Consider the following 111,339-nt stretch of genomic DNA (forward strand, 5'->3'; position numbering starts at 1 on the left):
ATTTTAATATTTTAATATTATTTTTATTATACAAATTTTTTAATTCAATATTTTATAAATTGTATGTTTTTAATTAAGTCCTTAGTATACTTAATTATTTTTATGTAATATTAACTTTAGATCTTAAAGGTAGCGTATATAAATTAATTTTCGTATATATGATTTCCTTTATAAAATTTTAAGTTAATTTTATTATAAATTATAATTGAATAAAAATACAATTATAACCTTCACAAAAAATATAAATATAATAGAAGAAAGAATTTGTTTTATAAAATAAAAAAATTATAATACAATATTAAAAAGAGAGAAGAATACTCTTTTTTGTGTAAAATGTATCGTGAATTGGAGTTGAATTATACTAAAATAGTATTGACATCATTTTAATGTAAAATTTGATATTATGAATCAGAGATGTAGGCATCAAAGTCCCATGGTTTGTGAAAGTTCCTCTTTATTTAGTTTACTCAAATAAATAACCTTTATTTTCCTTGTATATATAGAAAGAGACCGAATGAACATAAAGCGATTCAACAATAATATCTTCTTTGACATAGTTATTTTATGTGTCAATCTAAACAAATTTACTATTTTTTAAGTTTGGTTTTGATATTTCACAATAAAATAAATTGATTATCATAGTTTTCTCGATTTCGACTTACATATATTCATATTATGGAGATTTATGAATTCGACTTGCATCTTAACTATATCATACAAACACTTTAAACATGTAGAAATATTTAAAAGAAAGTATAAATAATTTTTTTCGTTAATTAATTACATAAAAAGGACACTTCAATCAAGATAAAATAGTTAAAGTTTCGATGTCTAAATAATTAATGTTGTATCAATACTAATTTATACATATCATTTAATATTATAATAATATATAAAAATTATATACATAATTATACACTAGTCTCGTGTATAGAACGAGCGAAATAATGGTAGGATATTTTTTTCTTATATTATTAGCCAAAATCAAACATGAAAAAATGGCTGCCTTTTATTGGTGTTAATGTCAACAACATGTTCATTTAGTCATTTAAGTCCCTACTGTCGGCAAAATATAACCAAAACAACCTCAAATATCAAGATATTCACATAATTGCCATTACCCGCCTCTCTCAACTTCATTCAAGTACTATTAAATTCCACAACTCATCAAATCACACTATACCAGTCAATCTCCCAAAAAATATATTTTTTATTTTAAAAAAATAATAATTCCCAGTTGTTGATTTGATCGGCAATGGAAGGTTTAGTAAAGGGGTTGTTGAATGTGGCTTTGGGAAATGATGAAAATGAAAGAGACAATCAAGATCGTGATGAACGGTCAAGATCCAGTTGGGCGCAAGTTAGCACTCATCATTGACACTTGTTAAAGATTCAATCTTTTTTAATTGTATGCTTATGGGGTGTGTTAAAATGAGCAGGTGGTGACAGGGGAGCAGGAAGATGATGGGGTTAACAGTGATCGTAGAACTGGATATAATAGAGAGGTTAATTTGGTTTTCTTGATTTTTCAGAATAGTTAGTGTTGAATTTGATTTTAAAGTTCTGGTTTTTTTAAAATCCTTTTTAACAACAACAACAAATACAGTATAATTCCACAAGTGGGGTGTGGAGTATATCACCTTACCTCTATCTTGGGAAGATAGAGAGACTGTTTCCCATGGATCCTCAATTTTAATCCTTTTTTAAAATTTTGAATTGTTGGCAGGACGAGAGATGTGGGAGAAATGAGGAATCAAGGCCTCACATGATGCCCCAAAAGGTGCATACTTATAGTGTCTTTAAGATTCTATAGTGTAAATGTCATGAATATGAGACTCCAAATTCTTGAAATTATATGTTTTTTTTTCTCAACCTTTCCTTTTTTTTAGAGTAGATTTTGTGGTCAAGTTGTAGTTTTTTGAGTAAAATTTGGATCTTTACAGCAATGATGATTAACTTGTCATTGATCTCTTGATAGAGTCTCTTCCTGTTGTGTGATTGGATTTTTTGCTTTACAGATTAACCCAAATATAGTGAGACTGGCCAATATAGAGTGGAATGGGTACACAGGACTCGTAGCCAGAGGCGGAGTCAAGATTTTTAATATATGGGTTCTAGACCATAATTCATTTTTGCCTACTAGGTTCTGGATAGATTATTATACATATCAAATGATTATTTTTTTAACACAAATACATAATTTGAGCCAAAGCTACTAGGTTTCGAGCCAGGGGCGGAGTTAGGGTACCTCTACACACCCTTCCTCGAAATATTATACTATATATACATTGTCAAAAATATTTTTTTATGTATATATAGTAGATATTGAACCCCCTTGGCTTCTTCGCATGTTCACTTCTATATATTTTGAATCCCCTTAGTCAAAATCCAGTAGCTAAAATTGTGTCTCCGCCCCTGCATATAGCAATTACCAACTAGTTTGAGACCGATACATAGTTTTCTCTGTTGATTTATTAGTTAATCCAAATAATTTGTTTGGTGGTGTGGTGGGATGGGAAGGAGAAGTGTGGTTGTTTTTCTCTCCTTGTTTGTGCAAAGAAGGTGCAGGGCTGCTTGTACAGTTGATTTATGCATCTTGGAATGATATTGCATGTGATGCAAATTTTTACGACAAGTAACTGTTTGAAGGGCAATAAAACTCAGCTTTAATTTTTTCATATGGAAATTATTTTTAAACGAAAAGAACATTGTCTTGTATAAGATCTCAAGTGAGTTGAAGAGTTGAAGCGGTAAGTATAATCATGTCACGGGTGTGAAATATTTATGTTGTCACTGTGTAGTAGTATGTCGTTATCTGTTTGAACAGTAATTGTTCTCAGCCATCTCAAAATATGCAGGCTTCACCTCAGGGGTACCAAAGAAATGAAGACGAGAGGAGAGACAATGTCAACCAAAGCTATTGGAAGCAAAAGGTTTGGTCTTGCTCATTTATCATATTTATTCTAATCCTCCTCATGATGGTATTCACATGTTTTACTGGTATCTGCAGGAGGGCGAGGGAAACAGTGATGGCTGGGAGACTGTCGTGAAAAAGCCTACTAAACGACACCAACAGGTTATTGCTTTACAACTAAGAGAACTAATCTACTGTCTAAACAAAAAAGAAGGATTGGATGGCTTTCGTCAAGACAAGCTTTCCTTTCTTGTTACTAGATAGAAGATGTGAGAAATGATAGCATCTGTCTAAGGAACTATAGTAAAAATTAAGTGTTAATATTTTTTCAGCAATTGAACACAAGTGAAGATAAAGGTAGGACATAGAGTTTAGAAATCACAACTAACCATGAGTCTAATATTAGGTTGCGGAATGTCTCTATCGCGGGAGCAAGCTGAGTTTTCAAAATCCTTTTCATTCAAATTTATGGATGGGTGAAGGTTAAGTGAGTATGAAAACATATTGGGATATCTACTTAAGCAAAGATGGTAGGTTAGAGACAAAACACTAGATGATTTCTTTCCATCTGTTCTAGCCTTGGTGAACAGAGTTACCACATGTTGCTGGTGGGAGTTGACAGGTATCATGTGAAATTAGTCAAGGTGCATGCAAGTTGGCTCGGACACCATGGTTATCAAAAAATAAGATAGTAGGTTGTGCTATGCAATTTTAACTCTACCTTGTTTGCTGGTGATTTGATGGTTTCAAACGGTAATGCAATGCTACCATCTTACTTGTGAGGCTTGGCAAAAGACTAATAAGAGATGTTAAGACATCCATTACTCTTCTTACCTTCATTTTTCCTTCCAACTAGTGATATAAAATCTTAGGGGCTTTATATAAAGTACTTCATAAGAATATATGGGTTACTAATTGATGTGGAGTGGAAACCTAATTAACTAACAGGTCATTTGAGAATAACTTACTGTTGATAGCTTGGAGGGGGAGGGCAGTTCCAATGGCGACCATGCTTCTGAAAGCATTGGAGTTTAGAGTTACAAATTCTTAAAACTTAACTTTGAAGCATTCTAAGATACCCTTTCACTATACAAAATATTCGTCGTTTTGAAGTGCACTTGCTATCCGCTCTCGTGGTTGTTGAAATAACTCTTTAATTTATGCTTATCATATGAAAAATATGAATATGCTGCAACAGGTAAAAATGGATTCCTGGAACAATTATAAAAAGCCCCTTGATGAGCAAGATTACTCCAATGAGGTTGGATATGGAGTTGACATGGAACCCTCTGAAGAAGAGCTCTCAGACTTATCGAAAGCTTGCAACAAGCTCTGGGAACTTGATCTAAACCGCTTAGTTCCAGGAAAGGATTACCAGATTGATTGTGGTGAAGGAAAAAAGGTGTACCAAAAGGATGATATGGCAGAAGGATGCTTATTTTCCTGGCTGAGTGAAGACGTTTTTAACAAGCCTTCTTATTCTCGTTTCTGTTCCCTTTTGGATAATTATAATCCACATCAGGGATGTAAGGAGAATGTAACACCTGAAGAAAAGCGAGAACAAACAGCATTCATAGAAGAGATCAGTAGAACTGCACCAATTAAATATCTGCACAAGTATCTGTCATTGAAAGGCGTAGTTTCTGGTAATTATGAAGAATTTAAGAGAATGTCGACACGTCTGTGGTTCGACCTTTATAGCCGAGGTGGTACATCAGCTAGCTCCTCAGCTTTTGAACATGTTTTTGTTGGAGAGATAAAGGAGCGCGGGGAGAAAGAGGTGTCTGGATTTCACAACTGGCTTCAGGTGCAATTCATGCTTTCATTTATTACTAGTGCTTGTGTTTGACTCTAGCTAATAACCATGTAAAGTCGAAAGGATTCAGTTAATTATTGCTATTGCGTTCTTTTACATTTATACTATAGTCTAAACAGATTTTTAGGTGTGTGGATGCGCCGGCAAGGAGGTGTGAGAGGTTGGCCATAATAGGAGTTAGGAGAGGCAGACATAGGCAGAAGAAAAACTGGTTGGGGGGGGGGGGGGGGGCAGGATTAGACAGGACATGGAACGGCTAGCCTCCTCTCCACGTCTCCTTATCATTAGTAGTATGATTTAGTAATCGTGTAGCTTCCTTTCTTCGGTGTTTATTACTATTTGTTGCTTCATTTGCTTTGTATCCTATTATTTTGTCTTCTTATATCCTTGCACCCTGCTATGGTTTCTTCTTTTCTTTTGAGTCTAGGGACTATCGGCTCCCTACCTCGCAAAGGTAGGGGTAAGGTCTGCGTACATCTTACTCTCCCCTGACCCCACTTGTGGAATTACATTGAGTATCTTTTGCTTATATTCTTCTTAGATGTTTTATTCTTTGCAGTTCTATTTAGAGGAAGCTAAGGGCAATGTTGACTATCAAGGATATATTTTCCCCCGAAGGCGTGGAGAGATTGTAAGTCATACTACTCTTTAATTTGGTTGTCTTTGTTCTGAATTTAGCAAGTATTCTAGTAAGAGAAACTATCTATTTTCTTATTGTTGATATAAAAAAAGGTCGGCTTAATACATGGACAACCCCTTAAACTTGCTAGCAAATAACATTTTGACACTCGAACTATGGCTTGTTCCAATTGAGCATCTGAACACATAATAAAGTGTTCCTTTAGACACATTTGGTTCATAAATTTCAGAGAACTTTTGAGCGTGTTCTTAATCGTCTATTAGGTAGTTAAGTTAGCCACATAAAATGTCTCTCCTTTAATAATACACATCAGCCTTAATTAGAAAACGTCTTGGAGCTTACTGCTTATTGAGGCAAATGCGTATAATTAAAGGATGTGACATGTTTTAAGTGGTTAACTTATCGTAATGGGCATTTGAGAACACACGCAGAAGTTTTTATAAAATTTGAACCAAAAAGTGTCTAAATGAAATTTGTTGTCAAAGTTTAAAGGGCCGTCAATGTATTAAGTCAAAAAATTCACACCTGACTAAACCATGCCTCAGAAAAATGGCACTTTCTGATGTCAAATAACTAACAATCTCTGGAGCAAAATTTCATTGTGTAAACTAGATTGTCAAGTTTGGTCAAGGCGATATATCAGCTATATCATATGGAAATGCATAATCTTGTTCAAAGAGGCTCTCTACCTTAGTCTTTTCCTGAATCTATTTGTATTCATTCAGCACGTTAGCTTAAGTTCTCTTTTCTAAATGCAGCCTGACTCAGAAACTCAACTGCTCACCATACAGTTTGAATGGAACGGCGTCTTAAAATCTGTGTCAAGCAGTTTGATTGGAGTTAGCCCCGAATTTGAAGTTGCCATCTACACTCTCTGTTACTTTGTTGGAGGGGAGGAAAACCACGTCGAGATTGGTCCATACTCTGTTAATATTAAATGCTATCGATTGGGAGATAGCATTGGCTCTGCTTTCCCTGTGGCTGAATGTTGAATGTCACACATCAGAAACATTTCTGTGATTGTGAGACATTACCATTTGTTTAAGAAATATTCTTGCCCGGTATTATCCGCGCATCTATTGCTGTCATATTCCAACTTGCTGGTGAAATGAAAATGCTGAATATTGTTCACTTCTATGAAGCTATAACATAAAGATTGTTGCTCACCAGTGAACACTTGGGAATAACCTGCAATTTTATTTCTAGATATTGATCAGTTCTCTTTCATTTTGTTATAAGTCTTCTTTCAGAAATTTTAGCTGGTTGTCCTTTTTTGGAACACCTGATTAGTAAATGGCCCTCTTTTAATTTCTTCTGTACTTGTAGATCTTTCAAACCACAATGTAAGAATCTGTTTGAGCAAACGGAAAATCTTACGAGAAAAAACTAGAGCGTTATCTAAAACTTTTGTAAGTTCTTGCAAAAGTTAGGCTACAATCTAATGTTTTGTCTAATGAGGTCGAGTAATATTCGAGTGAACATTCTAAGGGTAATGCTTGCACAAGTTTTAAAGATGGGGACAAATCTAAATGAAGACTTAAAAAAGAGAGATTTGCATAAATCACTTGATATTTTCTTCCCCCACTGTACTTCCATTTGAGAAAGCAAAATGTGTTCTCCCAGAATGTGATGATTGTGAATTCTCTTCCCTTTCTTCCCTAAACATAATCGTTAGGATAGACAACAAAGGCAAATTGTCCTGAACTCAGGTAAGAGTTGACACACTAAACTGGATTTTCAGACTATACATGTATAAAGGGGAAAAAACATTCAGTTTACAACCAGAGCATTCACTACACAGCATGCGACAAGGTGCTACTCCAGGTCATGAACAACTACAACTATGTGGAGCTTGTGTGGGGAAACATGTCCTGCAGAGCTTGAGGAAGATTCAAGACAATTTCTGCATATGCTGCAAGAAGCAAGATGTCAGTTACTAATTGTCCAGATCAATACATAAAATTCAAATCAACATCAAAGAAGCTTTGGGAGTATTCTAACGCAGAAGGAAAAAAGAAAATAAAGAAGCTTGGGAAGTAGAAACAAAATTTTCCCCTCCCAAATTATCTAACTTTTGAAGTGTCCAACATTATCTTTACTTCTGAAAGTAAAAAATGTGTACTGCCACACCATTTTGTACTTTCATCACCCCCCCCCCCCCCCCCCCCCACCCCCTCTTTTTTTTTTTTGGGGAGAAGGTAAGACTGTTTTCTCTGTTAATGTTTATAATTTCCAATGCATCTCTTTTCAGCAGTAGGTTAACGTTTTATCATAGTTCAGTAATTCTTTATTAGTTATACTTGATCTCTCCCGAGAAGGAAAGTATACAGGCAGATATTTTGTCACCAGAAGACTTCTCGTGATTTAGCCTTTAAAAATTACCACATAAAAGAGAAGCTGATTACAAGTGATACTTGAGGCCTCGTTTGGTCTTTCAAATCTGAGGAAAAGCTAAGTATGCTCGTATTGTTGCAACTGTATTCTTAACCCTTTTTATGCTTTGACATATTACTTATAATACTCAGATCTCATAAACATCAAAAACTCAAAGCAGCTATAAGGAGCTCTTTGTTTTGTTTTGTTTTGTTTTTAAATTAAAGGTTAACACGGATAGTACATAGTAGGACTCCTCGTGAATAGTACAAACATAATAGGAATTCTTCATGAAGGACGCAGAATATGCATTGTAAAACAAATAATACGTATAGCAACAGAGGGGAATTCAGAAAAAGAAGCAAAACCTTCCGGCAGACTCATGGTACGGAGTGCATCCTCTGCATACGTCAAACGCGCTGGGATAGGGTGACTTCCAACTCCATTTCCTTTCTGACTCGGGGCCATTGTATCAGATTTCTTGGATTGGTGCATAGGCCATGCCAGGACACTAACCCCAGTGGGAAGTGTAGAGATCAGATCTGCATATCTCAGACCAACTGTCACCTTGCTGCAAGAAGGAAACAAATGTTGGTAAGAGTTGGAGTTTGCAAGCTAACCCATAATCCAAAATATGTTTAGTGTAGCACTCTGTGTAGTAACCAAGATTACAGGTCAAACATCTGCTTTAGGCAGACATACAGATAATGAGATCGAATGAAACATTTGACCAAAAAAAGTGTTAGTCAGACGCACACAAAGACAAGTAACATATACCCAACCAGAAAATGAAGAAATTTGCTACATATCACAAACAGGAGAGCGGAGGCTATGCTATAGGCTGATAACATTTATTTCCAGTTACCAAGTTAAATCAAGTGGGCACCACGATTGTTATACTATATATATAAGCTGCTTCATAGTTCACAGTACTGATAGTTTCTTTGCATAGTGATATTCAAGTTGGAAGCTAATTATATTCCTGATTCTGCAGCCTAAACAACATAGTCTGTTTCGCTTAATTCTTCTGTTCAGTACTTCCACAAGACTATTCATAACAGGGGGAAGACCCAAGTTGGAAAAGACAAAATAAAATAAAAAATTCAAAGTCAGCCTCCGGTAAAGCATAGTGAGACAGAAGATACAATAACAGAAAGGAAGAAAAGACATACGAATCAAAATCTTCAATCACAAACTCGATCATGTGGTATGGAAGACTATGATAGAGTTCACCGATTTGATTTCCATACAACTCTTTAATAAGACGAACCTGCAAAGAACAAGTTGTATTTTACCAATACAAATGTCACTGAAATATATTTTTGATAGGTAAAGTAAATTTATATCTAAACGGCACTGAAGAAAACCCTATTAAAGCACTAAAATTGCTAGACACACTGTATGTTATCCATCATATGTTGACTTCATCCCCTCAACACAATCCTTCCACATACTAAAAAAGTTAATTTTCTATTTTGAATTTCTGAATTACAATAACATCCCCAAGCCTCAACTCTTCTTCTTTTTTATGAAGCAAGAAGATATCATTAAAGGCATCAAGAAGATGCATTAAAAGTTACAAAAGACTCAGAGAATAAGATTGCTCCGGTAAAACAACACTATACAAGTCTAGCACCAGGGAACTTACACATTCCAGAAAATAGACACAACTAGTTACAAGAGTCTGGTCTAGCCAACAAAAAAGATTAAGCAATCTTTTTTCTTTGAGGACATGATATCTTTTTTCTTCTTTCCAGTTGATATCTTCTATTTCTGATAATTATCTTTATTACAATGTTAAGCTGAAATCCTCTCTTTAGACATCTAGGTTTCCTTGACCTTGTATATCCAATGTTCAACCCCAAAGGTTATTCCACCTCTTTAATTCTACTACTGCTCTGCCCCTACTATGTCCTAATTATTCCACCAAATCCTCTGTAAATCTAGTAACCGATTAACGAATTTGAAGAGTCTCTAAAGTAAACTTGCAAAGGAGAGTATGGTTGTGATTTAAGCCCATGATCGAGCAAGAAACAGATGAATAATGTCTTTCACCAACAAAAGAGGGAAGAGCTCTGGTACTACATTATTTCTAAATTTGGGCATACCTGTTCCCGTCTATCTACATAGGCTTGCAGCAGATCTCCAACATGGTCAATAAATCTCTGAAGAAATCATGAATACAAATTCAGAAGTATCCAGTCAGTACTATATATGAAATAGCTGGGATCTAATAACAATGAAACAATGACCATATTAAAACAGGATCTAATACAAATGTAGTGACCATACAATTGCATTTGACGAGAGAAACTCGTTTTCAGCTTCACGTATTGGCAAGAAAAAAGGAACTGTATGTTCTAGAACAGTCATCTTCTCCAGAAATGATTTGCTCTCAAGCACACAGTGGTATAGGTCACAAGATTCGCCTGTAAATTAGATCCATTGACATCATTCCAGTAGTCTAGATGAAAAATCAAAATTTTGAGCCCAACTCCAACACAATAAACTTCATTTGGGATTTGTACAGGTAGATCAAAGTATGTATTGGAATGCTCCCAACTGGAGAATTGTAGCCGCCACTAGACAATAGCTCGTGAAGTACCTGCAAATGAAGTATCATACTGTATGCCTATCCTTGCTCCATCCAAGCAACAAATAACCTGCACAAAGAAAAAAGAAAAAAAAAGGGTAAAACAAAGTCAGGCCACATCCTCACAACTCCAAGCCCCATCAGCACTGCCAACTTGTTCCTACTTCTGATAGTAAAGTAGAAAACAATATCAAACCAAACAAACTAAACTATACATCAATCAGCACTTAGTGGAAGCCTAAGATGCAGAAAGGAAAAGAAAATACAAAGCTACTCAAATAAAAAGAGTTGATCAACAAACAATTACACATTACGAGAAAATTGTTTTGCAGTCCAGAAATTTGAACAGGTAATAACTTAAAGGAACTTTCACAAACAATTTCCCCTACAAGCCATGATAAATAGTAACCAGGCACAAAGTACCTTATTCCCAACTTTGTAGGTAATTTTGTCATGAAATGGAATTGGCAACTGGGTTGTGTCCCCTGGCATTTGCATGGCCTTTCTCTCAGCCTCTATGTGTACCTAAGGTAAATTGAATCATGTAACAAAAAACATGTGGGAAAATCTGAGAACAAAAGCAGAATAGTAGATCAGTAAGCTAAAACATGTAGGTCTCTGAATCCGGCACCCGCTAATGCGATGAGAGATGTTGCAAGCCAGATTATTGATTGCTTGGTTGGAAGGAGAAGTATCTTAAGGAAACATCATGTTCGAGCTGAATGAATAATCTAACCATACATACCCGCTCTCTTATTGTTGCTAATAAGCCATCATTCCATTGCTCACCTTCTAAGTTAAGTTCTGCAAAAGAATTAAATGAGACAGGAATATCCTATTGTCCAGACTAGAACAAGTACATTTGAAGGATAACTGAAGACCCACCAGGATGGATCAAGGAAAAGAACGCTTCACTATATGGGGAACAAGAAGTAACATAGAGTAAAAATGCAATGCTTACTTATAATAAGCTACCTCCACCGCAGTTAATACATCAGTTACTGAAACATCTTTGGTTACAGATTGAAAGGACATAGCTCAAGCATCATGAAATCAAATATGAATGAGCAAGTCAAACTCCTTTTATTTTTTCCTTTTTTCTTTTTTTGATGAACAAGTTAACAAGGCAAATATCAAACTTCATAACAATATTAAAGAAGCTTTTATTTCAAGTAACAATTTTAAGAAACTTGCAGTCATATACTGCTGTTATAAGGTAAGCAAAGTAGCTTAGATCAAATTTCAAACAACCTGGCACAAAAAAAAAATCACAGAAAATAACAAGTGAAAATCAAGTACTAGACTAAACATTATGTTCCAAACCAAAAATGAATCATTCCAGTACTATTTGTGTGCTCATAACATAAATTGAACACAAACAAGAGCAATAGAAAGAGCACATCAGAATTAGATATGCTCTATAATTCTACCAAAGTTACCTTGAGTTTGAGAAGAACGTGCGGCTTCAAATTCCCTTTGTAGACGCTCAAAAATTGACTTGTCAGAATCCCTAGAAGAACCATGATTTTCATTGTTATTTGGTGATTCTGCACCAATGTGAATGACAATGCTAGAAAACACAACTATGGAAACAGGAAGAAAGCACCACTCTTTTTGGAACCATCTTGGTAAACTAAGTACTTGCAAAGATGCCATTATGCTCGGGCAAAATAAACATGCACACTTTATCTGAGCCAAAAGTTTGAATTCTTAATAAAATTCTTTTTGATGAAATAGCTCTTTCATTTGTTTTATAAGGTATTAAATTTTATACAAAAACTTGGGCATCAAAGCCCACATATACAAGAGGTATACAAACAGTAGAGACCTAAAAAAAATGTAGTTCCGTAGGAATAACACCCAATCATCTATAAAAGAGGAACTTCATCAATGCACCAAAAAAAAATAAGGGATACAAGCCTACTATTCAACTTTCTTGAGAAGAAATCTTCTTTTCAACTTTTCTAGCTGCTTTTCCCTTCTCGCGAATTCCTCTGTTCTTCCTTACCTTTATGGTCCTCTGTTCACATTATTCAATAAAAGAATTTCCTTATTAAACCCATAGTCATCAGAGGCGGAGCTACACTAGCGGAAGGGTGGTCAGCCGAACACCCTTTTGTGGAAAACTGTAATGTGTATAGGTAAAATTTATTGTATATGTGGATATATTATTAAATGAACAACCTTTAAACAATTCAGAGAGTTAGGCCAGCGGTTAAGGGCATTAAAAATGCCATAAAGGTCACAGGTTCGATCCCCAAGTTTTCCATTTTGATGCGCCTAACTATTACAAGGCTTATAATAATCTTATTTTAAAAAAATAAAAAAATCTATGACTTAGCTATTTATTAGGTAGTTAGATTTAGAATTTTATGTGCACCCTCTCCATCAATTTCTTTAAATTATTCAAAAAGAGAACTTCTTTAAATTATTACTGCATAATTTTGAACATCCTTAGAGAAATTCCATCCTACGCCACTGGTAGTCATCCTACAATCATATATATCCAACCTGCAACTGTGCAATCTACTCCTTTCTTAAACTTCAACCCTAAAACTGAAGGCACAATATCTTGCTTGCAATTTTTACTACATGTCATTTGGTTAGAGCAAAAATTCTCGAAAAAGATGTGAGATTTACTGAAGAACTTGAAAGCTCATGTAAACACCAGTAAAAGGAATCAAGTATATCTTAAAATCCAATACCTAGAAAGACGCTCTGCTAACTCCGAATGTCTTTTAATAACATTTGAAACTGCCAACAAAAGGAGCAATATGAATATGGGATGATTTAAGGGCCAAGAGAAAACATCGACAAAAACGAAGAGAAGGTTACATCTAGCCCGTATAGCGTCCAGCTTTACATCCTCCTCTTGCATATAATTCTAACATGCAGCCAATAAAAGGTTATAAGCATTGAAAATATAAATAATGTCCAATAAGAAATTGCAAAAGTTAGTCCTTTTTCACTTCAAGAAAGTTCATAAGCATTTAACAATATAAATAAAAAAACAGTAAAAAATCGCCAAAGTTAGTCCTTTTCCACTTCCAAAAAAAGTGGATACACATATGCACTCACAATTTAAAGTACATGTTTCGAATAAGAGTGCCATTACTACAATTATTGCTAGTTCTTCACTTATTTAATGTTATTAATGACAAGGAATGAATTACTTGAAAGGCTAAGTTAAATCTTCAGTAGATATAATATGTTTACATGCCCTCAAGGGCGAGGTCTAGCAGTCAATTCTCAACAGAGGTAACACTAAATGAATTCTTGCATTCTGGCTAATCCATGGTAAGCGGAGACCAGTAACTACGCGGTTAGGAGTTAAAGGTAGCTGCTACCTTGTCTACTACTCTTGCAGGATTTGAAACTCAACAAACTTTTACTTTTCCCTAGCTGACCCTCCCCCCACACCAAAAAAAAAGAACATTGTGGTGTCAAACTGATGCTCGTACTCTTCAAAAATGTCAACGGTGTGTTTCGGATTCTCCAAAAGTAGTGTATTTTTGGAGAATCCAAAGCAACGAAAGTGAAGAGTCCACGAACTTAGCAGACAAATGCATGTATCTAAGAGCAATAGGTGTAACTAAAATTGTCTGAGCTTTTCCAAACACGAAGGGATGTTGTTGTTACAACTTATATGCTGAACAAGAACACCTTATTGTGGAAACAACATCAAGACAAACAATTCTGATGCAAAGGGCCAAACATATACTGATCATCAAAGAGACCAAAAAAGGGAAAGCAAAAACATAGTTCCTCTAACTATAATGAATGACTAACAAAGTATTCAAATTTCAAAAACAAAAGAATAGACCCCCACGCCCACCCCTACCCTCACCCCCAATTACCCCATACCCCAAACATGAAATATTCTGACATTAATTAAATAAAAATCAAGTCTTTTCTAACAATATTACCACTTCTCCCATTCTAACAGCTTCACTCCTTGTTCCCAATTTGATACACTGCAAAAAAAAATAAAAAAAAATTAACAACTCCTACAAGTGAAGAACAAACATACATCTATTGGTTCACCCGAAAAACAAGAATTTGAGTTGTGCCAATTTCAAAAGATGAAAAACAAATTGTTTCTAAATCTTCTTCTAAACCAAAAAAAAAAAAAAAAAAGACCCACTGTTAAAAGTTGGAAACTACTGTAATCTCCATGAAAACCTGAATCAATTAAAATATTGGGTCGTCTTCCAATTTCAGCTTTATTTGCCTTGACCAATTGTTGATTCTCCCCGGATGACGGTGGCCGGAAGTAATATAAGGCTTTGTTCTTTGGGTATTATTACTAGTTTGATGGAAGTTTACTTGACTCCTCTATATTATTAAATATTACACTTTCAACCCCAAAGTTTCTGAGTTTTCATAGGATTCTCAGAATCTGTTGGTAATGACTAATGACGCGGCAAATAATAATATTCTTAATTTTATGTATGTTGGTGTAAAATGTTCTCATGGAAATTAATCGAGAGAATTAGTTTACTTTTAGGGTATAATTTACATAAATCCCATAATGTAAAGAGTTAATTACATTATATTTTTATTTTTTTTAGTCACAAAAATTTCTTAAATTTTGTCACTTTCAAATTCATCACTATCGATCTGAATACATAGTAACTTGATAAATTAACTTCCTTCTGTTACGTTAAAAAAGGAACAATAATCAAAAATTAAATTAAAATCTCATAAAACATATAATCACGTATTTTACACAGCTAATCAATCTCTCACAAAGCATAACAACTTCAAAAAATTTAAATTTCAAAATTGTTCAAGCAGATCATCCAGTATCCTTTCAATTTTCATTCAAATTTTTCAAAAATTTGGGAAAGATACATCATGAATATCTCTATTTGCTGAGACATTCAGGAATTTTGAAATCTGAAGTGAGGTATGAACGATACAAAAGTGATGGAATTATTATTGGAGAAAATATCTCGTTTGTGAATCTGAAATCAGTCATTACAACTGAATTGGAGATAGATGAACTGAGGAAAAAAATTGACGTCTAATACATCATAGAAGGTAATTCTGATACATGGCTAAACCTGTCTAAACACACCTAATACAAAATTGATGCATAAATTTTGATACATAACCATATGTATTGTGTGGAAAGGGAGCCTTGGAGTAACTGGTAAAGTTGTTGCCATGTGATCAGGAGATCACGCGTTCAAGCCTTGGAAACAGCCTTTGGCAGAAATGCAAGGTAAGGCTGAATACAATAAACTCTTGTGGTCGGACCATTCCTCGAACCCTGCGCATAGCGGGAGCTTTAATGCACTGAGCTGCCCTTTTTAACCATATATATTGTGTCAGCTTTGTGTGTTAGGTGTGTTTAGTTATGTATTTGATACATAACAGTAGGTATTGTATGTGTCGGATAAAAATTAGTATATTGAGGAAAAAATAGACATCAGATACATCGTAGAAGGTATAGTTAGATAATTTTTCCTAAAAACTTCGCAATAATAATAAAGAAAGAAGAATGATGAAAAGCTTCAAAAGAAGAATGAACAATATAAAAGTTAGATACGATTAACAGAAAAATTAGATAAAATATTCATTGAGTCAAAATTTATTACCATAAATGATTCAATAATCACTTATTACGTAAAATGGTCATTCGATCAATATTATAATTGCACGCAAAGTGCAATTTGATGCCTTTGTTTCTTCTTCTCTTCTTCTTTGTCTGCCTTCTTTGGTTTTCCAAACATTAATGGCTACTTTCTTTCTTCTACTCCTCATCCTTCTTCTTCCTTTTTTCCTTCTTCTCCTTCTTTCATGTTCAAAGCTCGACTATAAAAATTGACATATCACAATTATTAATTGTCTTAAGTGCATAATATATCAAAAGACTCGAAATATCGAGAGGAACTCATGTCAAATTTTGGGACTGTTTAAAAGAGATTTGAGTTGGTTGGAAATGACAAAAACCCGATCTGTAATGTATAAATATTATCTAAGTAGTGTATATATATATATATATATCTAATACATAGTTATACATCATCTATACACTATTATACAATATCGAAACAGTAAATATACAGATCTATATATTACATATACGTATAACCATTATATTGGTGTGTGTGTTTGGGGGGGGGGGGGGGGGGGGGGAGGGAGGGAATTGTTGTCCATACGTATTTGATTAGTAACCCTTTATTAAACAGTTTAAGGCCCAGTCTTAAGATTTATTATTAAAAACCATTTGCTGGCTACCATTAAATAAAGATGTCGATAACTCTTGCCAGGCGCAGAGCGAGGATACGATAAAGCTGTTCATTCAAATTTTCTTCTTCAAAAAATTATATTATATATATGTAAAGTTAAAATTAATTTTTTTTATATACATACTAGATATTAAATCTTCTTTATTTCTTCACGTATATTTATTTTTTTATATTTTAAACCCTCTAAATAAATATTTTAATTCCGCCGCTAATTTTTGCTAGCTAGTAAAATAGAGAACTAAGAAAAGACATCAAACAAATAAAGCTTTGTACTTGAGGCTTTAAAGTTGTTGACGTTGCAAAGAGGGAGAGCCACAAATTAACAACACTAGGAAAATGACAAATAATTAGCTATAGGTTTAGGGACCCTTTATGATAACAATTTCAAAGGAAAAAGGAGGAGACGTGAACTAAGCTCATGCTCGGCGGAGTCTGAGGAAGGATCGGATCACAAAAAGAAAAATATACATAATTTTATTATGTATTCTTTTAAAATATTATTTTCATAAATTCGAATTCTAAATCTTATAATCACATAAAAATAATTTTATTAGTTACGTGAAAGACTCTTCTAATATGCCACCAAACAAAGTCATATATATGCTGAGATCTTTTGATGCAAGAAAATAGTCAATCAATGGATGCAAATGACTTAAATTACACATGATGATATTGTTTAATAGTACTCCTACTAATTAACTTACATAAGATGTTTATTAGGTGAGTTTAATTTACATGTTTCATCGGTATAAGAAATTTTTTAAACATGTAGACTTATTTATAAATATATATCATCTTGACATGATAAAGTTTATTATTTATACTAATAATATACATATTTTTTTGAAATTACTTTAGTGCAAATTTTTAGATGCTTCGCGTCATTTTAAACACGGAAAACAAAAAGAAAATACTCTTCTTCTTTCCCTCATATTTGTATAATTTTTTAAAGCAAAAAATAAGTATTGCGTTGCTTTGCTCTGTTTCTTTATTTTGGGAGATAATTATGGGTGTACGTTCGGTATTCAATTTGAGATTTTTAAATTTCGAGTTTGATAATTCGGTAGTTGATAGTTAAAAGTAAATATTATATATCAAATTTTTAAATTTAGGCGCAATAATTCGATAATTAATAAATAAAACTTTAATTTGGTACGATATTCAATAATATTGAAGTTGTAGTCAAATGTATTACAAAGTTAATACAATTGCTCCAACTATTTCTATTTTCCTCCGTGAAGAAACGATATAATAGAAGATCAATAAATTGACACTACTAAAGACGTGTATTTGGGTTGTACATGTTTGGTCTTTAACTTTTTCTTTGGACGTGTTCTGAGATATTTATGTCTGGTTTTTTGTTTTTCACGAGTTAATAAGGTAATAGAGAAAGTTCCATTTCACAACAATGATCAGGAGGTACATAAAACTGCATGGCTAGGATTAAACGTCATTTATTAATAAGCTTTTTTCTCATTAATAGGAGTAATATTTAGCCATGTTTGTGAGAAATCAAAAATATTAATTTATTTTTTTATTTTTTTATTTTTAAAGTGTTCATTTTTACGGAGATTTTCAAAAACAGTAAGTATTTTTGAATAATAGCAGAAGCTGATTTTTTTTCTCTTTGAAAGCACTTTTAAAATTTTAGCCAAACACAAAAAATTACTTTAATATTTGCAAATGTGTTTTTCAAATTACTATCTTTAAAAGTACGTTTTCAAAAATACATTTTAAAATAAATAGATTTTGAAAGCTTGATCGAACATTGAGGCGGCGACTTTATGCATTGGAAAATAAGGCATTTGCTTAGCCCTCAAAATTTGAGTGGCCTCATTTTTCAGTAATAATAAAATTATTATAATATTCTTTAAAAAATCTTTAATTTATTATTACAAGATTCAAAAATCTTATTTATTTTCTTATTAAACTTCAAACTCTATGTTAAGTCAAAATTAAATAAATAAATTAAAATGAAAGAAAGTATTATTTATGAAAAAAAGTAATCTTTTTTTTTGTGTGTAAAAACAAAGATATAATTTTGCATCTCAAAATAATATTTCAAGAAATATATTATCAATTTTGCATTTTATAAAAAAAAAAATAGACTTTAGATAAAAAAAAATTATTAATTATTATTCAAAAATTGCCGACAAGCTAAAAAACCATTTCATAGTCCATCAATCATTCCTCTTTAAACGTTCATCCGAAACTTATACGGCATACTAATCACGGCATATTTTAAAAATTTGTAATTACTCAAAATTCAAAAAAAAATAAAAAAAAAATAGAAGAAACCTCGAGAAAAACATAAGATCAATAGGAATAGTTTTCTCTGACTTAATGTTTCTTGAGAAAAAATGAAATACAGTGCAATCAGGGTGGATCTATTTGATAGACAAAAAAATAAACTATATACATAAGATATTTTTATTTTTTTGTGTATATATATAAATTTTGAAATTTTTGAACCTAAGATTAAAGACTGACTCAATAGTTTAGGAGTTTAAAATTTATTTTGAAGTTTAAAATTCAAAATCTAAATATTATATTTTAATTTTTTTTTTAATTTTTTAATAAAAATACTGAATACGTCACTTAGTCCAATATAAGGAAAAGTGAAGACTTTGGTAATCCACGTAAGTATGAAGTGCACATTTTGTTTTTTTTTAGTTATAGGCTAAGTTTTGTGGGGTTTGCATAATTTTTGGCAAAAGAAAATCACCCATTGATTATAGCCACAAATATGACTGAGAATTTTGTGGGAAAAAATAAGACCAGAGACTTCATTATTTGCCATTGTTTTCATATACACTTTTATTTCTTGATTCAAATAATTGATGAAACTTGAAAAATATCTTTAAGTTAAAGGTCTTAAAAATATCTACGAATATTGTGCTTTATGCTATAATTGTGCTTTTGCCATTTATTTATTTTATTATTTATTTTGACTAAGTTACATTGTTTTCATATACACCTTTTTCCTCGATTCAAATAATTGATGAAACTCAAAAAATATCAAAGTTAAAGGTCTTATAAATATCTACGAATATTGTGCTCTATGCTAATAAGTGGAGTATATCTTACAGTTGAAGCATATTCTAAAAGCTTATAAATATTATATACATCGAGCTATTACTCAAATTCTTATAAATCTTTTGATTTCAAATTATGTTTAATTGGTCTTAGGTTGAGTTGGTAGTTTTTGGTGGTTTTGTTGAATAACATTGTATTTTAATGACGGTCAGTTTAGTTTTATGGTTGACATATTTTAAGAAAAGACATTTTAAATCTTTTTTGGAATTATTTAAAAAAGAAAGTCAATGTATAAAAATATAGAACAAATAAAAGTTTGAAAACAAGAAGCAGCATTTATTGTTTAGTATTCTTTCCTTTAATTTACAACAAATTTTAATGTGACAGGAAATAAATCATAATCACAAATAAAATATGAAAAAACATAATTTAATTGATAAACAGTGCAGACACAATTCAGTTCTTCCCTTGATTCTTCTATTTGGATTTTCTGCTTGATTTGAGAGCCGTTAGTGACATGTTTCTCAAACTAGGATGATTTGAATTTGATCTCTATTGTGATCGAGGCCGTTAGTGGCTTATTTTCTCGAACTAGCTAAGATGATTTGAACTTGATTTTCATGAAAGGATCTATGGATCTTCTTGAAGTATATGATTATCAAGAAGAGTTTGACATATTTTTGTTAGGATCAAGAAGTTACCATTATGCCAAAAGCTATAGCTGATAGAAAAGACGCAACTTTATTTCTAAACTAAGTCCACCACGCAAGCGCAATGTTCGATCATGACTCCGACCCCAGCTACTCTAGCCCCTTGTGGGCCTTACCATAGGCAGGATGTTGGCATTACATGACCTTGGCTCTGATGCCACTTGTTAGGATCAAGTGCTTACCATTATGCCAAAAGTTATAGATGATAGCAAAGACGCAACTTTATTTTTTAACTAAGTCCACCACGCAAGCGTCATGTTCGATCATAACTTCGACCCGTGCCACTCTAGCCCCTTGTAGGCCTTGCCCAATAATTTTGATCTCTTTATGAATATTTCATGAATTTGTGGAATTTTTGAGATGCATAGGATAGAGTAGCCTACATAAAACCCTAACTGAAATATGACTCGTCTTGTAGAGTCCTACAAAATTTTGATGTCTACACCTTAATTTTGGGAGAAATATATCTGTTTTTTTGTTTTTGTTTTTCATGAGTTAATTAATAATAAATAAATAAAAAATTCATTATCGTGTACCTCTATTTTGTAACCTAAGGATATAACTCTAATTTCTACAACTACACAAACCTCCGAAGGTTTATGGTCCCACGTCTTCAAGTTACCCCAACTTGAAGACAATGATCATACTCCAATTTATACCTCATTGGAACTAGAACGCATTAAAGATACAATTCAATAAATACATAACAACGAACCTAACTCAAACATTACACCTGAACTAGCACCCGGTTCTTCGATATGTTCCCACTGTATTAGGATGTACTTTAGAAGTCAATCTCTGAACGGCACAACTTGCTAAATTGAGAATTGCATTTTCTGCTTTGGAAATGCACGACTCCCACAATTGAATGAATCTCTTATTTATTTCTTCAGAGAGTTATTCTTCAATTGAAACTCGTCATCAACTCGAGCTCTACTTTACTTAGAATTCTATTTCAAGTAAAATTCCTTATTCAAATCAACCTTGCTTCTTTAGTGTTGTACTCGAAGTAACTCTTCAATTCAACTCATATTTCTTTCCTTTAGTTTATGAGAAGTAACCAACAATAATGTAATTTTACATAATGCTCATAAAATAGAAACAATAGTAATTATAATGAAAAGAACTATGCAAGTGAAACACAAATATAGAACTAGGACAATAATGTGAATTAAAGGCTAAAAGATAAAGCTAATAACCAGTAAGGTACTGATATTAATATTTAATATTTATGTAGAGATAAAATAGTAAATTACTATGGTCTTAATGGGTTATCGATTTAACCAATAAATCAAATTGATAACCCGATATTTTTTTTATTAAAACCATTAAGAAATAGTTAACCCAATAACCCAATAACAATTAATTAATATCATTTTTTTAATTTGATTTATTAATCGGTTCGATTTTTGTACACCCCTAAATATACTAGGGAAATTGAAGTTTTTTTTGTTTTTTTATTCACGTAATTATGAAGTGCACATCTTGTTTTTTTAGTTATAGGTCATGTTTTGTGGGGTTTGCGTAATTTTGGCAAAAGAAAACCGATTATCACCACAGATATTTTCTGAGAATTTAGTTGGAATAAAGAAGACCAGAGATTTCATTATTTGACTATGTTACATTGTTTTCATATACACTTATTTCCACGATTCAAAAAATAAATGAAACTTGAAAAATATTAAGTTAAAGGTCTTAGAAATATCTACGATATTGTACTTTATGCTAATAAGTGGAGTACATCTTACCGTTAAAGCATATTCTGCTGCTTTTCAGCAGGGTCGTCTCAACAAATTTAAAGGCCTAAAGTTGTTATAAATTAACTAACTTGACAATTTTATAAAGGAAGAAGAACAAGAGAATATGTATATAGAAAGTATTAATAGAGAGAGTAATAGTAATTCTCTTCTTTTATGTGTTTTGTGTGTTTTTACATTGAAGTTTAATGCTATATTTATAGCCATATTTACAAGTGGAGGAAAATATTAGTGAGCAATTTACCCACTTAAAAAGTAAATGGACTATCCACCATTTTAAGTGGACAACCATTTTACTTGGTTGATAATACTTCCCCTTGGATGTCCATGAGAAATGTGTCTCATTAAAACTTTACAAAAAATAAAATAATATACATTGTTATTTTGAACATCCATAGATGTTGTGCCTCGTTAAAACCTTATTAGGAAAAACCCAGTGGGAAAAAGGCTAATGAAGGAAAAAGAGTACACATATCTGATAATACGCCTTGAGTGCTGCCTCATTAAAAACCTTATCAGAAAAACCCAGTGGGACAAAACCTTGACTAAGGGAAAAAGAGTACAGTGTGTATTTTGCTCCCCCTGATGAAAATATCACTTAATATCTCGAAGACGACGCATTCCAATTTTGTATCTCATTTTCTCAAAGGTTGAAGTTGGCAATGCTTTGGTGAACATATCCGCCAAATTGTCACTTGAACGAATTTGTTGGACATCTATTTCACCCTTCTTTTGAAGATCATGAGTGAAAAAGAATTTTGGTGAAATATGTTTTGTTCTGTCTCCTTTGATGTATCCTCCCTTCAGTTGAGCTATACATGCAGCATTCTCTTCATACAATATTGTTGGAGCGTCTTTTGTCAAAGAAAGACCACATGTTTCTTCAATGTGTCCAGTTATTGATCTTAACCAAACACATTCTCGACTTGCTTCATGAATGGCTATTATCTCTGCATGATTTGAGGAAGTGGCAACCATAGTTTACTTTGTTTAACGCCATGATATAGTTGTACCACCACATGTAAATAAATAGCCTGTTTGCGATCAACCTTTATGGGGATCAGATAAATATCTCGCATCTGCATAACCGATCAATTGTGACGTGGAATCATTTGAGTAAAACAATCTCATATCAATGGTACTTCGAAGGTATCTGAATATATGTTTAATTCCATTCCAGTGTCTGCATGTTGGTGAAGAACTAAATCTTGCTAACAAGTTTACTGAGAAAGCTATATCTGGTCTAGAATTGTTGGCAAGATACATTAATGCACCAATTGCACTAAGGTATGGTATTTCAGCACCAATAAGTTCTTCATCATTTTTATAAAGCCGAAACGGATCTGTATTAATATCAAGAGATCTCACAACCATTGGAGTACTCAATGGGTGTGCTTTATCCATATAAAATCTCTTTAAAATATTTTCAGTATATGTTGACTGATGAACAAATATCTCATTTGTAAAATGTTCAATTTGTAGACCAAGACAAAATTTTGTCTTTCCAAGGTCTTTCATTTCAAACTCATTTTTCAGACATTTTACTGCCTTTGAAAGTTCTTCTGGAGTTCCAATAATATTCAAATCATCAACATATACTGCTATTATGACAAATTCAGATCCAGACCTTCTCATAAAGACACAAGGGCAAATTGGATCATTTTTATATCCTTCTTTTAGCAAATATTCGCTAAGACGATTGTACCACATTCGCCCTGATTGTTTCAACCCGTACAAGGATTTTTGAAGTTTTATTGAGCAATTTTCTCGAGAATTCTTGTATGCTTCAGGCACTTTGAACCCTTCGGGAATTTTCATAAAAATGTCGTGATCCAATGAGCCATATAAATAGGCAGTGACCACGTCCATTAACTGCATTTCAAGCTTTTCATGAACTGCCAAATTCATTAGATACCTGAAAGTAATTGCATCCACCACAGGGGAATATGTTTCCATATAGTCAATGCCAGATCTTTGCAAAAAACCTTGGGCTACAAGTCGTGCTTTATATCTTACGACTTCACCCTTTTCATTTCGTTTACGCACAAAAACCCATTTGTGCCCTACTGGCTTGACACCTTCAGGTGTTCGAACTATTGATCCGAAAACTTCACGTTTTTCAAGTGAAGTTAACTCTGCTTGAATTGCATCCTTCCATCTTGGCCAATCATTTCTCTGTCTGCATTCATCGACAGATTTTGGTTCAAGATCCTTATCTTGTTGCATTATTTCAATGGCAACATTATAAGCAAAAATATTATCGACCACAATATTATTTCGGTTCCACCGTTTTCCTGTCGAGACATAACTTATTGAGATTTCTTCATTCTCATTATTTTCAGGTACTTGGACCTCCTTGGTGGTATCACCATTTGTTGTGTCTCTAGGCTCTTCTTGAGCACTCGCCTCCAAATTATGATCATCTTGATCATTTATTCCTTTCCTTTTTCGAGGATTTTTATCTTTGGAACCAAATGGTCTTCCACATTTTAAGCGTGGTCTAGACTCATTTGCCTGAACAAGTTGTCCTACCAGGATATCAACTCGAACTTGAATATTAGCAGCTGGGATATGCGATTTAGTAACCCGTGGAAGGTTAGTAAATGCATCCGACAGTTGATTTACAATATTCTGGAAATAAATCATCTTTTGAACTTCTTGCTCACATTGATTTGTTCGAGGATCTAAATGAGATAGTGACAATGAATTCCAATCTATCTCATTTTTCAACTGCTTATGTTCTCCCCCTAATGTTGGGTATACTGATTCATCAAAATGACAATCAGCGAATCTTACCGTAAATAAATCTCTAGTTATAGGTTCCAGATATTTTATAATTGAAGGAGATTCATACCCAACATATATTCCCAACCTTCTTTGGGGACCCATCTTTGTGCGGTGCGGTGGAGCAATTGGGACATATATCGCACACTCAAATATTCTAAGATGTGATATATTTGGCTCCCTTACAAACGCCAACTGTAATGGGGAAAATTCATGATAATTTGTTGGTCTTATGCGCACAAGTACTGCTGCATGCAAAATAGCATGCCCCCATACTGAAATAGGAAATTTTGTCCTCATTAGTAATGGTCTAGCTATCAATTGAAGGCGTTTAATCAATGATTCTGCTAGACCATTTTGAGTATGTACATGAGCGACCGGATGCTCAACTTTTATTCCAACCGACATACAATAATCATTAAATGATTGAGATGTGAATTCACCAGCATTATCAAGATAAATTATTTTTATTGTATAATCTGGAAATTGTGCTCTTAACCTTATAATTTGAGCTAACAATCTCGCAAAAGCCATGTTGTGAGTTGATAATAAGCACACATATGACCATCTTGTAGATGCATCTATCAAGACCATATAATAATTAAATGGTCCACATGAATGGTGAATTGGCCCACATATATCACCCTGTATACGTTCCAGAAACGCAGGGAATTCAATCCCAACCTTAGTTGCTGATGGTTTGATAATCAGTTTTCCTTGAGAACAAGCAACACAAGAGAATTCCTTAGATTGAAGAATTTTCTGATTCTTCAAAGTGTGTCCATGTGAATTCTCAATAATTCTGCGCATCATATTATAATCGAGATGGCCCAACCGGTCATGCCAAATGATAAAATCATTAGAATCAGTAAACCTTTTATTTACAATGGCATGTGATTCAACAGTACCAATATTTGTATGGTACAACCCAGAAGAAAGTGCAGGTAATTTTTCGTGCACAATTTTCTTCTCCATATTTATTGTAGTAATATAAAGCTATTCAACCTTTCCTTCATTTGCAGTCTCAATATGATAGCCATTTTGGCGAATAACCTTGAAACTTAACAAGTTTCTTTGAGACTTACTACAATATAATGCATTATCAATTACCAATATCGTTCCTCCAGGTAGTAATAAGGCTGCTTTTCCAGAGCCTTCAATTAACTTTGTACTACCAGATATTGTATTGACATAGGCCTTTTTCATAATCAAATGACAGAAATATTTCTTTTCTTTTAATATCGTATGAGTTGTGGCACTATCCAAAATGCACATATCTCCATTATTCATCTTGAATCCAATTGAAGACTGATAAATTTATTTATCTTCATAAAATAAAAATGCATTGTAAAAAATAAAATAAGTAACAATTTTGCTAGAAAAATATAAGTCCCTTTTTTAAAAAAAAGTTAAATTATGGTTATTTAGAATTTAAAAAATTATATGATTCAATTATAATGAATGTTACAATAATTTAGTTTATCGAATTATATATACTTATTAACCTTAAATAAATATTATACGTAAGTATTAAAAATAAATATAAAATATTATAAAACATTAATATAATATTATTCATCATGTATAGTGTCACGACCCAAAAACTGAGGTCATGATGACACACATCTCAAAACTCAATCTGATGTGTAACCCTAAAAATAAAACGCATATAAGACTCCTAAAGGGGAAAGTGATGCCACGATTTAAATAAAAAGAAAAAAAATAATGAAGAAATTATCCCAAAACCTGGTGTCATAAGTATAAAGAGCATCTAATACAAGGTTCGAATCTGAAGATACAACATAAGTCTCTGAATGATACAAAAGACTGAAAAATAAAGATAGACTAGTGACGATCCGAATTCTAGGACCTCACCACTAATCTGAAAATACACAATTCACTAGAATATTAACTGCCACGTGGGGTACCCCGATTAGTATCTGCATCAAAAAGGAACACAGAAGTAGGGGTGAGTACAATTCACATGTACTCAGTAGGTTTAGCTGACTGAGTATAAGAAATTAATCAAACCTATAAAATAAACTAAGGAACGCTTCCACCTGCATACAGAAAAGTCCCACTTCGGCATCGGTGCCGCCAGTTTATATATATAGTGGCACGAATAAAGTAAACCCATAATAACAACTCATAATCACAATTAATCAAATAATTCAAGTAGCACAAATGTCAATGCAATGCAATGCAATATGATGATGCAATGATGTGGTGGTACGGTGGAATCAAGACTGTCGCACAGCCTGTCGTATACACCTGCCGAGCTGTGCTACCAAGCAGGACCCATGGGGGTATCGCAGACCATATACCTCAATCATAATATCTTATTATCCTTGCCACCTCCTCGTGGTCAAGGGATCACAATGCATCTACTACCCTGCCGGAAAACTGCCTCGGTCAGGGACTCAAGATACAAAGGTTTAAAGGTGTTTTATTTTCTTTCTCAAAAAGAATTTTATATTTCTCAACTTCCCATGTTTCATGATATGATGAATGAGGATGAATGCATCAAAACACATATGCATGGAAGTAATAATCAACTCACATGTGGTATAAGGTTCAAAGTTCTCAAAACTTAACCTACACATGATATTTACCTCAATAAATAGTAACGGGAAGAACACACTTTTATTTAAATATTCACCCCTTTCTCAACAATATTTCAATACTCAAGTATGCTCAAAACCCCCAACTCAATCTCTCAGGCGGCATCACAAGTCAAATAATATACTCAATCCTCTCTCTTAGGCAAATCACAATTCATATGCTCTCAAAGCAAATAAGATAACAAATAAGGCTCCCACACGGGCTATGTAATACGAATAAACCCCCACACGGCAACACATTAATAAATGAGCCCCCACACGGGCATCACAATATATATAACATTCTCAACTCATACTATAACCCCATCCCAAAGTCTATAACATATGAATGACAATTACCCCATCTCAATCTCAAAGAAAGATAGTCAAACCTACCTCAATTGCCGAAACCGCACTCGAATACCTCCACCGGACAAGCAACTCTCGAATTTAGCACCCGGAATGACAACTCACTATCAATAATGAAACATACACGTCACAAGGAGTCCAATGACACCCATATTGATAGGTTTCGAAACCGGGGGTAAAATGATCCAAAAATTAACTATTTTCGAAAAGGGTCAAATCTGGAAATTTATTGAACAATCCCATTCTATTGGTAATAAGGAACTCATGGTTGAAAAACCCATAAAAATAGAGCTCAAAACGAGTTGGAAATCATAATTTTCCTTAAATTCGGATTAGGGAAGAAACAAGGATTTTTGGGGTTTGAAACTAAAATTTAAGAGTTAAAATCGTCAAAAACTTAATGAAAAAAGAAGGTTTTAGGTCAAAAATCACTTATCCAACACTTTGCCTCGAAAATCTCTTCTCAAATCACCTCAAGGAGTTCAAGAACTCAAACAAATGATGAAAAATATTGAAATGGGAAGAAAGGGGCATTTTCTGCCTAAAAAGTTACTGTTCACGCGTGTTACTGTTCACGCGTGTTTTGTACAAATTTTCGAAAATCACCCCAAGGTCATTACATATAGATAATTTGTTTATTGACAAAAATAATACAATCATTATAAATTATTAATGTCTAAAACATCAACAAGAATAAACAATTAGTATAATGACATTAAATAAGGTGAATATTATTTTTAGTAACAATATGATATTAAGATTAAATAATAGCACACTAATAGTAATAAATTACAACATTGTAAAATAGCATAATGTAATAAACAATATACAATTATCATAAAAATGTGGCCTTGATTATTTTTTTTTCAAATACATAAACGTAAAAATACAATAATTCAAAGTACATGACAACATATTGAAAAACATGAAATTAAACATCAATTAAGATCCTTAAAAAAATCTTCAACCTCCAAATGAGTAATATCATTGAGGTCATTAAAATCATCATCTCTTAAAGCCAGATTTGCTTCAATATTATCATTATTCAAAGGCCTTGCCTCAATATTATTTTTGAACGCCAAGTGTGACTATATCCGAGTATTAGAAGAAGAGGCACCACCTCTATTTGCCTTTCTTTTGAAAGAATTTTGATAAAGTCTTACAAAAATGCTCAGGCGTCCGACATTCATTTTTCCAGTGGCCTTTCATACCACAACGATGACAGTTATTTTTTGAAGGGCCATTTTGAGAACTGATATTGTTCTCCCTTTTATGTTGACCACCACCTCGACGATTATTAAATCGTCTTCTGTCATTGCCACGTTCACGCACATTATTGTGGCCATAATTTTTATTTTGTCTTCTTTCAAACTGGCCATGTGCCTTTACCATATTTACCTCCGATAACGGAGCAGTTCCAGTGGGACGGGCTTCATGATTTTTCATTAAAAGGACATTATGTTGTTCAGCCACCAGAAGGCATGATATCAATTCAAAGTATTTTTTAAAACTCTTTTCACGATATTGCTGCTGTAATATTACATTAGAGGCATGAAAAGTAGTTAGTGTCTTTTCTAACATGTCCTCATCATTTATAGTTTCCCCACATAATTTTAATTGGGAAGTTATTCTAAATACAGCAGAATTATACTCAATTACGGTTTTAAAATCTTGAAACCATAAGTGCATTCACTCATAACGAGCTCTTGGCAATACCGTTGCCCTGAGGTGGTCATACCTCCCTTTTAAGTCTTTCCACAATTCAAGTGGATCTTTCACTGTCAAGTATTCCATTTTTAGGCTTTCATCTAGATGATGACGAAGGAAAATCATAGCCTTTGCTTTATCCTGACTTGATGCTATATTTTCTTCAATTATAGCATCACCAAGACCCTTAGCGGTAAGGTGAATTTCAGTATCAAGTACCAATGACAAATAATTTTTACCAGAAATATCAAGTGCCACAAATTCCAATTTTGACAAGTTTGACATGATGAAAATTAATTTAAAAGTAACAAAGATAACTTAAAAATTAAATTTCTTTAGTAAATATACCTGATATAGAAGTTAATTTTCTGAAAAATTAGAGCTTCGTGCTGATAACGTGTTATAAATTAACTAACTTGACAATTTTATAAAGGAAGAAGAACAAGAGAATATGTATATAGAAAGTATTAATAGACAGAGTAGTAATATAGAGAGAGTAATAGTAATTCTCTTCTTTTATGTGTTTTGTGTGTTTTTACATTGAAGTTTAAGGCTATATTTATAGCCATATTTACAAGTGGAGGAAAATATTAGTGGGCAATTTACCCACTTAAAAAGTAAATGGATTATCCACCATTTTAAGTGGACAACCATTTTACTTGGTTGATAATAGCCAAATTTTAGAGACATGTCTTATATTTTTTAGTTGACACATATAAATTAAATAATTATAACATACTCAATGTAATCTTGCAAATGAGGTCTGAAGAGGTAGGATATACACGGACATTATGTAGTAAGAATGTAAACAATGTAAAGTTTCATTGAAAAATATATAATATAAAGTTAAAAATAATAAAAACTGACTAAAAAACTTAAAAAGTTTATATAAATATTGAAATAGCGTTGCTTTGAATTTGATAAGTTGGTATAATGATATTAAAATAATGTTGAATTACTGATTAGTTTTAGTGCTTGAAATTTGAAGAAGACACCAAAAAATAAATTTGATGTTTTTTATAAACACACAATAATAAATTTTGCATAATGTAGAAGGTTTGACAGTTTGAGAGACTTTAAAATATTCAATAACGAGAGAATAAAAATTGTGAAAGGAGAACAAAAAAGTAAATGTAAGAATAGTAATGTTGGTTCATGATAATCGTCAGAATATAAATGAGGCAACAAAAAATATAGCCACATAAGAAAAAATGCTACAATTAACTAAATACTATTTCTTTGCTCAACTATTACAGCAATTCTTATATTAAATGAGGTAAAAAATTACTATATTTTATACCCAAAAAATTCTTTTCAAATTTATCAATACATTAGATTTTTTTAATAATATATATACTATATATATATATATACTATATATATATATATATATATATATATATATATATACATTTCTGAGAGAAAAAGAGGGCCCCAATTTTAACGAGTGATTTAGTAACCATATGATCTAGACGATCTTACTTTTCTGTTGATATTTTGTATCTTTTTGGCTTCTTTCATAACTAAAATATCTTCACTCGACATATTGGCACTGTGCACATATATGAATGGACAATGGCTTCTGTTTCATCTTTTTCCACTAACGCGTTCTTTTATTGGGTACAAATAACTTGGAAAATACCAATAGCAGACATGCCACGTCGATTACCCCTTATATTCACAATGATTTTTAACTTACATATTACGTTGTTGTATTAACAACAAATTCAATATAATTTGAAAAAGATAGAATATATGTAGACTTAACATTGATCTCTGCAGGAGAAAAGTTATTCTCGATAGACTAACTAACTAGGAAAGTAAGTAAGAAAAAAAGACAGCAAAATAACAATGTACCAAACAAGTACCTCAATCATATACTTAGAGGTACGACAACACTCAACTACCTATTAATCGAGAAATCGGCTACCCCTAATCCTTAATCTCCATTTTTTTCTAAATAAGGTTATGTTCTCAATTAAAGTAAACGACATAATCTTTGACTGATTGAATAATTTGACTGAAACAAAAATTTGTCGACTTGGTGTAATAAAAATGGTTGTTTATATGTGTCACCACGTCAAGTAGAGGACAGACTTTGAAAGAGTTAATGAACTTTGACACTATTTTTTAAACATTCTAAATAGAGCCCACCACCAGACTTGTATCCTTCATACACTTCAAACCTTTAGGGATCTTGCTATTATAAATACACATTGCCTACATCTTCAATTATCAGAACAAATCATCATACATATATTCTATCATCAAAAACTACATATTCTGCTTAACCATTTTCTATTATCAAAGCAGAAACAAGAAATGACTTTAACACTTCAATCATCAATTTCTTTTATCAATTTAAAAGAAATCAAAGGTGTTAAAACACCTGATTTCTTAGGAATGGTTTCTTTTGCACAAACCAAGCCATTTTGTCGGCTAGTCGCAAAAAGTTCGATGCAAGAAGCTCAACTCTCCCATGAGAGAATCATGGAAGTAAGGAAAAATGAGAAAAGAGAGAAGCTACATGAGCTAACACCTAATCACAGCAATAGCAGTACAAGGGTACCTGTTTTTGTGATGCTTCCACTTGACACCATAACTATGGGGGGGAACTTGAACAGGCCACGAGCGATGAATGCGAGTTTGATGGCCTTGAAAAGTTCTGGAGCTGAAGGGGTGATGGTGGATGCTTGGTGGGGATTGGTGGAGAAAGATGGACCTTTGAAGTATAATTGGGAAGGATATGCTGAACTTGTAAAGATGTGTCAAGAACATGGCTTGAAGCTTCAAGTTGTCATGTCTTTTCATCAGTGTGGAGGAAATGTTGGAGACTCTTGCAGGTACTAATAGAAAACTCTTTCGAACAATTGTTTTGTACCTTGCTATTTTACTGTCTTATTTTCTTACAATCCCGCATCGACTACTCTCTTCCCCATAAAGGAACGGGTAAGGTATGCGTATATGCTACCCTTTCCAAACTCCACTTCTGGAATTATACTGGGTATGTTGTTATTGTATTAGTACACCACTATTTGCATAGATTCATGAATTATCTACTTGAGTTCTGATGAACTAGGAATATTTATCCTTTTCAGTTCTTATAATTCCAAATCACAACATTAGTAAGGCACTTCATGTCTTGTTAGTACTGTTTCTTAAATCTTTCAAAGGAAAAATATCCAGTGGACCTATAGATCTCAGCTTTCTTCCAGTTTTAAATGCTAATAATGTTAAAAAGTGAAAAATATACATGGCCAAACAGGCACGATGCTTTGACCAAAGACCTGTTGTGCTAAAATCTTAAGTACTAATAGTTCATAGCTCAGAGGGAATAATTCAAGTGGAATTAGAATTTCTTCTTACATCTATGATTCTCAGTTCTAGAAGAAATCAAACTGTCTCTAAGAACTGTTACGAATTTTGCAGTATTCCTCTACCTCCATGGGTACTTGAAGAAATCAGCAAGAATCCTGACCTTGTCTACACAGATAGATCAGGCCGGAGAAATCCTGAGTATATATCCTTAGGTTGTGATATGTTACCAGTACTCAAAGGAAGAACACCCATTCAAGTATACTCCGACTATATGAGGAGCTTCAGAGAAAGATTCAACGATTACTTGGGAAACGTCATAGTGGTAAGATTTCTGCTTAACAATCACATGTCCTATGTTATTACTTTAGTAGTACACTTCCTATTAATTCACCATACCTTAAAGCAACATCAACTGAAAACTCCAAGTATAAGCTTTAGAAATTAGAACACACACAAATGGGAATGGGTTAGTCGGAAACTGAAGCTGCTAATTAATGTAAAAAGAGAATAGTGGGAATGACATTCTGTTTTCTGCTACAGGAAATTCAAGTGGGAATGGGTCCTTGTGGAGAGCTAAGATATCCAGCCTATCCAGAAAGCAATGGTACATGGAGGTTTCCAGGAATCGGTGAATTCCAATGCTATGACAAGGTAACTACTTGCATCTATGGCTTGAAAAAAGTAGGAAGACCTTCAGATGCTGGGAAAAAAAAACTAACGTCTTTTTCTTTCAATGCAGTACATGAGAGCTTCATTGACAGCAGCCGCCATGGCAGCTGGAAAGGATGACTGGGGCCAGGGAGGGCCTCATGACTCTGGGCAGTACAACCAGTTTCCCGAGGATACTGGATTTTTCCGAAGGGATGGAACATGGAACAGTGAATATGGACAGTTCTTCCTAGAATGGTATTCAGGAAAGCTACTGGTGCATGGTGACAGAATCCTGGCAGCAGGAGAAAGTATATACCAAGGAACTGGGGCTAAACTATCTGGAAAGGTAGCTGGGATTCATTGGCATTACAATACTAGATCACATGCTGCAGAGTTAACATCAGGATATTATAATACAAGGCACAGAGACGGCTATCTACCTATAGCATGTATGTTAGCGAAACATCATGTTGTACTTAACTTTACATGTATGGAAATGAGGGATGGTGAACAGCCCCAGAGTGCAAACTGCTCACCAGAAGGCTTAGTTCGACAAGTTAAAACTGCAGCGAGAACTGCTGAAATAGAACTTGCTGGAGAAAATGCTCTAGAGAGATATGATGGAGGAGCATACTCTCAAGTTTTGGCAACAAGCATGTCAGATTCTGGAAATGGATTGAGTGCATTTACATTCTTGAGAATGAACAAACGGTTGTTTGAGCCAGAAAACTGGCGGAATCTAGTGCAATTCGTGAAGAGCATGTCGGAAGGAGGTCGAAATGCTAGCCTTCCAGAGTGTAACTCAAGCAGGACAGACCTCCTTGTAAGATTTATCAAAAAGAGTCATTCTAAGAAAGCTACAGAGGTTGCAGTAGTGTAAAGATGCGGATCTGTATACATGTAATATAGAAAGCTACAGAGGTTGCAGTAGTGTAAAGATGCCGATCTGTATACATGTAATATAGTTATCCCATCGTAGATTAGCAGAGAAAAGTGGCACGTACTAAAGTGTCATACTCATAGCACCTAAAAGAGTCCACAAGAATTTGAGTTTGCATCTGAAATTAAACTATAGAATACAAGAAAAAGATTCCAAGTATGCCAATCTTTGCCACCCCGGTTCGGAGGTGTGTAGCTCTGGGTCATAATAAAGGAGCTAATAATAATACTTCCTACAGATGCATTTTCCTGTTAATATTTACACTTTCTTCAAGATATTAATTATCAACAAGCAACATACTTGAATGATAAACATATTGCTAGCCCAATGGATATTTCAAGTAGAGAAGATCACAGTATCTCACTACCCTATTCATTGTAGATAATCATCTGATGAAACCACCGATGCTGACAGATTAAAACATATCAGCACTATGGTGATAATTTCAGGCTTTTGAGCCTCGGAATTATTTTTGACCTCTTAGCATTACTTGTTCAACCATGTTTAAGAATATTTGACAGTTTATAAAACAAAGGTCACAGCTTAGAGATATTTGTCACACATATTATCTTCTCAGCCATGATAAAAATGTCATGATCTTAAGAGCTTATATAACAAAGAAAAAAGTACAAAATGTTTGCCTATCATGACTTTTCCTCCCATCGAAAAAAAATTATGGACTGCCATTTGTTGTACTTCTTAACTGAAGTTAGCTTGGTCAATAGGTGTATACGGAAAAAGGCACTTACAGAGACAAAATCCAAAGAAACTGAAATAAAGTCCAAGTTTCCCGGATGCAAAAGCTATTGACACAATTTTACAAGATCTTTCGAGATTGTACCTTTCACCCTTACAAGAGGAACGCTAACAATGTCAACATCCCATGAAAGACAAATACCACTCAGGATAAATCTACGATGGAAAGATCCCAGTACATGTAAAAACCAGTATATCAGAGTCTTCACCTTCTTAATCAAACTAGATTTACAAGACCCCCTCCCAACCTCAGCACACACAAAAAAAAATAACCCATTCCAAAAGTTTTATAGAACTAGAATAGTGACCAAAATACTACTATTAACATAAAACTTCCAGATAGAATTTCTACTGCAGAATTACAATAGTTCCATGGAATTGGCAAAATAAGCCAGTAAGTAAGAATTAACATTCAATATCCAACACAATTATACTACCTTCTCAACGAAGAACATCATTATACAGAGTTCTTTTTCAATTGTAAAGGTGATTTAGTCATCATGAACAAGGAAGTAAATTTCCAGCAGAAGAACAAGAAAAACATGAAATCTGAATTGTCGTCACGATCTCAAAGAGCTTTTTACCGACGTCTATGTACCTTCAGTTGTCTCAGCGTCAACAAGAAATGAGGCATCATTCTCTACTGTCGTCCAAACTCACATCATCTTACTTTCCTTAGCACCTGCAAATTTGAAGATAAAGATTTAAAAAGGATTGCTTTTACGAAAATTGGCAAGATTAGTTCTGGTGAAGAAATGTGATAGAAATCGCTTTTGACGTGGCTTCTTCATTTTTTTAGAATAAAACAAATTGAGAATCGTGGCTGGTTCATTTTGTTAAAGTATCAACTATCAACTACTGGGGATTAAAGTAAAGACTGCGCAAAGGCAATAATGACATGCAATTCAAGTACTCATGAACTCTGAAAGCTTTCAGTTCATCCCTAGTTGAATTATAGTTGCAACTGATTAAAAGAGGACAGGATATCCTCAGTATACAGGAAGGCAGAGAAAGTCGCCACCAAGCCTTTGGTCAAAGTGCAAGATGTGTGGTTTAGGTGCACATCATGAGTTCAAAACCTTCTACATATAGAAGACTGTAATTCTAAGTGGAGAAGAGCAGAGGGTCAAAGAAATTACCATGTTGGCCCTCATGGATTTCTTGGTTATAAAAGAAAGGCAAAGAAAACCATAGCAGCTAGTATGCTCCAGTATTCTTCTTGCACTGCAATTATTCCATGTTTCCTCTGACATTTCCACCAAAATCTCTAGAAAGCACTTTTTCCAACTTTTCAGGGTGATAATTAACTAAATAATTTTTTAACTTCAGAAACCGAAGATAGCAAGATCAATATCTTTCCTTTTCCTATGTCTTAGTTAAGTGAACTTCTGTAAGAGTACAGACCAATAGACCATGCCATGTATCAAAGTCCTGCTCATAAATAGAGCTAATAAACCTAAGACAAGAAAATAAAAATAGAAAAAAGATTGCCCCTCTCGCAAATCCTTAAAGAGAATTTGTATAAACTAATTAAGTGTTTTGTTTGGCTTAACTTATTTGAAACAGCTTATATAAGCTGAAAACTGCTTATAAGTTGAAAAGAATAAGTTGGGGTAGCATAACTTGTTTTTTTGGGCTTATAAGCTGAAAATACAAACTGTTTTAGATAAGCTAAGTCAAACAGATCCAATTATTTTTTGGGGTTTATTTTAAGCACAAAATGGCTTTAAATTGGCCGGTCAAACACTCAAAAAAATGGAAAACAGCTTATAAGCAACTTATAAGTCAATCCAAACGGGCTCTAAATCACAAGATGCTCTAAATTCAATAAGAAAAAATAGTAAATTTTATTTGCATTTGTTTCAAAAAACCAATTATCTTCCTAAATTTTATAAAATCTCTTACCTTTTTTATAAGGTAAGTTATAAAATCTCTTACTTAACCTATAAAATTTCCGAAGCATAAATAACCAAAATGGGCAATGTTCTCTTAGTATCATCTATCAATACAAGCATCCCTAAAGCACAATGTCATATTCAAATAGTAAATTTTATTTGCATTTGTTTCAAAAAACCAATTATCTTCCTAAATTTTATAAAATCTCTTAACTTTTTTTATAAGGTAAGTTATAAAATCTCTTACAACAACAACAACCCAGTGAAATTCCACAACATGGGGTCTGAGGAGGGTAGAATGTACGCAGACCTTACTCCTACCAAGGTAGGACGGCTGTTTCCTGGAGACCCTCGGCTCAGTAAAAGCATAAATGCATAAATGCATAAAAAAAATGTTAGATAAGAATTTCCGAAGCATAAATAACCAAAATGGACAATGTTCTCTTAGTATCATCTATCAATAGAAGCATCCCTAAAGCACAATGTCATATTCAAAGTAACAAAATTGTAACAACAATTTTTACATAGCCCATAAAAGCATCATAAACTAGTAATAACCATGTTGTGACAGAAGAACACACCAAGTAGAATCATGTCTATTCATCACATGTCCACATACTACTACTGATAGTAAAAGAAAGAACGGCATTCATATCTTAACCTTTTCCCAGGATTCATCATTACGCAGCTAAGTGTTATGACCTGTCACTTGATCTTGAAGAAAGAGGAAGAACCTAGAGTCTTGGAGAGGTTTATAGAAGACTCTAGATTCTTGTAGAATATGACAGAGAAGTCTTGGAAGACATAGAGTTTTCTAGAATTCTCTAGAGTGTGTAGAGAATTCTAGAGTAGGGACTTCTTTGTAAATATGAAAGGGCTTGTATAGCAATTTTTATTTACACTTAAGCCCCTTAGGAGTAGTATAAATAGAGGGGGCATTCATTTGTAACAACCCACCAAAAATCAAACATTCTTCATAATAGTTCTCTTGTCTTTCTTATAATCTAGCGTTCCCTTAGCGATCTAGTCTCAAAGGCTTAGTTGAGCTTGCAAGATCGTGAAAGATTCGTAAGTAAGTTGTCAAGTGTCACACGGAGGTCTTAGTTAAAGTCTAAGTCTGTGACATAAGGCTTCTAGCATATTGCAGTCAAATCCAATTAATAGAATACATCTAAGTAAGCCTAAAGTTACATTACATCTATACTAATTTGTTTGGCACTATTCATCTTCAAGTTAACAAAATGGTTACAACAATTTCTCTATAGCCCGTACATGCATCGTAAACTAGTAATGATCGTGTTGTGACAGAAGCACACACCAAAGTAGAACCATATCTATTCATCACATTTCCACATACTACCACTGAAAGTAAATGAAATAACGGCATTCATATCTTAATTAACCTTTTCCCAAGATTCATCATTGGGCAGCTAAGGCTTCTAGCACATTGCAGTCAAATCTAATTAACATAATACATCTAAGTAAGCCTAAAGTTTTATCACATCTATACCAATTCGTTTGGCACTAGTTACTAACCGGAAGTTAACATTCTTAGTATTGACCATCTTAATTCCAAAAATACGTCACATTTGTATAATTAGAAACAATTTGCCTTTAAAAATCTCATTTTTATCCTTAATGAAATGATATATCACACAAATGGTCAAGGATCGTCTTAGACCACATATTTCTAAAGTGATATATTTTCTTTGAGTACTTATCAAAGGGGGGTAAGGTTAGAGAATACCATTGGAATTGCGAAGATCTTCAATCAAACCTCCTAGCTCCTTCCGAGCAGATTCTCTCCCAAACATGAACCCATACCTTAAAAAAGTAAAAAAATCGTAGATCCAAACAAAACCCACTTGTTAGATTCTCTTTTTGATGACATTAAACCGTTTATTTAACAGAAAATGAGCTGAAAAAAACGTTTCTTTAACATAAAGAAAGATACGTATAGAGTTGATTAATTACCAGCCAGAAACAGCAGAAAATACACCTGAAACTGCAATTGTCTGGAGGAGAGTGAACCTCTTCTGCATATTTATTTATCGAATTAATATGAATGTCTTCTTCTCCGGCAAGATCAATTTTTTTGTATGGGGTTTTAAGAACTGGGTTTAACGCAGATTTCAAGATTCATGAAGGACCAGAAAAGAAATAGTTTTTCGTAAACTTAAGTCCAACTACTTTCTGTTTTTTCTCTATCAATACCCTTATTTTCTTTTTGTTTTGGGGATTGGGAGTGAGGAATGAGACTTTTTTTTTTTCATTAAGGAAGATTTTTAACAATTTATTTGTTCTAATTTAAGGAAAAAGAAATATTAGCTCGACTTGATTATCATTTTTTTTTCTAAATACGAGGGGGTTGCCTTTGGACGATTAAGGATATATTCATAATTTTATTTTTGAGTCTCTTTTATAATATTTTTTGTACATTTGCATTTTCACGTACGTGTTTTGACACTCACGAAAAAGAATCCACGCGTTGTATGTTGGACCTTACTATATGCTCTGTTTTCCAAATTATTACTTTCATACTCTATTAAAAAAATCTCTTTCATTTTGTAAAATATTAAACGCGTGGTCCGACATTCAACGCGTGAAATTTATTCTATGGGTATGAAAGCACGTGGAAATTCAAGCGTAAAAGAATAGAAAAAGAATTTTAAATAGGACCCAAAAAATAGAAAGAAGAAAATTACGAATATACCGGTCCAAAGACAAATCCCTCTTATTTGGAATGATGATGATAGAAGTATATTTAATTGTTGTTTGTAATTTTATTCATCTCTATTTGAAAATTTATGTAGCTGCAAGTGACATACAAGTGCGGCTTTGTGGCAAACCATTCCAACCAAACTTTATTGAATAGGGAATACAAGTGTCTGTATGATTTCTACTTTATTTTATAAATATTAATTGGCAACTTATCGTGAACAGAGGCAGACCCAGCATGTGTATCCAGGGGTTCATCGGAATCCCCTTCGACGAAAGATTATACTATTTATATATGATTAAAATAATTTTTTATGTATAAATAGTAGATGTCGAACCCCCTTCGACTAGTTTGTGTGTCTACTTTTTTAGATTTTGAACCCCCTTATTAAAAATTTTAATTCCGCCACTGATCGTGAACATATAAAATAAGTGCATGAATACTCGTCTGAGGACATATGATCTTACGACATAAGTAAAATGATAAATGATGCCAAGAAAATGATAAAATTAAAGATGAAGATGCAAGAACATTTAAATGAGTGTTTTTTTGTGGGTTCTTCGTGTCAGTATCGTAGTTGAGGTAAAATAGTCAAGGTGAAGGTTCAATTGTGGTATTTATTTTAGAATGAAGTGAGTAAGTTATTACGATGGTGAATAATCTAGAGCAATGATGTATCATTTCGCATAGTTCAAAGAAAAATATGACCATTTTACTTTGTAAAATAATAAATCATGTTTTGAAAAGACTTTTACCTTAATGAATAAAAGCTACTCAACCAGTCTTGTAATTGCATAGGTATATATATTTAACTCAACTATTACCCAATAATAAAGAAAGATCATTTCATAAAGTTTAATGACAAATTTGGACCTTTTATCATCTTTGTTGTCTTAATGTATCATGACAATGAATATTCTATTTACTTTATCTTTTCAATTATATTGGTACTCTTTTCTTCTTACTTAGTCGCAAAAACTGAATAATATCTTTTTATATTTAGTATTATTTAATTTATAATATTTTTTATTTTATTTTTAATGAAAGGATTTATAAGTTATAACAAAAAAAAATATTTATGACTAATTATTTTATATTATAATATCTTTCTTAAATAATATTTTATTTTTAAAATTATATTCACTTAAATTTCATTACATAAATTATGCCAGAAGGAGTAATGTTTTTGTTGGTGCATCAAACAAGTTAAAGAAACATAGGATCCTTTTCCGTTGACTTCTATACAAAAACAATGAAATTATAGTTATTTGCAAATTTGCATGATAGAAACATAAACCCCAACCAAAAAGCTACGTTCACTTGGGGAAAAAAATCACAATGAAGGTACTACTATATAATATTCAAAAGGCTTAATAAATAAGCAGCTCCTTAAATTTTTATGTTTTTTTCGTTTAAATATCGCAATAAGACCTCTTTCTTATTCGACGTTTTAACCTTAAGAAATTTATATCTATTTGACATAAAATGACAATCAGTTCAAAAATAAAAATGTGTGTATCTCAAACGCAAGTACATAATAAATGTACCAATGAAATAATAAAAGGTGGCGATATCCATTTTTAAAAATTCTATTTAAATAATTCATTTTAAAAAATAAATAAATTAACCCCCCTCCCTTCTTCTTCATCAACCCTATTTCCCCTTCCACCGACGTCGTCAACAGCGCCAGCACCGGTGCCACCAGAAAACCATCGCCCCTACCTCTGTCTTCTTCTCCATCTAATTTTATCCCTTTGACCGGTGTCGATAATACATCATTACCGCTCACCCAAGCTAAATACTCATTCCTCTTTCATTCTAATAGCATCAAAATTCTTGTTCATTGCCTTCATCTTCTTCCCAATAGTAATAATTTGTCACAATTACTAAAAATAATAACAATTTTTTATTAAAAAAGAATCAATTTATATTTTTTTCTCGCAATAAATTAAGCTTTAATAAAATATTTGAGATTTAGTAAAAAGAAGAAAATACCAAAAAAGAAGTGGAGATGGTAAAAGAACGAGACGGGGGGGGCGGGGGAATAGAGATGATGGCTCAGGAAGAGGACTGCCTTCTTTTTTTTTTCTTTTTCTTTTGCTATTTTTTTAAAATTAATTTAGGTATATAAGTTGGAGAAAAAAAAAAGAAAATATATTATTTTTAATTGTTTTACGCGCTTAGGGTGAAACATATATATTTTTGCCATGTCAGCATTTTGTGTCTAATAGGAATGAATTTTGAACTAATAAGGTGTTCATTAGGTACAAAAATAAATTAAGATATCTAAGTAAATATGCGGACAATTTTAAGATGCCGGATATGAGTTTTGCCTATTCAAAATGGATTCTATAAAGATTAGACAATAAATGGCCATGACAAGTATTTGATGCTTTCGATCATAAATTTATATGGTTTTTATTTTCATATCCCAATTAATATGATTTTTTTTAGTTGATTTATAAAAAGAAAGATACATTTTTTATATTTAATAATAACAATTTAATTTTAACATATATATTTTATTCTTAATGAAATGATTTATAACCATATAAATATCTGTAACTTATTTTAGACCACAAATTTGAAAAGTTTTTTTTATTTTTTTTAAAAACCTTATGTTAAATCAGAAACGAAAAATTTCTAATTATTTATCGATTTTTTTAAATTTAAACAGTTGGATATGTGACTATTTTTTTTTAAAATTTCCCATCCGATGTTTGAAGTCCGCATTAAAGCTTTGACTAAATTCAAATCGCGCACTATAACAATTTTTTTTTTATTTTTCAATTTTCCATCCAATATACAAAACTCATACAACTCTGACTAAATTTAAATAGTGCAATATAAAATTAATTTGAAAGTAATACTCTCGACCTAATTTTCAGTTACTGAAAATCCGAAAAAAGTAAACGCATGGTGGACCCCACCAATCATTTTCAGACAGCCCCTAATTGAACTGCCTAAAACATCGGTTAACATTACTATTACAATTGCTAATTACTAATCTTTGACTAATTAATAATTACCAAAAAAAAACCTTCTTCAAAAACCCCTCCAAAACGCTCAAGCTTTTAAATTCTCAAAATATTTGCCGAAAAATATAAAAATATTGAATAAAATGCCTGCAAAATCACGAGCACAGCTCATACATGGTGGTCTTCTCCTTCTCATTTCTTCTCTGTAAAATAATCAAAAATAAAAAAAAAATCAAATCCTACAATCTCAACTTTCATCAGATCCATAATCAGATCCGATAATTTTCCTTTTTTAATTTTTTTTTTGCTCCGATTTGAATCTGCATTGTGTGATAATAGAATTTGGGATAACGGAAAGTTTCAAATTCGTGAAATTTTCCGATCTGATCATTGATTCGGTTGTTTTTGCGATGTTTTGAGTTGTATTTTTTGGTGTTTTGAGGATCGGCATTGTTTGTGTTTATCGTGATTTTGTTGCCAACGTTGAGGAATGGCTTCATTGTCTGGCCTTAGCGAGGAGCTTGGGGAAATCGAGGGACAAATTTCGGATATTTTTCGAGTGCTTTCGTAAGCAATTTTTGTTGTCCTTCTCCTATTTCAGTAAAATATGTATCATAAGTGTTCATTTTCATTGATGTGGTTGCTTTATTTTTTCTGTTTGGGTATTTGTATTGTGTTTTAGAAATGGGTTTCAGAAATTGGAGAAGATTAAGGATTCGAATAGGCAGAGCAGGCAGTTGGAGGAGCTAACAGGAAAGATGCGAGACTGTAAGAGGTATTCATTGCAGGTCCCCTTTAGTGATTTATCAATGTGTTAAATTTTGCAATCTGCATTTGCATTTACTGAAGTATAGAAAATGGTGAAGAAAGTTTTGATCTTTTGCTTTCAATTAAGGATTTTAGACAGAGAAATTGTCAATAAAGGTGCTTACTTGCAAATGATACTACAATAATAACAACAACTAGTACGCCTCCATTCTGAAGTAGTTGGGGTTGGCTGTATGAGTCCTTCGTATTCATTTTACTTCAATATTGTGAAAACTTATCATTCATTGACTAGTTTTATTCTACCCTGTCAAACCTCCGAACCATCCTTTATTTGAGCAGGCGTTGAATGGGCAATGTAAGCTAATACAAGATGCTGAGATCAAGGTGGAGTTGACTGCAGTTCAAATTGTATCTAAATGATACATAGTTTGAACTTAAGAAGAAACAAAAATACCTGTCAGGAATTGTCACGTTCCAGTAAATGGCAAAGTAATGTAGTTTAATACTGTCTGCCACTAACTGACGAGCCACGAGGGTTTTAGTTGATGTAGGAAGATCTCCTTGTAATCTCTTGGATAAAAATGGAACAGAATCTAACTTTTGCAAATCCCTATAAGACTTTTCAGAATTCTGATTAGCAGTGTTGTCAAAGGGCCGCTTTAAGCGCGCTTAAGCCCTGAAGCGAGGCTCAAAACGTGTTTAGCGCTTCGCCTTGCTTTATGTGCACTTCAGTGTGGTCATCAAGGTTCTAAGGCAAACTTTTCCTTGCCAATGAGCCTCTTTTGAAGAAGTGACACTAAACAATAGATATTCCACTTTATCATATCTTTTTTTCAATTTCTTTGGTCATATATTTGTCATTCATGTTTATAATTATTGGTCTTGGACTAAACATATATATTTATATCTTTTTCTCCCTTTGCGCCTTTTTTTTTTATTAAAACCCACACTTTATTTGCACTCTGCTTTTAAAGCCCCAATGGAACTTAGAGCTTTTTTGCGCTTTACGCCTTTGATAACACTGCTGATTAGTGAGATCAAGATGAAGTTGTGTCATGTTAACAAACTGTCTCAGTTGATCATCAATGAGATGCTAAATAATTACGATTCCTTTTTCAGTACTCAGAGGAAAACAAATACAGTATTTTGCATAAACTTCCTGCTTAAGAGCTTAGCATTTTAAGATGTAAATCAGGTTGGTTATAGAATGCCAAACTATATTACTTGTAAGTTTGGATCATATAGCTAGGTTTGGAACGTGGGAATTGCAGATGAAAGGAAAAGTGGTTACCCGTGGTGTATTTCTGCAATTGGATGCTAAGGAATTAGTCAGGAAGAGTACCCAAGGGTCAATAAGGTGTGTGCAAACCTTGGAGACTAGAGTTCATATCTCCTGATAGATAAAAACAATATGTGATTCCTTCTCATTTGCCTAAGCCTAAGTGAAAAAAGTTATCCGATACCTGTATTGGTGGAAGTGACGATAGTTGAGGTGTGCACAAGTTGTCCTAGATGCTACCTTTATATATAAAGAAATTAGTCAGGAAAATTTAAGGAAACTGGTGAAGGAAACATTCTTGTTTATAGGAAAAGATCCACAGAAAACGTGTGAGAAAACAACAGATAAAAGTCGGCTCTCACAAACGAATCCGAACCAGAAGTTTTGTCTATCTACGTTTTCTCATTTACCATTTTCATCTCCAAAGTGTAGCTAATTATGCTCTGAGCCTCTGACAGATATGACCTTAGCAAAGAATATTGATTGGCAACCATAATCAATTTTCAATCTCTCCACAACAAGAATAGTGATCCTCAATTTCCTGGTTATTTTTGTTTGAAGGGGAGCCTTGGAGCAACAATAAAGTTGTCTCTGTGTGACCTATAGGTCATGGGTTCAAACCGTGGAATCAACCATTGATGCTTGCATCAGGGTAAACTGCCTACATCACACCCTTAGAGCTGTGACCCTTCCCCTGATCTTGTGTGAACATGGGATGCTTAATGCGCTGGGCTTCCCTTATGTTTGATGCCACCAGGGCTTCCCTTCTGTTTGATGCCCATCACTGGTTAGCGTTATGTTCTCGAGACATCCCAAATGGTTGAAGAAACATAAAATTGTTGGATTTGATTTACTTTCCATTTTCTTGTTTTTTAATTATGAAGGTAAGTCTTGGAGCAACGGTAAAGTTGTCTCCGTGTGATCTATAGGTCACGGGTTCGAGTCGTGGAAGCAGCCACTAATGCTTGCAATTAGGGTAGGTTGTCTATATCACATCTTTGGGGTGCGGCCTTTCCCTGGACCCTACTAATGCGGGATGCTTTGTTCCCCGCGCTGCCCTTTTCCTTGTCTTGTTTTTTTCCTCAAAGTTTTGAGATCCAAATGGAACAAAAAAGTGTTAAAGAGTTTCTAGTGTGTACTTGGTATCCTTGTGGTCAATTTGGATTATGACAAGCATGCACGAGTGATTTGGAGTACTATTAGTTGCTTTCTCCCTTTATTTTCCTTGAAAAATGAACTATATGGATATACAACAATGCACTGACAGATAATTAATTGGACATGCAATGATGACTAATTACTTTGACAGGCTTATCAAGGAGTTTGACAGAGAAGTAAAGGATTTGGAATATAAAAGTGACGCAGATACCACCAAGATGCTGAATGAGAAAAAACAATCAATGGTCAGGTTCATTGGGAAGCTTTTCTATATTGTTGATGCCACAATGAATGGATCTGCTTTTTTCTGAACTGATCTTGTCTTTTCTCATCTTCCTGTGCAGATCAAAGAGTTGAACTCTTATGTTGCTCTGAAGAAACAGTAAGTATTTATTGGGTAGCTTTACACATTTTCTACTTCATTTTATTAGTCCGTTGATTTTTGAACTGCTTTACTTTTCTTTAAGATTCATCAATCAAAATATATGCTTTCTTCAAATATCTTGGCACAGAGAGATTATACTTCTTTTGTTCCAGAGTGAGTTGTTTGTTAGCACCTTTACAATATTACAAGTCTTCTCTTTCCCGCCATGAAGCTGACTTTCATATTTTATATTGTTAGCTTTGCCTTGTGGAAATTGAAAGGTCCCTTCTACTTCCCCAAGAAGTCTTATAGCAGTCCCTTATATACAGGACATCTTGATTGGATGTTAAGACTGTAATACTGGGGAAAGTGGCTGCAACACTTTAAACAGTATTTCCTTGAATGTGCCTGCAAGGCTACAAAAATGAATTTTCTTCCCTCAAGACGCGATGCCCACAAATGAACCTAGGAATATGCAGCAGAGTTAGAATCATTAAATTTAACAACTGATAAGAACATAGTATGTCACTTGTATATTCACATGAGGTTCCTTACTTGGACATAGTACAAGGTTCAGCTTATTTATGAGTTATTCAAACTCAATATACTCCTTAGATTGTGATACTAGTTGAGAAAATTGACAATAACTTCTGTTTCAAGACTTGGATTATTCATGTTAATAGTTAGTCTTCTGGGTAGCTGAATTTGGTGAAGGCCTAGAGGATGGAAATAAGCATAGAGGTCTAAGAATATAGTTTTTATTGCTAAGTATTACTACTCATTACTCAATGCTGGTTAAAATATTAAGATTAAGGGTGTGTTTGTATGTAGGAAAATGGTTTTCCTAGAAAATATTTTCTTGGAAAACAAGTGGGTTTCTTAATTATTTTCCAATATTTGGTATGTAAACAAAAAAACTATTATTTCAAGAGCATTTATATGTAATACAACAAAACACTACGAGAGTGGGATGGGTGGGAAGTGGGGGTTTGGTGGGTGGGGAAGAGACAATAAACTTGGAATGTCACTTATGGAACTTGTTTTCACTACTTTCACCGGGAAAGTCATTTTTATCAAACTTGTTTTCCTAGAGTTTTGACCAGCCAAACATGGAAAAAACGGAATGAAAATGTTTTCCTCCATACCAGACACCCTTAGACAGCGTTTTTCCTTTGGTGAACACACAGAAGTAGCACTTATGTTTTTTTGTTGATAAAGTGAACTTGAACTTATGTTTGTATCAGATGAACATGACAACCCCAACTTTTTGGTTTTATTGTATATTCTTTCTCTTATTGTTCTGTATTGTAGACTTAATTCTTATGTCTGCCATTCTCTAGATACGCAAGCAATATTGAGAACAAGCGAGTAGATCTTTTTGAGGGTCCTAGTGAAGGGTTTGCTGAAGAGAATGGCTTGCTAGCTTCAAGTAAGCATATCTTTCACTTTTGCATTTTAAATTTTATTCATCCTTCATTTATCTTATCGTTCTGTACTTTTGTGCTGCATTTTGAGTTTTGACATATATAATGCTTTCCTTTGGACTGATATACGATGCATTTCTTCTTGGCTCTCATATGGTGATTAGTAGCCCTATCTTTTTTTATAGTTCTCACTTGTTTCTCAGCTGAAGAGCTGGTTTTGAGGTTTCTTTTCTGTCATTTTGTTGGTTGAGTGGGGTAGTGAAAGCTGCCGTTGAAAGAATACCAGTTCTTGCTGGTAGGGTCTGGTTGAGATTGATACACAATTTAGAAGGTTGCCTTGCATGATTCCAAATTATAACAAGTGTCTTTCTACAATTGCTGAAAATGTCTCATAACTTAAACTATTAGAAAGGAAATTCTTCCATGTGCATTATAATTGGGCTTATGGTTGGTGTCAGAATTAAAGTTATACAGACAATTCTTATCACTTTCTAAGATACAAAATGAAAGTTATTGGCACCTCATCTTCCTCAACATTAAACCAATTTACGATTTAACCTTCACTTTTTGAATTGCCGCAAGTCAAATTGCATAGCGTTGATCAGAAGACTCTAATTTAATCAAAGAGGCATCCTCTATATATGTGATATTTGTATGGGGAGCACAATTAAATGCCAAAGCTAATGGAATGAAAAGTATGGTCAAGAGGGATGTGATTCAGAGTGACATTCTTTTGTCTGGTTCAGATGTCCGGAACTGTTTAAGCCAAATCTGAAAGTAGAGACTAGGTTGCTGTGTATGTTGTCGCGATTCAATCTGATATATTAATAACTTATTTTTTTTACATACATATGCACGTATACATACACTCACATTTATGTACATATACATACATAAAGACGTTTAGAACGGAGCAATTCTGATTCTCTTGAATCTTTGACACAACAGTTCAAGCTAATCATCTTATATAACAGGAGTTCATTTGTCCCTCTCAAGTGAATGAAACTCTTTTGCTGGCAAATACATGACTTTTTTGATAACTTGCAATGGAACTTTGACCTCATTGATTTTTGATTCTTCCCTTATGTTTTGAAATATTTTCAAAGCAATTGTTCCTCTATAACTTTCTGAGTGCTGATATAACATCGCAGATATGAGCAATCAACAGTTGATGGATCAAGGAAATAGGATGATGGATGAGACAGATGAGGCCATTGAGAGGTCAAAAAAGGTTGGCATATCATTAATGTGTTTTTTGTATTGCTAAGAAAAATCTCAAACCTTGTCACCAGTTGGTTCATGATGATTTGAGTTGCTCTTCCCACCGTTTCCAAACTAACAAATTATATGATAAAGAAATGAACACGGTTATGGTCCTTGCTAAAAATGCATCAGTACCTTTAAGATGAGAAACATTTTACTTCTTTTCATTTTATTTCCATTTTTCAGTTTTGGGAATTGCTGTTTCTTTGGAGATATTTGATAGTGTCTTGGGAGTTCTAATCATGACTGAGTTGGAGCTGGCTTGTTCTGTATTTGGTAAAGTGCAAATTCCTTTTGGGATTAAAGTTGGTAAAAAATAGGACAGTCTAGATTCATTTCACTCAAATTGGGAACTCAGTGTGGAACTTAGCCGAGATTTGGTTTGATACAGAAAAAAGGGCATCGCCTCTAACATCTTTTTTAACTCATTGCAATGTCATACTTTATGGAATGCTATCATTTGCTTTTTCTGTGAATGTTTTGGATTAATGGATTCCCAAGCTAAGGTTGACTATAATATTGATTCAGTATCAATTATAGTCAAAGGAGGAGTAAATGAAATCTGGATCCAACGAAAAACAGTATTTTTCCCTTTTATTTTTATAAATTTAGGTTAAGAACATTACAGTTATTCGCTCCAATTTCTAAAGGTTCCGAAAGACCGAAACAACAACAACATACCAGTTTAATCCCACAAGTGGGGTTTGGGGAGGTGTGTAACACGCAACCTTACTCCCCTACCTTGTGAATGTAGAGAGACTTTTTCCGATAGATCTTCAACTCAAGCAAAGCATAATAAAATCAAGTATGGAAAAGAAGATATAGTAGTGAATGCTGAACATAACGGAGAAAAACATCAGTGCTTCTTTATTATGAAAATAAATGTCTAGCAACAAAAGTGGGAAATAGCAAATTAGAATCAATTAATATTTGAGTAAGACTGTTATAGAGGGGTAATTTTACAAAGAGTATACTATCATAATGATGGATGTTGTTGTTACAAGTAAAATGTTGTTATAGAGGTTCCGAAACAAAGGTTCAACATTCATCATTAGGATTTGAAACCACTAAAATGAGTAATGAACTTTTATGGTACCTTAGGCAGTAGATTAAATAGAGAACGTTCCTTTCGTGCATAATGCTCATTGGTATTAGCCTATTAGGAGCTAGTTAAAGCAGGGCATATGATGCCATTTGAGAAGAGTGTCCTGTGAACTAGGGTTTTTTGACTTGCTTCATTGTTCTGTAGAATGGCTTTTACATGCTCTTTTTTCACAGGTGGTTCATGAAACTGTAAATGTTGGAACCGAGACTGCTGCAGCACTGAAGGCACAGGTATATTATTAGGAGAAAACTGACATGTTTCAGATGCAAGACTGTGATTTTATATTCAGTTGTTACCCTTGCTTTGTCCTATGTTTTATATTTTCCTGCTTACCCAGACTGAACAAATGAGCCGGATAGTCAATGAACTAGACTCAATCCATTTTTCAATAAAGAAGGCTACACAGTTGGTCAAGGAACTCGGTAGGCAGGTCAATTTCTAAATCGTACTCTCTCTCTTTCATTACCTTTTCTTTTTGTGTCATCTTGTGAGTTGTGACACTAAATAAGATCCTTCTTTAGGTTGCAACTGATCGTTGTATTATGGCCTTGCTCTTTCTGATTGTGGTTGGGGTCATAACAATCATTATTGTGAAGGTCAGATGTCTTTCCCCTTCTTGTGTAGTGTTACCAAATGCATTTGTTTTTCATGCCCTTCAACGTTCCTCATGTTAGAGTCTACTTGGATTGACTTATTTTAAGTGCTTTTAAGCCAAAATAGCTTTTAAGTACTTTTGAAGTGTTTGACTAATTTTGAAAAAGTGCTTATAAGTACTTGGTTTTAAGCTAAAATGATAAAAACAAGCCAAAAGCCGATCGAAACAGGCTCTTAGTATTATTTATCAAATATTATGTTTTCGCATAGTAAACTATATCTGAGCATCAGTTTGGATTTCATCAATTGTACTTCGTTTTTGCAACACTGTAGTGATCTTGCACTTGACAATGTTAGTACAATACTGGCAATTACGTTTTTTGCTTGATTTTTCTATGCACCCATCTAGCACTTCATGGCACAATTTCTTGTACCTTTTAACCATAAAGCTACGCCTACTAACTGTCATTGTAGGTACTTCGGCACATAAACTATAGTCTGTAGGATATGAAGTATCAATCATAGCATAATTAAACTTCTAGTTTTCCCAAAAAAAGTCTGTTGCTAGTTATCCTAACGAAGGCTTTTGTTATATCTAATTTTGATTGGGAGTACATGTATGTAATTTTATCCAATGTTAGTGCTGCATTTTATGAATGTTTACTAGCTAGTCCAATTATGAAGTACTGTATAGTAAAAATCACAGTAGCACATGGGAAAGTGCAGCGCAAGGTGGGTAGCTGATCTTTGAATAGGAAATATCTGATTATAATGGAAATTCTGATGTATAGTTTTATGTTAGCAACTTGCATTTCCATTACGTTGTCATGAATGCAGCATTACCATTTGTTTGTTAGTGGTGTGAGCCTGAAGGGTCTTTATTAAAGATATGACTCACCTTTAGTCCCAGTTGGTAGCAGCAATGATATTGATAGAAATTAAAGGCGTCAGTTTATAGAGACATAAGAATTGGAGATGTACCATTTGATGGAACCCAATGTTCACTTCTTCATAAGGCTTGATCATGTTTTGCCCCTTTTGATGTAAAGTTATCATTGGTATTTGGTGCAATAACATATCTTGAGGCTAACACTACTTTAATATATGGATTTGCAGATTGTAAATCCGCACAACAAAGACATCCGGGACATCCCTGGATTAGCCCCTCCAGCACCTAGTCGACGATTACTTGCTTATCCTTACTGAAATCTCGAAGCCAACCATATTCACAAGGGTAATGCATTATTTACTTCCCGGCGGATTTACTTGGTTTTTGACTTAAGAACAGAGAGTGGTCTGAGCACACGAGCAAGGCAAGGGGTGAAGGAGAAATACCTGGTTCAAAAAAGAAGAGTCTCCCTTCTTCTCTTTGGTAATGATAGTTTTCCATTCTTTGTAATGTTTAATGGGATAGATTTATATGATATTTGTTTGTATGATTATTATCTCTAATTCTATGGAGGAAAATTTGATCTACACAAAGCTTTGGCACTGGTTGATTTGTGCATAGACCAGTATTGTATAATAGCATCATTAATCTTTATTATACTAATGAACCTCTTTTAGTTATTCTTCAATTATTCCAACAAGTTGATGCTAATCGCTAGCAAGATATTTTTTGAGTTACCCTTTGCACTTATTTTTTTAAAATCTTCTTTAATTTTGCATCAAGTAAGGATTTAATAATATTTACTGTTGTCTCTTGGTAACTTGTCCCCTGTAATGTTAATATTTTGTAGATTCTCCACTGTATTTTCTTTCCTCCCACAAAGCCTTGGTGGAAAATAATTTGAATTTATTAGGCCTTGTTCAATGTTTTCCAATTTAGTGTGTTAGTCAAATTAGAATAGTTCTGCGTTATTGCTTTTTTATCCTTTATTGTGATCAATCACCGAAATGTTATCTTTGTAAAGTGGAAATTTTGACAATACATATTCACAACAATGATTGCTACAACCCCAACCAAGTCATGGTGGTGTTTTCCAATTCGAATTTCGAATTTATCGTGAGTTTAGATATAAAATCTTTAAATTTTTAAAAATAAAATTTATTTATTTGGAAAATACGTAAAAAAAACACTATAAGTTATAATAATTAACAATTTAAAATATATAAAAGACATGAAAAATTTGTTTGACTCTTGAGATCAAATACATAAACTGAGATGAAGGGGGGGGGGGGTACTTTTCTATAGTATTATCATAGTACTGCATTTTCAGCTATTTAAATCCATTTAAAAGAATAATTTTAATTATATATACATATACACTAGGAACTTAATTATACTTGGACAAATGATCAACAGTCATAATTTTAATTATCATGCATGCACCATGACATGAAAATTAAACAACACCTTTAAGGCTATAAAAAGTGAAACATTTGGTTCAAAAGACTCGTAAATATTTGAATATATATTGACAAATTTTATTTAGACAATAGCTCGAACTATAACAAGTTTCAATTGAGCACTAGAACACATGATAAAGTATTTCTATTGGACACTTTCGATTTAAATTTTCAAAAAACTATTACACATGTTTTCAAATCTCCATTATGTATATGAGTTAATCACATAGAATACGTCACCTTCTTTAATTATACGTGTATGCTTCAACAAGCAGTAAACCTCCAAACATTTTCTAATTGAAGTTAATGTGTATAATTAAAGGAGATAACATATTTTTAAGTGATCGATTTGTATATGTAATGAGCACTTAAGAATACGCGCAAAAGGTTTTTCAACTTTTTGAATCGGAAGTGTCTAACAAGAATACTTTACCGTATATTCAAATATTCAATTAAAATATGTTATAATTTTAGTGTCTAAATGAAATTTATCTACTCATTTAAAAGGTTGTCGATGTATGATGCATGTAAAAGACATGCACATGTCCGTATGACTCTACAATGTACAATGTAGCCTCTATTAATAATATATCCTACTAACAAAAGAGTACTGTCCACGGGATATACAAATGAATAATCGACATTATTTAATTTGGTTTTACTTAAAAAAATCCAAACCAATTTCAGGGCCGTCTCAACAAGTTTGGGGACCTAAAGTCAAATTTTATAGAGAGATCTTATATTTTTTAATTGACATATATAAATTGAATAATTATAACATACTCAATATAATCATATAAATGAGGTGTAGAGAGGTATGATATACACGGACATTCTGTAGTAAACATGTAAACAATGTAAAGTTTCATTGAAAAATATGTAATATAAAGTTAAAATAAGAAAAAATGACTAAAAAAATTAAAAAAATTATATAAATATTGAAATAGCGTTGCACTGAATTTGATAAGTTGGTACAATGATATTAAAACAGTGTTGAATTATTGATTAGTTTCAGTGCTTGAAATTTGAATAAAATGCCAAAAAATAAATTTGATCTTTTTATAAACACACAACAATAAATTTTGCATAATGTAGAAGGTTTGACCATTGGAGAGACTTTAGAATATTAAATAATGAGAGAATAAATATAGTGAAAGGGGAACAAAAGAGTAAATGTAAGAATAATAATGTTGGTTCATGATAATTGTCAGAATATAAATGAGGCAGCAAAAAATATAGTCATGTAAAAAAGAATGCTACAATTAACTAAACACTATTTCATTTCTCAATTATTACAACGATTCCTATATTAAATGAGGTACAAAAATTTTAAACTTAAATTAATTTTATTATTAATAATTATATTTATTATATTAAAAATATTATAAAATTATTATTCTATTTATTACTTCTTAAAAAATATTTCAAATTATACTGAACAAATAAAAAAATTAATAATAATATTTCAAGTTTTAATTCCATAGTAAATGGGGCATGCGATGCACAGTGGTATTATTGTTTTGATTTTTCATTCGATATTCAGCATTTATATTAGAGCCTAATTAAATTTAGAATCGCACCAAAAAATTTACATTGAAAGATAAAGTACTTTTTAATAAAGATAATTTCATATTCAAAAAAATTTAAATTTAAAATTTTTAATTAAAAATGAAGCACTCCACCATAATTGGTGATGCGAAGTGATATAAGTAGCATAGAAAGGCATAAAGTTTAGGTAGACCTAGAATGACATACAATTATATTAAAATTAAGTTACATGTAAAAATTTGACCAAAATTGTTAAAAGTTTTCCATTCCGCAAACACGTGGAAAAAGAAAATTGAGGACCATACTTTATTTTATTGTTAGTCTACTTGTTCTTTTTGTCTTACATTAACTGATCACATTTTTATATAATTTTTTAAAAATTATAAATAAAAAAATATTTTTATTAATCTATTTCTTAAAAAGTTTACAAATTTATTGACAAAAAAAATTAATTATAAGAGTAAAATAAAAGGGATAAGGCATAAGTATTCTTTTCAACGATAAGCGAAATCACAACGACACACCTTAACTATACATGAGTTCTATTACCCACTGAATTATTTTAAATTGTAATAAACACACTCTTCATACTGAGGTGACGCAGAAAGTATGTTCACTCTCTTGGAGGCATGTGATAGACGAAAAAGAAATATTAAAATCTGACTAATTTGGACACATGTCAATTTTCAATTGGACATTTTCATTATTAATTAATACACATAAGTAGTTAACATTAAAACTTAAGTTGATATCTTTTTAATTAAAAATTCTTTTTTTTTTCATTATGAAATAGAGCCCAATTTTATCATTTTAGAAATATAAATATTTTTTTAATACATACTTAAATTGCCTGTGATTTTTTTCCAGATATTTCATCAATTTGTATAATATCAAAAGAATTTTATTTTTTTTACATTTTTTACTCAAACACTTGACATGAAATTAAAAAAAATGCATATTAGAGATTTAGTTTAGACAATATGTGGTGAGCACAATTTAAATTAAATTCCTTTTTAAAAAAATTTAATTACCTTTTTTTAAAAAAATAATAATTATTCTTCCATTCATCAATTATCTACGTTATATCCCAACTTACCACCGCTACCACCCCTAGCCCCACCCTCAACCCAGCCAACACCCCCGCTTTAGTTCTTCGTTCATATAGCACCCCCACCCTCACCTCCAACACCCTCCAGCTCTGGTTTGATTCTCCAATATAGCGACACCTCGCCTCCTTCTCCTCTTTTTCCACTTCAATTGACTTGTTACTTCATCTTGCCCAAATAATTTGAGTGAGAACAATCGTATTTCATAACTCAAATTCGATCAACGAAAGGATCCTGACTTTCAATTTTTCTTGAATTGAAATTTTAATTTTGGGGTAGCTTCTTCGATGGACATTTTAGATCAAGTTTTATGAAATTTATTTTTCACTTTTTTTGTTATGTCACAAATTTCAATTGGATACAAAAGATCTAACATTTAAAATTCAAATTGAATAGCTCGAGTTTTGACCATTGAAGTGATATTTTGTGGTAGATTTGAAGGTGGGTGATAAAATATATGATTTCGGTGGTGGTGAAGGAATGGATTTGGAGGTGAGCTACAATTTTCATGGTAATTGCTATAAGTTTTAATGATGAAAATAGTGGGTTTAGTGATTATGGTGGGTGTAGTGATAGTAACGAAGGAGAAGGAATTAAATGACATGAATTTTTTCATTTTTTTTAGATCCGATAATTTAGTGATGTGACGCTGATGTAAGGATGATGTGGAGGCGAGTGTAAATCACGTCTCTTCATGTGAGTGATTATGTAGGTTTAAGGGTGTGCTTATTACACTTTAAAATAATTTAGGAGGGTAATAGGATTCATATATAATTAAGGTGTATCCCTATGATTTCGCCCATAGTTGAAAGAGGTACTTATACCTTATCCCAAAATAAAAACAATGTAATTAATTCAATTTTAATTTTATAAATTAATAAGCAATTTAAAATAATTATTTTAATAATATGGACAATCAATATGGGATCGAGGAGATATTGTTATTGCTAGATATCCAACATTTAAAAGTGGTGGGAATAGGCACTCTTAGGGGTCGTTTGGTTTGGATACAAATTATGTTGGGATAGATTATGTTGGATAAGTTATGCTGAGATTAGTTATGCTGAGAGTGGTTTTTAATGTTTGTTTGGTTGGTCATATTCAAAATTATATTCATTGCATAATTTCTAAGAATAGGTTGTTTGTTTATGAAAATACCCTACATCTTATTTAACTTTTTTTTTACGTTTTCTTTGCAAGCTGTATTAGTCATTTCTAAAAAAAAATCATCTTATTTAACTTAAATATTTTTATTTATGCATTTCCATGATTGTGCCACGTGTTTTTAAAATTAAACTTTCATCGTATTTAACTTAAAAATAAAACATTCATCTTATTTAGCTTTAAATAAAATTTCCATCTTATTTAACTTAAATATAAAACTTTCCTCTTATTTAGCTTAAAAATAAAGCTTAAGTTTATTAAAGTAAAAGAAATTTTGTTATTAAAATTATCTACATTTTAAAGTTATCTACATTTTAGTTGATATATAAAATATAGTTTTTAAGTTAGTAATAAACTATTTAATTAAAAATATGTAATTTAGTAGTGGAGTGAATATTTTAAGAGAAATCAAAATATAAATAAACATAAGAATTAGACAAATGAATTCAACTTATAATATATTCTTAAATAGAAATTGTATTTATAAAATATATTTTTTTAATAGAAAAATATATTATCATAAAACAATAATTAATTAAGGCTATGAATGTAATTATAAATGTATTTAAAAATTATATAAATATGCATTAATGTAAAAGTGGTGTATAAAAGAAAATTTAAGGGGGTATTTTTGTTATTTTACATTTTTATTCCGGAATAAGTTATTCTGAGATTAATATTCCACCCTAGAGAGGATAACTTATCCTAATACTAATTGTTAATCTTGGAATAAGTTAATTAAGCCTTTGCAATCAAACAAGAAACTAAAAATCACTTAAAAATTATTTCAAAATTAATTTCTCTTATTCATCACACCAAACGACCCTTAAGTCTTAACTTAATGCATTAATTAGTCGTGTAGAACTGAATTCTTGTTCATTCGGGTAATGTAACAATGATTTTTGGGTCTATGCCAGTGCTTACCTCAGCATACTACGTAGAATTTTACAAAAATAGTTAGTATTCGTGTTTCGATTTTTGAAAATTAAATTATATGAATTTTTGTTAATATTTTAAGATGTATATTTTTTTACAATACAAAAAAGATTATAATTTATAGTATTTTTTATACAATTTTTAAATATTTAAATTTGAAATTGAAAATATTGATTTAATCAAATTTTATTTAATTTTGAAGATTAATTAAACTGATTTCATAAATCGAAATATGATAAGTAAAAGTAAACGGAGGAAATACAATAATTTAATATGTCACCTTCTTGAGAATGAAAAACCTCTCGATAAAAGATATTTTACTTTATTAGTTGATTTATCCGTTATAAATTAGGATTAATCGAAACAAGTGAATTTCTAATACTGAATTGTGTAAAGAAAAGAGAAAGTGAGGGAAACATTTTAAGGATAAACATGGAATTCTATTTTGTAATTTTTGTTTACGTGGTTGAGCCAAAGGATGAATGGTGATTTTTTTTTTCCAAATCTCGACTAAATTCGAATTATACACTGTAGAGTTTATTTGGAATGACACTTTCAACAAAATTTTCTCTATACACGAGACTCGAATTTTAAACCCCTAATTAATAATAAAACAGTCTCACCGCTGTATCACAATTCATCTTAGCAAAAATCATTGGTTGGTCTATGAGTTTAATTAATGTTGACATATACAAGAAAAATAGAACTAAAACAAGTAACAACAGCTCATCATTATCTGTTGTTGTTACTACTTTTCTATAAGAAATACTTTTCAACAATAAAAAATAGGATAAGTTTTGGTGTTTTTAAGAAAATTGATAGTATTATTATTGTCAATCATATGATTACTAAAGTAAAAACAGGTCAAATTCATGATACCTTAGTTGAATAAATTAAAGGATATATACAATTATAGAAACATATCCAGCCCAAAATAAGGAGAGCATATATATATATATATATATATATATATATATATTATTATTTTTTTTAATTTTTTTTCACTTCGATTATTCATAATTAATATTTTATATTTTTAATTTAAAAATAGTTACCCACTTCACTCAAACTATGCTAAAACCTAATAAATTAATTCGCTTAATAAGATATTACTATTATACCTTCTTTTCTTTCTCCTCTTTCATAGCTTTCAGACGACACAATACTTAAAGTAAAAGTTGATTAGATTCATAAGATATGTAAATTAAATATTAATATTTGATTTATCATGTTATGGTATCTTTATGGTTTATGGATATTTTAATTTCACTTCGTAAGACATTTAGGGAACAAGATAGAAAAGTAACTTGATAAATTATTTTGCATGAGCAATATATCAAATTAAATAGAAGGATTAGAAATCCAATTTGAACACAATTATTAATGAAAAATGAATAAGCCGAAAGCTAATCCAATTTGAACACACATTCCACATTTTATTTTATTTTTGGCAAAAGAAAAATATGGTACAATATATTTAAAGAGGAAATCATAGAGATGGATTTTAAAACTTTAAAACTCTAAACCCATAAGAAACACATGCAAATCACTACTCTATATTTATCTCATTTTATATAAATGTTAGTATTTGACTAAACATAATTTATTGAGTGGAAAAATAGTTTGATTGAAAAATCAGTATTTGAATGATCAAAAATTTAACAATCTACTGAATTTAAATTTTTGAAAGTTATCAACAACAATAATATACTGAACATAATCTCATAAGTGGGATCCGAGGAGAATAAAGTGTACACAAATTTTATTTTTATTTGATAGAGATAAAAAATTATTTCTAAAAAACTCTCGACTCAAATGAAAGTTATTAAGGTTTTTAAAAAAATTATATATGATAAGTATCAATCTTTTTTGAACGTTCATATCAAATAAATTGGAACGAGATTAGGTGGAATTTGTTTTTTTTTTTAAAAAAAGCAAGTAAAAAAATGTTCAATTTCTTTAGTTTTTTGCAAAATTGAAAAAAGAAGATTGAGAAAATGATTTATAATTAACACTTCTTGCAAAAAAAGCCACCACACTCATATGCATTGTGGAGGGATGATTGAGATTTCTCAATTGTTAATCAGACATTTTGAATTTAAATCGTGAATATGAAAAAAATTATTCCCTCCGTTTTTATTTACTTGACAAAAAATTCTTAATTTGATTTCCCTTTTTACTTGTTAATTTTGACAAATCAAGAAATGATAATTTTTTTCTTTCTATTATACCCCCAATTTATTAATATTTTGTTAATGTTTTTGAAAAATGTAATGAATAAATATGTTTAAAACTCAATCAATTAATATGGATAAAATGATAAACTCACTATACCAATCATTGTTTTCTTAATAAATGTGTCAAGTCAAAATTTGATAAGTAAAAAAAAATAGAAAAAATATATTAAAAACAAACAGTGCAATATAATACTATCTAAATTAATCGAACTTCAATATACGTAGTTATTCCAAAACACCTCACAAGTCTCTTTTACATTGGCTGTTTTGCCTTACGAGTTACGTCGTCCTTCCAAAGCATTTAAGACACTTCACAGTAGTTTCATTATTGGACACCGACTTTTAAAATTCTAACCACCTATTTGCATAATTAGTATTTTTTTATAAATGTTCGTAAAATTTATAGCAATATTAAATTTAATGACAATTAATTAATGCCGATAAAAGCTTAAACATTCTTTGTTAATGTGTATATTTATTGCCGCTAAAAGCTATTTTTATTATAGTGATATGATACGGTATTAACAGCTTTGGTTATTTCGATTTTTGTTTTTTAAAAATGTTATATTTTTATTATATTAAATTAATTCGATATGATTAGATATTCTTAAAATTCGATTTTGATATTTTGTAGTACAGTAATTAAATCGGTAATTACATACTCCTATAATAGAGAATCACGACTTTGATTTTTTAAGAAACGTCTCAATTCTATCATGCTAACAAATAATACCTCATACATATAGAAATAAACTTTTTGATATATTTGCTAGTATTACAATAATATATATAAATTATATATGTAATTATATATATACACACCCTAATAGAACATTTAGTAATTCAATATCTTTTATATCAAGTACCGTATCACACATCAATTTTTAAAAAAATCATATCAAATACCATAAAACCAAAATGATGGTGTCAAATTTTTTGACTTCGATATAATAATTCAAAATCTGCCATATGCTCTCCACCCCTATCTAATTATTCTTACTAGATTATTAATAACAATGAATTAGTCATGAGAAAATTTATGTATATTAGTTATGCAGTGTTTCGTTATTTATGTATTACTTATTTCATCTTTTATTATGCATAAAGTTATATATAAATTCTCTCATAACTTATACATGTATTAGTTATGCAGATTTCTAAATTGCAAATCAAATATCGTATTAATTTTATACAAAATTCTAATCAACTACCAACCAAACATGATATTACTTATGCAAGGTGTAATACACGCATAATATTTCTCCTAATCAGCTACAAACTACCCCTTAATTTGTCAAATTGGCCCTATTTAAAAATATCAAAACTTCAAACTCCATTGTTAATAATTCCTCATCTTTAATTTCTTACTTAATGTACTAATCTTTCCCTTTTGAAGCCTGGAGACAAGCACCTCGCGCCAAAACGCGTAAAACGGTATTTAAGTGTTTTAGAAATTTCTTCGTCAGAGAAAAAAAAACAAAATTAATTGAATTTTCTATTGAAAATCAGCAATATTTTTTTATTTTTAAAAAAATCAAAAAATTGTTGTAATGATTAAATTAACATAAGCTGTGGAAAATAGAAGAACGCTGTACTTGACATTTTCTCGTAGAGATATGAATCTTTAAGCAAAACATCAGTGTCAAATGTTAGTCTTCTTGAATTATCCAAGAAATCTCCTTCAGACAAACAGCAAGAAAATTAATTAAAAAAAAAGACTTTTTTTCTATTGGAACATGATACTCATAGTACCTTAAAAAAACAAGTAATCATCATAGTAGAAGAAAAGAGTAAAGGGCCTGCTTGGATATGGTTTTTAAAACAATCCGATTACTATTATATATTAGAATGATATTTTGGTTAATTTTTATATATAAATTTTTTAAATGTGAAAAGCTAGTTTTGATAAGTTTTATCAAAGGGAATTTCTTTTTTTCTCACTTGCAACATTTTAACTTATTTTCAAATGTTATGCATGTCCAAATATAATTTTTTGGTTATTGTTTTTATAGTAGATCAAATTTTCGTAATCTTTGACCGAAAACATATTTTACATGCAACGTAAATAGTAAATAAAATTTTATTTGGAAAATTTTAGTAGTTCATTTTATTGGCTTATATGAATTTTTACGTTGTTGTTAAAAGTTTAATTTTTGACCTTGTAATTTCCTCCTCCGTTTTTCCTTCCCATACTCCCAATTTTTTTAAAAAAATTATTTTAATTTTATTTAAGAAATAATTCATACATTATACATAAGTTGAAGACAATAAAATATGAAAAATAAATACATTTTCATATTTCTAAGCTAAAATTAAACAAAAAGATATACAAAAATGCTAATCCTACACTTCATAATTGATAAAACTTTCATATAATCAAACTAAGCAATATTGTACTTAGTATTTTTTTCTTTGACTCAGACTATCTTGCGATACCCTTTAAAACTTGACCGTTAACAATTTTTTGACCAAAAGAAGCAAGTTCCACGGTCAATCCAACAAGCAACAAAAATAAGTTTATCACTCCCAAAAAAGAAAAATTAGTTAATAATACAATCAATCAATAAGTTATAGCTTAATTATTAATGTATATTTAAAACAAAAAACTAGACATCCAACAAAAAAAATCCCTACATAACTTATTTTTAAAAGAAATAATCTTAGTACATGAAGCGTTCATTTGATATGAGGAATAAAAAAAATTTAATTTTAAGAAAAGTGTATTTTATATTTGATTGAGATAAAATTACGATATACATGAATGAACTACTTAATCAGATATTTTGAATTTAAATTCTGAAAATAAAAAAAAAATTTAATAAAAAATACTATTATATGAGTTATTTCAATATAAACTTAAATTTAATCAGACTCCAATATGTTATTATCGACCAAAGGAGCGTGAAGAGTTTTGGTGTGGGCAGAAAAGGGCAAAAATGAAAAGGTCATTTCTCCATATTTTCTTGGTCATCGTCTCCATAGCATATCAATATCAAGCATCAATATTTTTTTGTAGTCTTCTCAAGTTTTGTCCATCCTCACTTCTTTTCCTTTCATACGCGTTAACGCGCTGCATCTCTCCTTGTCTCTCTATAATCTTTACATTCCTATGTCACCTTTGTTAAATCCATTTTCAACATTTGACCACCTATACAGCTGCAAAATTCTTGTATTTTTCCCAATTTTTACACTTTATTTCAATATATATAGCTCCTTTTTCAATTTTTTACTTCAATGGAAATGGGTTTCTGAGCTTTTCTTGTTTTTGTCTTCTTTTTTTTTTTCATATGGGTTTCTCTGGTTTTTGAGTTTTCTTGCTTTTTTACTGCGTTTCAGTTCAAATTGGTCTATACCCACAAGAAATTTTGTCCCCCTTTTGGTGTAAAGCTACCAGTTCCCACTTTTCTTTGACTTTTCTCTGTTCCATTTTCCCATGTTAGTTCCAATTTTCTATTTTCTTTGCTTTTCCCATGCTTATCCTAATTTGGTTCCTTTTTCAGCTGCAGAAAGTTGGTATTTTTCCTTTTAGGGTGTTAAAATAAAATATCAAAATCTTGTTTTTTAACCCTCTTGAGGTGTTTTTAATACAAAAAGTTACAAGATTTTTGCTTTAAGAAAAATGCTGAAGTGTTTTTATATATTCAAGGATAAATCGAGGCCCCGTAGGAGAGGGGAATCAGCACCAGAATTGAGTAATGAAAGTAGGAGAGATGGTAATTCAGGAAACAGGGCAACTAGGTCTACAGGTTCAGTTTCATCTCCTCGAACTATACCGGAAATGTATAGAGAAAGAGAGCAAAATTTGAGGGTTTTTTCTCTCTCAGAACTTAAGGAGGCTACAAGGAATTTCAATAGAATGTTAAAGATTGGGGAAGGTGGTTTTGGGAGTGTATATAAAGGTTCAATTCTGCCTTCTAATGGGAAGGGTGATCCTATTGTGGTTGCTGTTAAGAAACTCAACACAATGGGATTGCAGGTATGCACTTTTTCCTTTGATCTGTGGTTTATGTACCAATTTGGAGGAAAATTACACTGTTGATACATGGTTAAAATTATATTTTATGTATATACACTAGATATTAAACCCCTTTGCCATTAAGTTTCTTGCTTTTTCTAAGATCAACCTTGTTAAATGTCGCAATTTAGAGATTCGACATATAGAGGTAAAATTTGATTGGAATCAGAAGTGATTGAGATAAGTCGTATTTGTGCCTGCGTAAAACTGAATATGCAGTGGTACATGAGGTCTAATTTGGGTCAGAATCTTGGAAAAACTATTTGCATATGCATTTTTATGTTAATTGAGTTCTATTATGCATGAGAAATGCTTGACAAATAAAGAATGGCAAATGGTAGACTCACACTAGTTACACTGCTGTCTTACCTATGTTGTTCGGCGTCTTCAAAAGAATGGCAAATGATAGACTTACTAGCTAAGCTTATTTTGGGACCAAATAGTTGCAATCTCTTTTAAACTGAAGGCAATGCCATGTTAGCATTTGTAGGTGTTAAGATGAATATAGTCAGGCTTCAATTAATTAAGCTAGCAGCACGTGTTGTCTTTCTTGCTTCTTTTCTGCACATTTTCATTATTGATACATTGAATTCCATGATTGATCAACTTTTTTCCTCTTTACATCTTTTTTTTATGTACTTAACCTATTGAGATACAGAGGCATTGTGATTCCCACAGGTTTAGAGTTTAGGAAGCATATTTTCCTTTCTTTACTGGTTATCTGCTCTATTTTACTTGTCACATATGTTGAATGAATTTAATGAATTAAAGAGTTCAACGTCCACCTCTGTTTGGTTGTATAAGCTCACTGTCGTTTCTATAGGTTACAACATTACATAATTCCAAGGAGTCCCTTGTAGATATTTTTCTCTTTTAACCCTTCACCATTCCTTGTAGATATTTTTCTCTTTTAACCCTTCACCATGCATCTTCATTTCGTAACCAATTTCATATTTACGGGGAGGGATACATCTCCCAGTCACTAACTAAGGCATCATTACTAGTTGTCTTCCCTTTTCTCGTTTCTTTGTTGGTTCTCTGTGGCTCTGACGCTAAATGTTGCTAATTCTTCATAAACAACGCAGGGCCACCGACAATGGATTGCAGAAGTTCAATTCCTTGGTGTCTTGGAGCACCCTAATCTTGTTAAACTTCTAGGATATTGCGCTACAGATGGGGAAAGAGGGATTCAGCGCCTGTTGGTTTATGAATACATGCAAAATAGGAGCTTAGAGGATCATCTTTTCAACAAAGCTGTACCTGTAGTTCCTTGGAGAACAAGATTGAAAATTATTCTTGGTGCCGCGCAAGGAATGGCTTATTTGCATGAGGGACTAGAAGTCCAGGTATGCTTAACTACTCAGATAAAGTGATTGTCACTTCGAATTCTGCTAATCATGTCACAATTGCTTTTGTGCTTATGACATAGAGAACACATATCATCTGACTATGCTAACAAAGCCATATCCTTAATTTCAAATGCCAAAAGAAAATCCAGCTGATTGATATTTCTATAATAGACTTGTTTTTCAAGCTCTCTAATTGTTGATTAATTTGTAGCAGTGTGTTGTCAGCAGTTAGTGGGCATGTTTTGCCTTCTTAGCATCACTAGACAATTGGCATATACCTGTTCCTTATTATGGCAAAATGCAACAAATAAACTTCGTTAATTCACATGTATCAGTATTTCCAACTAACTTCTGAAGCCAAGAAAGATAAAACGAGTTGAAGTGGTTGGCAAGAGATAGCATGTTGATGAACTTTTTGTGCTCCTAAAAGCAACTTTCTTCTTTCTATCTCTATACAAAACTCGTGAACTTTTTCTTTCATTTCCTTTCTTAATGAATACTTTTTGTTTAAAATTGAAGGTGATATATCGAGATTTCAAGTCATCAAACGTGCTTCTGGATGAGAATTTTAACGCGAGGCTTTCAGATTTTGGGCTTGCAAGGGAAGGGCCAGCTGGTGACCACTCTCATGTGTCTACAGCGGTAAGTGATGACAATCTTCGATTTTGCATGAATGCTAAATTATAGTGGACTACCCTAGAAAGAAGGTGTGTTAGGGGTTTGTTGTGCCAAATTCTGTACATTCGAGAAATGCCCGCTTTTCTAGCTAATACTTGAAGGACCGCCTTTTTATGTCTTTTTCTCGCATAAGTTGCTCGGACTCTTCACTTTTGGTGCCGCACCCGTGTCGACAAGATGTAAGTGTGGGTGCGGGATTTGGTCAACCTATTTTGGGTACTTTGACCAAAATCAACAGGGAAATTTGGGATAGATACAATGATTTCTTTAATCAAGACAAAAGCTAAAGTGAAATTGAAGAAAATAGAGTACCTTGTATATAGAAATTTCTGTTTCAGTCGATCCTTATATCACCTTCTGGGATGCTCCTCTTAATCAATATGTTTTCCTTGGAATACCTTGTAAGTTTTCCACATAATGTCTCATAATTTAGACATATAGGCTATTTTTAGATATTTGAATTATTTTTAGCCAAATCCCATACTTGGATCTGCACCCCTGAGTCTTAAAATTTAGATCATGAAGGATCCGACCTCTAGATCCTCACCCGTATCCGAGTCCGAGCAACTTAGCTTCTCTCTATGATGAGCCATCATATTCCTCTTTCAGCAAGTTACCATGATGTTTGTTTTCATTGATCTCTAGCTATTTATGTCAGTCAACCAAGTGCTTTATTACTTTACTTGCTGGTATAGTTTGTCTTTAGAGGCGTTTTTAGGCCCTGAATGGTACAGGCTAGTCATGTTGTAGACTTCGATTCTCGTGACCTGATCATTAATATGTAATTTTTTCTGTTAGCCGGTGGGGACTTTAGGATATGCTGCCCCTGAATATGTTGAAACTGGACATCTATCAGTTAAGAGCGATGTATGGAGCTTTGGAGTTGTCCTCTATGAAATCCTTACAGGCAGGCGAACTTTGGAAAGGAGCCGTCCTGTGATTGAGCAGAAGCTTCTTGATTGGGTAAAACAATTTCCTGCTGATAGTAGAAGGTTTAGCATGATAATTGACTCGAGGCTTCGAAATGACTTCTCACTTATTGCTGCTAAGAGAATTGCAAAACTGGCTGATATCTGCTTAAACAAGAACGCCAAAGAGCGGCCAAAAATGAGCGAAGTAGTTGAGATACTGACACAGGCAGTACAAGAATCACAAGAAACAACTTCTATTAAAGCTACTGGTGCAGGTCCTTCTAGGCCTACACAACTTCCCTCACCTAAACAACTCAAAAAGAAGACCATCGCTGAAACTGCAAGACCAATGGGCACCTTAGCTCAGGCAAGTCTACACAAATATGGTCTATAGTCTATAGAAGTTGCTCAAAATTTGCTTTAGTAGAATAAACTTATATGAACCTTTTTGTCTTAACTTTCTTTACCTCCTATGTCAGGTTTGAATGCTCAACACGTCGCGGATCAAACTTATTTCAGTCTCAGAATTGAGATCCTTATGCACGAAATGAGTAAATTTTTTCTATAATATATATATGTTAAGTAATATTCTTTGGCACAGGAAATGGTTTCTTCACATGTCCTATTAGTTCTTTTTGATAAAGTATGTTTACACTAGGGAGAGTATGGCAAAAGGAAGGAAGTTTTCTTTTCTATTATAAGTAATACAAGTACTTGTAAACTCCATAGTTAGGATTTGTACTCACTAGTGTTTGTTTGTGTAAATAAATCATTTGTATTCCAAGTTATCAAAGTAACAAATTTTGTGCCTCTTTATTGCACCTCTATTTTGCTCTAATTACAATTTAGAGCGATATATTCCTCACTGAAGAAGTGATGCATATATACGCTCAAAATTTGTTACAAATGTTGCAAGCCAAATTCTTCCTTCGCAAATCCAATTTTAGCCTCTTTGCTTGCGAATATTCACAAGCTTTCAAAAATATTAACCGTTTCATCATTTAATAATCTACATATTATGTTAAAGTCGTATTATTACTTTTAACATTTGATGATAATATATTTTTAGAGATAGTCCAAATATAACATATTTCCTACAAAAAAAAACTAAAAACCACACATTTTGATTAATAAAAGATCAAATATATAAATCACAAGCACTAAAATGAGAATTTATCACTAAATCAAATGCCAAATGTGTAAAATTATCCTTTGTAATTAAGTTTTGAATTATGACATTTTGGTTACAATAGAGTTTCACGCTATTGGTCATCCACATTCGCTATTCTTTTATAAATCGTAGTAGGAAATTGCCCAATACGACAAACCTAACTAAAGAGACAATAAAGAAAATTAAAACACCTTTTATTACTAAGCTTTGGTTGTTAATTTACTTTCCCTAGGTTGTAAACAAACCCAAAACCTTTCGGATCAATGGTCTATAACCTCCTAAAAATGTCTAAGCGATTAAAATTATTTTCTTTGACCATGAAAATTACTTTTAGATCCCTTGTATTTTAACTAAATTTCCAAACTATCCTTTTTATTCTTTTAACCCTAAAATTCACATCATTTCCTCATTTAAGCACACTTTTATCCAAACACTTAACTGCTTATTTATAAAAATAACTTTCAGCACTTCAAAGTTCTAAAAACACATTATACATAAAAAATTATTTTTTCTAATCCCATACAAACCGCTCTTAAATGTTCATACTTTACATCATCGTGGTTCGTTGGAAGATTCTACTCTGTCACGAAATGCACACACTTGACAGATGCTTTTTGTTTTTCTCTCACACAGAAAAGGTTCATCGAAGTCTCGTTTCTTTTGTTCTGTTTCTCTATCGCATTCTATATATAAGTGTGTCTGTGCATTCAATTTATTTAAACTTATCAGTCTCTATTACTCTGTTTTTACAGTTTCAAGAATTCAAAGCTTTTAATTCTTGATTTGATTTGACGGAGGAAAGGAAAAAAGTTTTCCTTATTCAGGTTAGTGTTTGTAAAAAGAGTTGAGCACATATATGATTGATTGATAGCTAAAATTGTGTATTTTGATTTAGATGGATTCAGGGGATGGCTCTGTTTCAAAGAGGAGGACTAGACAACAATCTTTAAAATATATGGTAGAGTTAATTGAGAAGAGGAACAGGTTGAGTCAAAGTGGTAATTCTACGAATGTTAGTTGTGGAAGGAAAAGAAAAATGATGGACCCTTGTGAGAGAAATGTGGAAAACAATGGGAGAAGGAAGTTCAGTCCAGGAACTTGTGAGTCCTTCACGAATCAGTCTTTTGTCGAGAGAATATTTGATGATGATGATGATTCTTCAGAGGAGGAGAGTGATCCTAACGTTGTTATCATTGAGGAGGAGGAGGTGGCTGCTCCTCTGTTGAATGCAACAGATGAGGTTGTTTCTTCTACCTCAAGCATGTGTAGGACAGCAGAAAAATCTGAATCTTCATCTGTTTTGAGCTGTCCTAAGGAGAATGAACAAGGAAACAAAGAGTTGAATCGGGGGCTAGTACCTCAGCTTGTTTTAAGGGTGAAAAGCAGTACAAAAAGAATGGAAATTGTAGCAGCCCCATTCTTCTTAGTGAGGACGAGGAGACTGATGACGAGGAATCTAAATCCTCGCATGAAAAGGACTGCGAGGTTGATGACTCTGTGAAGAATGTTGTTGTTCAAAAGTATCTCAGGTTTATTGATGATTCTATAAAAAATGTCGATGATCATAGTAAACTCACTCCTCCTAAAGACAGGGAACATGTTCCTCTCAAAGAAACACTTCCTTTAGTATTCCGATTTGAAGACGAGGAACCTCTTCCCCCGGAGAAACAAGAATGGGAAAAGGAAATTGACCATCTTTTTGAAGAAATGGACATGTGTATCGAGGAGTCACATATTGGCTTTACAAATCCATCGATGCAGAGTGGACAAATAAGTGACTGTCAAATGGGGAACCACAATCTTGTTCTAGATGAACAAATTGGACTCATCTGTTCAGTTTGTTCATATGTCTATTTGGAGAGCAAGTACATCTTCCCTCATTTTATAAGTTTATGAGTTTTGTCCTATCAAGCACACTTTTCTTTTCAATTTGGAACTCAATTTACAAGGTATGTTGTTATTACTTTAATAGATTTCATCTTTTATTTAAAATTGTTGAACTTCTGTCATTTGCAGGCTCAGAGAGCTCAAGGGAGGTATGAAAGAAAATATTTTGGAGAGTCGCCATCACTCTTGGATGTTGACGGTTTCAGAGTTTCTGATTCTTCTGCAGCCGAAGATTCTCATAGTTATGGAGAAGGAACCGTGTGGGATTTAGTTCCCCAAAGTGCAAAAGCGACAATGTATCCTCATCAACATGGAGGATTTGAGTTCATATGGGACACCTTATACGCATGGTGAAGCTGAAATCCTGGGCGAAAAGTAAGAGTGTTTTGGGAATCAGCTATGACTTGTTCAGGATTCTCACACGAGAAGATGGAGATGACTATGCCAAAGAGACTAGAGACATACTTTTAAAATTTCCTGGTCTTCTGGTCCTTAAAGAAGGGCACACTGCTCGGAATGAGCACAGCCTTGTGTGGAAAGATTTGAAAAAGGTTGAAACAGAGAAGCGCGTGCTTTTATCTGGAACTCCGTTCCAGAATAACATCAAAGAGCTGTACAACACCCTTTGTATAGTTAGTCCAAAGTTTGCGGCAGATTCAGAGCAGAAATGGGCTTCTCTTAGCAGTTCCATTGACAAGAATGCTCGAGCGTTGGAAGAGCTTAGGGATATTATTTCACCTCCTGTCCATAAATGCAATGAAAATGTAAAGAAGGTAAGCCTTCCAGGTATACGGGATACTATAATATACTTGAAACCCAGAGAGTTGCAGAAGGAGTTCCTTAAAAGAATTCCAGAGAATCCAGGCTCCTTTTATGAACAAAATCTAGTGTCTTTGATCTCTGTTCATCCTTCATTAGTAGCAAACAGAAAGGAGTTCTCTGAGTTGGAAAGTCATCTGAAAGAAAGAAGATGTCGGTTGGATCCAGATATAGGAGTAAAAATGAAATTTGTCGTTGAACTAATCAGACTCTATGGTGGGCGGAAGGAGAGGGTTATAATATTTCGCCAGTTACTTGATCCTCTGAACCTGATCAAGGAGCAACTTAATTCTCTCTTAGGCTGGACTTTAGGCCGAGAGATTCTCTATATGGATGGGAAACTTGATGTAAAGCAGCAACAGATATCAATAAATTCTCTTAATGACCCTAAGAGTGATGTCAAAGTGCTTCTTGCATTGATAAAAGCCTGTTCAAAAGGGATAAGTCTTATAGGGGCCTCAAGAGTGGTTTTGCTTGACGTTCTCTGGAATCCCTCAGTAGAATAACAAGCCATCAGTCGAGCCTACAGGAATGGTCAGACAAAATTTGTTCATGTTTACTGTCCAGTGGCATCGAAATTGGAGGTTGACAAGATTGAACAAAAAAATATCATTCAGATGTATTTCTATCCAGGAATGAAGAGAATTCTTCATGTTCTGTGTCAGAGGATAATAAAGGATGAACAGAGATTAGAGACACCAAATTTTGTTCGTGAAAGGAGGCCAGATTCTCTGAAATTCTTTTAGGAAAAATTATTTAATTGAGTGCTTTTTAAAAATTAATTACTGATTTTAGCGATATTTTTTATTTATTATAATTTATAGCAATATATAGCAATATTATGATAAATATACATTTGTATTAAAAGTGAATTATGCATACAATATAAATGTGTTATAAGTGTTTTAAAATATATATTATGTTTGTGTAGTAAAAAACTGACATAATGTATTATAAGTCTATTAAAGTATGTGATAAATGTATTATCCATCTATAAAACTTGTATTATATATGTTTTATAAATAGTTCTCTGCAATATGTATTAAAACTGTATTATAAATGTATTATAAGTGTTCAGTGAAATTTTTTTTTTATTGCTATAGATGATAAATATTTTTTTAATATTGTATATTTATGTAAGTTTCCCATTCTTTTAAACAACTCCTTTTGCAAATCCGTGGGCTTCAAGTGCATGGAAGCGGGCTTTGTGCATTGGTTGTCCTTATGTTTGAAGCATTTGTTAAAGGAAAAATTATGCGAATGAATAAGCAAACATATACTAGTTAATTAGCTAATATAGCTATAGTTTGAATTGATTATGATTCACGGCAAATATCTAGCTATAATTAAAGTTTGAGTTTTGTACGATTCGCGCGATTATACAATTGAATTTTGTATAATTCACGCGATTTATACAAACGTTTGTGCGCGATTCGAATTGTATAGAGAAATATACAATTACTATAAATTGTATAATGAATTATACAAAGGTTGTACATGGATTGTATAGTAAAATATACAAACGTTATTCAAAAACTGCGAATTATACAAATGCATACAAAAATTGCACGAATTATACAAACGCTGCTATAACTACAGCTACAAATTGTAATTAACAAACTATAGCTATAGAACATAATTAAGATATTTTTGAGTAGCTAAATGCGAAAATTTTTCTTTTTTAAAAAGTAAAGCATCATCCTTATTTTTTTTAAAAGTAATTTTATAATTGACATGACTATACAACTGCAATTGTTTTTGATCAAATATGAAATTAGTATAAACATTTAGTTTTAAATTCATATATATTCTTTTACTATTTTAGAAAATGCAATTTCTTGCTATCTGTATGTGAGTTGAAATATATTGATTATTTTGTACGATATCAATAACTACTAATTTATAATTATAATATAACATATACTGTTTTAAAATCTATTTACTTAGTCAAATAGCTTTTTTAAAAATTAACAATTAATATTTATTTTAAAATAAAAAATATTTGATTGTGTTATTCCAGTAGTAAAATAAAACACGACACATGAATTACAAAGTAATTGTGTTAGGACAGACAAAACATTTCTTATAATTTCTACACTTATTACACTAAATTATTTAATTACTATCTTAATTTTTTTCTTTCTACTATATTATAAAAGACTTGTTTCTAACATGTCTGGTTACAACAACAACAAAACAGTGAAATCCACGCAGAATGTGGGAGCGTAAAATGTACGCAGACCTCTGTTTCCATATTGCGGGTAATTGTTGTGAATTTAGCTTTTGAATGGAGAAGTGATGGCTCTTAATAAACATGAGACCGTTTGGATTGACTTATAAATTGCTTATAAGCTGTTTTTAGTTTTTTTTTAGTGTTTGGCTGACCAACTTAAAGTCATTTTATGCTTAAAATAAATTTCAATAAATACTTAAATTTATTTCGATGAATTTATTTTAAACAGTTTATAAGTTGAAAAGAGCTTTTAAGTAAAAAAAAAAAAAAAAATGTCAGCGCTTTTTTTTTTTTTTTTTTTACTGTGCACCTTTTTTTTTTTTTTTTTTTCCAGGATACATGTAGGTTTATGACACTGAAGAAATGTCTCTCTTCTTCTAAGAGCAAGCATAAGCTCTAACTTCTCTGCCTCGATCTGGGATTCAGGTAAGTGATTATTTCACTATGTTTATCTGATTCTGTTTTTGAGTTCCTCTATAATTTCTAATTTCTAATGTAGGAAGAAGACCCAATTAGAGTTTTGAGGTAGATTAGAAGGGTCTTTGTTGGATCTGAGAAAAGCTATCACAAGGTATTCCAATTTCTCATTATAGGCACATGTAGAAGGTGAAAATTTTCAATTTCTCATCACAAATCATTCATTATTTTAGCGGATCTTTCATAAACAAAGGCTTTATATCCAATAAAGTATATACTTGGCCTTTTTTATGCTAGAACTTTAGCTCGAAAGCACTTAATGTGTTGTATATACCATTAAAAACTTCAAAAGCTCACACATAACTTGATTTTTAATAGATACTCACCATGATTCTAAGCCAATACATGGCTACATTCAGATTGCCTCTATTTTTTCTAATTAAACAGTTTAATTCTTGAAATTTGTTAAATATGAACTTTTGATTCAGTTAGAACTTATGAAAGAGAGTTGTCAGGAAGCTTAACTTTAAAACATACATTTCCATGGAAACAGAAGAATTCATGTATTATTTTATATATGATAAAAGATGAAATAACTAAATCACGAATAGTTAAATCCAATGTTACTGATTAATGCCTTACTAATTGTGTTTCATTATTCTAATCATGTGTTTTTCCTCCAAACAAGAATTTGGAAAAAACGGAGAAAAGAGAAATAGAGAGGAGGTGAATACTATTTTTTATTTTAAACATTATATTTATTGTATTTTAAATAAACTTAAATTATGTTCACTTTGTTCACTTTTACTTATTTCTTTTAGACTTTATATCCTTTAAGAAAAATATTTTATTACAAAATCCATATTAATTGATGCTTATGGTTTAGGTAACAAGTGTTGGAGTTCTTAAAGATTCATTAGCGTCATGCTTGATGCAGATACATAATTACTGCTAAGAATTGATCACTGCCCCTCTATTTACAATGTCAAAGAGTGGGGAGGTTTCATGGAAAAGTGAGAATTTGGGCAAGCGGAGATGGGCTTTCATGGTGTTCCTTGGGATACTGATACTTCATGGATTGGCTATTCTCGTCTTCACCAGAGGATTCCTCCTAACTCGCACTGAACTTTCACAATATAGTCACTGTTCTGATATTCAACAATCTCCGTGCTTCTCTCCTCTTCAAGATGATCAAATGGTTAACCATTCCAAAGGGTGCTGGACGAAACCAGCCGTTGATCGAATTGTTATTATTGTTCTTGATGCTCTCAGGTATGACTTTGTTGCTCCAAGTACCTTTTTTGATGAGAAAAAACCATGGATGGACAGATTGCAGGTGTTGCACAAGTTGGCATCTCAACCAGGTTCATTTGCTAAGATCTTTAAAGCTATTGCTGATCCTCCAACAACCAGTTTGCAACGTCTAAAGGGATTAACAACTGGTGGGCTTCCAACTTTTATTGATGTGGGTAATAGCTTTGGCGCACCAGCTATCATTGAAGATAATTTGATATATCAGATGGCTAAGAATGACAAGCGAGTTGTGATGATGGGGGATGACACGTGGGTTCAACTGTTTCCTCAACATTTTAATATATCTCATCCATTCCCTTCATTTAATGTTAAAGACCTTGACACGGTAGATAATGGCTGCATTGAGCACTTGTTTCCATACTTGTATAAAGAAGATTGGGATGTACTTATAGCACATTTTCTTGGCGTGGATCATGCCGGACATATTTTTGGTGTTGATTCTACTGAAATGATAGAAAAGTTGGAACAGTACAATGGGATTTTGGAGAAAGTTGTTGATGTCCTGGAAAGCCAAATTGGACCTGGCGGGTTACATGAAAATACTCTGCTTCTTGTGATGGGTGATCATGGGCAGACCATCAACGGTGATCATGGTGGAGGTGCTCCAGAAGAGGTTGAAACGTCACTATTTGCTATGAGTTTTCAAAATAATCCATCTTCCTTACCATCCGAAACTGATAGCTCATCTTGTCGACTTGACACGGAGAAAAGGAAGATATGCACTAGCTCCATTGAGCAGCTTGACTTTGCGGCAACAGTATCTGCTCTGCTTGGCATTCCCTATCCTTTTGGAAGCATCGGGCGTGTTAATCCTGAACTGTATGCATTAGCTGCTGGTACTTGGAACTTGGACATATTAACCCCCGAAAGTGGAATAAATCTCTCAAGATCGGAAAGGTGGATGCAGAACTATGTCAATGTCCTCTGCATGAATACATGGCAGGTGAAAAGATACATTGATGTATATTCAGCTTCATCAGTGATAGGGTTTTCGGACAAAGATATGTCTCATGTATCGAACCTCTATGCTCAGGCCCATGATATTTGGTTACATACCAAGGAAGCTATGTTGAATTGTAAAAGTGAAAGTTGTTCGACATTGTTACCTCAACTGAAGAAGCAAATTGAAGCTTATTCTAATTTCTTGTCAAGTATTACTGCGCTTGCTCGTTCCAAATGGACAGAGTTCAATCTAAAGATGATGGGCACTGGTTTCTGCATCTTGGTGCTCTCTCTTTTTGTTCACATTTTCACCATCAAGAAATTGGACAAACTATCCAGTTGCTATCTTCCTCGTGGTGGAAATTTTGTAGTTTCTTTTGAGGCTATTTTTGCTTATGCTGCTGTGCTGATTCGTGCATTCAGTTTTCTTTCAAATAGTTTCATCTTGGAGGAAGGTAAAACGGCAAGTTTTCTATTGGCCACGGCTGGAATGCTTCAATTACGTCACGCAATAGTAAAAAAGAAGATGCTTCTTGAAGGACTTCTTTTTGTTCTGGTGGTTCCTCTTCTCAGATTTGGTATTGAACTTGGACAGTCAAAGCAGGCTGTCAATTCTTTATTTTTGAAGTCATTTGCTTCATGGACTGTAAGCATTGACAACGGCACCAACTTATGGATTTATGTTGCTGATATCTTTCCCTTTTTAGCTCTTGTCATTTTAGCTTATATACTTTATTACAAGAGCATTAAGCACAGTTCCTGTCAGGGAATATTCAAGTTAGTTGTTGTTGGAACCATATTTGCTTCTTCTCTTATAGCTCTGGCTTGGGCTTTAGATGGTAACTTATTCAGCCCGAGCACGGTGATTGTGGATATAAAAGCATATTGGATTCCTCGGATCATCTATGTTATTGGTCTTCTGCAATTATTTTTATTAGCAATATCTCAACTTTGTGGTAAAGAGAAGACTTCAGCTTGGGAGGAAAATACAATTGTTAAAGCAACTGCCATGTTATCAGCATGGAGTTCAACAATTATCATTTTATCCGGGAAACAAGGTCCTCTAGTTGCTCTAGCAGCAGTAATTCAAGGGTGGTGTGTAATTAGGTTGATGACGTTGGAACAAGCAAAGAATGACTGTTACGAAAGTTCAACTTCATATTCTTCTCCAGTGGCGAAGTGGAGTCTTTTAGCTGTGTGTCTGTTTTTCTGCACTGGACATTGGTGTGCCTTTGATGGCCTCCGCTATGCTTCCGCATTCGTTGGGTTTGACGAATTCAACCTTGTTCGTCAGGCCGCCCTGCTTACCATAGATACATTTGGTTTCTCCCACATTCTTCCAGTAATGGGACTTCCACTTATTGTTGCTTGCCGACGACATCCAGAAGTCCAGGCTGAGAAAAGGAAACCACTGTTTTTTCTCCAGTTATGCCAGGTTTATTTGATGTATGGACTTATTATGGCTATATCTATGACACTTACAATTATATGTGTTACGATTCAAAGGCGACACTTGATGGTATGGGGTTTATTTGCTCCAAAGTTTGTCTTCGATGCTGTGGGTCTTCTTCTTACCGACTTCTTCATATGCCTCGCATCACTGTACTATTTTGCATGACCAAATAAACTAGATGAAGAATTAAGCGTGATGGAGGTGATCTTTCAGTAATTTCTTCGGACAATCTTACAAATTTCTTCCTTTAACATCAGTATATCGTCCTCGGTAAGGTAACTCCCTATACAATTGCATCGAAATACAGTCCATTCTTGGAAAGAGAAGAAAAGTGAAGATAGTAACATTTTGTTATATCCTGATTTATTATCAAATTTTGATTGATTGATTATAGATTTATAGCTACCATTTGAGGCTTTGACCTTAAGTGGGGTGGCATTTAGAGTTTTTGAATGTTATCTAAATTATACATTTGTCTTATTTATCGTTTTGGTATGATGATGACGTGAGTTGAGCTTAAACGGGGAAGCATGTCAGTGAGGATTCATATAGGCCGATCCCAACTTATTTGGGATTGAGGTGTAGTAGTTGTTGTTGTTGTATTAAACATTTGCCTTATTGGTGGGATTGAAATAGTAGCCTTTTGGGGTTTATTTCGTAATCTTTGTTCCGGTGACATTTAGAGTTACTGAATTTTATGTAGTATTATAAACGTTTGCCTTTAAGATGGAACGCAAATTGTAGCCTTTGGGGTTTAGTGTTTGTTCCTGCTAGCCTGAATTGTTTTTGTGCAGGCTTTTATGCACCTTGCTCGCATCCTCAAGTATCAAATCACTTGACTCTCCTTGCTGAATTTTTGCCAGGAAGGAAGTAGTATACTTCAGGACTGCAAGGATGCGAACAAGGTGCGTAAAAGCCTTTTTTTTTCACTGAAATAGAATGATATTGCTATTCCCAATCAATATTTTTTGTACCTTTATTTTCTTGTTATCATTTTTTGTATCATCTGATTTTTGTGACCTCCTTTGTACGTATGAATATTGATACTTCATCTTCAATTTAAAAATATTGTCTGAAATCCACAAAACAAAATGGAATTCTCACCATTGATTATAGATTGTTTAGTTTTTTTCATTCTCAAGCTGCTTGAGGAACGAGGGGATAAAATATAGAAAGCAACCATATGAATGGTGGAATTATATGAATGTTTGCTTTCTCACTCAACAATATTTAAGAGCCCGATGACTACTTATATTGAAACAAAGTTTGTTTTTTGCAGCTGATGTCTGTTGAGTTTTCTTGCTTGACGTTATTTTGATTTGTTTTACTATTCATGGATATGAATATCTTTCTAGATTCTTATCGGGAAGTGCTTGAACTACTAGTAATGATTATTGTTTAACAAATGTTCAATGAAACTTTGAGCGCACTGCCACTGTATATTACAACTGATGAAAGTGAATGGGATGTTTATGGTATTTATATCCAGGTAGCTACTTTTGGGAAGAGGCAAATCACAACTCACAAAAATGTAGGTGGTGTGATTAAGCCCCGTAGAATTGACTCTGCTATTGAGGCTTTCAAGTTTTGGAAAAACTACTTTGTTTTTGGATTTGAACGTGAAACTTGATCATGCTCTAAAGGTGAGATTTTTCAATCCAAATATTATTGATAAGTTCAGAAATAAACAAGAAAAGGATTAAAGTTATCTCTTTATTCTATGAAATCGGCTTACTGATAAAGTAACCTATAATGGACATGGGCTACATAAATTTGTACCACAAAGAACAACTGCTTATATTAGTCAACATTACTTGTATATGAAAGAAATGACTGTAAGGGGAACTTTGAATTTTTTTGCAAGATGTCAAGGAGTTAGCTCTAGATTTGATTAGTGTATTCTTATAGAATCTTTCTAAAATAAAATTCAATAAACTGGATTTTTCATCTTTTTTTGTGGTGAAAATTTATACATATCGTCTACTAAGTCTTTTTTTAAAAAAACTTGTACAGAGATGTTGGATGAACTTACTTAATTATACCAACTTTACTGGATAAAAAATAGTTTGAAAGTACAACATTCATCAAACAAGAAAAAGTAAAAGTTACAATGCCCTGGTTCTTTATATGAAACAGTACTATATTTTTATGTAGGAAGAGATGTACTAAGTATATCATACAATGGATGAATAGTATCCATTGTTATTTTTTTAAAAAAAATGGGGTAGTGGAAAGAGAAATGGGGGAGGGGATTTACAAGTTAGGGAATCAAATCCTCACCAATAAGGTGAAAGTTCAAATAGTCACCCAACCGAACTAATAAGATTCTTCCCACCAGATTTCCCAACTTCGACTGCTACTTGGTAACTAAGAAGTTGGCATACACACCTTGAGTGATGTGCTTCTGAATCATGACATTGCACGTAAGCATATTGTGAAAATATCAAACAGTCTCTCAAGTTGTTTAAGGTGAATAAATCTATCGTAGTATTATTGATTTCCTGTTTAAAAAGTCATGAACATATACCATGTAACAAAAAATGGAGGTAAACAAAGTCTGATACTCAAATTGTCATGCACATTAAGATACTGATCATTTTTACATCTTTTGGTTAATGGATACTTACCTGAATGAGTATGTAAATTTTATGATATACATATTTTGGTCTTCACATGTTTTGAAAATTAAGGTCAAATGTTCTGGTGGAGGTTCAGTGGAACATTGATTTGACTACAATTGGTGCTATTTCTGTTAAATATTCAAGATTATTTAATGTTACATGATCCTGAAATTCTGAGTTAATGATGTAGGTAATTATTGCCTAAATAATTTCTGCTTTTTTTGCCAAAAAAATAAAAGAGACTATTCGGAAAATATTAAATTTCATTATGTAATAGATTCAAATGTTTAGGTAGAGAAAAACATAACTGACAGTTTAGATATTGCTAGAACTTAGTGTCTCATGATGTGATTATTTTTCTCTTCAACTTAGGGTTTACACTAAGTTAGCTCAAAGACACGAAAATTATGATGTGTTTTAGAGTTCAAAATATTGTATTCTAACTACAAATTCTTTGATTCTGGTATTTTGTTAACTATCTAGAGTTTCTGATTCTCTAATTTGTTTCACTATTGAGTATCAGTTTTAACGCTCCCATCAGAATTTCCAGGTGAAATGTTTCATTCATGGCGAGTTTTGATCAACTAAACATTCTTATTATGATATTCCTCTAGTCACAAGTGTAAGAAGGGATATATGCCACCACAAGCAGCAACAAGATGATCTTGAAAGTTGGATGTGGAGAAGAATAATGTGGATAAAATCATAGTACACTAAATAGAGAATTTCTAACTAAAACAATTTGAATTCCTAATGGATATTGTCTTTATCATGCTTTCTGCTCAAAAGATACTTGAACAGATTATCCATGGAGGCTAATCATATATTGAAAAATAATTTTGAACCACTTCCATAGTAATCTTAACAAATGTATTTAACCATTATTTATTTTGTTTCACACATTGTATGATTTGTTTTTAACTTGCAAAACTCCATTTAGGCCATTCTAATTCCATTAAAATACTTATTGCACTCATAATTTGAGGTAATTACCTCTTTAAAACTCTCATTCGCTGTCGTTACTCTAAAGTTTAGTCATAAAATAGTATTGTACGGTAAATTCATTTCACTTTTAACGAATATTCTTCTTAATTTTGTTACAGGTTACGCGTATCGGCCAGAGTCAGATATCTATAAGTAGATTTGTTGTCTATAAGAGAATTTGTGATCCATGTGTGCTAGAGGACTAAACAAAGACAGCCAAGGACCAAATGAGGCATATTGTGTGATGTTTTTGATTGATTAAGTTATTTTTGTCTTACAGATGCTTAGTTAGTTCCTCTTGTGAATGTAAAGGTGATAAAATTTCTCTTCATAGTTGAAAGTAAAAGCTTATAATTTTTTTTATCTTCTAAAGCTGACCTTTTTACATGTCTCTTTCAGTGCATAGAGAATAGATCTTGTAGCATATGTATATACAGAATAGAATTTTAAGCTTCCGTGTAAATATTGAGGAACACCCATTTTCTGAATACGATCACTCTTTTTAGGTCTTAATTATGCATTTTCAAAAAAAAAATTATTCTTAACAGTGTATCAAGAAAAGATCTTTTTACTTATCGATGTACAAAAATAATTTAATCTCAAGTATGTATGCTAATATGTTCAAATTTGTGTATGGTTTGTCTAAACAAAAAGTTATTCCTTTATAGCAAGTTACTTCTGTTGTCTTGAACTGCAATAATTGAACTTATATATAATATGTATTTGAAAGACTAATGTGTTACTATAGTTTTTGTATATGGCACACATATTTTTTTTTGGTCACACTTGGATGATATCGAGTTGATTTTGATGCCCATATTATTCAATTGAATATATAATAAGAGTGAGCGGCATGATGCCTCAATTATTGGAAATAAAGAGTAGATTAAAGCATAAGGAATTCAATTATTGCTACACTTTTATGACAAACATAACTCGGAAGGCAAAGGCCATAGTTTCTAACTTTGTTGCCCCAACATTACTAACCTAGTTATTGTTATACATTGAGTTGTCCTATTACCACAGTTTGTTGCTATGGTTGTTGGAAATTAGACTTTCATACAAAACCTGAATTGTTATTCATATTAGTTTGTGTTCTGGTAAGGAAGTGCACAAATATTTAGAAAACCACAACTGGTATTCCTGCAATTACAGACATAGAAAAGCCGGAATACTGGAAGGCAAATGCCTAACAAAAGGAGCTATTGAACAAAAGAAAACTGAACCCTAAACGTAAAGCAGCGAAGGTAAAAGGTGTTTTGGACAACAAAAGAGGAGAGTTTGAGATGATCATAATGTTTACCCACCATCATTAATGGACTTAAGCCGCCATTACAGGTAGTCTCTTATGCTCCAAAGCCTGTCGAAGCCTTTGGTAACCATTTCTATAGTGTTCAAGTGAGAAGCAAAGCTGTCTAATTGCCTCTCGTTTCTCTTCTGCTCCTTCCAAAACTATTTCCTTCTGTCTCTCTACTTCTCTTTCCAATTCTTTAACTCTAGACCTCAGCTCCTCTACCATTTTACGGGCCCCTTCAGTTTCAGAAATCAATGTGACGTGCTCAATGTGCAGTTGGTGCAAATGTTTGTTCATTTGATCAATCTGATCATCTTTAGAACTTAGCTCTTCATCTAGCAAGGCAACTCTAGCATTTAGGTCATCTTTCTCTGTTTCCAATGCATCATATTTCTGGTATAATGCATCAAGGTTTCTGTTCAGTTCTTCAATATGGTTGTCCCTCTCAGCAATGGTCAACTTTAACTGCTCGATTTCAGATTTTAGCTGCATCTCCATTTCTTCTTTCCCTGCTACAGCTCGTCTAACATCCTCCTCTAATGATTGGCAGCGTAGATCCATTTCTTTGATATTATCCTCCAAATATGCTCGTTCCTTCAATAATTTGGTAATTTCACATTGGAGTTGCAAGTTTTCTTCTGCCAAAGCCTTGTTGGCATTTGATATTGATTCTTTCAGTCCTCTGATTTCTTGATCACGGTCTGACAAATTGGATTTGTACCTCGCAATTCGGTCCTGCAGCTTTGAGACCTCTCTTTTCTCTCTCTCAAGTTTGGCTTTCCAGCCAGAAACATCTTTCTGTGCTGATCCAAGCTGATCCTGAAGTAATTTTACGGAGGACCCATTATGTTTAAGTTCCTCCCTTAAGCGCTCCACCTCCTTATCTGAATCATGAAGCTTCTCTATCGTGCTCCTTAACTCTTCCTCAAGTGTTCGGATCTTGGATTCTAGGTCCAAAACTTGTGGTTTTTCCTCTGTAGCATTCTCTTGCAGCTCATGGTCAGAAATTTTAGCTTCCTGTCCTGCAGTAAGCTCATGGACGTTCTTCACGTAGTCCCCTGATTCATACTTCTGAAGCTCAATTCTCAACCTGCTAATCTCTTCTTCCGATAACCGGATCTTTTCCTTTGCATTTCTAAGGTCTTCCTCATACCCAGCTATCCTAGCGATAAGATTATCATTGCCCACATGTGATCCCCTAATGGAGCTCTCAGAGACCTCTTCATGTTGCATGCGAAGCTTCTCTTTCACGTCGCGGAGCTCGACCTCCAATTCACCAATCTTCTTACGCAACCCTTGGTCATCATCATTGCTTATTATACTTGAGTAATTATTGATAGATGAATCATCTGATTCAGATTCAGAATCTAATGTTGAGGACTCATCTCCTTCCTTGGCTAGATCCGAGCTACTTCCGCCTGTTCCGAGAAAAAATTCAAATCCAGCAGCACGAGGACCAGGTTTAGGGCGGCTTGGCCTCCGATCAGGAGAGGGCAACCTGGAGGGTGGTTCAGAACCCACGTCAGAGATGCCTGACCCCTGTGATTGAAGATCTGAAGGAATATTTTTCCGGAGCTCCCCGGTCACATGATCATAACGCTCGGCTAATGACCGGTACATGCGGTAGAATTCCTCAACAAGTGTGATCAATTCTGGCCTTTTCTGATAATACATTTCTGCCCTTTTAGCAAATGAATCTGCATCCTCTTCAATGAGTTTCAACATCCTTTTGACATTCTGGTCCATCTCTGAAATAATAGACCTATTTGTCATTTTCTTGTATGCCATTTTCTCCATTCAACATACAAAATTACGAGAAACCACTTGGTAATTAAATTGCCAAAATTAGGTATTTCTACAGTGCATTTTCCCCAGGTGGTCTGTGAAATAGCTAGTAACCTCCTTTGAGATAAATGGATGAAACTGTTCAAAGTTTTTTCACGGAATCACAAAAAAGTAGGGTCAATTGGCCACCGGACTTTCCTGACCATTTTACTTTTTTTTCTGACCGCTTTATCATAGAATTTGAGAAATGTAAACTATAGAATTTGAGACACAAAAGTCTAAAATTTTAAATACCATAATAGGGTAAGGCAAAACTATTATACCATATGATGTCATTAGAATTACCAAAACCACAAAGCACATTGAATGTATATTTATTTTTAGGTTGCTTAAGAATAGGTCACAATGAGCGGAGTTCAAACAGACACGTTGAAGTTCCAGGTAGGCTATGACTCAAAACACATTTGACCCAACTTAAAATGATTTATCCAATATTTCGATGAGTTGGGATCATGACCTATGCTTCTAATTAACCTGTTTTGACCCCACCCATCTAATCCACCGCTCATTTCATGCCCTATTTGCAAGAGTTACATTTCACACCTACACAAGGGGCAATGCTAGGATTGTGGAAGATAATAATAAGACCAGGGTAAGGGAAGCCAATAGGACTTTAAAATTTGTGCAAGTAGGCGAAGTTCAACACGGGAAAGATAGCTTGTTTTTGAGCTGGTGATTGGAACATCTGCAAAAGCTTTTTAGAAAAACCTTCATAAGAAGTTTTTTTTGTTTCCTGAAAACAAGTTGTGTTTGTATTTGGATGCATGTGTTGTAGAACCAAAAAGCATATTTCGTGAGACAATAATTTATACAGAGTTCCCATTAAACCCAATCATTAGAATTCATATCCAAGAAAGACAATATTACATGGGGATTATTAATTCAGAAAATAAGGGTGAACAGTAAGAATTACAAAGGCATAAAGGATAACTATGCTTCCTTTAGGTTAAAGCACCAGAAGGAAGGGGAAATGAAATGCAACAACTGCTGGTGAAAAGGACAATATGGCTCCTTTAGGGTAAACAGACAAAAGAAATGGCTAGTGCAGAAAAAGTAAAAACAAATAAAAGGGAGGACAAATACAAAAGGAAAAAATAGAGAAAAAAACAAGAGGCAGAATTCAAAATAAAAAAAACATCCTTCTCTCCCCAGAGGAAGGAAAGCACCGCCAAGCCAACAAGAAAGCAAAAATTGCACGAGGTATAGTTAAATCTTTTTTGATGGGCAAGTGTTGAGCATTTCTCTATCTTCCAAAAGTTTCTGGAATTTTAGATTTCTTTCCATTTTTGGTGCAGAAATGAATATTATTGAATTTTGTAAAGATATCTTACAAACAAATACCTCCTAAGGTTACTGATAAACTAAATGTGTTAATTGTGGTACTATTAGACTACCATCACTATTGGTCTAAATGGAATGATGAATAACATAGAAGAAGACCCCTGCTATAATTTGCCAAAGTGTGGTACTGTTAGTAGACTACCATAACCTTCTGAATTTATTTTTTGTTCATATTTAATAGACTTTTTAATACAAATACATGATTTGGTCAAAAGAACCCATACATAAGCTCCTAGCTCCGCCTCTGACAAGAGGTTATATGAATTATAAAACTACAGGAATATAGTAATTATCTGTTATTATGCATTCTAGTAATAGTTCGAATCCATTTGTGATAATGATCCCAAAGGCGAAATTTTAGGATACCCAGTGAGTAGCAAGTTATATCACTCACTAGTACAAATTTGAATCTCTTGCGTATGTGTGTCTTAAATGCATAAATGATGCCCTGTTAATTGAATTCAACTAGTCAGGTGTATATATATTTAGATGGTCTATTTTTGGCATTTGCAGGGTAGCCAAATACGAAATTAAAGGATTTGACAAAGATAGAGTAAGGTTAAAGAAGTCAATAGCTTACGTTCAAGATTCTCTTGAAGCCACTTGCAGTTTTTGGGATTAATGTGGCTATCCCACCACCAAGCGTGTGATTTCTTCGACTCCATCCTCCTCATCTTACTAGACTTCACCTGTAAAGGGTCAACTCAATCTTAATCTCTTAGGACATCCAACACTAAGAATTTTTCAAGTGATTCTTCAATTTAAATGCTCCAGAGCAACCAACATGGTCAATTTTTCCCCAAAAAGGAAGTACAATATGTACAATAAAAACATATCAGAAAGTAAAGAGATTCTCAAGTAAGCTTAGACAAGGCTAATAATACTCATTCAACATGTTAACTGTTAAGTTAGGGAACAGAGATATCTTACAAAAGTTGATGCCATTCTGTCGAGCTTGTTATTCGATACAAACTCCTCAACTCAAAAAAGTTAAGAAAGATTGCCTGCATAATCATGAAGGTGATGTAAGCCAAACTATCAAAAGTCAACCTCAGTAGGATATATGCTTCTTTGTTTCAGAATAACATGTTTAAAAAGCATGCAACAAAAGGTATTTCTACTATTTCACTTCGATATCTGCTATGATGAGGGTCAAAATTATTTTTGACTTTTTAATTTCTGATGGTTGTTATCTATCATTTGTTACTTTAAATACATTGTTTGTTTTGATTGTTACTTAAATTTTATTGTATGTATTGTCAAATTCAAATTCATCTTTATGAAACGATAAAAAGTTCCATTTTATATAATGACCGATTTGAGAAGGCCAACAGGCCAGCAGAAAAAACAAAAAACAAATACGCACTTCTCGTGGAGACACACACAGAAGGAGCCCAGGAAGTTTGATATCTAATCCCACAACTGTCGCCGGCTATATTCATGTGTTTGTGTTCTTCCTCATATCATACCTGTCAAAAAAGAAATAAGAACTACGCGTAAGCCATTCGTCTCAAATCTTTATATATTTTTCATTCGTTAAAAATAGTCGATTATGATATATAACCACGGAATTATACTTTAACAGATGGGTAAAAAATGCAAAGCGTAGGATGTGGGGTGGGGTGGGGTGGGGGGGTTTGGGGGGGAGATGTCTGGTCAGCAAGACAAGATTCATGGAGACGTATAAAGATTCAATAAATGATTTCAATCAGAAAATCCCCAAAAGAACCATTAATGAAAGGAACTAGTTTTGCAAAAAGCAGGAAGCAAGGGCTTAACTTGGGGGGACATGGAAGGAAAGACAAAAAAAAAACTAATGATTTTGAGAGGAAAAACCTAAAAAACTCTGAATCTCCAGCAAAGGAGAGAGATGCTTTCATTCACTTGGAACTATATAATAAATCTCATTTATGAAAGGGAAGTGAGGAGGGAGTGGGGGCCCATAAGAATATGGAGAGAGGGACCAACTTACCAAACTAATCTAGATTTGTTCACATGGCACTCCCTTCGTTCAAGACAATAGTATCTCATTCTTTCATTTTAATAGTTAATCATTTTCTTTCTCATAAAAACCATGCCACGTTTATTACTAAAAAATTTATGCTTTCTGTTGGTTCTCTGACAAAGGTGTGATTTAGCGAAAGGACTAATATGGAATATGATTTAGCTGATCAATCTCCACATCAAGCTGTTGGGCCCGTGTTAGCACGGGCTTTGCCACATCTAGTCTAAATAGAAGTACATTAGTTAGGTACATGAAAAGTCAGTGACACAAGATGTAAGTCCTCCAATTAGATGCCATATTACCTTATCTTTTGCATAGTAATTACATTGAGTTCCAGCACCATCTCAGCCACATTCTTCCAGTTTCGCTTGCATAAGATACAAATAATTTTCTAACAAAAGGTTACTGAGGAGATTATGTCAAGTGAGGTCTTTGTGCATCAGCCAAATTGCTCTATTGACATTGTTCTTAATAATGTTTCTACCGTATCATTGTATTGTCGATTAGGGGGTTTTGTGGAAATTGGATGAGCCAACTGCTTGTGTGTTTGCCAGAGAATGATTGCAGTTGGAGGTCCATTAAAGAAGTTGCTTTCCCAGAAGGCATGCAAGGGAAAAATGGGAAAAGGGCTAAGACAACGTGCAGCAGCTTTGCATTTTGGCATTCTGGTCTTTGACAATTGTAAACTAGTATTTTCTGGGCGCATTAATCTTATGCTTTATGCAGCTGCTCTTTTATTTGAAAATGTCGTATCATTTCTCAAAGAGATGTTGTTGCTCTTGGTTACAAGTATATGTGTTTGGCAAGGCAATCACTATCATGGAGATGTTGAACACACTACTCACTGGCTCAAGCAATTATTCAAGGGAGTTACAAGTTGTTTTGATAGTCCAACTGTGTTATGGGAAGATTACAGCGTTTTGGATCAAAAAGATTTTCAAACCAACGTCACTTATATGCTCTTACTACAAGGAATCATATGGTTATTCCATTTGCAGCTTGGTGAGCATCAAATCCAGCTATTGACTGTCACACTATGGTCACAATTTCATTTAAATTTTACTGGATATCTTATCTTGAACCTTGAGGATGGGGTTATTGTTATGAACCCAAATGTGGACTTGGTAGACGAAGCAAGTCATAACACAGTCAATGAAAGACTTGAGCCAGAGGTGAGTTTCAAGTTAAGCAAGAGAAATAAACAGCGCAACTAGAGTGGATTTGCTTGCCAGTTTAATCTTTCCATTCCATTGTTAGGGCCTATTTAAATGGCCTTATAGCTTATAAGCATAAATGATAAGTTAAGAATCCTAACTTATGAGTTTGGGCTTTTTTTTTAAATGTTGGCTTAAAAATTAAGTGCTTAAATGCTATTTTAGCTTAAAAACACCTAGAATAAGCCAATCCAAACAGGCTCTTAGTAATTGCGGTAGTTTACATATATTGAATTGAGTTGTAAGAGTTACAGACAAGGTCTGCAAACACTCTACCCTCACCCCACTTTGTGGGATTTCACTGTGTATGTTGTTGTAATTTCCTTTTCATTGTTGAAGTAATAGAAGAAGTGTTTGTTAACTGCTTTACTACAAACTTTCCATATCTCTCATCAATCAAGCTAAAGCTATCTCAGGACTTTCATCAAACAACTCATCTGCAATGTCAACTCCTTCTTATCCTTCCCCTTTTACCCCCAAAATCGAAATAGATGCAACTAAACTACACTAAACTAAACTAATGGAAAAATTAAATTCAACCAAACAATCACAAGAGATGCCAATTTAGCAATTTAGAATACAAAACTTAAACCTTTTTAACTTGGATAGATAACCAAAAAAATAAAACTAAAAAGCAAGAAAGAATACATTAGAAATCAAAAACTAACCAGTTGACGGGTACAGTGATGAAGAATCCAACCACAGAAGATTTTAATTTGCTAATTTCAGAGTAATGTGGAGAAATTTTGAAGGCTTCAGAAATGGTGAGCCTCTTTCCAAGAAAGTCAAAATGACAGCTGAACTTGAATGGCCGATACTGTTATCAAAGGTAGACACGTCTTCACGACCAACATCGTTATTTATCTTTTTTTTTTTTTTTTGTGATGTGAAATTTTTCATCGGTAACTTTTAAAAATAGCAAAAATTTAAAACATAATTCGTATTCTTAGTTATAATTTGCTTAATTTCATCTCATAACTATACTTTAAGTTATTACGTCAATTTTTTATTTGTATATCTCACAGCATTATATAAATTGAACTTTCATGTTTGTATATATTCACTTTCAAATTTGTATATTCATTTTTAAATTTGTATATTAGCTATTAGATTTGTATATGAACCTCCGAATTTATCTAATCGCAAATTTTATTAAACTGTTAATTTACGTAATTAATTAAAATTATATTTTTATCGGATAATATAGTAAGTAGTAATGTTGTTCAATCAGCACAATTTTTCCTTTTTTCAACAACTTTTCTCTTCATTACTGTACACAATTTACTGTGTAAATAAAAATGAATTGCCACGTTGGTACACTAAAAGTCACCAAGTCTAAGACTCTAAAATATACTATACTAGTTTTCTTTTAATACGTTAAAAATAATAATAAAAATAAAAACTTATTTTAAAAATTAATACACTACATTTTACATTATTATTATACACTCTATGAGCCGTGGCGGATCCACATGGTGTCCAGGGGTTCATCCAACTCCCTTCGACGAGAAATTATACTATTTATACATGGTTAAAATATTTTTTTATATATAAATAGTAGATATCAAACCTCATTCGATTAATTCGTGTGTCTATTTTTTAAAATTTTGAACCTCTTTATTAAAAATCACACGATAATCTTGTCTTCAAACTTTCCCAATTCCTTCTCCGTGTATAACTTTATTCAATGTGAACGAAATAAAATTCCTTTTGAAAACTTTTCATGAAGGCTGTGCCAAAGTGCAAAACATAAGGAAATGTTATTAAAGCCATTCGCCATTTGCGCCAATTGTCGTCATTTGTGATAATACTCTCTCCCTTTCAATTCAAGATTTGTCTTGCTTTTTTTTTTAAAAAAAAAGTTTCCTTTGAAAGTAATTTTTTAATTTTAAACTTTTCATGTAATATGATTAAAATTACTAAATTAAAGAGTATTTTGATACAGTTTATTTATTTATTCGGATGTTTGGATTGATTTTACTTAAATATTGCATTTCTATACTTTTTCAGGTTCAAAAAAGTGTTTAACACCATCTTCAACTCCTCTCTATTTTAAAGTAGTTAAGTGTTTTTTTTTATATCTTTTTCAAACACCTAAAAAAAAGAGTTTTAGACGTCAAAAACTACTTGAAACAAGTAAATTCAAACACCGACTTAGTGTCCGTTTGGATTGGCTTATTTTAGGTACTTTTAAGCTAAAATAGTTTTTAAGCAATTTTAAAGTGTTTGAATAAAGTTAAAAAGTGCTTATAAGTCCATGTTCAAAATCAAATCGAAATCGATAAACTGAACCGAAAAAAATGTTATTGGTTTATCAGTAATAGGTTATTGATTTAGCAGTTTCGGTAATGATTTTAAATTTTTTTATTATCGAGTTATCGGTTCTTAACGATTTAAGCTTTTTTCTTAACAAGTTAATCGATAATCCGATAGTAACTTAATAATTTAGATTTATTACCATTTGATATATAAAGTCTTGGGTGCACCGGGCTGTCCTTTTTACTTTTATTTCTTGTTGTCTCAAACTCTTAGTTATTTTACAATGTTTTGCATTTGCTTTTGAATAAGATGCAATTTATCAACTAATGTGCATGACTCATTTGATTCGTCATCTTGTTTTTAAGTGATTTTTAATGATTTTTTTTATATTAAATCTTAACAGTTAAACTGATAATCGCATCGATAATAATCAGTAATTGATAAATCGATAAATCAAAATAACAAAAAAAGTCAAAAGTCAATCCAAATAGACTCTTAGAGCTCGTTTGGATTGACTTTAAAAAAGTAATTTTTAAGTTAAAAATAAAAAGTTAAACTTAAATGACTTTTAAATCAAAAGATAAAAAGTAGGGGCAGTCAAAAGTCTATTTTATATTTGTCAGACACTTTCAGAAGTCAAAAACTAACTTAAAAATATATTTGATCAATTTAAAAGTCAATCCAAACAGACTCTATAAAAAATTTAAATCAAAAGACTCCAAAAGTCTTTTTATTTTTTTTAATAAATTTATGTCAAAGTCAAAATTAAATAAATAAATTCAAAACGATGATCACGTGTATTTTTGGCGCAGGGCAATATCACTTTTGGTGTAATTTTATTTACCCTTTTTTGTTTGTTTTTCTTTGGCCTGATAATAATTATTTCCAAATACTATTTGGTTTCTTCTATTTTTCTTATTTATAATGATGTAAACTTATTATTCTATTTTATTTTTTGATGATTCATTAATGTGTTATTTTTGACTGATAATTAGAATATCATTTTAAGTTTATGTTGTCCTCTTATTTATTTTTTGTTTCAGCCCTTTAAGTGGAACATCCTCTAGAATCTCTGATTGGTGTAAATTTTTATTAAAGTAAAGAATATATTTATAGAGGTATTTTAGTTTTTGTTATCTCTTACCATATTTTTCTTAGCCCATATTTCCATTTTGTGTTTCTCTTATTTCTTTCGCTCCTAGGTAAATAATTTAATTCTTTAGATGATTAAGCTTTTACTATAATTAGTGTAATTTTATGGGTAAGACTTTGAATAAGATAGTGTCATTTATGCCCTTTAATTTTAAATGTTTATATGTAAATTAGGGGTGTTCACAATTTAGGTAAAAATCTATTCAAATCGAAAAATCAAATTAAACCGATCAAATAAATTAATTTTTTATTTGGTTTATTTTTTTTGTTTGATTTTACATTTTTAAAAATCAATAATATTTGATTTGATTTTTATTTTGTTCAAAACACCAAAGAAAAAATGAAATAAATTATATACATATTATATATATATAGAGAGAGAAAGAGTTTTAATTGTTTACATTATTTTTTATGACACAACACACTAATTTAAAATAGTAAGGTATAATACATTTTTTATTTGTACAATCATATCATTAACTTATTCATTATTCAATGAATTTATGTTGTTTAGTACATTGGATTAACTATCAATATAAGTAGGGGTGTACATGGACCGGGTTAGTTTGGATTTTTTACAAACCAAACCAAACCATTTGTGTCGGGTTATTAAATCTATAAACCAAACCAAACCAATAAAAGTCGGATTTTTTGATATCAATTTTTCTCGGGTTTTTCGGGTTTTTCAGTTTTTTCGGTTTTTTTTGGATTTCTTGGGGTTTCATAGTATCTAGTAAAAAGCACAGAGCAGTACTTCTTAAAAAGAGTTCTAGTACAAAATATCAACATATAAGATGGATGCAGAACACTGTTTGAAGTTTTAACTTTATAATATAACTTTATAAGATGAGCTTTTTTTGTATATTATTTAGATGAGCTTCTCAAATCTAAATTTAAATGTAAGAAAGAAAACAAAAATTATGAAAAAGTTTTAAAAAATATTTATAAATTATATTTTAATAAATAATTTTATGTATAACATAATTTAAAAATAGTATATCTATAATCGGGTTGGTTTGGGTTCGGTTTGACTTTTTTTAGTTAAAACCAAACCAACCCTATAATGGTCGGGGTTTTTTTTCAAATACCAAACCAAGTCAAACCAAACCACTAGTCGGTTTTTTTTTCCGGTTTGGTTCGGTTTGTCGGTTTGGTGCGGTTTATCGGTTTGCCCTGTACAACCCTAAATATAAGCAAGAAGTTAAACATAATTAAAATTCTGGTATAAGAATTATACGATCCAAAATGACACGAAGACAATTTATTTTTTTTAATGAATTATTATATTTTTTCTTTTTTGAATGAATATTTTCTTTTATTTTTGTGTATGATTAATAACCGAACCAAATCAAATCGATGGATGCATATTTTATTTGATTTAATTTTATTTTGATAATTTTAAAATTGATTAAATTAGTTTGATTTTGATTTTGATTTTGATCAATAACCGACCTATATCGATCCGTAAACATCCCTAATGTTTACATGAGATACACTCATCTATTATACACATCCTACATAATAATTCGTGTGACATTCACTCGTCCTACCATAACAGTAAAATATCCCATAAAATCCCACAATAATAAAAATAATTATGAGGCAAGAAAAAAAAATCTTTTTTAATAAACAAAAAAAATCTATTTTTTCTAAACCCTAATCCAACCACTCTCCTCCTTTCTTCTCCTAGATTCAGATTCCACCCACATCTGTCGGCCGTCCCTTAAAACTCCAACATTTCTTCTTCTTCTTCCTCTGTTTTTTTATTTTTACATCAAAAAATTGTATTTTTCTTCTGGATTTGACCTTTTGGGTGTTAAATCTAATTGAAGAGAGGAACGAAGAAATAGAAAAAAAAACAGTGACAGTGACGGCAGTCACCATTTTTCCCGGCGAACAATACAAGGGAAAAGAGTAAGAAGAAATAATGGTTATTTTTAAGTTAAAATAATTTTTTTAATATTTATATAAAATAAAACTAATTTAAATATTTTAAAATTAAAATAACAAAAATAAGTCAAAAATATATTAAAGATCAGATTTTTAAGTATGTGACAATGTATATTATAAGTCAATCTATTGTAAATAAGTGTCTTCTACCCGATGGTGTCGGAATTATTCCCATGCCAAGTCAGCTAAAAGTGTATAATAATTATTATATATGTTAAAGTTGAAATAATGCTGACAAGTTTGTGACTTTAGCCTATAGACTCCCTGTTTTTACTCCTTAGCAAAACCAAAACCAAACCACCCAACCCCCCCCGCTAGCTCTCCGACTGTCTCACGGCAAGTTTTATTCAGGAAAAGGTTAGTCTTTCAGTCACTTTTCTTTATCTCATTCTATACTAGTGTATGTATGCATTCAATTTTTAATTTTTTTCAAGAATTGAGAGCTATTGAATCTTGATTTTCCGGCTGAATAGAGTGTTTGTGAAAGAGTTCAGTCTGTGATTGTGAAGGATGTCTTTATGCATGCGACTGTTTTCTGTTATGGGGTTGTTGGTTTTTTGGGTGGGGGTGGGGTGGTTTTAGTTTCTGGTTTTTTTTTCCTTTTAATGCGCTAGTGGTTGTGCAATTTGATCAATAAAAATTGTGTATTTTGACTTAGGGGCTTATTCTGGAGGATGGATTCAGGGGATGTCTCTCTTCCGAAGAGGAGGACTAGACAGCAATTCTTGAAATATTGTGTTGAGTTTATTGAGAAAAGGAACAGGTTGTGTCAAAATGGTAAGCCTACTCAGTCTTCGACTTGTTCTGTGAATATTGGGGAGGATGTAAGTTGTGGGAGGAAAAGAGATAGGGTGGAGGAAAACACAGATTCTGCAGGTGACAAGGAAAAAATGGGAAAATCAGAAGATGGAAGTATGGTAAAGGTGGACAATGGGAGGAGGAACTTTAGTCCAGGAACTTGTGAGTCCATCACGAAACCGCCTTTCGTCAAGGAAATATCTGATGACGACGGGGAGGAGGAGGAGGAGGAGGAGGAGGAGGAGGGGGAGGGGAAGGAGGAGGAGGATAATGATCGTGATGTTGTTTTAACTGGGGAGGCTGCTGCAGGCTCTGCTGTAAATACTGGATCATGTTCAGTATCGTGGTCCAATGTGGGCTCTGTTGGTTTAAGGAGTCCTATGTTAAATGTAGCAGATGATGAGGTTGTTTCATCTACCTCAAGCATGTGTTGGACAGCGGAGAAATCAGAAAAGGTTATTGTTACAATCGCATCTTCTGAGTCAGAATCTGAAGCTTCAAGTGATGAGGATAATGATGACTCCGAAGACGAGAATTACCAGGTGAAAGAATCATCAAGTTCTAGTGAATCTGATGATATGAGAAGTGATTTTAATGATGAGGAATCAAAAGATGGTGATACATCGAAAGATGATGATCTGAGTTGTCCAACTGAGCAAGAAAACCATGAAGAAGGAAATAAGGAGTCTAATGGTGGGGAGCTAGTACCTCAGTTTGCTGTTGAGGGTGAAAAGAACAACAAAGGCCGAGCATATCTTCTTCGGCCGCGCTCACTTCCTAAGTCCAAAAAGAAGAAGTTAAACCATGGAAATTGTAGTAGCCCGATTCTTCTTAGTGAATCCTCGTCTGAGGAAGACTGTGAAGTTGATGAGTCGGTGCAAAATGTTGTTCAAAAGGATGCTGTTAAAAAGACTCGGAAGAAGATTCTTAAAGATTCTGAATTTCTGAAGTTTGTTGTTGATTCCATAAGAAATGTTGATGATGATGATAAACTTACTCCTCCTGAAGAGAAGGAACAAAAGGAACAGGTTCTTGTCAAAGAAACACTTCCTTTAATATTCCGGTTTGAAGACGAGGAACCTCTCCCCCCGGAGAAAGAAGAATGGGAAAAGGGAGTTGATGATCTTTTTATTGAAATGGACATGTGTATCTTAGAATCACGTATTGGCTTTACAAATCCATCTGATTCGCCGATGCAAAGTGAAAAAATTAGTGGTTGTCAGATGGGGAGCCACCAGCTTGTTCTAGATGAACAAATTGGACTCCTATGTAAAGTTTGTTCCCATGTGCATTTGGAGAGCAAGTACATCTTCCCTCCATTTGTAAGTATACGAGTTTTGTCCTGTCAAGCACTTTTCTTTTCAATTAGGAACACGATTTACAAGATCTGTTGTTACTACTTTAATAGATCCCATCTTTTATCTTAATGACTCTGTAGTAGTTTTCGCTCTACTTATGCATGCTAAAGTTTTTATTTTATTCTCTTGCAGTCCTGCACACATGTTCTACTAAATCTAAATTCATGGCAGTTTTTTCTATAGCTTTACCATGCCAAGCTGGAAGTACTGATGGTTTTTAGCAGTTAGGATAATTGAGAACTGAAGTGTTCTTGACATAGTGCATGATAAGAATAGGGACAATGCAGCTGGTTCTATGCCTCAGAGATTCATAAAAGCGGAAACTTTGACAGTTTGCTATGGCCTAATGGTTTTTCTTTCAGTTAAATGGACATGCTAAAAATTTACAGCAGTAAATGGAAATAGTTCAGTCAATTAGTTTGTGAGGTTTCTTAGTCCATAAACTAATATTTGTACTTGATAGCCCTAGTTACATGTTCTTTTGCCATCCTTTTTATTTTTTTTGGTTAAATAAGTTTTACTTTATTATCAAGTAAAGACAGTTTACAGCTCAAGGAAAAGTAAAACCACAGGACTATACAAACCATAGCCTGGGATACACCACAACCCCTAAAACATCAAGCTAGACAGTATGCATCAGTTAAGGATAATAATTTAGTTCTTGCAAATCAGTTTGTGAGATTTGTTAGTCCATAAATTAATATTTATACTTGATAGCCCTAGTTACATGTTCTTTTGCCATCCTTATATTTGATTTTATGAACTCTGCTCACTAATTTATTTTTTGTTCACTCTTAAATTCTTAAAGGCTGAGAGAACCCGAGGGAGGCATGAAAGAAAATATTTTGGAGAGTCCCCATCTCTCTTGGATGTTGACGGCTTCAAATTTCATGATTCTTCTGCCGTTCATGATGCTGCTATTTTTAGGGAAGGAACTGTATGGGATTTAGTTCCCCTCAGTGCCAAAACAACAATGTATCCTCATCAACGTGAAGGATTTGAGTTCATGTGGAGAAATATTGTTGGAGATATGTATCTTGAGAAGCTGAAAGAGCCTATATCTGGTAATAGGGGAGGATGCATAATCTCACATCCACCTGGCACAGGAAAAACCCGTCTCACTATAGTATTTCTCCAGGCATTTTTGAAGCAGTTTCCGAAGTGTCGGCCTGTAATCATAGCTCCATCCAATTTGCTTCTTAACTGGGAAGCCGAGTTCCAAAAATGGGAGGTCGACATTCCCTTCCACAACTTGAACAGCAAAGATTTCTCTTTCCAGGAAGATGAAGCTACTGTTAGTGTCTTCCACTGTTTATCCCGTGCCGGAAAAAACAATCCACATCTTATACGTATGGTGAAGTTGAGATCCTGGGCTAAAAGTAAAAGTGTTTTGGGAATCAGCTATGACTTGTTCAGGATTCTCACGGGAGAAGATGGAGACAGTTATGCCACAGAGATTAGAGAAATACTTCTAAAGTTACCTGGTCTTCTGGTCCTTGAAGAAGGGCACACTGCTCGGAATGATCAAAGCCTTGTGTGGAAAGCTTTGAATAAAATTGAAACAGAGAAGCGCATACTTTTGTCTGGAACTCCGTTCCAGAATAACATCAAAGAGTTGTACAACACCCTATGCGTAGTTAGTCCAAAATTTGCTGCAGATTTGGAGCATAAATGGGCTTATCTTAGCAGTTCCATTGACAAGAACGTCCGAGCATTGGAAGAGCTTAGGGATATGATTGCACCACTAGTCCATAAATGTAGTGAAAATGTGAAGAAGGTAAGCCTTCCGGGTATAAGGGACATTGTGATACATTTGAAACCCACACATTTGCAGAAAGAGTTGCTTAAAAGAATTCCAGAGAATCCAGGCTCCTTTTATGAACAAAATATGGTGTCTCTAATCTCTGTTCATCCTTCATTAGTGGCAACAAGGAAGGAGTTCTCTGACTTAGAAAGTCAGCTAAAAGAAAGAGGATGTCGGTTGGATCCAGATAATGGAGTAAAAATGAAATTTGTTGTTGAACTAATCAGACTATGTGGTGGATTGAAGGAGAGGGTTATAATATTTAGCCAGTTACTTGATCCTCTAAATCTGATCAAGGAGCAACTCAATTCTCTCTTTGGCTGGACTTTAGGCCGAGAGATCCTCTATATGGATGGAAAACTTGATGTTAAGCAGCGGCAAATATCAATAAATTCTCTAAATGACCCTAAGAGTGATGTAAAAGTGCTTCTTGCATCGATAAAAGCCTGTTCAGAAGGAATAAGTCTTATAGGGGCCTCAAGAGTGGTTTTGCTTGACGTTCTCTGGAATCCCTCAGTAGAACAGCAAGCCATCAGTCGAGCCTACAGGAATGGTCAGACTAAATTTGTGCATGTTTACTGTCCAGTGTCGTCAAAATGGGAGGTGGACAAGATCGAACAGCAGACGAAAAAAAAATATCATTCAGATGTTATTATGTCTAGGAATGAAATGAATACTTTCAAGATGGATCCTTCATGTTCTGTGTCAGAGGATACCATACTAGAATCCATGGTTAAGCATGAGTGCCTCCGTCATATTTTTGAAAAACTATCTCATGCACCACGTGTGGTGCCTCCTACTACATGCTTTAATTCTTGTAATTAACCTTCAAAACAGAGCAGTTAGGTTAGTATGCTTTCTTCTTGTTTACTGGTACATGAAGCAACCAGACTTGTTTAGTGTATTTTGTTAGCTGCCTATCTTTGAGAAATGGCTCAAGTACTTTATCTCTTTCTTGTCAGATCAGTTGGAGCTTTTTTTGGGTTGCGAAGGACATTTGTTAGGACATACAGCTGAGCCTAGAAGAATTTTTGCAGCCATCCTTTTGTGAGGTGCTTCATGACTCGTACTTTACCATGCTCTATCAGTAAGCATTTTTCTTGAGATTCTAAATGACATATTCACAAGAACTACTGTATTAATTTCCTCGTTACTTATACTGATGAATGATCCCAGGACATTGGGAAGCTTCACTATTATCTAGTTCCTTGCTTTTATTGATAAGCAAACTAGTTAATTTGTAGTACTATCTTTAACTGGAGAATACTCTTAACCAAACTATTACTACTATAAGTTTCATTTAACAGTTCTGCGTTGCACGTGAGTTGTTTATACCGAATAAAAATATCAGGAATGCTGTGTTTCTAGACATGAAAGATTTTTAATTTTTTTTGACTTTTGTATCTTTTTCTTATTCCTTTCCTTTTGGTTTCAGGCACTTTGATGCAATTCAAGAATGTGCAGCTTCACATCTGGTTAATGAAGAATGCTGATATGAGTTTTCATCACCCACAGGATGTTCTTGTAACATTGTTTTGCGAGTCAATTTTTTGTTTGAGAACTGTGAAAAATCTCATGCTCCATCTGTTTAGCATATCCTTCAACCCTTGTATTTTGGCTCAAGTCTCTTGGTATATATGTTTCAAGTTGTAGATAGTAAATTGGCTTCATGCTTATATATAAACCCTCTGTTATTAGAAGTTCTTACCCATAAGCACAAATGTGGATACCACTTCTAATCTCACTCTTCTACTATAGTAGAAATATATATATATCACATTATATTTTATGGTTTGGATAAAAAAAAATTCAAAATGATTAAGCAAATACTTTATACACTGATCACAATAAGTTAATATCATTTGGTGTTAACATTGGATATAAAGTAAATATTTATTCTAAGGTTTCATTTGTTTGCACCTAATGGAGATCTAATCTGAAAGTGCATTTGTTTACATTAAGATTTAAGCACTTATTTGTCATCACAACTATCACCATCGTCACCTCGACCAATCACCAATCATCACCTCTGACATCATAACCATCCGCCACTGGCAACTATCATCATTGACAAACATTATTGTCAGTCACTACCACACTTACCAACTCAATCATTATATTATAATTATATCCACTGCCACCATCTTCACCATCACATCCACTACTGGCAAATGCCACCACCGTTGCCATCACATCCACTACGGACAACTGCCATCACTATTATCAGTCACTACCATACTTACCAACTCCATCATTATAAATATATCAATTATCACCGCTACTGGCATCACTATCAACCACTACCACCACTGTGGCCAATCAATAATATGAATCACCTCCACCAACTATCATCATTACATCGTCAACCATCACACATTCTTCAATCATCACCATCATAATCACCACTACCAACCGCTACCATCATGTCATTCATTATAACACCAATCATCTCTCCCGTCTCAACTATCACCACCACCATTACTAGCCACTAAGACTAATCATTATCACTATCACTATTACAACCATCTTCAACATCACCAATGAACATAAATATTTTATTTTTTATTAAATAATAATTTAATTAATTTGTACTCTTTCTAATATTCAATTATCTTTTATTTGAAGTGTGTATTTATATATTATATTTATAAATAAATAAATTATGCACATTCAAATATTAAAATATAAACTATCTTAATTATTCAGTGTTCAAATCTCGATATAATATCTTAATCAATCAAATGTGTATTCAAATTCAAACATCTTAATCTTAACGAAAACGCATCAAGACTTTGGAGATACAATTAATTCCTAACCAAAGATTTCAAAATCTAGCAACTTTGAGTTACAAATACGACCAAATTAAGGATTGTGATTTTTAGAAAAGAAATAATTTAACAATGCAAAGATCTACATTATTGGTCTGATCCCAAAATTAGGAAAAAGAGTTTGAAGGAGTCTCCTAATGTATAGCCTAAATAGTTACTCCTTTCTAAACTGGTTTTATACAATTGAAAAACACGAATTAATTTTTTAAAAAAATAAGAAAGAAAGAGTCAATATCATGATCCAAAAACATTTCACTTTAACATTTTTTTTTCTTTCATTTTTTCCTCTGACTCTGCAGTTACGTAAAACACACACTCCCAGTGTGATCTATTTTTCCCCATTTTTCTTCTCAACACATGCAAAATCAAAATCCAGGTATATATATTATATATATATATAATGCATGGATTATATTTGATTATACATTTACGTACACTATATTTGTTTTTGATGGTTGATGAATGGTTAATTTGTTGTTAAGTGTGCATGTGATCTGCGAAGAAATTGAAATAGAGAGAAGGGTAAAAAGGGTTACATGCAGCGCAGGGGTGATCAGAAGAAAAGTGAATCACAGAATCACTACAAGAGAAATAGTCGAATTGGTGGTCGTTCACCATCAGCACAGCCTCAGTATCAACGGGTTACTTCTGGAAAAGGCGGTGGTAGCTCTGTTCTACCTCCTCCTTCTACCACCACGCAAAGGTATTATCTTCTCTCCTTTTTTTACGAGGAGTGCCACGGTTAAATTAACTAATTTTTTGGTGTGACTTATTAGATGCACATTCGAAATACAATGTCATACATTGGGGGGGGGCATTTGGCGGTGAAAATTGTGAGTATTTGAAAATTTTGTGTTTGGTCATGAATACTACTTGGAGTTTTTTTTGTTTTTTTTTTTGAATTTTTGTGAGTAATTTGGAGGGAAAAAAGCGAAAACAGTTTTTTGTTGTTTTTTAAATCTTGACAAAGATTAAAATAGTTGAATTCCCCGGAATTTAATAGTCAAACGTGTTTTTCAGAGTTCATTGACAATTCACGAAAAAAGTTTTTTTAAAAAAGGTCATGGTCAAACGCCTATCTTGGTTGTACACTTGCTCGGTCCCATTATATGCGGTGGTGCTTCAAAGTACGAGGGTCAAATTAACTAATTTATGGTGTGACTTAGGGTCCACAATTTTCAGGTTTTTTTAATTATAAATTTGAAAATTATGGTCAGAGTACTACAAGTCATAATAGTTGATAATTCAAAATGTTTGTGAGAAAATAAAGGTCAAAGAAAAACTTGTTTGAGTCTTCAATTAGTATTGGAGTCACATAATATGGGATAGATTGGTTGTTACATTTGTGGAATGAAACAGGATGAGATAGAGCAAAATGGATGCAGATGATTCGTTGTATTGCCGTCAACTAGTTTGGGATTGCGTCGTTGTTGTACTTATGCATGTTTGTCAAACAAACAAAGCTTTGCCTTTTCTGAATATGATAGTTTGACCTTAGTGAGGTAATAGTTTTAGATAGCTTGTTTGCTCGGCAAGAGAAGGAAATACTGCAATATGTGCAGATTAAACCCGAATTAATCTCTTATAAGAAGTAGGAGATCAGTTAAGTCTGATTTTTCTTGCCAATTTGCATTGGAAACTTGATAGTTTCCTGTGCAAGTGATCGAGCTCCCTCATCCAAATTCATGATTCACTGCAAAATATAATCCCGTAATTACTTTTAGTCTCCTAATTGTTCTATTATGCCTTGAATGAGTTGACTGAAGTTGAGTTTAAACTGCTTCTGAGTTGTTTGAGTTGCGTGACATGAACGTTACTTTGTATCATGAAGTTATTGATCTAATTTGCTTATTGAGCTATATCATTTTTGAGGATCTTCTTTTCGGGTAATAATCAACTGCACACTGCATGCGTCTGAATGTTTAGGTCACACTTGCATGCGTCTTCTTTGTGTCCTCGTGGACAAAATTCTATAATTCTTGAACTTTATTTGGTTGAATGGAATTTGATATATTATAATGATTTCTCGTATTAGCTTCAAGAAGTCTGATGGAGAAACAGGTCCACTGAAAGTGACTGATGCTGTGCAAAATGATGCCCCTGCCAGAACCTCAGGATCAGGTTTTTTTAATTTTCCTCTAACCATTGACTATTCATATGCCTTCCCAGAATTCCTTGATTTTCGTTCATCTGCTTAATTGCGCTTGTGTCAATGACTAGCAAAATTCTTTCTAGCCTATCTGCATTGCACACTGGTTTACTGAAAAAAATTACTGTTTAAATTACCTTAGATTTCACAGCCGTTTCCCTTCATCTCCGATGATGAAACATCCTATGCATATTGAATGTTTTAACTTTTTGTTTGTTTGTTACTGTTGATGTCAGCGGAGTTTTCAGATTTCTAAAACAGCTCTGCCATTTTGGATTTTCTAGATGAGTTAGTGAAAAAGATACATTTTTGTACTGATACTGGTAAAACCATTGATCTTTGAAGTCCAAATTGTTCTGAGAGTCTGTAGGTTAATAGGCGAAATGATGAAAAGCTTCATTGGTCTAGCAGAGGGTAAAGAATCTCAAATCAAGATTCTTCAATCTGCCTGAAGCAACTTCACACGGATCTATTGCGGGAATGCTGAAATGGGAGAACTTAAAATCTCTAATTTAGATTCTTAAAATCTGGTTCATATACCTTTCCAGAATTGAAAATACAATGCTTTCTAACTAGAGAAAGATTTATTTGAACTTGTAATAGAATACAGAATGCATATACTAAAGAACTTACTGCTGCTTTTTTAGGCTTAATGTGTTGATCGGACAGGTATAAATTTTTTCTCTTCTCGTTCTTCTTTGGTTTCTCTTTTTATTTGTTCATCTGTTTGATTGTTCTGATTGGCCTCTAAATGATGCTGCAATTCTATCATGCTTCTGAATTTTTGATTCCTCACTTCCAATGGATACGTTATTTATCAGTATAAGTGTGTCTTGAACTTGAAAAGTAAAAAATAGAGATTACTACAAATAGATTATATGGACTGCAGTAATTTTAAGCATCTATTTTAGAAAACTAATTGTTGCTCATTTATGGCATGATGAGTAATCTTGTGCTAGATTTATTATAGTTGTGATTTTGGTACATAAGTTATGGTAAGTGGAAAATTGGCAATTCTTCTAGTATTCCTTGAAGGAGAGAAATTTGTTAACTCGGATTTGGGGAATCAGTGGATTGGTGTCTGCACGGGTAGTTCTTCTCATATCTTGCTTTGTGTGGTTTTCGTGCAAGTACCAGTTTTCTTTTCCTTATTCTCAAGCATCACAAATTCACACCTCTTATCTGGTGTGTCATTGGTTATTTCAACAATTCAATGGAAACAATAAATAGTTGTGATGCTATTTTTTCTCATGATTTCATGCATTCTTAGTTTTTGAGATCTTCAATTTCTCTAACTTCAGATAAGTTAGTTGAGCCAGCAGATAGAATCAGACATGAAGATAACCAAATTGTTTCTAGTGCTCTTTCTTCTCAACATACATCTTCAGATTTGGATCCGTCAGCTCCCAAGACCCCCATGAAAGGTATTATTGCTGTCAGAACGTTCATAAGTGAATAGACATTAAAACATATCCCAATCTATTTTCTCTTGATGGATTCTGTGTATGTCTTTAATTGGATGCTCAAGGGTGTGGAATCTCAGTAAAAATGGGAATATACTGAACAGTGGACATATATATATATATATATATATATATGTTTATACCAACTTCATAATTGGACCTACAAAAATCGACTTGCGTATCTGCATTACTTGTTCTGGATTACTAGCATTTTGAGGATTTCCAATGCTGTTTCATTTACTTGTGCTTCTATGAACTGTGTTTGTATTTGGCAGATGACGCTTCTAAAATTGTAGCTCTTCAATTTGGAAGTTTTACCCCAGGTTTTGTGAATGGAATGCAGGTACCATACATGAAAATGTCATTCATATATAGATTATGAATTATTCTTTAACAAGAAAGATAACATTTAACTAATTCTTAGATATGTTTATCTTAACTTCAGATTCCGCAAAGAACCAACTCAGCACCCCCCAACATGGATGAGCAGAAGCGTATTCAGGTAGTCTAAGCTGTCTAGTGATTACTTATGGTTTGTTTTCTTTGCAGATGCTACTTCAGATTGGAATTGGCTAACTATTTAAATGAGCCAAATCACTAAAATTTCGCACAAACTAGATAAAATAGCATGGAGAAACTTGAACAACTCCTCCTCAAATTAATTATTATCCGAGATTTTAGTGCGTTAGGTCTGACTGAATAGATCAAGATAAAGCCTTGAGTTGTATATATCCACCAAATGAAACTTTTCTTCCAATGCCGCATGTGGTTGATTGAAAAACCTGTTCTTTGGGCATGTATCTCCTCGGTGATAGAGAGAGATGGTTGTGGAGATTGTCATGGTCTAGCTATCTTTCTTATTGTTAATGGCATCCATAACTTGAGCCTGTTTTAAGCCGAGGAAGATCATGTTTTCACTATTTGATTCAGGAACAGCATTTGTAGTAATATTATGGGTGGTTTTCCACTTTCTAGCTCTTTCAATTGCCAAAGTGATGTTCTGATAAAGCAACATTCTGTTTTGCAGGCACGATCTAGTCCTTTTAGACCACAGCAGCTTTTTCCTTCTTCTACTCCACATCAGCCGCAGCAGAGGGAGGACATCGGGAAGCCGATGGATAAAAATCCTGATCCTCAGCATTTTCATGAAAGAGATCTACCTGTTCATGTTCAGGTTCCAGCAGCTCAGGCTGTCAGTAGCATGCAGAAGTTTTCTCTCTCATTTCCGGGAGTTCCAGTCAATCCTCCTTTTCTGCAGCCTCATGGTCCTGTGCAGTTCGGAATGCCTGGACCACAGGTTCAACATCAAGGAATACCTAGATCTTCATTCCCAATGCCAATGCCACTACCAGTTGGAAATCCCAACCAAGTTAGGCATCCCCCATTTGTCCCTGGTCTCCAACCTCACCCTATGCAGCTTCAGGGAGCAATGCAACACGGACAAATGATGAACTTCCCTCCTAAATTTGGTCATCAGCTGAGCCCTCCATTTGGCAACATGGGATTTGGGATTCCACCTCAGTTTGGGCAGCATGTTAGGAAGGTTAATTCTCGCAAATCTGTTAAAATTACTCATCCCGACACTCATGAAGAGTTGAAGCTAGATGAGAAGGTTGACATGAAATTGGATGGTGGTTCATCTGGCTTGGCAATACATCATCCTGGAGCTTTACCATCACAGCCTATGCATTATGGTTCCTCTCGTCCTATGAGCTTTTTCCCACAGATGTCCTCGAATCCTATGTTCTTACAAAACACTCCTTCAATTCCTATAACAAACTCCCTTGTGGCGTCCTGCCCTCCCAGACTAGGATATAACTCTTCAGGTAGGAAAACTTACTCACTTTTGTTCGTGAATGTGGTTTAAGTATTAACATGTTTTTCCTATTTCCTATCTTCAACTTTAATGTATGCCTGTGATTTCTGTTTCTCCAGCTCCAGTTCAATTGGCAATTAACCAAGCTCCTGTCTCTGTCAGAAGAGAGGTTTTGGCATCTTCATATCCAGTTTCCAAGAAGATAGCGGAGACAGAAAAGGCATTGCAACCACCTTTTAGAGTTAACTCTAATGAAGAGGAATCAAGGATTCTCTCAGAAACCTCTGTTGAGGTTTCAGAATCTGCCTCCAAGCCAACACCTTTTGCTTCACCCTCAAGCAAATCACTTGTTTCTGTCGATATACCTCCTTCTGGTAGTGCTTCATCTATAGAAAGCAATGTTAACCATGTTCGAGGAGTTGATTATGTTGAGACCGAGTTGAAGAACCCTCCCAAGAAAAGCCAATTAAATCCTCAGCAACTACGAGAGGTATGTTTACTTTTATGATATTGTAGCTTCCACGTCTTCACATCTCTGGTCTCTCTCAAACTACCCGTAGGGCCTACTTTCTGGCAAGGGGAGACCCTTGATTTTTCTGATTATTTAATTATTTTTATTTATTTAAATATGACTTGAGCATTCTCATAACTTTGTCATTATATGAATCAGGAAGGAAATTCTGCGTCCATATCGAACCCTACTCCAACAAATTCAGTAGACCGTATTTCTGAAGGTCAAAATGCTGAAAGTATAGAAACCCAAGCAACTTCCACATTATCAGAGATACCTAGTGATGTTTCCATTTGTTCTGGAGCATCTGTGCGTAATCCATCTGAACGGCCTTATAGCTCCATGGCAGCAAAAAAAACTCAAACTGAAGGAAACTCAAATGATAGGAATGCATCGGATCTAGTATCAAGCACAGGTGGATGTGAAACTAACAATGTGGTTCATCAGTTGTCACATTCTGCTGCTTCCTTATCAGATTGCAATGTTTCCAAAATTGTGGCGCCTGTTGCTATGAATAATAATAAAGAAGTTTGGCCTTCTGCGTCTGGAGCAAAGCATAATGAGGATTCTCATATTCATACTTCACCGTCATCTCCATCATATACCAAAAGTAGGGGAAAAGTCTCTGAGGAAACAAAAACTGAATATCGTCGCGTTCAAGGATCAAGTCCAAAGGATAAACCTACAAATAAGGTGAAAAGTGCTAACTCTAGGGGAAAGAAAAAGAGAAGAGAAATTCTTCAGAAAGCTGATGCAGCTGGGGATACGTCTGATCTTTATATGGCATTCAAGGGACCCAAGGAGAAACTACAGTCTTGGATTTATTCAGGAAGTGTTGAGAGTTGTTCCAGTCTCACTGCAAGGAAGATATCATCAAGTTCCAATGAAGATTTTTCGGCAAATGAGGATAAAAAGAGTACAGGTGAACCAAACAACTGGGAAGATGCTGCTATGTCAACTCCAAAATTGGAAACTTCTGGTGACAATAAAATTGTTAATGATAATCTTAGGCATCCAAATGGTGGAAGTGATACTACAGGACAAAAGAGATACTCAAGAGATTTCCTTCTTACCCTTTCTTCTCATTTCGGTGATCTCCCTTCTAATTTTGAAGTTCCGTGGCATATGGTGGAGGCCCTTTTGAGTCCTAACTCCAGCATTTCGAAAGGGGTGGATTTTAACAAGAATGGTCCAAACCCCTGTCCTGGACAAATTAATAGCAGACAAGGCTGCTCTTCTTGGTCTGAGAACCGTCCTACTGGAATGGCAGATGATGGCAGGTGGACCAATGAGCAACATATTGATATCAACCAAGGGGGAAGCGTTAATGGTGCTCGTCCGGGTCGAGGAAACCACAAGAATATGAGGAATTTACAAGGACAACCACCTAGCCAATATGTATCTGTGTTACCTGCTGGAACAATGCTGCCATTAGCCTCTCAGGGAGGAATACAACATATTCGGTCCGATGCCAACCGCTGGCAGCGGGTTTCTGGCTCCCGAAAAGGTTCATTTCCTTCTCACTCTCCACTGCAAGTTATGCACAAAGCTGACAAGAAATATGAGATACGCAAAGTGACTGATGCGGAAGAGGCAAAACGTAGACACTTGAAAGCTATCCTCAACAAGCTAACGCCACAAAATTTTGAGAAGCTGTTTGAGCAAGTAAAGGAGGTTAATATTGATAGTGCTACCACTCTTGCTGGTGTCATTTCACAGATATTTGACAAAGCTCTAATGGAGCCAACATTTTGTGAGATGTATGCAAATTTTTGTTATCATCTAGCCGGGGAGCTTCCTGATTTTGTGGAGGACAATCAGAAAATAACCTTCAAGAGACTTCTCCTTGATAAATGCCAAGAGGAGTTTGAGAGAGGTGAAAGAGAAGAAGCAGAAGCCGACAGTATGGAAGATGATGGAGTGGTGAAGCTGTCAGAGGGAAAGAGAGAGGAGATGAGATTACAAACACGAAGAAGGATGTTAGGTAACATAAGATTGATTGGGGAATTATACAAGAAAAAGATGCTTACAGAGAGGATAATGCATGAGTGCATCCAGAAATTGCTCGGGCAGTACCAGACTCCAGATGAGGAAGATATTGAGTCTCTCTGCAATCTTATGAGCACTATAGGAGAAATGATCGACCATTCCAAGGCGAAGGATTACATGGACGCCTATTTTGATATGATGACGACAATGGCTAACAATACAGATTTGTCTACTAGGGTGAGGTTTATGTTGATGGATATTATTGATTTGAGAAAAAATAAGTGGCAGCAAAGAAGAAAAGTAGAAGGCCCCAAAAAAATAGAGGAAGTGAGAAGAGATGCTGTTCATGAACGTCGAGCTCAGGTTGGTCGGTCCACTCGTGGTTCAAGCACTGTTTCTTCTGCTAGAAGAGGGCAGCCTGCAGATTTAAGTCCTCGGCCATCCATGTTTTCTTCTCCAGCTCCTAAGATGACTCCATTTCGTGGAATACCATCACAAAATCGTGGATTTGGAAGCCAGGATTGCAGGTTAGAAGCTAAACATCGACATGAGAGTAGGACATCATCAGCTGCCATGCCACAGCGATCTATTGATGATAATAAAACGATGAGTCCGCAGGGAGTCCCCGGAAGGGGAACTCCTTTCAGGGGCCCAGCAATGCATTCTGGTGGTCCCGTGACTGCTGGGGCAGGTGGCTGGTCACCATATAACTCAAGACAAGAATCAATATCCAGATATGCTCCAGGGACAGTTATGAAGACTACTGCTAATTATGCTCGACCAAATCAACATGAGCACGCACATTATGCAGAAAGAGAAGTAACAAATACAAATCGTCATTTTGGGAGATCTGCCGAACCACCAGCACCAAATTCACCAGGAACGATATGGTCTGAAGAACGTCTTGGAGAAATGTCAATTGCAGCTATTCGCGAATTTTACAGGTAAAATTTCTCTCTTCGATTGTTTAATTTGTCTATATCCTAATTGCTAATCCTTTCTTTTACAGTGAATCCGTAGAGGAGGCTGTGTTGAAAATAATACAAGTGACCAGTGCATTACTGATCATAAAATGTAAAGAAAGATTATAACTTGAGGACTTCTTTCGGAATCTGCATCATAGCAAGAGTGTAAAAGAACCATCTGAAGGAAATGATAAGACCGGCTAATTAATTATGAAGTTTACATTCTTGAGATATGATAACTTCTATAGACTTTCTTGTCAGTGTAATTAATGTGATCGAGTATTTGTTTGGACATATCTGTAACGTGAAAGTTATTTTAGTAAGGAAAAGAACTATGAATGTAGCTTCACATTCAGGGAGCCGAAGTTGTTAGGAAACTTATAGCAAAGAAAACTATTACCTACATTTACATAATGTACGTGGAGTTATTCTTTCGTTATGTTTGACTACATGAGAGAAGATCCTTTCAAGGATTTCATTTGGATAATCTCAAAAATCCTACTCTTCCTATACTTTCCTTTTACAGTCATAATGCGTGTGATTTTCTGGTTCCAGTGCAGTTGATGAGGACGAAGTTGTTCTACGCATTGGAGAATTGAACTCACCGAGTTTTCATCCAATAATGTTATCGATATGGGTAAATGACTCATTTCAGAGGAAAGAAAGGGACAGGGATCTTCTTGCTCGGCTTCTTATCAGTCTTACGAAGTCCAAGGTGGTACTGGAAACCAAACATCTCATTGAGGGGTAAGCTACCAATTTCTTTTCTAATGCCATCCGAGTCTGTGCTTATAATTGTCTTTCTCTTAGCAGGTTTGAATCAGTTTTAGCTACATTGGAGGATGAAGTTACTGATGCTCCCAAAGCAGCTGTATTTCTTGGTCACATTTTCGGTAGATTAATTAGCGAAAATGTGATCTCTCTGAAAGAAACAGGACATCTTATAAGACATGGCGGTGAAGAGTCTGGTCATCTTCTGCAAACTGGATTGGGATATGAACTTCTCGAAAGTACATTTGACCTTATACGATCAGAGAAGGGAGAATCAGCCTTGAGAGATATCTGCAGCGCGTCTAGCACACAGTTGGAAGATTTTAGACCACCCGTGCTGTCCAAATGAACCATTTTTTTCTCATTAGGTGGCGACAATAACCTTTTGTTTTCGACCTGGTTCTTCATTATTTTACCTAAGAACAAATGCAGAAGCAGGACAACTGCATATGCATAGTATTTGGTGTAATGCTTAGGCGTGTATACGTGACTGTTGATATCAACTTTTTGAAGCATATATCAATTTGGCTTACTGGGCTTGGTGTTTTCCAAGATAGTATAATGTTCTAGGTAATTTCTTTCCTTCTGTTCAAGTCTCAGTGGACAGAGTTATCCGTTACCTATATTGGTGGGAGGTAGCAGATACCTCAGTCTAGGTACGCGTCCTCTCCCCCCCCAACCTCACCCCTATCCCCACCCCATGGTGGCCTATAATTTGTTAGGTCATAAGTTTATGTTGTAGTTGACAACTGACAACCAGTTCTCACTTAAACTCAATGAAACCACCTCCCATTCGTTTTTGAACCTTGGTGGGAGGTAGCAGGTACTATGCGGAAGATATGTGGCGTACATAAGTTTGTTCGGACACCATCTTTATATAAAAAATGATACTCTATGCATCAAAGTATCTAATGTTATTACTAGT

The 111,339-nt window shown here is 33.4% G+C and overlaps 11 protein-coding genes across 29 annotated transcripts; 8 read left to right on the forward strand and 3 right to left on the reverse strand.

Annotated features, from left to right (window-relative positions):
- The first annotated feature begins 1,160 nt into the window (after window positions 1–1,160).
- On the forward strand, window positions 1,161–6,600 carry LOC129889757 (uncharacterized). 2 transcript variants are annotated; one of them, XM_055965182.1, is made up of 8 exons: window positions 1,161–1,360; window positions 1,440–1,505; window positions 1,727–1,780; window positions 2,859–2,933; window positions 3,011–3,076; window positions 4,113–4,721; window positions 5,290–5,361; window positions 6,129–6,600. In XM_055965182.1, exons 1-8 carry the CDS (start codon window positions 1,256–1,258, stop codon window positions 6,360–6,362), a joined length of 1,281 nt encoding a protein of 426 aa, XP_055821157.1. In that variant the 5' UTR covers window positions 1,161–1,255; the 3' UTR covers window positions 6,363–6,600. The 2 variants fall into 2 exon arrangements, with proteins under 2 accessions (XP_055821157.1, XP_055821158.1); XM_055965183.1 differs by lacking the exons at window positions 1,161–1,360; window positions 1,440–1,505; window positions 1,727–1,780; window positions 2,859–2,933; window positions 3,011–3,076 and having other exon boundaries at window positions 3,408–4,721.
- Window positions 6,601–6,896: 296 nt separating this feature from the next.
- LOC129889758 (uncharacterized) lies at window positions 6,897–14,636 on the reverse strand. Of its 3 annotated transcripts, none has more exons than XM_055965186.1 (13): window positions 14,481–14,636; window positions 14,263–14,310; window positions 13,172–13,220; window positions 13,042–13,090; window positions 11,776–11,846; window positions 11,082–11,140; window positions 10,760–10,861; window positions 10,349–10,406; window positions 10,036–10,172; window positions 9,852–9,908; window positions 8,916–9,013; window positions 8,112–8,314; window positions 6,897–7,273 (listed from the first exon to the last, which is right to left on the reverse strand). In XM_055965186.1, exons 2-13 carry the CDS (start codon window positions 14,272–14,274, stop codon window positions 7,212–7,214), a joined length of 957 nt encoding a protein of 318 aa, XP_055821161.1. In that variant the 5' UTR covers window positions 14,275–14,310; window positions 14,481–14,636; the 3' UTR covers window positions 6,897–7,211. The 3 variants fall into 3 exon arrangements, with proteins under 3 accessions (XP_055821161.1, XP_055821160.1, XP_055821159.1); XM_055965185.1 differs by having other exon boundaries at window positions 6,897–7,282; window positions 14,519–14,634; XM_055965184.1 differs by having other exon boundaries at window positions 6,897–7,282; window positions 14,481–14,634.
- Window positions 14,637–31,725: 17,089 nt separating this feature from the next.
- LOC129889759 (beta-amylase 3, chloroplastic-like) lies at window positions 31,726–34,702 on the forward strand. Its single transcript, XM_055965187.1, has 4 exons — window positions 31,726–32,399; window positions 32,986–33,196; window positions 33,415–33,525; window positions 33,614–34,702. Exons 1-4 carry the CDS (start codon window positions 31,879–31,881, stop codon window positions 34,403–34,405), a joined length of 1,635 nt encoding a protein of 544 aa, XP_055821162.1. The 5' UTR covers window positions 31,726–31,878; the 3' UTR covers window positions 34,406–34,702.
- An 835-nt stretch (window positions 34,703–35,537) lies between these two features.
- LOC129889760 (uncharacterized) lies at window positions 35,538–39,244 on the reverse strand. The gene is made up of 3 exons (XM_055965188.1): window positions 39,091–39,244; window positions 38,864–38,940; window positions 35,538–35,903 (listed from the first exon to the last, which is right to left on the reverse strand). Exons 1-3 carry the CDS (start codon window positions 39,156–39,158, stop codon window positions 35,878–35,880), a joined length of 171 nt encoding a protein of 56 aa, XP_055821163.1. The 5' UTR covers window positions 39,159–39,244; the 3' UTR covers window positions 35,538–35,877.
- Window positions 39,245–42,930: 3,686 nt separating this feature from the next.
- Window positions 42,931–52,345, forward strand: LOC129889762 (novel plant SNARE 11). The gene is made up of 10 exons (XM_055965189.1): window positions 42,931–43,380; window positions 43,496–43,588; window positions 46,170–46,263; window positions 46,363–46,400; window positions 47,723–47,811; window positions 48,958–49,037; window positions 50,348–50,404; window positions 50,512–50,604; window positions 50,696–50,770; window positions 51,885–52,345. Exons 1-10 carry the CDS (start codon window positions 43,304–43,306, stop codon window positions 51,972–51,974), a joined length of 786 nt encoding a protein of 261 aa, XP_055821164.1. The 5' UTR covers window positions 42,931–43,303; the 3' UTR covers window positions 51,975–52,345.
- Window positions 52,346–63,351: 11,006 nt separating this feature from the next.
- On the forward strand, window positions 63,352–67,877 carry LOC129889763 (probable serine/threonine-protein kinase PBL19). Its single transcript, XM_055965190.1, has 5 exons — window positions 63,352–64,084; window positions 65,209–65,469; window positions 65,992–66,114; window positions 66,949–67,428; window positions 67,541–67,877. Exons 1-5 carry the CDS (start codon window positions 63,728–63,730, stop codon window positions 67,544–67,546), a joined length of 1,227 nt encoding a protein of 408 aa, XP_055821165.1. The 5' UTR covers window positions 63,352–63,727; the 3' UTR covers window positions 67,547–67,877.
- Window positions 67,878–68,773: 896 nt separating this feature from the next.
- LOC129890757 (SNF2 domain-containing protein CLASSY 3-like) lies at window positions 68,774–71,682 on the forward strand. The gene is given in 6 exon segments (XM_055966243.1): window positions 68,774–69,056; window positions 69,128–69,602; window positions 69,605–70,122; window positions 70,249–70,399; window positions 70,444–71,535; window positions 71,538–71,682. Coding segments are annotated over 5 exon segments (2,319 nt in total). The 5' UTR covers window positions 68,774–69,056; the 3' UTR covers window positions 71,621–71,682.
- Window positions 71,683–73,509: 1,827 nt separating this feature from the next.
- On the forward strand, window positions 73,510–81,403 carry LOC129889764 (uncharacterized). 12 transcript variants are annotated; one of them, XM_055965196.1, is made up of 7 exons: window positions 73,510–73,597; window positions 73,671–73,742; window positions 74,277–74,314; window positions 74,475–77,572; window positions 78,092–78,202; window positions 78,787–78,940; window positions 81,022–81,403. In XM_055965196.1, exon 4 carries the CDS (start codon window positions 74,571–74,573, stop codon window positions 77,460–77,462), a length of 2,892 nt encoding a protein of 963 aa, XP_055821171.1. In that variant the 5' UTR covers window positions 73,510–73,597; window positions 73,671–73,742; window positions 74,277–74,314; window positions 74,475–74,570; the 3' UTR covers window positions 77,463–77,572; window positions 78,092–78,202; window positions 78,787–78,940; window positions 81,022–81,403. The 12 variants fall into 12 exon arrangements, with proteins under 12 accessions (XP_055821171.1, XP_055821173.1, XP_055821166.1 ...); XM_055965198.1 differs by having other exon boundaries at window positions 74,526–77,572; XM_055965191.1 differs by lacking the exon at window positions 74,277–74,314.
- A 554-nt stretch (window positions 81,404–81,957) lies between these two features.
- On the reverse strand, window positions 81,958–89,435 carry LOC129889766 (protein NETWORKED 4A). 2 transcript variants are annotated; one of them, XM_055965204.1, is made up of 5 exons: window positions 89,270–89,435; window positions 86,749–86,851; window positions 86,313–86,386; window positions 85,963–86,071; window positions 81,958–83,944 (listed from the first exon to the last, which is right to left on the reverse strand). In XM_055965204.1, exons 3-5 carry the CDS (start codon window positions 86,325–86,327, stop codon window positions 82,224–82,226), a joined length of 1,845 nt encoding a protein of 614 aa, XP_055821179.1. In that variant the 5' UTR covers window positions 86,328–86,386; window positions 86,749–86,851; window positions 89,270–89,435; the 3' UTR covers window positions 81,958–82,223. The 2 variants fall into 2 exon arrangements, with proteins under 2 accessions (XP_055821179.1, XP_055821180.1); XM_055965205.1 differs by lacking the exon at window positions 89,270–89,435 and adding an exon at window positions 87,355–87,443.
- Window positions 89,436–93,994: 4,559 nt separating this feature from the next.
- On the forward strand, window positions 93,995–99,622 carry LOC129889767 (SNF2 domain-containing protein CLASSY 4-like). Of its 3 annotated transcripts, none has more exons than XM_055965209.1 (5): window positions 93,995–94,319; window positions 94,621–96,082; window positions 96,927–98,768; window positions 98,885–99,009; window positions 99,358–99,622. In XM_055965209.1, the coding sequence occupies exons 2-3, from the start codon at window positions 94,637–94,639 to the stop codon at window positions 98,745–98,747; spliced, it is 3,267 nt and encodes a 1,088-aa protein (XP_055821184.1). In that variant the 5' UTR covers window positions 93,995–94,319; window positions 94,621–94,636; the 3' UTR covers window positions 98,748–98,768; window positions 98,885–99,009; window positions 99,358–99,622. The 3 variants fall into 3 exon arrangements, with proteins under 3 accessions (XP_055821184.1, XP_055821181.1, XP_055821182.1); XM_055965206.1 differs by having other exon boundaries at window positions 98,885–98,974; XM_055965207.1 differs by having other exon boundaries at window positions 98,890–98,974.
- A 1,414-nt stretch (window positions 99,623–101,036) lies between these two features.
- Window positions 101,037–110,966, forward strand: LOC129888488 (eukaryotic translation initiation factor 4G-like). 2 transcript variants are annotated; one of them, XM_055963454.1, is made up of 11 exons: window positions 101,037–101,126; window positions 101,233–101,453; window positions 102,786–102,871; window positions 104,201–104,323; window positions 104,638–104,705; window positions 104,808–104,864; window positions 105,390–106,188; window positions 106,298–106,668; window positions 106,849–109,622; window positions 110,199–110,390; window positions 110,457–110,966. In XM_055963454.1, the coding sequence occupies exons 2-11, from the start codon at window positions 101,287–101,289 to the stop codon at window positions 110,761–110,763; spliced, it is 4,944 nt and encodes a 1,647-aa protein (XP_055819429.1). In that variant the 5' UTR covers window positions 101,037–101,126; window positions 101,233–101,286; the 3' UTR covers window positions 110,764–110,966. The 2 variants fall into 2 exon arrangements, with proteins under 2 accessions (XP_055819429.1, XP_055819430.1); XM_055963455.1 differs by lacking the exon at window positions 110,457–110,966 and having other exon boundaries at window positions 110,204–110,291.
- Window positions 110,967–111,339: the final 373 nt, after the last annotated feature.

This window comes from Solanum dulcamara, chromosome 5 (genome assembly GCF_947179165.1).
Source record: "Solanum dulcamara chromosome 5, daSolDulc1.2, whole genome shotgun sequence".
NCBI classification, from domain to species: Eukaryota; Viridiplantae; Streptophyta; class Magnoliopsida; order Solanales; family Solanaceae; genus Solanum; species Solanum dulcamara.

Excerpts from the sequence above, each read along its gene's own strand:
- LOC129889758 (XM_055965185.1), bottom strand. Across the intron at positions 13,091-13,171 it reads GGACGCTATACGGGCTAGAT|TTTCAAATGTTATTAAAAGA; the intron begins GTAACCTTCTCT and ends TTTTGTTGGCAG. Across the intron at positions 10,862-11,081 it reads TAGCAACAATAAGAGAGCGG|GTACACATAGAGGCTGAGAG; the intron begins GTATGTATGGTT and ends AATTTACCTTAG.
- LOC129889762 (XM_055965189.1), top strand. The coding sequence starts at position 43,304 with ATGGCTTCATTGTCTGGCCTTAGCGAGGAGCTTGGGGAAATCGAGGGA. Across the intron at positions 43,381-43,495 it reads GATATTTTTCGAGTGCTTTC|AAATGGGTTTCAGAAATTGG; the intron begins GTAAGCAATTTT and ends ATTGTGTTTTAG. Across the intron at positions 46,401-47,722 it reads TATGTTGCTCTGAAGAAACA|ATACGCAAGCAATATTGAGA; the intron begins GTAAGTATTTAT and ends GCCATTCTCTAG.
- LOC129888488 (XM_055963454.1), top strand. The coding sequence starts at position 101,287 with ATGCAGCGCAGGGGTGATCAGAAGAAAAGTGAATCACAGAATCACTAC. Across the intron at positions 106,189-106,297 it reads ACTAGGATATAACTCTTCAG|CTCCAGTTCAATTGGCAATT; the intron begins GTAGGAAAACTT and ends CTGTTTCTCCAG. Across the intron at positions 106,669-106,848 it reads ATCCTCAGCAACTACGAGAG|GAAGGAAATTCTGCGTCCAT; the intron begins GTATGTTTACTT and ends TATATGAATCAG.
- LOC129889764 (XM_055965196.1), top strand. The coding sequence starts at position 74,571 with ATGTCAAAGAGTGGGGAGGTTTCATGGAAAAGTGAGAATTTGGGCAAG.
- LOC129889766 (XM_055965204.1), bottom strand. Across the intron at positions 83,945-85,962 it reads GCTTCAAGAGAATCTTGAAC|AGATGGACCAGAATGTCAAA; the intron begins GTAAGCTATTGA and ends CTATTATTTCAG.
- LOC129889759 (XM_055965187.1), top strand. The coding sequence starts at position 31,879 with ATGACTTTAACACTTCAATCATCAATTTCTTTTATCAATTTAAAAGAA. Across the intron at positions 32,400-32,985 it reads AATGTTGGAGACTCTTGCAG|TATTCCTCTACCTCCATGGG; the intron begins GTACTAATAGAA and ends CGAATTTTGCAG. Across the intron at positions 33,526-33,613 it reads AATTCCAATGCTATGACAAG|TACATGAGAGCTTCATTGAC; the intron begins GTAACTACTTGC and ends CTTTCAATGCAG.
- LOC129889767 (XM_055965209.1), top strand. The coding sequence starts at position 94,637 with ATGGATTCAGGGGATGTCTCTCTTCCGAAGAGGAGGACTAGACAGCAA. Across the intron at positions 96,083-96,926 it reads AGTACATCTTCCCTCCATTT|GCTGAGAGAACCCGAGGGAG; the intron begins GTAAGTATACGA and ends AAATTCTTAAAG.
- LOC129889757 (XM_055965182.1), top strand. The coding sequence starts at position 1,256 with ATGGAAGGTTTAGTAAAGGGGTTGTTGAATGTGGCTTTGGGAAATGAT. Across the intron at positions 1,781-2,858 it reads CTCACATGATGCCCCAAAAG|GCTTCACCTCAGGGGTACCA; the intron begins GTGCATACTTAT and ends CAAAATATGCAG. Across the intron at positions 2,934-3,010 it reads AAAGCTATTGGAAGCAAAAG|GAGGGCGAGGGAAACAGTGA; the intron begins GTTTGGTCTTGC and ends TGGTATCTGCAG.
- LOC129889760 (XM_055965188.1), bottom strand. The coding sequence starts at position 39,158 with ATGCAGAAGAGGTTCACTCTCCTCCAGACAATTGCAGTTTCAGGTGTA. Across the intron at positions 38,941-39,090 it reads TTTTCTGCTGTTTCTGGCTG|GTATGGGTTCATGTTTGGGA; the intron begins GTAATTAATCAA and ends TACTTTTTTAAG. Across the intron at positions 35,904-38,863 it reads AGATCTTCGCAATTCCAATG|GTGCTAAGGAAAGTAAGATG; the intron begins GTATTCTCTAAC and ends TCAAATTTGCAG.
- LOC129889763 (XM_055965190.1), top strand. The coding sequence starts at position 63,728 with ATGCTGAAGTGTTTTTATATATTCAAGGATAAATCGAGGCCCCGTAGG. Across the intron at positions 64,085-65,208 it reads TCAACACAATGGGATTGCAG|GGCCACCGACAATGGATTGC; the intron begins GTATGCACTTTT and ends TAAACAACGCAG. Across the intron at positions 66,115-66,948 it reads ACTCTCATGTGTCTACAGCG|CCGGTGGGGACTTTAGGATA; the intron begins GTAAGTGATGAC and ends TTTTTCTGTTAG.